Genomic DNA, 144,179 nt, shown 5'->3' with positions numbered 1-144,179 from the left:
GATCCAGAACCTAATCATCTTTGGGCACTCATTTGAGGTATAAAGTCTTGAACTTGATGCTTATTAGCTTAGATCTCTTTTGGTTTGGGTTTATGGACCCTTTTGGTCCCATTGATGAGATTTTATGAGTCAACATCGTTTTTGAAGCTTAGAGTTGCCACTCTTGGTGTTATTTGGGTCCTTGAGTCATAAAGTTGTCATTTTTGAGGTTGAGATCCATTCATGCATGACTTAGGGCCATTTTCATGGAAGTAGAATGTTATATTTTGAGTTTGGGCTCATTTGAAGCATGCAATGTCACCAAGTTTGTGACTTTATAGGTCTAGACATTGATTAGGACTTAGATATGTGGTTTGGACCTGTGGGATAAGCATTAAGTGCTTAATGTCAAAAGATGGCTTAATAGAAGAGTACGATGGTCGTACAAGTCTATATGCGCAACATACAAGCCAGAAAGCGAGTACGCGTTGCGTACAGCTGAGTACGCCCTGCATACTCAGTCAGAGTGGGCTTCACATATTTGGGCCTCAGTTTAGGTCATTTCTTGGACCTTGTTGCTTTGGGCCTTAGTGGGCCATCTGAAATTAAGCTTTTAGACTAAGGATATGATTGGTCTTTAGGTTAAGGCCCATTAGAGGGGTTAGGGCCCAATTTGGAAAATTGGGCCATAAGTGGGTCATTAGTGGGCTTTGGTAAATTATTTAGTGTTGGGTCTTTTAAATTGGGGTTTTAGGCCTTAGTCATGGATCAAATTAGGCCAGGGGTAAAATGGCCATTTTACCCCAAGTATGGAGTATTGAATGTTGATTAAGACCCAAGTATTGATTGGATGTTATTTTGTACTGATAGCTCGAGGAGTCGTTAGGGCAGCAGCTAAGGAATTCTTTCTGTGAGATCCAACATTTAAGGTGAGTTTCCTCACTGGGTTTAGCGGGTCTAAGGCACCAATGTCGGCCCTTATTGATTATGTTAGGATGCTAGGAGTCTGCATGACCCTTGCATGTGTTATGTGCTGCTATGTATACCGAGTGAGGATCGATGCCAGGCGAGGCCTGAGGACCGGAACATATGTTAGTGTTTATGATCATTATATGTGTTAGCAAGACTATGTGATATTGATTTTATGTGTATAGTGGGCGAGGCCTGAGAATAACAGATATATAAACCGAGTGGGGCTCGATGCCGGGCGAGGCCCGATGTCGGGCAAGGGCCCACTATGTGATTTATTGCGTATGGTATAGGGTTGTTTGGGGAACTCACTAAGCTTTGTGCTTACTACTTTCAGTTTGTGTTTCAAGTACTTCTGTTTGCAAAGGGAAGAGCTCGGGTTGACTGCATCGCACACACCATTGGGATTATGCATATGATATTTTACTATGATTTTTATGACATTTGATACATTGGATATTTTGAGATGTATGGATGATATTTGGAAATAGTATTTTATCTATTTTAAAAATGAAATTTTTGGGACCATATTTGGGATGTTACACATCCACTTCATAGTTGTTATCCTTCTCTGAGAAAAACTTAATTGCTAGATCATCAAGACTAATTTTCAGGATATCTAGACCTTTCACGATTTTAACAAACTTGCTCCTCGGAGTATGAAGAACACATGAATCAATCTCCGTTGGAACAAGAGAGTCTTTAAGGCTCAAACGACGAAGAGGTCGGCAAGTTATTGATTGAGGGTGATGAAGTTCCAAAATCGATTAATGCGGTGAGAATTGAGAGAATATTTGGTTGATAATGTTTAATGGGGTCTCTTTTGTTGATTTAGGGGAATAGGAGAGATATAGATAGAGATAGATAGATAAAGAGAGGGGGAGAGAGAGAGAGAGAGAGAGTGTGTAAGGGAAAGAGACGTGTCATTTCTTTTATAATAAACAAATAAATGATAAGACAATTAAGTGAGTTGGCATAAGGGGTAACCTGGTTACCACTTCGTTTTAGCAAGAAGGGGCTATTCGACCTAACAAAACCAACTTTGTTCCCTTAGAAGACACAAAAGTAACATAAGGGACTGAATGAGCAAATGTGAAATATGTTGTAGGACTACAGTGTCATTTTCCCAAAAAGTATCCACGAGCTTCTACGCATGGATTTGGTTTCATGGAAAACCCATGGATAAAGGCCATTACCCACAGATTACCCAAGGGTTATGGGTGAAGGTCAATTTTTGTTGTAGTATTTATTGTAAAGTTATGTAGTATTCTTAGGAGTTAACAAGAGGATTCTATAAAGAGATGTAATCTTGTATGAATTTACAAAGAGAACTTGTAAAACCAATTTAACTAGGTTTAGGGTTATGGAGACGAAGATGTGAATCTATGAAGTAAACAAATAATAATAAATAAAGGCATGGATAAGGAAAGATGAGGTATTATTGGATCCCTGATCCCGATATATATAATATACAATAAAAATATAAGCTATATTATGATAATAATGGATTACATTTTATTACTCGTGTATGACCTTTGCTTCAAAAAAGATGGTTGTAAACCTTAAGACAATGAAAGTTCTATGAATTTTGGATAATATCATTTTGTTTGTAGGATGTTTTCATTAAATTTAGTCAATTAAAGTTTTTATCAATATAATTTTATGGATTTAGGTGCTATTAGTACTATGGGGTTGATTAGAGTTTATATTTATGTTATTGTAAATCCTCCCTAATAAATAAAGATCTTTTTTCCACATGTCAAATTCTCATTTATTTTGTCACATGTAATTTTGTGGTTATTTTAGATTAATTTTTATTCCACATGTCATTATATGTTTTTTTTTATTTTATTAAATTCTTTTTCTGGAAACCGGCAAATATATTAATAAAAGAAACCACATCAAGCTAATGTGGGAAAAACAAAAAGTACAAGACAATCAAAAACAAAAATTACAGACAAAGAGACGGGCATAAGTTCCAAACTCTCCAACCCACCGTTTTGCATGGAGTTCTGTGTTTGCACCAAGTAAACGTCATAGCTTTTATCATTTCTATTATGATCGCCGGTGATGTGTGAATCTGTTGGTACACCCGTTTATTCCTGGCTAACCATAAGCACCATAATGCTCCATTAAATATCATATTCAACAGCCTCTTTTTTCTATTACATCCAGAACACCTTGAGACGAATAGTATCAAGTCCTTTACCGAAGTGAATCTTCCACAATTGAGTTCACACCAGGATATTATCGAATCTAAGACGGAAATCGCAATTGGGCACGTAATCAAAATGTGGTCAGACGTCTCCTCATCTAAGCAACAACCACTGCATCTAGTTGATGGGATATTAATCCCACGCCTGCTGAGTGCCACCGCCGATGGAATTCTTCCTTGTTTTTCTCTCCACATGAAGGAGAGAATATTGAACGGAGTCCATTTCCCCCAATCGAACGGTCCATCACATACAACATAGCCAGCTAGTTCAATCCTTTCATGTAACCAATACACCATGAATCGTCCATCAGAAACAAACTCTGATTTCCACTCACCCTCACCCACATTCCACGATATTACTTCTTTGGGATCAATGTTGATCGTTTGCTGGAATGACCTAGATTTGATTATGTTTTTCCATACCCCCGTACTCGATCTGTTCGCAAACACTGACCAGTGCCTTCCTTCTAAATTATGCAAACATCAAATAGTTTTTGCCCACAGTGATGAGTTCTCAGATTTCAGACGCCACATCCATTTTGCTAGCAGTGAAATGTTGAGAGATTTAATCGAACCTAGTCCGATCCCCCCAGTCGTCTTTGGAGAAACAAGCTTATTCCAAGCCACCCAATTAATACTTTTTTTCTCGTACTCCTTGTTCGAAATAAAGTTTCTTCTGATTTTTTCCAACGTGTCGATCACACCTTTCGGGATTGCAAAGATCGACATATAATATATAGGCAGGTTGCCAAGGACCGCCTTTGCGAGGGTTATTCTACCACCGAAACTTAAAGATTTCGCTTTCTAAGTCGTGAGCTTATTTTGGAACTTATCAATGACCGGTCTCCATGCTCGCTTCCTATTCATATTTTCGCCCACCGGAACTCCCAGATAAGTGAAGGGAATGGATGAAGGTTCACACCCTAGGGGAGCCGCCGAGTTTGAAACTTTTGAATTAGATACCCCCACCCCAAAGACTTTTGACTTCATGAAGTTCACTTTTAGTCCGGACGACACATGGAAGCACCGTAATATTCTTGATAAATTTGCGATGTTCCTCCTTAACCATTCGCCTATGAATAGCGCATCATCTGCATAGAATAAATGAGACAAGCAAATGTTAGGTTGTGAAAATTTAATTCCTTCATATATTCCTTTCTCCACTGCTGTTATCATTGCTTTATTGAGTCCCTCCATCGCGATTATAAACAGAAAGGGAGAGAGTGGGTCACCCTGTCTGACCCCCTTTGTCATTGAAAACTCTTTAGTTGGGCTACCATTGATTATTACCGACGCCCTCCCAGAACCCAAACAACCATTCATCCATATTCTCCATTTCAATCCAAATCCCATTTGTTCCATGATAGAATCCAGGAACGCCCAATTTATCGAATCAAATGCTTTATTAAAATCAGCTTTGAAGAGTAGTATCTTTTTGCCTTTTGCCTTTGCCCAAGAGCAAAGCTCGTTAACTATCATCGTCCCTTCCAGTATATTCCTTCCTTCCACATAAGCTGATTGTACCTCTCCAATGATATTACCAATCACGTTTTTTAATCTAATTGCCAGCAACTTCGCAATAATTGTATATATCGATCCAATCAAACTTATTGGTCTGAAATCTCCAAAGTTTCCCTTAGATTTTGCCACTAGAGATATGAAGGAGGAGTTACAACCACACGATAGCTTTCCATGAACTTCAAAATACTTTACCATCCCCACAATCTCCTCTCTCAACAGCTCCCAGAATTTTTTTTATGAATTTAAACGTGAATCCGTCCGGTCCCGGTGATTTATCATCCCCACATGCCCAAACCGCTCTTTTTATTTCCTCTGTTGTAATTCCAGCTTCCAAGTATCTAGCATCCATTCCAGAAAGCCTTTTGAAACCCGGATTGGAGAATTTTGGTCTAATTGGCCATCTTTCTTTAAATTTATTCCCAAAGAACTTTTCTGCCTCCTTTTTGATTTCCACCGGGTTAGTACTCCAAACACCATTTATCATGATCCCATGTATATGGTTTTTGCGATTTCTGTTGTTCACATAGTTATGGAAGAAGCGAGTGTTCTCATCACCATCGATCTCCCATTTTAATTTTGCCCTTTGCTTCAGGTTCATGGCCAACCTTCTCGCGTGATCGTCGACCTTAACTCCCAAAATTGATCTTTCTTTCATCTCATTAATAGTCAGGGGCCTAGATTCCGCCCCCATTTCAATTTCAGCTATTCTCTTTTTCCATTCATCGACTTCCTTCAACTCCTTATCAATTGTGTTTATTTTCCAGTTTCTAATCGCTAGTTTGAGATGCTTCAATTTATTCAAGAAAATTATGTCAGGGGTACCGTAACCTCTGAACACTGAGCACGCTTCCTTAATAACTCCATCCAATTTGTCGTTAAGTAGCCAGGAGTTTAAGAACTTGAACGGGGGCGGTCCAAAATCCTCGTTTCTAGCTCTCAATATAATAGGGGAATGGTCTGATAGGTCTCTATTCATTGCAAAGGAGGAAGCAAGAGGATATACAGAAAGGAAATTGGAGCATACCAGAAAACGATCTAACTTACTCAGTTTCCCACCAAGGGTTCTGAAGTATGTAAATTTTTGACCTCCCATCTTCAAGTCCGTCAATTCACCATTGAGGATGAATTTGTTGAACTCATTTGCACTCCGAGCACAGAATTCAGAGTTTATACGTTCGTCTGGGCGCCTTACCACATTGAAATCCCCCATGAAGATCCAGGTTGCTGATCTCGATAGTTTTATTGCCAACAGTTCGTCCCACACTTTAGCTTTCTCGCGTTCCTGTTGAGGGCCATAGACATTTACGAACCCAGTTAGCCCATCAATTCCCACAAAGTTCCCCATTGTTACAATATAATTCCTTGATTTAATCACTTCCACTAATGAGAACATTCTACTATCCCATATCGTTATTATTCCTCCCGATCTTCCCGTAGTGAATACTTGCTCAAATTTGCAGTCTGCGTCACCCCAGCAGTTAGTTGGATTGAAAAGCGGGGAAGATTCACCCAATTTCGTTTCCTGAATCCCAACCAGACATAATTTATTCTCTCTCCTCAGTCTACCCACCCAATCCGTTTTATGTTTCTCTCCCAGACCTCTGATGTTTAGTGACATGATGTTCATTATATTAGTTGGTTTTCTCCTTCTTCGCCCATTACATCTTTGAGGACTTCGTTGTCACATTCCATATCGAAGCCCAACATTTTGCCTACCTCCACCGTGTTCCTGATTTCCGATGATGATGTCGAGTGTGACTCGTCATCCGATTCTGGGAGCGGGATTTGGGATGGGATCGGTTCTTGATTTAAGTCGATGGGGGGCTGATTTGAAGACACCAATTGATTTTGATTTTCCATGGGCGACTCAAGAATCGGCGTCAATATCCGTCTTCTTTTATCATAGGCTCCTTTAAAGTTGTTGTTGACCCGACCCGAAAATGGTTCACTTCGACCCATATTGTTAGGAAAAGGCCCAAAGCAGCCAGTTAAAGGTAACGAGTTTAGGGGACCGTTTGACGAGTCCATATGACCCAGATTGTTATTTAAATGTAATAATAAATGCATATCAATTTCATTAATAAACTTTTCTTCTAATTTTAAAATTACTAAATTAAAGATTCAATAATTTTCTTTATTTATTTATCTAATTTATTTGTTTAAATTTAAAAAAGAAAAAAAAAACACTTTAATTTTTATAATTTAATATTTTCTTATTTTTCTTATAAATTAAAGCTTCTCAAATGTTTAGAATTTTGTATTTAATTTTTTTTAAATAAACTCATGTAATACATGGGTCTCACGCCTAGTTTGTAATACATAAAAAAAATGTAATATTGTGATGACCAAAATCATCGATTTGCAATATTTTTTGCAAATTTTACAAGGAGTTTTCTAAATGCACAATCCTATTTTGAAATGTAATTAAAGAAAACATAAAATATATAATTGTGAAAAGTCACATTGCGCCAAGATGGTGGTCAATCCCCTAAATGATTATTTTTGTAGATTTCTGTTAAATAAAATATTCAGACCATAATGAACCGAATAATTTAAAATAGTTGTTAAAACGTTTTAACACGACAAACTATATTACTCATACTACTTTGACACATTCATAATTTCAACATCACAAAAATGTGAGGCATATCATTTAGTTATCTCTATTCCATAGTGCAATAGTGAATGTTATATTCGTAACAGAAATTTCCACTTTGGTATTTTATTTGGTAAAATGATTTGTGTTGGGTCCTTAAATTTCCCCATATGAGGATAGCATCATTTTTTTTTGCATCTTGTACCTTGAAGCTAATTTATCTTCCTATCCCATTCCATTAATTCTTGATTCGATCACAACACATTCCAATCCTCTTTCCTATGATTGTCTTTCAAAGAGGATATAATCGACAGACAATTGAATTGATCTTAATTCGGGGTCGATTTGGGTAATAGTATAAATGCCATTATTTGCCATGTTTCACTATATAAATAAACAAAAATCATTTTGCGAAAAAAATCACACACACATACATGGGGTTCCCCTCTTATTTCTATTAACGGTTGGGTAGTCAATATACCAAATGAATTATCAATTAAGGGCTAGAAAATGTTACATTTCCGGTTGTTTTACAACAAAATTACATCATTCCTATAAAAAAAAATAAGGTAAGAGATAAATAAGATGATCGGCAACCCTAATTGTAAGATTGAAAGACTGCTTCCAAAATCTATGCCACAAAGGAAAAAAAAAGTTTTTTTTTTCCTAATCCTACATAAGAAATTTGCAAACAAAGTTTTTTCTTGAGAGAAATAATAAGGTGTTGTGTGTCCGACTACAAAGACCACTAAGCGAATAAATCTACACACGAATAGGGCAGGCAACATCAAGTAAAACATGGATAAATACACAAGAAATGGAGAGATAACTCATTCATATCTAATTCTAACCTAACATTATCTTCTCACTTCCAAACAAAAATGAAGTTAGACCCTAAACTACATCAATACTAATCTACAACCTATCAATGGTCATGTCCCCGAAGAGGGATAACTCATTCATATCTAATTCTAACCTAACATCATCTTCTCACTTCCTTCCTTGTACCTTTGATGAGATCATCTACACTTTCCTAACCGAAGCATACAATTGTCTCCTATAGACAAGTCCCAGTTGTTTTATATTTCTTTTAAACAAACTCATCTTTAAAATATCGCCTTTTAGCTCTTGCAAATGTTTTGTTAAGAAACTAAACGGTTATCAATTGTCATCGGATCTTGAGACCAATCTTCTTTACTAAACATCAAGTCTGTTCATATGAATCAATGAATGGACCATAGTGAGTAACCAATTATTTATGATAATGCCTATGAATCTTATATATATCAGACATGGTATATTCTTGGTTTTAAAATCTGTTGTTATTTATATCGTTTTAATTATGTTTTTCGCACGCCATAATACTAAATATGAAGTTCTATGGACATTTAGATTTATTATATTTAATAATCTTTTATGTCATTTTTGGTTGAAGCTTATACTCTAAATATTGTCTGATTTCAAAACTAATTATATGGTTGTAAATTACCGATTTCAATGAGAAGTTTTTAACAATTTAAAATCCGTGAACAATAACTTTAATATATATATATATATATATATATATATATATATATATATATATATATATATATATATATATTTTGCCTTTATAATTAATTGAAACTGCTTAATCTGATTTTCTATCATAACTTTTTATATAATACTCGATTTAAATCTAAATATATCATTGAGACCATCTAATTTTTATCTACTTATCTACATAATGATACAACTTTTTCTAAGTCTTACATATGTAACACGTTACTCATTTTCTGTCTAAAAAAATCTGTTTTTATATATAAAATATGTTTTGCGCACATCATATGGTTGCCATGTACGGTTTCATGGACATTTAAATTCATAAGGCTGGAGAGAGTGGTGCCACCAAAACCACACTCCATTCACCGTCACATGTGCGCCACGTCAGTTTTTACCACACAAGTGTGGTTTCTTGCCACACCAAGGGAGTGGTGCCACACTTTTATTTCTTTTTTTTTTTTAAACTATTTTAATTTAATAAACTTTTTTTAATAAAACAACATATTTTTTCATTACTTGAAAATTAAAAAACCTATTACATTGATAATTCAAAAAACATTACATTGCATTCCAAAAAAAAATACACATGAAAAAACACATTTTTGAGATTGGTGAATTTTTTTAAATAAAATAGAGAGAAGAGTGTTTTTTGTTTGAAAAAAAATGAAGTGTTGTAGTATTTTATAGTATTTAAAAAAAACAAAACAAAAAAAAACAAAAACCGGTAGTATTTTGACCTGATTCCTCCCAACCAATCACATTGCACGGCTATAGAGGGCCGCGCAGTGAGGGGGCGGTGTTCGCGGATGAGGTGGCATAAATCGCGGCCCCAAACCACGGTCACTCCCTGCAGCCTAATAATTTGATAACATGCATGTGATTTTCCACCGACCAAAGATACTCAAAATATTGTCCGAAACTCCAAAAGTAATTGTCATAATCCCCAAGCCAACGACAAATTTTTCATAATATTTCTCAATGCATAATATCACAAACTAAAGAATTCGACCAATTTCTTAATTATCCATATAAAATATTAAACGGCTTTACATAAACCAATAAAATAATCGCATCAATTCTGCCTCCAGTTAATATTTTTATCAAACTCATAATATCGATCCAAATTCATTTCCCAAGTTTCCGTTCTATATCTTTTTGGCATATTACTTTTTTTAGAAAGCACTACACATTTGTCCATTACATGACTTGAAGTCTCAAGAAGCCAGTGGGCCTTTTATTGGCATATTATATAGGCAGCCATCATCACCATCAAGAGCATGTCGATATCTTTTTTGATGCTGATGTATTATGACATTTAGTTTCATATATAGTTAAAAGGCAAAAATATAATCTTTTGTATAATTAAACACAATAGAGCTTTAAATTATGCCTTGCTTTTTACACAGTTCTCTTTTGATACTTTGAAAATATATTTATTATTTGTAGTTCGAAATATCTCAAGTGACCAAAAAGAAAATACAAAAATAGATTTACATTAAATCATATTAGATAAAGTGATAAAACATAAGCTGAGGTAATTAGATGGCTATTCCATTCCATTCAATTCCAATTCCAATCCACCACAACAGTTTCCAATAAAATTCCTGTAGTTAATAGAGACCAATGGAATTCTCAATTTCAGGGTTCAGAAAATCTCATCTGCATTACATTTCCAGTTGTTTATAATCTCTATTAAAAAAAAGACCTAGAAACTCAACTTAAAAGTAAAATAGAAAAAAAAAAAATCTTAAACTCTAACTGCTGAAAGCCTCTTCTATAGCTCATCCTGCATACAAAAATACAAAAAATAAGAATGAGAATCAGTGTATAGACAAAAAGAGACATATGCAAGAAATAGCACTATACTTTCATTTATTTATTTATTACAGTATTGCCCTTTCAAAAGGGGCTATAATAAACAAATGAATAAAAAAGTATATTTGCTATTTCATCATAATTACCTTAACATCATTTTCATCAGCCTCTTCCTCATCTTCTGGTTCAGCATCATCATTATCAGCCTGAAAAAAACAATAATATTTAACAAATTTAAAATCCAGAATTAAAAATTAAAAATAATAATAATAATCATAATAAAAGTTGTCAGAGAAAGCTTACATCAGAATCAGCAGGATCATCCTTTGATTCCTAAAAGGGAGACAAAAAAATAAAGAGTTATGGAAAAGAAAAAAGTATATTAAAAAAAAATAAGGACTAAATGCAAGAAAAAAGCATTATACTTTGATAAAATAAATACTCAATTATAGCAGTGAAAATTGCTTAATATTTGAATAAGATTCTATAATTTGGTAATTTTTTTTTAAGTATTATGCTATAATAAATTTGATACCTCTTCCTCCTTTTTCTTTTCTAGCTCTTCAAATGCTGCCTTTTCAGCCTAAAAAAAAAAAAGAATTAAGCATAATAATAATTAGAAATTATTTAATATAAAGAATAAACTAGAAAAAAGACACAAAGACTTATATAAAAAGCAACTTACATCTTTTTGTTTGGCCCAAGTTTCTTCCACTAGTTGTTTGGCATATTCAGGATCATCACATATCAAGACATTGTCAAATAGAGTTCCAGATTTAACCTGTAAAAAAAAATAAACATCACATTTATTTCAGCATTCAATCAAAAAAAGATAACAAAATTGCATTCAATACAATTATAAAATAATTACCTGCCACAACTCAATGCCAACATACTTCAACTTGGGGAAAACATAGAGATCTGGGTCATCTTTAAAATCTACGTTTCATATAAAAAAGAAAAAGAAAATCAGTGTCAATATATAAATAAAAAACATAAAGAATCAGAGATTGAAAACAACTTGAAAGATGAAAGAACAAAAACCTGGGTTGTCAATCATGGGTGCCTTCCACTTTCCTTTGTAGTTGGGGTTCTTGATTTTCTGTCAAATGGAAAACATTTTTATAACATATGTTACTTACTAACTTACTGATTGATATATTATAATGTTATAAAAATGTGCAATTTAAAATTAAATAAATAAATAAACACAAACCTTTGCCTTCCATGGACCCTTGTAATCAGGGTTTGGAATAGTTGGAACAGTCCACTCACCATCTTCCTCATCATCCCAATCCTCTGGCTGCAATTTTACCTCATTATAATCAAAAACTAAATAATCAAAAATGTAAAATTGATTGTGGAAATTGAAATTAAACCTTTTTGGCATCAGGGTCTGAAATCTCTTTTGGGATGTCATCATAACCATCAGGCTTCTTGTCTTCAGGGTCAGGGATGAATTCCTTCTCATCCCAATCTTCAGGCTGTAAATTAATTTAGAATTGAGTTAGTATTAAAAGGAAGGGGGACTTAACTTTAAAGAAAGTCAAGAAACAAAGTACAATTACCTTTTTGGCCTCAGGGTCCTTTATCTGTTTTGCTGGAAGAAGATCCCAATCAGAGTACAAACTTCCTGTTTGTTTCTCAACATTATCAATTGAGATGGTGTAGGTGGCATCAGGGCGGAGGACAAAGGTATAAACATGTGAAAGTTGATCAGTTTCACAAGGAACATCTTTCTTGATCAATTTGTTTTCTCCATTGTATGTGAGAATTGCATGAACCTTCTTTGTTGCATACCCACAAATATCAGGTCCAAACATGATGCTGTATGGGGTATCACCACCAAATTTCTTTTGATCAACATCGCCACTCAGCAATTTCATGTAGCCACCACCACAATCGAGCTTCTGTTCATGCTTAACAGAAAACTGGAAGACTAAAGTTTTATCCTTGTTGCTGAATTCAGGGTACTCAGCTGAAATTGCATAAAACCTGTAGTCTTCACTGGTTTGGATACCTATTAACAAATAGAAAGAAAGAAAAACAGTTTATGTAAGTAAGTGACCAAGCAAAAACTTATATTTAAAAGCCTTTACATTGCACAAAAGGGCTTACCTTTATCATTGGCATCTCCATTCCATTTACCAGAAGTATAATTCCACTCCCCAGCCATGTTCTCATCTTTCTTCCAGTCAGATTTTACCCACCTGCTTTCCCATCCATCTGATGATAAACATTGAATGATTTGAATCAGATGTATTAGATAACCAACCAAATATAGTGTAATGTAAAAAGAATTAGCTACATGAATGTAGAACTTCTTTTGAAAACGAACTATATTCTGCAGAAGCCACATGGGGAAAGCTGAAAATTTTGAATACGCTGAAGATGTTTTTTTTCTCATAAATATGTCCCAAGGATCGGGCTACTATAGTGGAACTGTTATCATCACTAGAAACAGTAATCAATGTCTAGGGATGGGCGTGATTGACTTGTTGATCTATCATAAAGAAAAGAACAGATCCATCGATAAATAGCCTTGATTCGAACACACCTAAAAGAGCGATGTACCATTTATAATTCTGTTCAGGCATTGACGATTGTGCATAACAGCAATATCTCACAATGGCCGTAACAGCCACCTAACTACACCAAAAGCAGAAATACTATGCTAAAACCAGACTAAAAATAACAGATATCAGTTCCTTTCGTCACTCTTTCAACACATCAAATTGACGCTTAAAGACTTCAGTCTGCTAACGGCTTCAAATTAGATAATTCATTCCAATCTCGATTGATATACCAACTATTCTCATCGATCAACTACAAATTTACATATCTAACCTTGACGGAATAGATCAGGTCATCCTAAGCAAATCGGACTAATACAAGTTCATACGAACTGAAACGTCTATATAGATTCAAAATGCAAGCAAATTCATAACGATGTTCGTTGAAGACTTACCATCGAAGCGCTCCTCAAAGAACACTTTAGCAGAAGCGATCGAGAAGAGCAGAAGTAGAGCTAGAAAGGCTAGAGAAGTAGGGTTTAACCTCCGATTCGCCATCGCTACACAGAGTGTGTGTGTGTGTGATCACGAGATAGAGAGCGGGGTTTAAATATGCGGACTTCGTCTTTGGTAACGACGTTTGGATCAGCGTTGAGTTTTCGAAGAAACGGATCCACGTTGGAGCATAAAACCACGTGGACGAATAATAGATGAACACGTCAGGAGTTTGTGTCACAGGTGCCACCTGGCTATCGTTGATTGGGTATTACTACGAGCCGGCTACTGAAGAAAGTAGAGTAAATTTTACGAAATTAGATATTTATGAGATTAGCCCTTTTGTTTAACGATTTGGCAATTATGACATATTTATAATTATTTACGAGAATTTATTTATATAGAAAATAGTAATTTTTTTCGGTTCTTATTTATTAGGGTTTGATGTGAATAAATTACATGTTATTTAGGAAAAAACAAGGTTTAACCAGTTTCATTTGATTTGGCATATGTGAGCTTTACATTAGACGTTTTCGTATAAATATTTGTCCAAGAACTATCTTTGAACAGATAAAGAGAAAATATTTGTTCCATCTTGTAAACATGCATGTGATAAATTTGAAGAGAAACGATATGGCATATGGTTATAACGTCAATGAAGGTCTTTATTAGTAAGAAGTGGAAGGAATTTGCAATGGTCATAATCTTTGGTACCGTGGGAATATATGCAAAACATATTAGACAAAAGATAATGGAAAAATGACATATATGCCCTATTATGTTTTTAGAGTTTACCCATTTAGCCACTTAACTTATTTTGTGGCTTAATAAGGGAATGAATTACACTTTGTCAGGTCGATTAAGTCCTTATTTCAATTGTGATGGGGTCAGTCGGTCATTTTTAGTCCACCTCCTTCTACTAACACCACATCAGATGCTGATTGTGACTTCTATGTAATGTCATGTCATTAATTAGTCGCTTCCTTCTTACTGTTAGTATATACTTTATAAAAGAGTCATTTTACCTCCACTGTTCAATACTTCATCGATAAACTCTTTCTTGTGATCTGCTTCTGATTCCTCAAACATGGAACTTGTATTCTTACAAGTAGATGTCCACTTTCCAAGGAATGTTCGGCAGAAACCCCATACGCTACACTGATGGAATTACTCAGAGGTTTTCGGATATCGATTTCGCAACCATGGACAAGGACGGGTGTGTTGCGTTCATCGAAAGGTTCACTGGGGAAAAGTGTAAGAAGCTTTATTGCTGCCAACCTGATATTGATTTTCCAAAAGGTTTGACTTTAATTAGCAATGACCCGGATTATTTCGAATTTATAACAATTTCATATGAATGTGGTGTTATATTCCCTATGTATGTACTATGTAGACCATTTTAGGAATACTAACATGCAGGAATGGTTGGATGAACACAAAGACGAGGTTGTTGGTAACATAGAGGAAGAAGTACTTGATGGTGCAAGACTGGTTAAGGAAGTTGCAACAGGGCATCGGGATGTGGGTGACATTAACGATGAGTAAGAGAATGGCGATGAGGATGACGACGAGGATGAGGATGCCGATGACGATGAGGATGACCATCTGAAGTGTCACACCCCCGAACCAGACGGCAGAAACGTCCGGGGGATTGTGCATGACTTCATCTTGTAATATCATCACAATGTATATAATTGAAACAAGAAAACTTCATCATCATACATATCAAAATACAACTAGCATTGTGTACATCAATTATAGTATTATAAGTTACATGCTAAAATGAAAGTTCAATATACGATGATAACAAAAATACAATAATTTCCACATTCTCTGCTGACCTTTCCGCTTATCGATTCCCTGAGAATACAAGTTATTTTGAAAACGTCAACATATATAATGTTGATGAGTTCATAAGCATGTTTGAATGAAAAGTTTTGAATAGTTCGTAAAACACCAGAAAATCCAATATTTTCTGTAAATAGTGGGAAAGTAATGTGTCAAAATCAAGTATTAATGCATGTATGTTTGCTGCTTTTGGAATGTATAGATAAACAAAAATGTAATCCAGATAAAATTCATGTATTTTCTGTAGTACGTAGAAGGTAATGTGTAAATGTATTTATCCCAAAAAATCCGATATTTTCTGCTTATAAAAGTATCGTAAAAAAAAATCCCAAGACCGAGTATGTAACAACGCGAATTTTCAAAATAAATTTTTAATTTTTAAAACATTCATTCATTCATAAATATTGTCAAACACATTGTATCAATGTTATTATCACAAAACATTTCCCCATAATCTCCACAAAAACTCCAATGCGTGTGTGTACGAATCATGTCGGCACCTTCCCGCGTTCATCACTAGTACCTGAAACACATAACACAACAACTGTAAGCATAAATGCTTAGTGAGTTCCCCAAAATACCACATACAGCACATACGCCACTCGAGGCTATAGTATGACCCTCCGGTCGCTGTGTATAAGCGGGACCCTCCAGTCCCGTAGCTCGTTGGACCCTTAGGTCCTGTCATAGCTCGTTGGACCCTCCGGTCCGGTCTATATCATCATACAACATACAAATATCACATAGCATATAATCTCATACATAATAAATAAGACCCTCTGGTCATCGCATAGTACCACTCTAGGCAACGTATAGTGAGAAGACTCACCTCGATGTCTCGGAAAATATCTGACTCGGAAGAAGTATGATCTAGCCTCTGCCTAATCACATAAAGTAATACTCCCATAAATACAACTGTACTCAACCCTAAAGTCAATAAGGTCAACGGTCGAACTTGACCCGACTCGGCGAGTGCACAAGGGCGACTCGGCGAGTCTACACGTGTCCACTGACTCTCTTATATTCTCTCTTGGCACGTCGAGTACTTCCCTTGACTCGACGAGTTCCACCTAACATGAATCGCGGGGCCACCCCGACTCAACTCGTCGAGTCTCAAGAACAACTCGGCGAGTTCCAACTTGAACTCGGACCTCTGACTCTCCCTGACTCACCGAGTCATTCCCCCAACTCAGCAAGTCCACTCACTGAGTGATTAATGGGCAACCTTCATACTACTCGTCGAGTCTGTTCTTGGGACTCGGCGAGTTCATGCCATGCACAATCTCAAAACGACTTCTGAGGTCATATCTGTTCCATACAATCATAGATTTGGCCTCCCCAAGCATGATAATCACGTAAAGTTCGGACCTTGACACACAAATAACATAGACATGGTCCAAAATGGTGATTTAGCCCCAAAAATGACATTCCAAGCTCATGACTTCCAAAAAGACTCATAAAGCTCCAAGGGATAAAGTCTCTGGACCTATTTGGGTCCAGATCCAGAACAAAAACTCGAGGAGGGACCAAATACACCACTTAATCAATCTCAAAAAGGGTTTGGAAAACCCTAACACTAAGAATCAACACCAAACTGAAGAAGGTCCGAGAATAATACCTCAATGAAATCTCTATGAGCTCAAAACCACCAAAAATCGCACCTCATACAGCCTCCTCTTGCCTTAAACACTTCCTTCTTGCAAAAACACCCACCAAATGTCAAGATTGGCCTCTCCTTCCTCACAAACGCTCTAGATCTCTTTAGGGTTTCTCTCTGGGGTTGGTGGCCGCAAATGACGGCCATAAGGCCCTTTAAATAGGTCTCAAACCGTGGAAATTAGGGTTTCATTAAACAGCGTGAACTCGCCGAGTCCAGCTGTGAACTCGCGTACAAATCCGCGACCATACTCGGCGAGTCTAGACCCTAACTCGCCGAGTACCCCCAACAAAACCCAAAAATAAAAGAATAAGATATCATACCTGGGAATCCGGGTGTTACAATTCTCCCCCACTAGAATCAGACTTCGCCCTCGAAGTCTCACTCTGCAAACAACTCCGGATGCTACTCCCGCATCTCACGCTCCGGTTCCCAAGTCAACCATGACCCTTTCCGATGCTGCCACTGGACCTGCACCAATGGCACTCCCTTGTTCCTCAAAACCTTGATCTTCCAATCCCTAATTGCCACCGGTCTCGGCGACCATACTCGGCGAGTCTAGACCCTAACTCGCCGAGTACCCCCACAAAACCCAAAAATAAAAGAATAAGATATCATACCTGGGAATCCGGGTGTTACAATTCTCCCCCACTAGAATCAGACTTCGCCCTTGAAGTCTCACTCTGCAAACAACTCCGGATGCTACTCCCGCATCTCACGCTCCGGTTCCCAAGTCAACTCTGACCCTTTCCGATGCTGCCACTGGACCTGCACCAGTGGCACTTCCTTGTTCCTCAAAACCTTGATCTTCCAATCCCTAATTACCACCGGTCTCTCGGAATAATTCAGGCTCGCATCCACCTGAATATCTTCTAAGGGCACCACTGCCGACTCGTCGGCTATACACTTTCGCAACTGCGACACGTGGAAAGTGTCATGAATCTGACCCAACTCTGCTGGAAACTCCAAGTGATAGGCTACCCTGCCTACCCTCGCGATCACCCTGAAAGGTCCAATATATCGGGGCCCCAACTTGCCCCTCTTCCCGAATCGGATCACTCCTTTCCAAGGAAAGACCTTTAGGAGCACGAAGTCGCCGACCTGAAACTCGAGCTCGGACCGGCATCTGTCCGCATAACTCTTCTGACGACTCTGAGCGGTCAACAACCTCTGCCTGACCTACTGGATATGCTCTGTCATCTGAAGCACAATCTCGATGCTGCCCATCACACGCTGCCCTACTTCCCCCCAGCAAATAGGGGTTCGACACCTCCTCCCATACAACAACTCAAAGGGCGGCATGCCAATGCTTGAATGATGGCTGTTGTTATAAGAAAACTACGCCAAGGGCAAATACGTGTCCCAACTCCCGCCGAAATCCAACACACATGCCCGGAGCATGTCCTCGAGCTTCTGAATCGTCCGCTCACTTTGCCCGTCAGTCTGTGGGTGGTATGCGGTACTAAAATGCAGTTTCGTACCCAATTCCTCATGAAACTTCTTCCAGAATCTGGAAGTGAAACGTACATCTCGATATGAGACAATCGATATCGGCACTCCATGTCACAATACCACCTCTCTCACGTACATCTCTGCCAACTTCTCCGTGGAATAGCTCTCACTGATGGCCAGGAAGTGAGCACTCTTCGTCAATCTGTCCACAATCACCCAAATTGCATCGACACCCATCGCGGTTCTTGGCAACTTGGTGATGAAATCCATGGTAACCTGTTCCCATTTCCCTTCAGGAATCTCCAATGGTTGCAGCTTACCATGTGGACGCTGGTGCTCGGCCTTCACCCTGCGACAGGTTAAGCACCACTCTACAAACCATGCGACATCCCTCTTCATACAGGGCCACCAATAATCATTCTTCAAGTCCAAAAACATCTAAGTGGCCCCAAGATGGATTGAGAATTTCGATCGATAAGCCTCTTCCATCAAAATGGTACGCGTTCCGCCCACAGACGGTACCCAAATCCGGCCCTAAAATGTCATAAGCCCCCGACTGTCAGTAACAAATTCCGTACCAGCCCAACAACTCGCTCCCTCTTTTGACTCTCTGGCTTTACAGCCTCAGCCTGGGCCCCACGAATAGCATCCAACCACGAGGTCATCACTGACAATCTCAAACAAACATCTCGAATTAGGGCGCCCTCCGCCCTACGGCTCAATGCATCGGCTACCACATTAGCCTTGCCCAGGTGGTATAGGATTTCACAATCATAATCCTTGACCATGTCCAACCACCTCCTCTGGCGCATATTCAGGTTGGGATGATCCATCAAATACTTCAAGCTCTTGTGGTCCGTGTATATTGTACACCAAACCCCATAGAGATAATGTGTTGGGTTTTGAGCATTCTAACACTCCTATGGTGTACATGCAACCCTATAAACCTTGGATCTATGTTTTCTCTATTATGCAAGCAAATAAGAACTTTCCAAGGCTTTAATCCTAACTAGCATATTATAAAGTTCTTATACTACAAAGTACTAGTTAGATGACATACCTTTTGATGTAGCGTGATGTCTTCAAGCTTTAAGAGCTTAGCCCCAATAATGTGGAAGCCTCAAATGGAATCACAAACCACCAATACACCTTGGAAGACTTTAGAGAATATGAATACTTGGTTCTCTCTAGTGAAATCGGCTAGCCCTCTTAGTGTAACCACACTAGTGCCAATTTCACCAACCATGGACATCTTTATATAGTATGGAAACTAGGGTTAAACCCATGACCTTTCATTTCATATGATCCATGGGATAAACACTCCATGGACTATCCATGAAAGCTTAGCCCAACCTAAATGAACTTGGCCCATTCCATATATATATAAGAGTCCATATTTAATTAGTTCATTTTGATCGATCACTTAATTAATTCTAAATTAAGTCTTGATCAATACTAATTAAATAATATGATTCCATATTAATATATTAGAACTTATAATATATTAATATAAATCATAAATATACTATTCTCAAAAGACTATCCACATAAATTGTGTCGGTGAAGTGCAACCCAAATGGACCATGCGGGGTCGGGTCAAGTACATACCAAATATAGTTATGGACTTAGACATTAATCCAACAGTCTCCCACTTGGATAAGTCTAAAACTATTATTGAGTATGACTTTAAAACCTAACTGGCAGTCGTAGCTCTTACAGCCGCTGTCGAACTCTGATCTTGTCAACGAACTTGTCCATTAGATAAGGGATCATATATTTCTCCATTCTAGATATCATATGGATTGAGACATGGATTATAATCATTCTCTCTGTCCATTTGTTGTTTCCCGATTTCCGATTCATGACGATTGACTGATTGAACAAATCAAATCAGTCCTGGCTTGGCCAAGCACTCACATGTGTCATCATTAAATCATCGAGGGGCCCACAAATATCGCTTTAATCCCGAAGGTAAAAGGAATGGATAAACTTCGACTCATATGGCTTGTTCTACTACTTGTTGAATCATACACAAAGGCACGTTTTATAACATCGAGTTACCGAATGCGTTTTCGTGCAATCAATGTACAACCAACTCATAGTAACAACTTATATCTCTAGGTTTGAAGAATATAAGATATTATCGTCTCATGATCACTCGTGATAAAATCCATGAAGTGATTCCAATGAGCGCGAGTTGAATCCAATACTCAGAACTTATGAGCACTCATGAGTGTTGTAGCCCTTTATCCAACACCTTAGACCTCTACAAGCTAACCCATGACAGTCTTAATTCATATCTACTTCCAACATATGACCGACTGTGGATGGTTTGAATAACTTAGTCATTCCGGAGGAATAACCTAGTTTATTCTGGAAGTCAAAACATGCAAAATGAAACACAAGAATAATTGAATCCAATATGGTCTCAGAACCTATGAATATAAATAAAACACCTTTTATTTTATCACCATATGATTACACATTATTCATTGTATACTGTTTCAGCTATTAACTTTATTCTTGAATTTAAAACAATAGTTGTCCCATGCTCCAAGCATGTACACTATGTTTTCTAAACACTAGTCATGCCACACACCAAGTATGCATACTATGTTTGTCTATGATCTTTACTTTGTGAAATTGATCAATTGAACATAACTCCAATGATCATCTTTCACAGTCCCAAATCCTTACTGCAAATGCAAGAATTCCAAATTCATGCCATTTACTAAAATCTATTAGATTCTAAACTTATATGCATTGATCCTCTTGTAATGATTATGCACAAAGTCAGAAAGACTTGACAACAACCATTACAGAGCATTCCAGAGGAGATCAACTCCTTGGAAACATCCTTCTTGCATTAAGTTTCCTAATCTTACACAGATTAAATAATTTCTAACTTTGAAACATTTCTAGATTCCATTTTGACTATCACTTCTGAACAAGAGTTGCCTCCTTATAGATTATGTCAATATGGTCCTTCCAGAATTATCACTATACTTCCAATTGTCCTTGAGCAACCAATCCTTGGTAAACCTTAGATTGTCCTCAACAATTGCTTAATCATTTTAGTCATATCCAATTCTATACCTTTTCCCTTCTTAATTCCCCAGGCATTTGGAAATTTTTTAGAATGGATGAATATAGCACATGTAATCGATCCTATATCTGAAGCATATGGGACACGATTTATGATGTCTCACATAAAGACTAAACCAGTCTTTTGCTATAATATTTCCATTTCTATTTGCCAAGTTCTCATAATTCAGATTATGAAAAGGGATGCTGTAATCATAATCAAATTTTAGAACGCAAATAATGAACCCATATATATAATTTTCCTTATGTTGAGCCATTCCAACATGAAATTCATATATATTCTTGACTAAATACGATTAAAACCTCAATCTAAGCTTTTAGATTTGAGATGAACTATAATTTCCTCTCCCTTAATTATAGCAAAACAACTTTTTCCCAATTAAGACCTTTTTGTTTTCTATAATTAACATTGCTAACTTGCAACCTTTATCATAATTATCATGCTCCCACTAACATGATGATTAATAGCATAACACTTATGCTCCCACTAGCTTTGACATGTACCCAGAAATCAACTGGATTTATAGAAATCAATACTTTATTGACTTTCTTACCCAAGTTCAGATTTCTGATACTAGATTGCCTTGATAAGACTTTATCAAAATCATACACCTCTCTTAGATAGCTCACATGTGTGTCTAAACAATTGTGATGAGGGATGCCATAATCATAATGGTTAGACCTTTTTGCCACTTCTCACAAGTCCAGGTTAGTGTGTCGGTTAACCACACACGCTCCACTAACGACTTTGAGAATGCAAATATCATAATTGCTATCTAGCTAAAATCTACTTAGTGAAAGTGTTTCCTCACCATCATTTTCATGAATCGGAGAGAAACCTTATGACACTTAGATTTTTTATGGTGTATGAGTTCCTACCCATATGAATTTGTCAAAACCATAATCACAAGACAAGGATAATGACAAATCCAAACTCATATGGATTGAACTCAATCTTAATTTCTTGCCACCTGGTAGCTCAAGGGCCTGACATTGCTTCCAAGTTGTTGTGCAACCAATTGAGAACTCTAAGAACTCATATACAAAGCCAACTTTAATTGGACTGGGCACAAAATATGTCAACACGATAGGTTATAAACCTCAAGTTGTGTGCCAGTGAAGAACTTCAGGTTTTACTCTTGATTAGTTCTTGAGACTTTCAAGTACCTTTAAGACTCCCACTGTCCTCTTGACATATAAGACTCTCTTGTCAAATATTCAAGAGCTAGTGTGGATTCTAATCAAGACAAACACTTCACACAATTGGCCTTAGTTGGTCTTTGTTTTATCCAAAACATCACAACTTACCAATTTTAAATGTACAACAGTACAAGAGTAGAAAACTTTTACTCTTACATTTGACATGTGTTTTAAACCTTCTCTAAGACATGTCACTCAAGTTACAATCTTGGAGTATGACTCTAAGACTTGTGTTGGAACGAAGTATGACTCATCTTCTTGATTTAACCATTTCAACAATTCAAGTTCCTCTTCTTAGTCATAAGATTTTCTTAGAGAACTAATTTTGATATGGTTTCTTAATCATTAAGATGATCGCAAACATGATACTAAAGTACTCTCCCATCTTTTCAGATTTGAGAAACTTTTATCTTTCTGCCTAAGTTGATTCTTCTTATTCGTTATGCCTTACATTGGAACCTTTTCCAATGTCTCAGAGTTACACTTAAGCTTGTAAGTATAACCATATTTACTGAACTTAAGTAAATCATGACGAATAATCTTATCGATCTTTTTTTTTGTGGTGGACTTGACCAGTGCACAAGAATGTGTACTCGACCCCTTAGTCCGTTACTTGACTCACACATCCATGTGAACAAGTAATTAGTCTTAATTTTCCAATACTTGAAAGTTCTCATTCATCATGCTATACAACTTGCATGATTCCAAGTTCCGGTCCAATTGAAACTTGGGTGATGAGAATCTTTCCTTATTTGGTAAATTTAGACATTACCACAAATGAAAGAATCAATTTCATATTTCCGCTCTTGCTATTAATGGAATCATATAAGCAACAATTTTTCCCCAAATGCCATTGTAAGGATATTTTAAAATAAATAAAATCATCATTTTTTTCTTTTATTTTAAAAACTTTGCGGAAAAACTTATCCTTACAATCCATATAAAAACTTGTTGTTATCTATTCCTAAGCAATATCTCATAACTCCAAGGAAGTAGCTCAAGAATCCAATCTTCAAACTATGCGATAGAAATCCATCTACGCGATCAGATTCAGCATACTCTTTTATTTAAGTTTCTTTACTTTTCTTTGATTCTTAAAACATCAACATGTGACCTAGTCACATCATGTATCAAGAATCTCATAATAGAAACTTAGCAGAGTTAGATAGTGGAAGTTTTACCTGAAATAAAGTCAAACTTATTGACTTTACCATCCTTAGGTAAGCTTGGCAGCTTCGTAACCAAAGCCCCTTCCTTTGGCAATAGAAATATATGGACCCTTAGGTAATAGTACATGGGACTATCTCAGACTTAGCCTTTCTCTTTACCATTTGGTCAACCAAGTTGACTATGGCCAATCCCTTTCCATTGGGAAGAGAATGCTTTTCTGGATTTCCTGTGTCACTATTGTCCATGTCCATAGAGTTTTGGGAAGTTGATCTCCTAATCAAATTTGCTTTACTAGTACACTAAATCATTTCTGATTCAGCAGCACCAAGCAAAGAGATAAGATCATTAAGGGTCTTGTCATAGTCTATTTCATAGGAGTCCCAAAGGAACTCACTATGTGACTTAGAAAGTGATTGAACCACTAACTTTCTCAAGACTTTAACACCCAACTCTCCCGGCTTGTCAATATGTGACTACATATCCAAGATGTGATCACATCTAGACCTTGCCTTGCCAATAGGGCTTGAGTGACCTTGAACTTGTGGGTTAGGGAGAATAATTGGAGGAGGTGGAGGAAGTGAAGTTCCAAAATATTTGGGAAGATCATAGATGTCTGAACTTGACATCTTTTAGGAGATATTCAAGATAGTTGATTTAAAGTCCTTAATATAACACCCAATATGAAATATTAAGGCTAGGACCTAACAAACTATTTTATAACTTGGAAGAGGGATGCCGTAATCCAAGCTATAGAATATTTGAAGGTAGGTGAATGACGATTCACCAATTTCCACCATGAAAAACGAAATAATTTATTAGGTTTTAATTGGATTTGAAACTCCTAGATCTTTGAGATTCATTGAACTGTTTAATGGCATGTTTCAATCTCGAGTGTGCCCTTCAGGTTTTGTGACTGGGATGCCGAGGATCACAAAACAAGGTGTGAAGTAACCATGCAAATTACTTGGTACCCTTAAGTGTTTACCCCTCAATCGATGTGACGGTTAACCACACACGCTCCATCGATACTATGATAAACATTAAGTTACCCTTTGCCTACCTTGTTAAATACGAGTTAGTGTGCCGGTTAACCACACACGCTCCACTAACCGACTTAAACAAGGTGCAAAGTGTAATTTCATGGATTAGCACCTTATTCACATTTTCCTAAGTAACTAAGATTGGGTATTATTAAAAGTTTAGTTACTTAGTATTTATCATTAATACTTTTAATGAAGGGAGAATTATAGTCCTGTCAAACCCGTTCGGCTAACGACCCTCCACCAGTCAAGGAAGCGGTGGGTGAGAGTGGACACCCATTCAACTTCCATTTTATAGGCAGTAACCTTATACCCCCCTTATAGTAGGGATGAAAGTGGGTCCAAACCCGGACCCGATGGACCCGGACCCGGAAAACCCGGAACCGGTTAACGGGATTTTATAGAACCGTAAACCGGACCGGTATATAGGAACCGGTTCCGGTTCGGTTCTGGGTATGGTTCCGGGTAAAGTGGGTCTAGAACCGGAAAACCCGGAAACATCAAAGTGGGTAGGTTGGAACCAGATAAAGTGGGTTTAGACCCGGAAAACCCGAAAAAACCGGAATTTTTTGGTAATTACTTACAACTTAGTGGGTTGAACTTTGAAAATTTTCATATTGATATCCCCACTTTGGGGGGCTGTAACTTATTGAATACGAAACCACAATTAACAAAATTAGAGTCTAAAATCATGTACAAACTCTAAAATACACTCTGGAAAAACCCGCATGTCAATCCGAATTTAAACGAATGAGATATACTTGTGTTAATATTTTCACATAATACAAAGTACAAAAACAAATAGCTGAAAAGTTGAAAATTTTCAGTTTTGATATCCCGACTTCAGAGGACTGTAAATCATTGAATGTTAAACCAAAAATGACAAAATTATAGTCTAAACTCATGTACAAACTGTAAACTAGAAGTTGGAAAAAACCACATGTCAATCCGACTTCAAACGAATTAGATATGCATGCTTTAAAACTTTCACCGAATAAAAAAAAAACTAAAAAACTAAAAACTTTTAGCTTTGGTATCTCAACTTTTGAGGACTGTAAGTCAATGAATATAAAACTAAAAATGAAAAATTTATAGTCTAGAATCATGTACAAACTCTAAACTACATGTTGGAAAAAACCGTATGTCAATTGGAGTTGAAACGAATAAGATATGCATCTTGTAAACGTTTCACAAAAAGTGGTTCCGGCCCTAAAAGTGGTTCCGGCTCCAAAAACCGGTTCCGGATTTTAGACCCGCTTTACCCGGACCCAATGGACCCAAACCCGGATTACCCGGAACCCGGATAAAGCCAATTTTTAAACCTGGAACCGGACCCGGTTCTATATATTCCGGTTCTAACAGGTCTGATTCCGGTTCGGTTCCGGTTTTCCGGTTCTAAATCTCATCCCTACCTTATAGACCGGCTTCGTGCATGAGGCCTACTAACGGTAAGACTGACTTTACTCTTATATATATATATATATATATATATATATATATATATATATATATATATTATTAACTTATAATATTATAAAGTATAAGGGTTGAATTTTAACTTTTAAAATTCTAAGGGCTAACTTGGAATTAAAGTATTCATAAGTGAAAACTTTTCAAATTCCAAAACTTGAGGGCAAGTTTTGAAACTATTCAAAACTAATTAATTCCATAACTTATGTGTTTAAAGTAGTTTTAATCCAAAAACTCTTCAAGTTCCATAACTTGAGGACAAGTTATGGAAGACTTTAAACTAATAAAAGAATTAACTTTTCTTTATTTTATAACTTATGGAATTAATTAAGGTTACACTTTTTATTTATTTATTATTTAATGAAGAGACTCTTGGTCCTCCATAACTTGAGGACAAGTTATGGAGTCATAAAACCATTTAATTAGAACTACACTCTTCATTTTGTAACCTTTGCCAACTTTTATGAGTTTTATGAAACTTAAATGTGACTTTTCATATAATTTGAGGACAAGTTACAAAAAACACATTTTAGAATCAACTCTTAGATTAATTTGGATTGAAAACAACTATTTCACTCAACTTTTCTATTAATCTAAGCAACTCATAAGAACAAGATAATTCAAATCAAACAATTCCATGTAATTAGTCTAAACCTTAAAGTAATACAAAACATGAATCTATTGACAATTATCTTTGAAATTGGATTAGCATGAACATTACCACATCAAAAACAAATTTATAAGTCCAAAAACATCTTAGGGTAATGTTCCTAGTACAATTCCAGCCAAAAGGTCGAATGTATGTTGTCTAGGGGTCCAACTCGTCGAGTGCACGAACCAACTCGGCGATTTGGATGCATTTTGCCTTGGATTCGGCAAGTCTGCTGGGCAGACAGCAACAAAACTCGATTTTTCAGCTTCTATAGCAAGAATAACAAGAAAACAAGCCTAGTCTCTGATACCACTGTTGGGTTTTAAGCATTCTAACACTCCTATGGTGTACATGCAACCCAATAAACCTTGGATCTATGTTTTCTCTATTATACATGCAAATAAGAACTTTCCAAGGCTTTAATCCTAACTAGCATATTATGAAGTTCTTATACTACAAAGTACTAGTTAGATGACATACCTTTTGATGTAGCTTGATGTCTTCAAGCTTTAAGAGCTTAGCCCCAATAGTGTGGAAGTCTCAAATGGAATCACAAATCACCAATACACCTTGGAAGACTTTAGAGAATATGAATACTTGGTTCTCTCTAGTGAAATCGGCTAGCCCTCTTAGTGTAACCACACTAGTGCCAATTTCACCAACCATGGACATCTTTATATAGTATGGAAACTAGGGTTAAACCCATGAACTTTCATTTCATATGATCCATGGGTTAAACACTCCATGGACTATCCATGAAAGCTTAGCCCAACCTAAATGAACTTGGCCCATTCCATATATATAAGAGTCCATATTTAATTAGTTCATTTTGATCGATCACTTAATTAATTCTAAATTAAGTCTTGATCAATACTAATTAAATAATATGATTCCATATTAATATATTAGAACTTATAATATATTAATATAAATCATAAATATACTATTCTCAAAAGACTATCCATATAAATTGTGTCGGTGAAGTGCAACCCAAATGGACCATGTCGGGTCGGGTCAAGTACATACCAAATATAGTTATGGACCAAATGGACCCCTCCTTCCTACACTTGTAGCACACCCCAGTCCTGCACGTCCCCTCGTGACTCTTACCGCACTTCCCACAAGTGCGGCCCTTCGCGCCTCCAGACCTCGAATCAGCAGGTTTAGCCCGCTTGGCAGCCGGCTGAGACTGAGTCGGGCGCCGATCCATCCTATGAGACTCGGCCTCCTCCCTGGCCTGAGTCTCCAACTCGATCTCCCTCTTTCGGGCATTTTCCTGGAGCTCAGCAAATGTCCGATAAGTCGAGTTCGCCAAGAACTCCCGAATATCTCTCCTCAGCACACTCAGATAACGGCTCATACGAGCCTGCTCAGACGACACCTGCTCAGGGGAAAACATCGCCCTCTTATGAAACTTCCTGGTGATGACTGCCACAGTATCAGTACCCTGCTTGAGGGTCAAAAACTCCTGAATCAATCGTTCCCTCTCCACCGGGGGAACATACTCCTCTCTGAACATAGCGGTGAACCTCTCCCAGGTCACCTCGGAAATCTCAGCCAAAGTGAAGTTCGTCGTCACGAACTTCCACCAATCCTTCGCTCCCAGGCGGAGCTGGTTCAAGGCAAACCGAACCCTCAAGTGCTCTGGACAAGAGCACGTATTGAAACATCCCTCGATGTCAGAGATCCACCTCATAGTGGCAATCGGGTCCTGCGTACCGTCGAACTCTGGTGGCTTCGTGTTGCTAAACTCCTGGAACAACAACGAGTCACCTCCCTGAGGTCTGGCAGCAGCAACAGCAGCAGTAGTTGCAGCTGCAACAGCCTCAGTAAATGCGGCGTATCGCTCGTCAAAAGTCTCAATCAATGTGGTCTTGATGTCCCCAAACATCACGGGAATCTCAGCCCAAATGGCAGCAGCAACCTCCTCATGAATCAATCGACGGATCTCCTCGTCGCTGACACCACTGCTCTCAGGTGTGTGTCGAGTCCCAACCATGATGCTTCTGAAATACAACAAAAATTATCAGAGGCTCAATCGAGCATACACATACTCGATGATGCAACCCTACTTGTCCTCTGTTGTCCAAAAGATTCTTACTTGGAATGCCCACTGATCCGGTGTCTCCAGTAGTACGGGCCCAATACTACTGACCATACCGCATCAGTATTCACTCCAAGTCCTCCACCTTGGATCTTGGATTACAAGTACTCTACTCTCAAAGCATGTCAACAACAGAAATCTCCTAGGCTAAGGCATCACAAATCAGGCCACTCTAGTCCTAGTATGTATACCTAGCCTACTCTAGCATGCATAACATAACATATCGCATAACACATAAAGTAAGGGTACTTTTTGGGGATTCACCGTTCGGGCGATGGCTGATCGTACACACGGCTCTGCTCTGTTTGTCTCAAAACTCTTTTTACTCTTTTCAAAAGTTTTACTTCATTATCAAAATTTTTCCTCAAATCCTCAGTTTGAGTTCAGATACGCACGAAGATGCATCCGAATCCCTCAAACCAAGGCTCTGATACCAACTTGTAACAACGCGAATTTTCAAAATAAATTTTTAATTTTTAAAACATTCATTCATTCGTAAATATTGTCAAACACATTGTATCAATGTTATTATCACAAAACATTTCCCCATAATCTCCACAAAAACTCCAATGCGTGTGTGTACGAATCATGTCGGCACCTTCCCGCGTTCATCACTAGTACCTGAAACACATAACACAACAACTGTAAGCATAAATGCTTAGTGAGTTCCCCAAAATACCACATACAGCACATACGCCACTCGAGGCTATAGTATGACCCTCCGGTCGCTGTGTCTAAACGGGACCCTCCAGTCCCATAGCTCGCTGGACCCTTAGGTCCTGTCATAGCTCGTTGGACCCTCCGGTCCGGTCTATATCATCATACAACATACAAATATCACATAGCATATAATCTCATACATAATAAATAAGACCCTCTGGTCATCGCATAGTACCACTCTAGGCAACGTATAGTGAGAAGACTCACCTCGATGTCTCGGAAAATATCTGACTCAGAAGAAGTATGATCTAGCCTCTGCCTAATCACATAAAGTAATACTCCCATAAATACAACTGTACTCAACCCTAAAGTCAATAAGGTCAACGGTCGAACTTGACCCGACTCGGCGAGTGCACAAGGGCGACTCGGCGAGTCTACACGTGTCCACTGACTCTCTTATATTCTCTCTTGGCACGTCGAGTACTTCCCTTGACTCGACGAGTTCCACCTAACATGAATCGCGGGGCCACCCCGACTCAACTCGTCGAGTCTCAAGAACAACTCGGCGAGTTCCAACTTGAACTCGGACCTCTGACTCTCCCTGACTCACCGAGTCATTCCCCCAACTCAGCAAGTCCACTCACTGAGTGATTAATGGGCAACCTTCATACTACTCGTCGAGTCTGTTCTTGGGACTCGGCGAGTTCATGCCATGCACAATCTCAAAACGACTTCTGAGGTCATATCTGTTCCATACAATCATAGATTTGGCCTCCCCAAGCATGATAATCACGTAAAGTTCGGACCTTGACACACAAATAACATAGACATGGTCCAAAATGGTGATTTAGCCCCAAAAATGACATTCCAAGCTCATGACTTCCAAAAAGACTCATAAAGCTCCAAGGGATAAAGTCTCTGGACCTATTTGGGTCCAGATCCAGAACAAAAACTCGAGGAGGGACCAAATACACCACTTAATCAATCTCAAAAAGGGTTTGGAAAACCCTAACACTAAGAATCAACACCAAACTGAAGAAGGTCCGAGAATAATACCTCAATGAAATCTCTATGAGCTCAAAACCACCAAAAATCGCACCTCATACAGCCTCCTCTTGCCTTAAACACTTCCTTCTTGCAAAAACACCCACCAAATGTCAAGATTGGCCTCTCCTTCCTCTCAAACGCTCTAGTCTCTGTAGGGTTTCTCTCTAGGGTTGGTGGCCGCAAATGACGGTCATAAAGCCCTTTAAATAGGTCTCAAACCCTGGAAATTAGGGTTTCATTAAACATCATGGACTCGCCGAGTCCACTCATGAACCCGCCGAGTCCAGCTATGAACTCGCGTACAAATCCGCGACCATACTCGGCAAGTCTAGACGCCAACTCGCCGAGTACCCCCACAAAACCCAAAAATTAAAGAACAAGATATCATACCTGGGAATCCGGGTGTTACAGAGTATCTATGCATGTATGTTTTTAGTATCGTCAAGATTGGTATAAATATACTGAAATCTTTGATGGAGTTAGTCTCTAAGTGAGTCGTTACAACCATGCTTGATAATGACTAATTTGCCTGTCTTGGCGTTTTCAGACGCCGATTTTGATATAGGTAAGGTTTGTCGGCCTAAACTGGCCTAGTCTAGTTGTAGCGAACAACTAAGGCGTGGGGGGTCACCCCATATAGATCTATACACAAACTCCCGCTCTCCCTCCAGGAAACTCTTATTATAACTAAGGCTACAATCATACACTCAAATGTGTCAACCGACAAGTCTCACTAGATTCTCAACTTGTTCACGAGTAATGAATTGCACCAAGTATAATGTTTACATGCATGTTTTAAGTTTTCAAATCCAAAAGTATGTATATGAATATATGAAGTTCAATGGATATGTAAAGGGATAGTTAAGATCCACTAAGCATGTGATTTTCAGTCCAAGCCCAATTAGCGTGTAAATGGACCACTAAGGTTCAATAAACATGTAAAAGGGTAATTTAGGCCAAATAGGCATGTAAATGGACCACTAAGGCCCAATAAACATGTGATCCATAGTTCAGGACCAAATTAGCCCTGTTATATTGATATTTGAGCTTTGTTGATTACATGGAACTTGCTACGTGTATGCTTTTTAAATTGTATACGGTTAGGAGCTTATAGCCTCAAAATGATTGATTTAGCCTTATTTCCTGTTCCTTGTCTGGTTGTGGTCCTAGGGTAGAATCTTTTATTCGAATGTCTATTTGATCCTTTTCTATGCATAATTTCCATGCATAAAGGCAACCTGTCATGATTGATTTGATTGATATGATTAGAGTAAATCTTAGGACAACTTGAGATTGATGTATGCGGTAGTTGTGGAATATGGTTCAGTTTTGGACGAATTGGGGCTATCAGGTAGAGCATTGGGGAAAGGTACAGATAGGTGTGGAAGGCAGTATTGGGCCCATACTATTGAAAGCACATGACCTGTACCCGAACCAATGTTAGATCTGATGACTTCAAGGAGGACTGGTGTGGGAAGATCCGTTATATGGAAATCCTGAACGTTGTGATTTATGACTTTATAGTTCAGCATGGTGGTGACAAGATTTTGAGCAGGAGGATCAGGATCGGGAACTAGATAAGGGGCGGGACCGGGCGACACTGTCGATGTCATTAACGAGAGGTTGCGCAAGCATATTGCAGCCGGGGTTACCAGGGGCATCCTTGATGCTACCCCAGTCATTTTTGGGACAGTCAAGGAGGGTATGATAGAGATTATGGAGGAGAGACTGAGGGCATTCAGTGTTGAGATTGTTGCGGGTCCGGTTGGGGCCCGAACTCCCTCATTCCAGGAGATAATGGCATGCAGAGCACTGGAGTTTCTCGGGTTCAGGGACCCATCGTTAGCCGACGCTGGGTGGCTGATATTGAGAATTCTCATTGCACGATTTCTTGCCCTGATGCGGCCAAGGTGGGTTTTGCTTCATGTATGCTGAGAGACAGAGCCCGAGATTAGTGGGGAGAGGTGACCAGCCAGGTGGGAGCAGCTGGTGTGGCTGAGATGACGTGGGTCGAGTTTGTTCGGCGATTCGATGCGGAGTTTGCACCACCTATTAAGGTGCAACGGCTTGTGAGGTAGTTTCATGACCTTCAGCAGACCACCAAGACTATGGTGAAGATCACCGCCAAGTTTCGAGAACGAGCTTTGTTGATCCCGCAGTACGCTACAGATAAGGATTTGAGGAGGACGAGATATCATTCCATGCTGAGGGATGATATCCGGGAGTTTGTGAGCTTTACAGGGTGCAAAACCCTGAATGAGATGGTGGAGATGGCCCGGGAACGGGAGATGGAGTTACACTTTCGCACCAAGCAAAAACCAGAGCAGGCACAGACAGTGGTGGGTCAGGCTAAGAAGCGTAAGACCTCCGACACTTCCAGCAGGGGCTAGAAGGGTCAGGGCCGGTGTGCCAAGTGCGGTAAACTACATAGTGGACTTTTTCGGAAGGCAGGATCGGGATGTTATGCTTGTGGCCAATTGGGCCACATGATCAGGTATTGCCCCAAGAAGGGCTTGATTTGCTTTTACTGCAACCAGACAGGCCATAAGCAGACCGATTGTTCGAGGGTGCAGGGAGGGAGAGGAGCGGTGGCAGCGCCTGTGCCCGCCACGTTGAGGATTACCGATTGTCGCCCTGCCAAGGTGGATGTTCCAGCAGTGAAGAGCCTCACATTTCAGTTGACCACCGAGGAGGCTCGGGCAGCGCCAGACGTTGTGGCTGGTAGATGTCTATTATTCTTTTTTATTACTATTTGTATGATTTATGTGTACTTTATGCTTATATAGGGGCCTTTTGGTTAATGGTATGTCAGCGCATGTTTTGTTTGATTCGGGTGCTACCCGATCGTTCGTGTCTCTTGCGCTTATCAAGAAGTTTTGGGACGCGCCTGGAGCTCTGGATTCCCCACTCGAGGTAGAGATTGCAGATGACCGCACCGTTAGTGTTGCAAGGGTGTATCGGGACTGTGTCCTGAATGTGTTTGGTGAGAGGTTTCATGTCGACCTAGTCCCGATACCATTGCGAGGGCTGAAGGTGATTGTCGGGATGGATTGGTTGGGGGCCAATGGGGCCATGATCGATTGTGAGCGCCAGTTGGTGAGGGTTAGAACCCCAAGTGAGGGAGAACTGGTGATACATGGAGATAGGGCCTCATAGGGGCCGACTCTCTGTTTGGCTGCGAGGGCTAGGAGATTTCTACAGCAGGAATGTATGGGATTTTTGGCTTATATCTCAGATACGAGAGTTGTGACTGCGACGGATGTGGGCAGTATGCCAGTTGTATAGGAATTTCAGGATGTCTTTCCCGAAGAGCTGCCAGGGGTGCCTCGGAGAGGCAGGTGGAGTTTCGCATAGATTTAGTGTCGGGTGCCGCCCCGATAGCAAAGGCACCATATCGGTTGGCACCGCCCGAGATGCAGGAGTCATCTACGCAGCTTCAGGAGCTGCTAGACCGAGGGTTCTCCGTCCGAGCAGTTCCCCGTGGGGAGTACCGATCTTATTTGTGAAAAAGAAGGATGGATCACACAGGATGTGCATCGACTACCGAGAGATGAACAAATTAATGGTGAAGAACCGTTATCCGTTGTTGATGATCGATGATTTGTTCGATCAGCTGCAGGGTGCGTCTTGGTTTTCCAAGATTGATCTTCGGTCAGGGTACCATCAGATGAGGATTCGGGATGAGGATATATCGAAGATAGCTTTCAGGACTCAGTTAGGGCATTATGAGTTCGTGGTGATGTCGTTTGGGCTCACCAATGCCCCAACAACGTTCATGGATCTCATGAATAGGGTATGTAGACCGATGTTGGATCGGTCGGTGATCATTTTTATTGATGATATCCTGGTCTAGTCTAAGACCAAGGAGCAGCGTGAGCAGCATTTGAGGGAGGGACTGGAGATCCTAAGGTCGGAGAAGCTTTATGCAAAGTTCTATAAGTGTGATTTCTGGCTGTGAGAAGTACAATTTTTAGGGCATATCATCAATCAGGAGGGTATTTTGGTTGATCCAGCCAAGGTTGAGGCAGTGATGCGGTGGGAGGTACCAAAGAATGCATTAGAGATTTGTAGGTTATTGGGTTTAGCGGGCTATTATTGGAGGTTTATCTAGGATTTCTCCAAGATAGTTGTGTCATTAACCCACTTGACCAAGAAGAATGTGACATTTCGGTGGGACACGGACCCACAATTGGCTTTTGAGACCCTGAGACGGACGTTATTCGAGGCCCCAATCCTAGTACTACCCGAGGGGTTAAACGATTTGGCGGTGTACTGCGACACATCGATTTTGGGGTTAGGTGTTGTATTGATGCAGAGACGGCACGTGATAGCTTACACCTCGAGGAAATTGAAGCCTCATGAGGCAAATTACCCCACTCATGACCTGGAGCGTGTATGCCCTCAAGATTTGGAGGCACTATTTATATGGAGTACGGTGCACCATTTATACCAATGACAAGAGTTTGAAATATTTGATGGATCAGCAAAACAACAACATGCGACAAAGGAGGTGGTTGGATGTGCTGAAGGATTATGATTGTGAGATCCTATACCATCTTGGGAAGGCCAACATGGTGGCCGATGCTTTGAGCTGCAAGGCGGCAGAGTCCCCGATTAGGAACATTTGTATGACGATGACGGTGATTTCTCCTTTGTTAGATATGATCAAATAGGCCCAGGTCGAGGGAGTGAAGAAAAAGAATTGGAAGATAGAGAAAATTTGGGCCAATATCCTTTGTTTGTTACGGATAGTCGTGGCCTCTTGACGTAGTGTGGCCGGGTGTGGGTATCAGTGATTGAGGGAGTGAGACAGAGGATATTACAGGAGGCACACAAGTCCAAGTTCTCTATACATCCAGGGGCTACGAAAATGTATAAGGACTTGAGATTGAGTTATTGGTGGCCTGCATGAAGCAGGAGATCGTCTGGTTCTTGGAATAGTGCTTGACCTGCAGGAAGTTCAAGGTCAAGCATCAGCGGCCACATGGCAAGGTACAACCACTACCCATTCCCATGTGGAAGCGGGAAGAGATCACTATGGACTTCATCACGAAGTTACCTAGGACTGCGAGGGGTGTGGACACCATATGGGTGATCATAGACAGACTGAAGAAGAGTGCCCACTTCATCCTGATTCTTGAGAGTATATCCGCATAGAAGTTGGAGGATATTTATGTACGAGAGGTGGTGGCTAGGCATGGAGTGCCAGTGTCGGTGGTCTCTGACAGAGATGTCCTGTTTACATCCAGGTTTTGGAAAAAGATCCACGAGGAACTGGGTACTCAGCTACATTTTAGTATAGCGTATCACCCCCATACTGATGGCTAGAGCGAGAGGACAATCCAGACACTGGAGGACATGCTTCGAGCATGCGTGCTGGATTTTCGAGGTAGTTGGGACATGTACCTCCCACTGGAAGAGTTTTCGTCCAATAACAGTTATCATGCCAGTATCGACCGAGCTCCATTTGAGATGTTATATGGATGGAGGTGTAGGACCCCGGTTTGTTGGGATGAGGTTGGGCATCGGGTCATGGGGAGCACTGAGGTAGTGCTCAAGACTACCGGACTGATTCTGCAGGTGCGTGATCGGCTGCGGGTCGCGTAGAGCCTTCAGAAAAGTTATGTTGACCGACGGCGATTGGATCTTGAGTTTCAGGTGGGGGATTTGTGTTGCTGAAAGCGTCCCCCAGGAAGGGGATTATCAGGTTTCGGAAAAGGGGCAATCTGGGGCCTCGGTATATAGGCTCATTCAGGAGCACGGCCCGGGTGGGCAAGGTGGCATATCGCTTGGATCTGCCAGAGGAGCTTAGCCAGATTCACAACACCTTCCACGTGTCTCAGCTTTGGAAGTGTGTCACTGACGAGTCCGCAGTCATATCGTTGGACGATATTCAGGTGGATGGGAGCTTGAACTACATCGAGAGGCCGGTTGCCATCTTAGATAAGAAGACGAAGGGTCTTCGGGATAAGGAGGTGAAGTTGGTAAAGGTACAATGGAAGCACCGAAGAGGATCCGAATGGACTTAGGAGCCAGAGGAGGAGATGCAGGAGCATTATCCCGATCTATTCGCAGCTACGGACTTTTAGGACGAAGTCTAGTTCAAGTGGGGGAGAGTTATAACACTCCAAATCAGGTACATGTTTAAAACCCTTGAAAATGAATTAATGGACAAAATGGTCTCTCTCGTATGCTGGGCATACCTAAGGGTACGCTTAGCGTACTATGGGAGAAGGATCGCGAAGGAGCCTTGCGTACGCGGGGCGTACGTAAGGGTACGCCGGGCGTACGCAACAGAGGGCCAAAACCCTAAATCTCAGACTTTACCCCTATTTAAACACCTTTTAGCCTCTTGGACCAAACCCTATCAGTCTCTTTAGCCTCATTTCGTCCACCTACAGTTGAGATATTGTGTGAGAGGGTTTTGAGCTTAAGGAGTGGGTTTTTGTGGCTATTTTAGAGTTTATTCAAAGAAGGGGGAATTGATAAGCAATCTTGGGGTGGTTTGGTGCTTCAAGAATCTATATCTAGGTCACTTTGCAAAGCTTCTGGATGTATAAAGCTATGACCTTGCCATCTTATTTATTAGATTTACCTAGGGTTTTCTAGTTTTGTCCCTTTGGTTGATTCTGGACCTCCTCTTGTGAGTTAAGCAAATACAGAGGATAGAAATGATAGATCTGAGGTCCCTTGGTCGTTTTGCAACATAAAAATGGAGTATTGGTGGGTGTTTTGACCTCATGCATGGGTTACAGACCTTATAAAGGTCTTAATGGGGGTGTTGGGAACATATGAGGCATGTAAAGGCATAAATTTTCCAACTTTATGCCCTAGGTCGTCTTAATGAGCTAGATCTGACTTTTTGGCTTGTGGGAATCAAGTATTAAGCACTTAATGGAAAAAGTGCTTAATCTGTTAGTACGTTGGGCATAACCCAGTGTACGCGGCGCGTAAGTCCCTGAGCCCCAGTACGCTAAGCGTATGCATCTCAGGTGAGCTTGAATCTGTTTTGGGCCTTGAGATGTTGGGCCTCATTTAGTTATTGGACTTGGTTGCATTCTGAGAATAGTGGGCCATTTTATCTGTTTTGGGCATTGGAGTTATGGTAAGTGTGACAACTTGAAAATTTCTATCTTACATTCTTCATTTCTTGTCAAAGTTAAACTCGCTTTTACTATTTTCTAGCACTGTTTGGAGTCAAATAGAGTGTTTAAAGCCTAATATAAGCAGGGAAGGAGTCGTGGGATAAGTATTGTGGGTGTATCGCCTTGAAATTGAGCCAATCACAACAACACAAGGTGTGTGCGGCCACACACCCATCCCAACCGCACACACTCCCTATATATATTCAAGACTTAGGCATTTTTGAACACATTCTACACTTCATCAAAGCTAGGACCCGAAATCCTCTCAAGTATCATTCAAATCTCCTTGAGGATCTTCATAAAAGGTAGCATCTTTAACCAAGAACACCAAGAACACTAGGTGTATGGCCGCACACACCATGTATGGCCGCACACCCAGCCGCACATGCCATGTAGAGCCGCACACCTGGCCGCACACACACATATAGTGTGTATTTTGGCCCTACACTCCTTTGTGAAGCCATATACCCCCTTCATACAATCATATATGGTTGTAACACTTCAATATAAGTGTTTAATAGTCCCTAAGGTGGTTCCAATTCAATAGTTAGTTGTTTTAAACACTAATTGGATTCATATATGTGATATTATATGTTAACTAGGATCCACGTGTGTGTTCAAGTCTCAGCTTGACACTTAGCAGCCTATCCGACACTTTCATCCAAAACACTCACTACAGGTGAGTTCATACCCCTTAATCAATGTTTTAAACGTTTTTAAATGCTTTATTGGGGGGGGGGGATACAAGTAGAATCATGCTACATGTTATATCAATCACATGTGATTAATAAGCAGCATTCAAATGATTTACTACTCATTAGCCGTTTTACCAAACAGTTTCCTTTAAATGATTTTTATAAACACTGTATATGTTTAAAACTCCTTATTAAACTATACATTTTACCCTGTATGTTTCATTTCAAACTCATTTACAATTGTGTTTCAAACAAATGTTTCTTTATACTTAAATTGTTTTATCACACCCATGCTTTCAAACCGTTTTATAGATTGACATCAAGTCGATCTTTTCTTAGATAATAATTATGTCCAAAGGTTTTACAAAATTTATTTTATGCTTTTATATTATCAATTTCATGCATATATATGTATAGTTATATAAGAAATGTTTAAAAGACTTAGGAAGGTTATCCACCCTATTTCCTTTTCGCGCTTGAGATGTGGTCTGGTGGGATATCGGGTACCCGTACGAAGGTCGTTTAAATATTAGTTATATATCATGTGTACATATATAGTCATAAAGGTTCTCCCAGTTCATTCAATACCCTTGGGTAGCAAGGGTATACTTCCATGTTCATACCTACCAGTTATATTACTAGTAAACTACAATAGACGTAGTTTAGGGTTTTACTAATGCTAATACTAGAACAATAAATCACACAAAGAGTCAGTTCATACATGAGTCATAATACTTAGTGATGAGAAACAAACATTACACATAGTAATGAGAAAAAAACATTATACATAGTAATGAGAAACAAACATAATAAATAGTGATGGGAAACAAACATAATACATAGTGATGAGAAACAAACATTATACATAGTAATGAGAAACAAACATAATACATAGTGATGAGAAACAAACATTATACATAGTAATGAGAAACAAACATTATACATAGTAATGAGAAACAAACATAATACATAGTAATGAGAAACAAACATAATACATAGTGATGAGAAACAAACATAATACATAGTGATTAGAAACAAACATACAGGCTAGACAGAGGAAGAACACACAATACATCTAGCACATACATTACATATACATTACATTCAGTTATGTGAGATATTAAACGGGTCATGGCACTACCTTCCATGACCGTTTTTGTATCCAGAATCTCCTTAATTGGGGAGTGTATGAGTTTGCGTATAATTCTATATTGGATTGACTATCCTACACCTTGTTGCTTGCTACAGTGGGACTTGCAAGTCTACGGTTGCCAAATGTCATTTCGTACGGCGTCTTACATCTTCGTTTTACTATTGAGTCGGTAGCAGGATACAGGCCGATCACATGTTACTTTAAGTTTCATTTGGTTTAAGGTAGTTAGTACAGTAGTAGTCACTTATTATAAAACTACAGTACTTTATTATTTCCCCATTACATTCACTTCGTGAACATTCACACGATGCACGGTAATGTAAATACTATATTTTTGGTTAATGATAGTTAGATTTGGGAAAATACACACCCGTACAATAGACACAGATAGATACTAGATACCTTGGTAGAAGGATACTTTAGTAGGAATCATGTGGTTTTCTAGGATGTTCAAAACGATTTTATACTTACATTTCAAATACATACAAATGCTTACATTTCTTATATGTACAAATACTTACATACAAATTAAGACACTAAAATACTTATGATCTCACCAGCTTTAAAGCTGATACTCTCTTTCAAAATAACTTGTATCCTCAGGTCAATAATAGACAGGTACAGATGCAAGGTTTAGAGAAGATGGAGCTCGATCAAGACTCATCTTTCATTTTGTTTTATACTTTAGTGTCTATTATAATTTGACAGAACACACTTGTATTAAAATTATATTATTAATGCAATGGATGGTGTTGTTGCTTGTTTACTACTTTTCATTGTTGTGATACTGTACATGACGTCCTCCGCCCCAGAACATTTCCGCCGTTCATGGTTTTGGGGTGTGACAGTAGGGCCTTATTAGGCCAAGAGTCCCATTAATGATTTTGAGCATGGACTTTGGGCCCATTAACAAAGGAAGGACATTTGGGCCTTTTTGGAAGGACTTGAGGTTTGGGTTTCCCTTTGATTATATGATGTCCTAAGATGGATTAATCTTATGGCTCAGCACTAGAGGTTACGAACAGTTAGGAGAGCAGTTTTCGGATTCTTCGGACAGAGGTGAGTCTCCTCACCATGCCAATGGGTCTAAGGCACCAAGGCCGGCCCATTTCTTGATATGTAGTGTCCTAGCTGAAATTGTATTATTTGGTATGAGCTAGGAAATATGCTAGTAGTATGTGTGGTATGTTTGTATGGAAGACCATGGGAGAGCCCATGGCACTAGGATGTAAGACCATGTGGAGAGCCCATGACTTTCCTATCAAATACCATGGGTGAGTCCATGGCACTTAGGTGTAACACCATGTGGGGAGCCCATGGCATCCTGGAGTAAGACCATGGGGACGAGCCCACGACCTCTTTATCTTTTGTATGCATGGCTTATGTGATATGTATAGCTGTTTTAGCTAGTATGATATGTGGTATGTAGTTTGTATGTCAGTATGCTCTGGGGAACCCACTAAGCTTTCAGCTTACCATTTATGGATTTGTTTCAGGTACATCTGAGCCCAAGGGAAAGGTTAAGGCGTGATGGCGTGACGTGCACTCTCTCTCTCATCGATACGATATGAGACACTCTGATGTTTTTAAATAAAGTTGTAATAAATGTGGATTTGAAAACAATTGTTTTGAATTTCATGGTTTATGCAAATGTGTTTGATTAATTAAAAATGAATAATTTCTTTAAAAATTTGGGTCGTGACAGATTTAGAACAGAGTCTCCCAAGATCAACAACATAAAAATCAAGATAGGTACGGTCACACCTTCGCCTTCCCACAATCCTCTGAAGTACCTGAAACCATAACCAAAAACTATAAGCCAAAGCTTAGTGAGTTCCCCCAAAGTACCACCACATAATACATGTATCATATACAAACATGCATGTTGGGTCCAATCAGTCATCGGACTAGAATACCCCCGGATCCACAGCCATCGGGCTGGATTACCTTGGTCCAATTAGTCATTGAACTGGAATGTCAATATACAATAGGTCCACTCAGTCATCGAACTGGAATACCAAAATACAATGAGCCCACTCAGTCATCGGACCGGAATACCCTCGGTTCCACTCAGCCATCGGGCTAGAATACCCCCGGTCTATTTACTTACACACAAAGCAATAAAGTCTCAAACCAACACAATATGTCGACATATAACAGATAACAAACATAACAAACAAACAGATAATCATGCAACTGGTAATCACAGGTTGTCTTATAGATCTATCGATCTACGCATATCAACAACTATCTCCAGAAACCCAACATCTTAATACATTAAGCCGATATTATCGACTCTAAGAGCTTCACAACTCAGATCTCGACCAAAATGATATCTAAAATGGTAAAGTTTCCAACTTTACCCCTAGGAACCACTGAAATGGGTCCAATCCCAAACCCTAGACTTAAAAGAGTGAGGGCTTAACCATTAAGCACTTAATATTCAAAGACAACCCCCAAATTGCAAATCTGACACCCTAGAGCTGGAAGACCACATAAAGTTTCCAACTTTACGCCCATGCATGACTAGGAGAGGCTCAAATGTTCAAGAAGGGCTTAATAAGGAACTTAATGAATGCATGAAGCCCTTAAATCCATAAATTTGGCACCTTTATCCCAAAAGAGTCCATGAAAACCCCAAATCTGAAAGAATAAGGCTTTGGGACGTCCTACTCCCAACATCCATCCAACCCATGACTAAAACATAACAATTTAACCCAAAAGAGAGATCTAAACATCTAGCCATAAAGATAAGAACTTGATACCTTAAACTACTTGCAAAATGAGTAGCAATTCTGTATCCAAGACTTCCTTCTCCAAGCTTAGTAACTTCAAAATCTTCTAACTCCTTCATAATACACAAAATGAACACCAAACTTCCTTACAAAGATTAAATGCTTGACAATGGAAGCTACAACTCGTTTTAGGGTTTTGATAACATTGGAGGCTGAGAAGGAGGTCAGCCAAAGAGACTTAAGGCCTTTAAATAGGGTGCAACACCCTAAAAATTAGGGTTTCCAACCCAACTACCAACTCGCCGTGTTGAGGCACCTTAACACGTTGAGTTGGTTCATTAAATTATGCGGCCAATAACATCTCGACACGCCGAGTTGAGGCTCCAACTCGCCGAGTCCCAAGGAGAAAACCTAAACAACTTGGAATCAACTTCATATCAGAAATCAAACGTTAGGAAATCCTTGTTGCGACCACTTCAACTTTCTTCATAGATATTCGGTCTATCTATTATTTTATTTTTCATATTTTTATTATTATTTTATTACATCGTTATAAGCACGTATACCGCACATAAATCACATAATAGTCAAATAATTATTCTTCATTACTTCAGAATAGGTTACAATTGCTGACCCTAACTATTAGATAATTATAATAATGCTTAGCCTAGAAACACGGGAGTTTCTTCAAAAAATCACTTTGATCTTTGAAGACCCGCTCTTATACTAATTAATGTGAACTATGAGCACTGAGTTGGCATGCAGAATTAAAATGAACACAAATAACACGGTGATTTGGGTGTCTAAGAGATGTATTCAATCATGAAAAGGTGTTACAAAAAGTATAAGCTAGATCTAGACAAATAAATAGCTCACACTAACACTCTCAATGTTACATCTCTCAAGCACACCTCTATAAGTGGTATGGAACCCATCTTATATAGAGGTGTTTACATGCCTCTCCCTCTCTCTATCTATCTATCTCTCATATCACAAGGTTACTCTATGACATGCAAGTGGGTCTACAAGAGTCAAACCACTACAAAGTTATATATGGATAACTTTGTATCCCAACATTCTCCCCCGTAAAAGCTAGGAATGGATGACTCGCTTTAGATCTTCCAAAATCGAGCAACTTCACGAACCAAGCCTTAAGCGTGACACATGTAGAAATGAACTTCAAATCTTCAATTCTTCAATGACGTTCCAATTCGGGTTCTAGAGTGCGAGACCATACAAGCCGAGCATCAAAATGTAATTAGGAGTATCCAAATCTCCACAAGATTACCCAAAAGTTGAGTATAAAAGCACACTCCAAAAATCTTCAATAAGTCCAAACCCATCATGAACTAATAACTTCCGAATCTCCAATTGAACCACTTCATAAAATTTTTGCTAAGTCCATAACTATAATTGGTATGTACTTGACCCGACTCGGCATGGTCCATTTGGGTTGCATGGCATCGGAACATTTGGATAGACCGTTTGTGAGTAGAGGACATTTGTGACATATTAATATAATATAAGTTCTAATATATTAATATGAAATCATGTTATTTAATTAGTATTGATCAAGAATTAATTTTGACTTTATTTAGTGATCAAAAGAGACTAATTAAATATATGAGGATTGATTGTGTAAATCATTCATTCTTATATAATGGGCTTATGATCCATGATTCCTTATGTTGGGTTTAACCCATGGATACTCCATGGAGGTTAAAACCCATGGAGCATAAGGTATAGGTAAAGTCATGGGTTACATGGTGTAGCCCTAATGTGCACACTATATAAGGACCCCTTTAGTGGAGCGTGTGTGGTTAACCCATGAAATTACACTTTGCACTTTGCTTAAGTCGGTTAGTGGAGCGTGTGTGGTTAACCGGCACACTAGCTTGATTTAACAAGGTAGGAAAAGGGTAACTTAATGTTTATCATAGTATCGGTGGAGCGCGTTGTAACGCCTGTAGATCCGGGCTAATCAATTTAGAGGCAATAAGCATTGAAAATGACTTTTCGGCAAAAGATTATTTATAATAAATAGTAAATATGTCTCAAGGTTTCCGTACATATAAAGAACGCCGAAATCCAAGTTATAACGAAGAAATTATGACCCGTCGAAGTTTCGAGATGAAACCGGCACAGCACCGGGAAGCGTAAATAGTGAATTTACGATAGAGCGTGATTTAGCCTTAGAGAACTAAACGAAAGTCGTATAATATGTTAAACTGAGAAAATCCATAAAAAGAACGCCCAAATCTGACTTCGTATGAAGAAGTTATGATTTTTCTAAGATTCGGCTTAGCAGTGCACGACCCGAAACTCGAATTTTAGTTCGAACGGTTTTTGGCTTACGCAACCTAAATGAGAGTTGAAGATCTCATTAATAGGAACTCAACAGTAAAAAGATAGACGAAAATGGAGTCTGTATGAAGGAGTTACGAATTCTTCGCGGTCATTTAGCAGTCTAATCTCCTCCTACTGTTAAATTTAAGATCAGTCGAGAATTAGCCGATGGAGTCTAAATGTAAGTTGTAGATCTTGATTTTACCTACGCTTGGATATAAAGAACGTCAAAAACGGAGCTCGTATGCGAGAGTTATGATTTTTCTAAGTCAGGAGGCTAATACGCGATATTGGTGACGTGGCGCGATCACATCCATTGCTTTCTCTCCAAGGAAAGCCATCAGATGATGACACGTGGCACCAACTCGGCGAGTCCATCAGGATTTCACACTATAAATAGATGTGTTGGGTTCCATTCATTCTCACACCTTTCCTCTTCCACTTTCTCTCTCTAAACTCTCTCTCTAGCCCCCCTTAAGCCCCCTAAAGCCTAGGTAAACCCCCTAGCACCCGAAGGAAGCCCCGAGGCTCCCGGAGTTCCGAGAAAAGAGCCTTTCGGCTCGGGAACGCTGCTCCAGCAAAGCCCGATTTTCTTTAAAATCCGCTGTAAGTGAGCTACGCTTACGCAATTTTTAATATAACTTCTAAATAATTATAGTAATGTTATTAGGTCCTTAAAATAAGTATTTGGGCTATTATTATGAGTTATATTGAGTGTTGTTTAACGCTTATATAATATTAATAATAGCTAGACTATTAATTAGTCACGGTTAACGTTAGACTAAACCCTAGTGGTAATGATACTAGGTTTTGTCGAGGGAAATTGTTTTAAGAGTAACGAAGCACTGTTCGAGAACCGAGTCACCACCTACTCAGGTGAGTGCATAGTTACTTTCATCTTACACATAGATATGAAGTATTTTACATAAATTACATTCTATGTGTGCATATTATCTGAATACTTGTTGTCTATGCTGGATGAATGATTTTATACATGTTTTAAATTATTTAAACTGTATATTTATTTTATATCTACAAATATGTTGGGATAAAACATGGGTAGATGAAATAGTTGGTGTGTGATGAAATAAAATAATGAGAGATAGGTGATGATAGGAAGGTGATGATAATTAGGTAAGGATAGATAGGTGATGATGAATCGGTGATGTAGGATACTACAACCTTGTCCAACAATTTGGAGGTGTAGTCATCTACCAGAGTATAGATGGCGACCACGGACTATGATAGACAACCCGTGGAAACACCAGCAGGCTCATAACCTGTAGGTGATGAATTACGAGTTCAGGCGATGTTGTAACTACGTATTCATGTGATGATACTCTAACCCCCTTACTATGAATTACAAGTTCAGGCGATGTTGTAACTACGTATTCATGCGATGATACCCTAACCCTTGGTGGGCACGTATTGAGGGAGTAATCCCTGAATCAATACTATCTAGGCGATGTAGGTGATGATCCTTAGGGAAAGTCCTTAGGAACAAACATGAAAGGAGAGGCGATGTAAGGATATGAGAGGTAAAATATGATGTAGGAGACGACCCTTAGGATAAATCCTTGGGGAGGGTACTTAGGAATAAAGAAGATAATGGGGATGGGTAATTGGGTTAATTGTTTGATGATTGAACATAATAATTATATTATTGTGGGTTGAAAACCCTATGTACTCACCAGGTTTCCCAACCTGACCCACTCAGTTTATTTATATCACAGATGTTGTTATGAAGTCACATTACACTGAGAGATTAAAGAGATGTAGATCACTAGTGCAAATAAATGTAAGTTCTGTTTATGCTTATGTTTTTGTATTGACGATGACATTCCAAACATTTTAAAATGAATAAAATACGTTTCTTCGAAAATGTTTTGATAACGTATTTAACATGTTTTTCTGGGAACAAATTCCACAACATTTTTATGAAAAGAAGTACTCTGATTTTTACAAAGCATAAACAAAATCGGTCTTTTCTGGCCGTGAAAATGGGGATGTCACACGCGTGTGGTTAACCAACACATCGATTGAGGGGTAAATATTAAGGGTACCAAGTATATTTTCATGGTTATTCACACCTTCTTTTGTGATCCTCGGCATCCTAGTCACAAAATTTGAGAGGGAACAATCGAGATTGAAACATGCCATTGAACAGTTCAATGAATCTCAAAAGATCTAGGAGTTTCAAATTCAATTAAAACCTAATAAATTATTTCGTTTTCATGGTGGAAATTGGTGAATTGTCAATCGCCTACCCTCAAATATTTTATAGCTTGGATTCGGCATCCCTCTTCCAAGTTATAAAAGTATTGTGTTAGGTCCTAGCCTTAATATTTCATATTGGGTGTTATATTAAGGACTTTAGATCAACTATCTTGAATATCTCCCAAAAGATGTCTAGTTCAGACATCTATGATCTTCCCAAATCTCTTGGAACTTCACTTCCTCCACCTCCTCCAATTATTCTCCCTAACCCACAAGTTCAAGGTCACTCAAGCCCTATTGGCAAGCAAGGTCTATGTGTGATCGCATCTTGGAGATGAAGTCACATATTGACAAGCCAGGAGAGTTGGGTGTCAAAGTCTTAAGAAAGTTGGATGTTCAATCACTTTTTAAGTCACATAGTGAGTTCCTTTGGGACTACTATGAAACAGACTATAACATGACCCTTAATGATCTTATCTATTTGCTTGGTGTTGCTGAATCAGAAATGATTTGATGACTAGTAAAGCAAATTTGATTAGAAGATCAACTTCCCAAACCTTCAATGGACATTGAAAATGGTTACATTGGATACCCAGTAAAAGCTTTCTCTTCTCAATGGAAAGGGATCGGCCATAGTCAACTCGGTTGACCAAATGGTAAAGAGAAAGTCTAAGTCTGAGATTGTCCCATGTACCTGAAAGATCATAAGGCTGGTAAAGTCAATAAGTTTGACTCTACTTTAGGTAAAGTCCACTATCTAACTCTGTTAAGTTTCTATTCTGAGATTCTTATTACATGATGTGACTGGGTTACAAGTTGATGTTTTAAGAATCAAAGAAAAAGTGAAAGAAACTTAAAGAAAGAGAATGTTGAATCTAATCGCGGAGATGGATTTCTATCGCATGGTTGAAGATCGGATTCTTGAGCTACTACTTAGAGAGTTATGATAGATTACTAGGAAATATGTAATAGCATAGTTTTCATTTAAATTTGCATTGTAAGGAAAAGTTTTTCCGCATTTTATAAATAAATAAAAGTTTGTTTTACATTATTTTTTATATCTCCTTGCAATGACATTTATGAAAACTTGATGTTTGTATGTTTCTAGCAATATTGAAAATATGAATTTGATTCTTTTATTTGTGGTAGTGTCTAAATTAACCAAATAAGGAAAGCTTGGAATCATACAAGTTGTACAGTATGATGAATGAGAACTTTCAGCTTTGGAAAATTAAGACTAGTTCCTTGTTCACATGTATATGTGAGTCAAGTGAAGGACTAAGGGATCGAGTACACATTCTTGTGCACTGATCAAGGTCCACCACAAAAGGTTGATAAGACTATTCGTCATGATTTACTAAGGTTTAGTAAATATTGTTATACTTACAAGTTTAAGTATGATTCTGAAACATTGCAAAATTTTCAGTGTATGGCATGACGAATGAGAAGAATCAAATTAGGCAAAAGGATAAAAGTTTCTCAAAACCTGAAAAGATGGGAGAGTACTTTAGTATTATGTTTTGTGTTCATCTTAATGATTAAGAAACCTTGTCACAATTGGTCCTCTAAAGACATCTTAGTGCATTCATATGGCTAAGAAGAGGAATCAAGAATTGCTGAAATGGTTAAATCAAGAAGATGAGTCATACTTCGTTCCAAAAACAATTCTTAGAGTCATACTCCAAAATTGTAACTTGAGTGACACATCTTAAAGAAGGTTTATAACACTAGTCAAATGTAAGAGTAAAGTGTGTCCCACTCTTGTAGATTTGAAATTGGTAAGTTGTGATGTTTTAGATAAAACAAAGACCAACTTATGGCCAATTGTGTGAAGTGTTTGTCTTGATAAAGAATCTGCATTATCTGTTGAATATTTGGCAAGTGAGTCTTATATGTCAAGAGGGCAGTGGGAGTCTTAAAGATCTTGGAAAAACTTCCAGATCTAATCAAGAAGGAAAAACCTATAGTTTATCACTAGCACACTACTTGAGGTTTATAACCTATCATGTTGACATATTCCTATTTCTGTGCCCATTCCAATTAAAGTTGGCTTTGCATTTGAGTTCCGAGAGTTTTCAACTGGTTACATAACAACTTGGAAGTAATGGTAGGCCCTTGTGCTGCCAGGTGGCATGAAATTAAGATTGAGTTCAGTCCATAAGAGTTTGGATTTGTCACTAACCTTGTCTTGTGATTATGGTTTTGAAAAATTCACATGGATAGGAACACATACACCATAAAATCTAAGTGTCATAAGGTTTCTCTCCGATTCATGAAAATGATGGTGAGGAAACGCTTTCACTAAGTAGATTTTAAGTAGATAGAAATTATGATATTTGCATTCTCAAAGTCGTTAGTGGAGCATGTGTGGTTAACCGACACACTAACATGGACTTGTGAGAAAGGGCAAAGGTCTAAACAATTGAAACTATGATTACGGCATCCTTTTTCATAGTTCTGAAATTGTTTAGACACACATGTGTGCTATCTAAGGAAAGGTGTATGATTTTGATAAAGTTTTATCAAAGCATCTTGTATCAGAAATATGAACATTGGTAAGAAGGTCAATAAAGTATTGATTTCTAGAAGTTCAGCAGATTTTTCAGTACATGTCAAAGCTAGTGGGAGCATAAGTGTTATGCTAATAATCATCATGCAAGTGGGAGCATGGTAATTATAATAAGTGTTGCAAGTTAGCAATGCTAATTATAGAAAAAAACAAAACAGGTTTCAATTGGGAAAAAGTTGTTTTGCTATAATTAAGGGAGAGGAAATTATACTTTACTTCAATTCTAAAGCTTAGATTGAGGTTTTGATCATATTTAGTCAAGGATATATATATATATATATATATATATATATATATATATATATATATATATATATATATATATATATATATATATATATATATATATATATATATATGAATTTCATGTTGGAATGGCTCAACATAAGAAAATTCTATATGTGGTCCATTATTTGCATTCTAAAATTTGATTATGATTACGACATCCCTTTTCATAATCTGAATTATGAGAACTTGGCAAATAGAAATAGGAATATTATAGCAAAAGATTGGTCTAGTATCATGTCTTTATGAATCGTGTCCCATATTCTTCGGATATAGGATCGATTGCATGCGCTATAATATTTATATGTTCTAAATTTTTCCAAATGCCCAGAGCATTAAGAGGGAAAAAGTTCTAGAACTAGATATGACTAATTTGATTAAGCAACTGTTGAGGAAAATCTACGGTTTACCAAATATTGGCTGCTCGGGGACAGTTGGAAGTATAGTGTTAATTTTAGAAAGACCATATTGACATATTCTGAAAAAAAAAAGGCAACTCTTGTTCAGGAGTAATAGTCAAAGGAGGAATATGGAAATGTTCCCAGAGGTGGAAGGTATTCATTAAATCTGTGTAAGATTAGGAAACTTAATGCAAGAAGAATGATCAAAGGCAATGAACTTTGAATATAAGACTTCGTTTCCATGGAGTTGATCTCCATTAGAATACTCTGTAATGTCTGTTGACAAGTCTTTGTGACTTTGTGCATAATCATTACAAGAGGACCAATGCATATAAGTTTAGAATCTAACAGATTTAGGTAAATGGCAGGAGTTTGGAATTCTTGCATTTGTGGTAAGGATTTGGAATTGTGAAATGAGAGTCATTGGAATTATGTTCAATTAATCTATTTCACAAAGTAAAGATCATAGACAAACATAGTGTACATGCTTGGTGTATGACATGACTAAGTGCTTAGAAAAACATAGTGTACATGCTTGGAGCATGAGACAACTATTGTTTTTAATTCAAGCATAAATTTGATAGTTTGAGACAATATGCAATAAATGATGGGTAATCAATATGGTGATAAACAAAATTTTTTTTATTTATATTCATAAGTTCTGAGACCATATTGGATTCGATTATTTTTATGTACTTTGCATGTTTTGACTTCCAGAATAACTAGGTCGTTCTTCCTGAATGACTAAGTTATTCAAACCATTCACAGTCGGTCATGTGTTGGAAGTAGATATGAATCAAAATTGTCATGAGTTGGCTTGTAGAGGTCTAAGATGTTAGACAAAGTGGTGCTACAACACTAATGAGTGCTCGTAAGTTCTGAGTATTGGATTCAACTCACGCTCATTGGAATCACTTCATGGATTTTATCACAAGTGATCATGAGACGATAATATCTTATATTCTTCAAACCTTGAGATATGACTTGTTACTATGAGTTGGTTATACATTGATTGCACAAAACCGCATTGGTAACTCGATGTTATAAAGTGTGTCTTTGTGTATGATTCAACAAGTAGTAAAACAAGCCATATGAGTCGAGGTTTATCCATTCCTTTTACCTTCGGGATAAAAACGATATCTCTAGGCCCCTTGATGATTTAATGATGACACATGTGAGTGCTTGGCCAAGCCAGGACTGATTTTATCTGTTCAATCAGTCAGTCATCATGCATCAGAAATCGGGAAACAACAAGTGGACAGAGAGAATGATGTATAATCCATGTCTCAGTCCATATGATATCTAGAATGGAGGAATATATGGTCCCTTATCTAATGGAAAAGTCATTGACAACGGTCACAGTTCATCGACAAGGTCAGAGTTCGATAGCGGCTTTTGAGAGTATGATTGCCAGTTAGGTTTTGAAGTCATACTAAATAATAGTTTTAGATTTATCCAAGTGGGAAACCGTTAGATTAGTGTCTAAGTCCATAACTATAACTGGTATGTACTTGACACGACTCGGCATGGTCCATTTGGGTTGCATGGCATCGGAACATTTGGATAGACCGTTTGTGAGAAGAGGACATTTGTGACATATTAATATATTATAAGTTCTAATATATTAATATGAAATCATGTTATTTAATTAGTATTGATCAAGAATTAATTTTGACTTAATTTAGTGATCAAAAGAGACTAATTAAATATATGGGGATTGATTGTGTAAATCATTCATTCTTATATATGTGGGCTTATGATCCATGATTCCTTATGTTGGGTTTAACCCATGTGGTGACCCATGGATACTCCATGGAGGTTAAAACCCATGGAGCATAAGGTATGGGTAAAGCCATGGGTTACATGGTGTAACCCTAATGTGCACACTATATAAGGACCCCTTTAGCTTAAGAAATTGGCACTAGTGATACATATATGAGGGCTAGCTGATTTGAGCATGAGTGTCTTCTTCTCATGGTTATTCCAAGTGTTGATGATGTTGTGTGAACCATTTGAGGTGTCACACTTGGGGCACTAGGCTCTCGAGCTTCATGGAGTCAAGCTATATCAACAAGGTATGTATTCTATCTATTTTATTATCCAAGTATCAAAGATTGTATGCTAGTTAGGGTATCGCCATGGAATATTCATATTTGCATGTATAATAGATGTAAACATAGATCCAAGGTATTTAGGGTTGCATGTACACCATAGGAGTGTTAGAATGCTCAAAACCCAACAAAACTTTCGAATTCCCATATTTAATTATCTCCCTCTTTTAATAATCGAAAAATGATTATAAAACCAAAAAGGAATCAAATTCGAAAATTTTCTTTCCAAACTCCCCCTTAACACATGACTTAAACATTTTGCATAAATCTGGAAAATCCAAAAAATCTTCAATTTTCGAATTTACTCACGGACCGCCTTTGACAAAATTTCACACAATTGGGTAGAAACTATCAAATTCGAAATTCTGCAGTGACCCGGTGTGCCCAAAACAGCCTAAGATGCGAAACACTACCCCAATTGCGAAATTGGGCATAAAGTGTCTATTCGCATTAACTGCAGGGGCCTGTTTCGAAAATAATCTCATTTCTCAGTTGAAGTTGGATAAATTTTGTCAATTCTTCAAAACATTCTTCAAAACATCAGGGATTCGATTCTTGATTTTGTATAATGGGATTTATAGATTACCAATGATGTTCAATTCTTGATTTTGTTACAAGTTAAGAGGTGTGAAGTGTGCACTTATATAAAATGAGTTTAATCTCAGTTCAACCAAATAACGAAGGTCAATGGGGTCGCACTCCTTTCTGAGGTCCAATAGGCATTGCCCAGGTGGGGGTCCCCTGACTAATGGTCGGGCGGGGTCGAGGTGGGCCGCCTTCGTGAGGTGCGAAGGAACGCCCATGCCTGAAAAATTATTTTGTTGAGGAAAATATTACTTTCCGAATATATATTCAGCGAGAAGGCTTTCTTGCGTTCTTGCTTAGCTGGGGAGGCAGTGGACCAATAAGCTAGTTGTCCCAACCAAGACAGGAGCTAGCCTCTTATCTTAAAGGCTATCAATTTCCTCCTTGAGGAGCAAGGAAGATCAGAGGTCACACTGGAAAGCTATCAACTAACCTGTAAGAAGACTCTTTCTTTGGGCTTCTTCTTAGTCCGTTAGGTAGTTGCCTAGAGCTATTAATAGACTGAAAGGGGAAGAAGGACCAGTCTTCCTAGCGATGTACAATTCTTTTGGTATATGAAATCTCGATGTCTAGGTCAATTCAATATCGAACAGAAAGGTAGCAATTCTTTTGGCACAGTCTTTTGGTATATGCAATTGAGAAGCCAAAGATTATTTTGTTGTGGAAAATATTACTTTCCGAATATATATTCTCTAAAATCGTCATCTTTGAAATAAGGGATAAAATCAATATTTAATGTTGGTTTATGTTTATCTTTAGAAGAATATGAATTCCATAGAACCCTAGTTCATGTTCTCACATTTCTGCATTGATTTGATATTGTTTCCAACGAAGTAGGCATGTAGAGGCAAGAGTGGGCCACCATACAACTTTTAAGATTACATGTATATATATTATATATATATATATATATATATATATATATATATATATATATATATATATATATATATATATAAAAGTTAAATAGAAGCAAATTTAGGGCATGCCCACATCCTCAAAAATGCTTTGAATACTCAAAGAACGAATTCTTTTTCTGATAATATCATTGATTAAAACTGTAATTTTGGAGAAGATACCAACATTGTTCCTTTGATACTTTAATTTTTTTAGGTTCGTATTTTTTTGTTAGTTAATTAATGAATTATCTATTTTATGTATTTAATATATAATTTTTAATTGACATAATTCTTACCAATTTATCATTGAGATTTTTATCGTATATTCGTATGTATTTTATAAATTATGTTGTTAATTATTGCTATGAATTAAGTATTTGAATGATTGTATTATGTGTTTATTGTATTACATATAAGTTTGTTTTTTAAAAGAATATCAAATTATGTTTGTAACTGAATTTTTCTGTGATTAGTGAATTTCGTTACAAATGTGTTTTATTGTATTACGTATAAGTTTATTGTATTATATATAAGTTTGTTTTTGTAAAAGAATATAAAATTATGTTTGTAACTGAATTTTTCTGTGTTCGGTGAATTTCGTTACGAATGGGAACAAAACAGAAGAGATTAGATTCATTTTTCACGCGTAATGTTTTACCAAAAGACGAAATTTGTGAAAAAATTTCTTTTAAAATCCATACATTGTTACATTTTGTTATCATTTGAAACATTTTACTACATGTTTATATTTTGTAATTTATTTGACCTACCCTAAAAGAAATCCTAGCTACGCCATCGATTGTTTCTTAAAGGATTATCCTCATAATTCGGATTTTGTGTAACCCATACATAGGATCAAAATATGAGATTCGGAAAATGTTCATACGATCCTTCAAGAAGATCTAAGTTACCTATCAATTTCTAAAACCTTCTTATCCTCCTAAACCGTAACAGAGAAGCTCTCTCCCCAATCCTCGCAATACTAAGGAGTTGTAATGGACAGTGGGGGATAATGTATGTGACATCCCCAATTTCTCGGTCGGAAAAGACCGATTTGTTTATGCTTTGTTTTATAAATCAGAGTAATCGTTTAAAGAAAACGGTTGCGGAATGTGTTCCCAAAACAAGATATGATAAAAACTTATCAAAACATTTCTCAAAGAGTATGTATTTTCTTTAAATAATAAAACCTCGGGATGTCATGTTCCGATACAGACACATAAGCATAAACAGAACATACATTCATTTACTCTAGTGATTTACATCTCCTTTAATCTCTCAGTGCAAAGCAGCTTCGTATCGATACCTGTGATACAATTAAACTGAGTGGGTCAGGCTTGGGAGCCTAGTGAGCATATAGGGTTTTCAACCCACAATAATACATTTATTATATTCAATTATCAAACAATCAACCCAAATACTCATTCCCATTATCTCCTTTATTTCTTAAGGATTTACCCTAAGAATCAACTATCCTTTATCCATTTATTCCTAAGGATTGACCTAAGGAATTGACACAAAGTCCACCACTGCCAAGGTCCACAAATTACGACTGGTAAACACTTAGTTCAACATACTTAACAAACACCTAGTTCTAACACTCCTAGTGAACAATTCATTCAAAACATCTGGTGAATACTTAGTTCTAAAACACTTAGTGAACACACTCAGTTCAACAACACCAAGTGAACACATCTAGTTCAAAAATACTTAATAAAAACATTGAGTCCAAAAATACCAAGTGAACACATAGAGTTCGAAAATACCTAATGAACACATTGAGTTCAAACACCAAGTGAACACATAGAGTTCAAAAATACATAATGAACACATTGAGTTAAAACACCAAGTGAACACATAGAGTTCAAAAATACCTAATGAACACATTGAGTTCAAACACCAAGTGAAAACATAGAGTTCAAAAATACCTAATGAACACACTGAGTTCAAAAATACTTATTATTTCGTCTCACATCAACTATTTCATCTACCCATGTTCTACCCAACATATTTGTAAATGCAAACACATATACAGTTTAAATCTTTTAAAACATGTATAAAACATTATTTCAACATCTATCTCAAGTAAACAAACAATGTATAAACACCTAGCACGTATTTCATAGCAAATACTTCATATCTATGCGGTAGAAGAAAGTGAATATACATTCACACATATAACAACAAAATATACACATAACACGTATTTCGTATAAAATACTTCGTATTTATGCGTTAGAAGAAAGTAACCACACACTCACTTGATCAGAAGATGATCGGACAGCACTACGACTTATAGAAGTAGTATTCTTCGATGAAACCGAGATCACTTCACACACCTAGTTTCTCGCGGGCAGAGCTTCGGCTCGGAAACTCTTTTCTTCTCAGGATCTTCGGGCTTCGGGACTTGCTTCGGGTTTCGGGGTTGATAACTGGGCTTCGGGGGTACTTCTTTGCATGTAAATCGAGGTAATATGGATGAGTGATGAGAGAATGAGCAACCAAACTCGGCTGGCCCTTCAAATCTATTTATAGGACAAAACTGGCCCTTGCCACGTCGTGGCACCTTTTACCACGTCGTGGGCTTGGTCGTCACTGCAAGCGTCATCTCAAGTTGCATATGGGGGACTCCCGGAGGTGTCAGAAGACATGTCACGTCGTGGCACTGCTTACCACGTCGTGGTCTCTGACACAACTTTGGGGTTCGCGCCCCGAACTTCAGAAATTCATAACTTTCGCATACGAACTTCGTTTTCGACGTTCTTTATATCGACGCGAAGGTGAGATTATGCTCTACAACTCTCGTTTAGAATCTATTGGCTAATTTTGACTTTATTTTTAATATATTATAAGTATATTACTTATATATTATCTTTAGTAGGCCGGGACAGGAAAACTCCGTTCAAAATTCATAACTCCTTCATCTGAACTCCGTTTTTGTCTGTCTTTTTATCGTTGGACTACTATCGAAGAAATCTTCGACTCTCGTTTAGATCACTAAGGATAGATATCTATCTACCTTAAATCCACTATTTACGTCACGTTGGGTCGCGCTGGGCCATGTCGGTTCTGTCACGAAACTTCGACAGGTCATAACTTCTTCGTTATGATTTTGGTGTTCTTTATATGCACGGAAACCTTGTGAAATATACTACAACTTGGTTAAGATTAATCCTTCTAAATAATCTTCCATCAAAAAGTCATTTTTGATGCTTATTGTCTCTAATTTGACTAGCCTGGATCTACGGGCGTTACAATGTACTTTAAAGGTATCAACATACTTTATGTTCACCTTTTTTTTAATTCTCGTGTCTCTGAAAAAATGAAGTTACGTCCCACGCCCGTATAATCCTATAAACATTATTTCAACGTTAATAATATAATAAAATGGGTATATGTATTTAATATTAGAACCTTCGGTATGGTGGCCACGAAGTGGGTTGTGGTCTAGGTGGCCACAAACCACGACCGTGCACACCACCCCGGTGGTTCGTGGTGGGTCGTGGTCATGGCTCACCGTGCTCCGGACAATGATTCCAAACGACCAATAATTTCATTTCTTGCATTATATCTCGTTTGACCTTTTCTTCATCCTTCCTAACGGCTATTTTTCAATTCCTTCAACATTTTCCTATAAATACTACCACTGATCTTCTTATTTTTCATACATTTATTCTCCCTTTAGATACATTTTTGTTGTTTGATCCTTTAAAAACCATGCCTCCCAAAAATAAAAAATGGTCAGAAGAGGAAGAAGAGAAATTAGCACAAACATAGGTGACAGTTTCGGAAGAAGACGTTGGTCAAACTTACGGTTCTTTTTCGAAAAATGTTGAAAGTGTTTTCCATGGTTTAATGGGTTGTGCAATTCGAAATGTCGATGAAATATGCTTGAAGGGGCGCAATATGAGGGTCAAATATTCTGAGTTCAATGGAATTTACAACTTTGTTATAAACAACATACACGAAGCCGATATTGGTTCGGTTAATGTGGCCATGGAGTGATATGAAAACACAAATCATCAACGTTTTAGACATGTCAAAGCTTGGCAAAAAGAATTCCCCAAAATTGAATAACCTTGCTTAAAAAAACACAAATCAAAAGTTTGGTAATTTTAGCTTTTTAATTCTTAATGTTATTTTTATTGTTTTTTATTTTAGTTAATGTAATTTTTATTTTTAACTTTATTTTTATTTTTATTTTTTCATTTTAATTAATGTAGTTTTTTTAATTAATGTAATTTAGTATTTTAAATTAATGCAAATTAGTATTAAAAAATTATATGAATTTTTATGTCTTTATGAATTAAATTTAATTAAAAAAATGAGGCGAAGTGATGTGTTTAGTAGTAGGTATCCCTTGGTTAGTGGTAGGGAATGTGGTGTTGATGTGACACCCACCATTATAATGGTTAGTGGTGGGTATAACAGATGGACTTAAATCAAAACGTCCGACTTCATTTTAAGATACCTCAACAACATTTTAAACCACCATTTCATGCTTATTACATATGAGCTTCACTAGCTTTAAATGTTTTAGCAAAATATAATCATTTTAGATTTAGGGAGCATCGCATACATTTTCATTATTTCCTAAATCACTTTTATCATCAGATGATTTTTGTATGTTAGGCACTTTACATAACTCTGATTACCTTATTTAAAACTAGAAAAGTTACCCCCGTTACGCGGGGGCCAGAAGCTTTCAATGTTATTTCTGAAACGATAAATATGACAGACGTAGAAAGTGCTAGGGCTGACAAAATTGTACCATGGAAAACCAACCAACATGTTACCAACCGAACCAAAAAACTGTTGGAATAGTGTCTAAGGCTGCAACTATATTAGGCAAGTATTTGACCCGGTTGTGCATGGTCCTTTTGGGTTGCCTTCACCATAGCAACTTGATAGGATGATTTATTACGAGAGAGTAAATATTATTAATATATTATGAGAATAATATAATGAATAGTATATTGTTATTTGATTAATATAAGTCATAGAATTAATTAGAATTAATTTGGTGACTTAAAGAGATTAATTAAATAAAGGGGTATAAATTGTCAATTGTTTGATAGTTAAGCTTTAGACTGTAAATCCTTATGGATATGCTAGGGACGGATTCTAGAAGCTAGGATAGCTTCAAAATCGTCCAAGGCTTATCTATGGAAAGGATTTGGATAGCTTTAAGAGAAGATTATCTAATTAGGGTTTAGGTTGTAACCCTTAAGGAGTCTACAAGTATAAATAGACCCCATAGCTAAGGGAAATCGGCACCTCTCCTAAAGCAAGAGAAACCTGGCCGATTTCCTCCCCTCTCCTCTCTCCTAAATCATCTTCCTTGCTATTGGTGTTTGTAAGCCATTAGAGGAGTGACATTTGTGACTCTAGAAGCTCCAAGACCTCAAGATCAACAAGGAACACAAAGGTATGGTTCTAGATCTATTTCAATGTTGTTATTTAACCTAATTAGTCATTAGAAGTCTTGGATTCAAAGCATGTTTAATTAGAAAGCCTAGATCCAAGCATTAGGGTTTTGCATGCGCACATAGGAAAGTTCTTATGGCTAAAACCCATCAAAAACTTGGCAGCCAAGATATTTTGTAGCCAACATGTTTGGTTGGTAGTACCGTACCAATTGATCAATGTTGGTACGGTAATGGTACAAAAATTGGAATATCATGGTAATACCGTACCAACTAATTCATTTGATATATATATATATATATATATATATATTTCAACTGTTATTTGTATTTAGTGTTTACTGCTTTAATAACATTATATTAGTCATTTGGTCGTGTTGGTCAATAGTTATTACCACGTTAAAGCACAATATTAAAACGTTACTTTAGCGTTACTTCAGTAGAATTCTTTTGTAAACTAAAAGAATTATGTAACTAATTTCTATACCATTACCAATTTGTACCAACCAAACTTGTTGATAGCCAAATAAATTGATATCAAATATACTTGGTACGGTACCGGTAGCAATTTTTTTTTATACCAATTATAGTTGGTACGGTACACGGTTTACAGAAAAATAAATTGGTACCGTACCAATTCCACCCCTAGAAAGTGCAAGGATAAAAAGCCCTGGCTTTGCCCCGAACCGTTTTTTCATGTTTTTATGAAAAAATGTAAAAGTTTTGACTGTAAGGACCAGAAGTGTCAAAATGGTTAAAGAATTAAAGGGGTAGGAATTAACAACTTTTTAGAAAATGGATCAAAGTTGTCAAACCGTTAAAGTTTTGTGGCAAAACTTTAAATATTAAAAGGTCCTAAAAAGTGTAAAAATAATTAAAGAATGAGGAGCAAAGTTATAAAAAAAAACATCCAAATTTACTATTCCTAAGTTTGAAGCAAAATAATAATACGGAGACCAATTCTACCAAAAAATGACAAATTTATTATTCCTTTTATTAAGAACTTTAATATATATATATATATATATATATATATATATATATATATATATATATATATATATATATATATATATATATATATATATATATATATATATTAGATGGAAACACATCATTTTTAGCAATATTACCACATTTCACTTTAAAACATGCTAGTTCTTCCTTCATTTCATCACATTTAGCACATAGCATATTTTCCACATTTTTCTCGTTTACAAGAGAATAATTTATTTCATACTACCAAGTATAATCTTTGTTTTTACATGCAAAACACCTTTCATTTTCAAGCACTTCTTTTCCTTTTTGTTTGAAGAATTTATCTAACAACTTTATCTTTTTCACTGTATATTTGTCCTATGGCCTTCCAAGAAAAGAAATTCAATTTTCACTACAACTCCAAGCATAATCCATAAACGTTTTCTTTTCATTTTTGAATTTGTTTTTTTAATGCACTTGTTTATCCAGTGGCTTTTTTTACTTTACAACGATAATGCGTCAATTTCGAGTTGTTATGATTTTGGTTGGTGTTTAAGTTACTCATTCTTTGGAACTTGTCAGTCTAATCACCATTCCTTCAAACTTTATGAGATCTGTCATCACATTTAATAAACTTATTTTTAGCAAAAGATTTATAGATATTTTCACCCTTTTCTTCATAAACTAATTTATAGATATTTCTTTTCAACATTGCAACCTCATCAATGGTAGACTCTTTATATTTTCACCCTTTTCTTCATAACCACACTATCTTGGAGAGGTAGGTTTTTATGGTTTTTTTTTATCATAATCTCATTGGATCTATTTTGGTACGATGAAGTAGAATGATAAAGGAATAGAATGGATCGTTATATTTCATTGTCAAGTTTGATTGGTTTAAAAGAATGAAATGTCATTCCAATATGTTGTTTGTCATGCACAATTTGAAAACTTGATGAATAAATGAAAATCTAATATTAAAAAATGAACTTTAATCAAATAAAGATATATTGTTATATACTCATGTGTACTTCAGATACTAAAAAAAATATTATGAAACCATAAAATAAAATTAAAGTGAAATTATTTTGAAAATGAAAAAATGATTTAATTAAAGTTTCATGTTTTGTGAAAAATTTGGTGTATTATAAAAATAAAAAGTTATATATAGTTATAACAGATATATTATTTAATTAAGAGAAATTAAATATTCTTTTATATTTTATTTCTACATATCATCCTACCCAATTAAATGGTGACATGTGTAATATTTAATGTTTATTTAATAAATTTTAATGATATTTTAGGATACTAATATATCACATGTCATCATTTAAATGGGTAGAAAAATTGATAGAAAGAAAAAGTAGAAGGATATTTAATTTCTCTTTAATTAATTAATTCCATTAAAAAAAATGCCTTTTCCTCATGGAATGAAAATCAACAAGAGGAATCACGTCCATTCCATTCCTTTCTCTTTGATTTATAATCTTCATTTATGTATTAAGTCAATGACCTATTTGATAGTAACATGTTCTATAATAATTACTTAGGTTAAAGTTTTACAAATTCTAACCAAACACAAACATTAATTAATTTGACCATCAGACCCACATTAAATTAATTTGACGACATTCAACGTCTATGTGTTTCAATAAAGTTTGCTTCATTATTAACACATCTATTCTTCAACAACTTTGTCTTTTGATGGGGACACTTCTCAAGGCGTCATGTAATATGGAATTATGCTTGAAATCTTTTGACATCCTTTTACAATCATAAAATAATAATTCTATGAAAAAAAATGGAAAATGACTTACGAGACCATCGAAGTTTCAAATCCGTTCGAAAAAAATCATTCAAGTACTACATGTTCAAAAAACACCATCAAACTAAGACATATGTTCAAAAAACACCAACGAAGTACATGTTCTGTTTAAAAAACACTATCTCTATGGTTTGGGGTAACTTACATATTTAGTCCCTAACTTTTTTTCTTAACTCGGACGGTCCCTTTAATTTAAATTTGCTTCGACTTCAGACCCTGATCGAGTTAAAAGACTAATATACCCTTATTACTTTCATTTAACATTATTTTTATTATTTATTAATTATTTATACAATTTGTGTTATTATTTATTATAGATATATCAATTGTATAAATAATTAACAAGTAATAAAAATGAATGTTAAATGAAACTAATAAGGGTATATTAGTCTTTTAACTCGATCATGGTCCGAAGGAAAAATAAATATAACCGTTAGGGATTGTCCGAGTTAAGAAAAAAAAAGTTAGGGGCTAAACATGTAAGTTACCACAAACCATAAAGATGGTGTTTTTTGAACAGAATATGTACTTCGTTGGTGTTTTTTAAACATATGTATTAGTTTGATGGTGTTTTTTGACCATGTAATACTTGAATGGTGTTTTTTGAACAAATTTGAAACTTCAATGGTATTCTAAGTCATTATCCAAAAAAAAAAAAAAAAAAAAAAAAAAAAAAAAAAAAAAAAAACCTTGTAATTTATTAAGGATGTTGAGAGTGATAGAAGTAGCAAAAAAAATAAGGATGTTAATGTAGATTTATAGACAAGGCAGCAGAGTTTTTTCTTCATATAGGAGATAGGAAGGTATGTAAGCAAAATATCAAGACAGATAAGTAGCATAAGGTCATGGGTATGGGGAAAATTAGCGTGTAAGGATCTAGCTGAAGGGGTTGTTCATGCGTGAACATTGCCCCCCACATGAGTAAATGTGACGCGGATATTGAGGTTGGTTAGGAACGTTCATGGAAGATTTCATTGATTAATTCGAATTTTGACCATTTGGCATTCAATTTGGGACCATTTAGCAAATAACTTTTTTTATAAATTAAAACTTCACCTATATATCCAAAAACATAATTGTAACGCCCCGTTTATTTAAATAAATTAATAACTATAATTCCCGGACTAATTTGTGAAGAATTTTGATAGTGGGGGCTGTTTAGTAAATTACAGAGTTGATTTGAGAAGAATATGAGATGTAGGGGTATGTTTGGTAATTATCGGGACTTATTATGAAAGGGAATTATGGAATCAGGGGCAAAAAGGATAAATTTTGGATCTAATTTGAAAAGAATTAATGGGGAGGGACCATAATGGGATTATAGCGCACAAGTTTGAAATGGATACGGGATGAACCCGTCACATTGATCCTCCCGTTATTTTGGAGACATGAAACCCTAATCCTACAAAAATGTTCCAACCGTCAGCCGCCTCTCCCGCTTCTCTCTCGTTTATCGATCGGCAAAGTGTTAATCGACCGCCGCTTGCATCTCAGGTCCGATCGCCGACTGCTACACTGCCGATGAAGGCCGCCTTGCGACGTCTGCTGCAGGAAATGTCGGGGGCCGCTAGAGAACCGTCGAGAACCAGAGACAAACCCGTTACTCGTCGTGGGTGGGTCGTGAGCCACCAGAAACTCTCGGTTAGTCCTCTGCAAACCACCATCTTCTCCCTCTTTCGTTGTTTACTGTGGGTAAGACGCCGGAAGCGTCATTGTCGACGTCGGTGGCTATGGGGCCGATGTGTGTGACTTTTCGATGATAACAGCCTCCTAGTCGGCTGTTGGGGGCTTGATCTCGAGTCGTTTCATGTATGTGTTGCTGCCACAGGTTGTATGTGTAAACTCGGACCTAGAAACCCATCGTCACCACCTCATGATGGTGGTTGCCATTGTTTTCTGCCCCATTTGCCGCCACTAGCCACCGTAGGAGGTAGCTGTGTGTGTGTGTGTGCTTATTAATTATGTTGTAGTATGCGTTATTTTGGGCAGGAACCTCCGCCGCCACCGTTGGAAATGGTGGCTGTCGTCGCTGTGCCGCTGTTTGATGACCGGAAAATGGAGGAAGAACCCACCATGGTCGCCAGCCATGGTGGCTGCCGCCAAGCTCAGCTACCTGCCGCCATGGTGTGTGGGTGTGATTAGTTTGTGTGTGTTTAGATTAGTTTAGTGTGTGTGTGTGTGTGTGGGTATTGAGATTTAGCATTGTAAAATGTAATTTGAATTTGGAATAATGAAAATGAAATAAACCACCACCGTAAGGTGGTGGCCGCCGCCTCGAACCGCCATTGACCACCACTACCCGAGGTGGTAGTGGGTGGTGCCCCACAAGCAAAAACCCTAATGGGCCTAGAGATTAGTTTTGGGCTTATTGGGCCATGTTTGAGTGAAAACCCTAATTAGGGTTTAAAAAACCCTAATTGTGAGTAATTGGGCCTTAGACTTATTGGGCCCACTTATGGACCATTGGGATTGGATTGTGAATTAAGCCCAAATTATTCCATGCTATTTATCTAATAGAGTAAATGAATTAATTGATTAAGTCCTTAATGGGTTAAGTGAGAAAACCCTAAACTTGAGAAGTTATGGGGACACACACACACAAGAACTATTTAATAAGTGAAATATTAAATAATAATCATTGGCATAAATTAATCTAAGCAATAATGGACTTAATGGATTAAGTCCTTAATGAATTAAGTCCCTAGTGTGTTAAGTCCTTAGTGGGTTAAGTAAGCAACACTTAACCCTAGTTATCATTTGATGTGAAACCCTAATTTCACTTGGGCTTTGTGTTGGGCCATCCGAGAATAATCAAATGGACTAGAGTAATTAGTTGGGCTTTAGAGTAAGGCCCATATGAAGGATTGGGCCCAATTTGGAAAATTGGGCCATACATGGGCCATAGTTAGGGCCTAGATGGTTGTATGATATTGGGCCCTAGAATGATACATGTTGGACTGGACTGATCAATTGGGCCTTAAGGGATGTCCATGTAGAGGTTTGGGCCCAATTTGGAAAATTGGGCCATATGTTGGGCTTTGATCCCTAGTTGACTTTGGGCCTATGGATTGGGCCTTGGGCTTGGGTAAGCCAAGTTAGGGGTAATGTAGTAATTATCCAAAGCATGTATTTATAGTTATGCGTTAGAACCCAATTATTAATTGGGTGTTATTTGGTGTTGACAGTTCGGGAATCTGTCAACCAGCAGCTGGGGTGGAGTCTGCGGGACTTCAGCAGTGTGGGATTGTGTCTACGGGACTTCAGCAGTGTGAGGTGAGTTTCCTTCCAGTAGGAACGGGTCTAGGGCCACAATGCCGGCCCGTTTAGCTAGCAGTAGTTTTCGGATGTTGATCTGATGCAGTAGTTAGTATGTTTGATGCCTTCGTGGCTCAGACAGGATTTATGTGTTATGTGTTCCGGGCTACGACCCGATGTAGTATGCAGTATATGTGAGTTTATGCCAGTTGATATGTTATGATATGCTGTGTTCAGTCAACTTCGGACTTCGGTCCGATGGAGGGGCAAGGCCCCAGTCAGTTAGCTTCGGACTTCGGTTCGATGGAGGGGGCAAGGCCCCAGTTAGTTAGCTTCGGACTTCGGTCCGATGGAGGGGACAAGGTCCCAGACATTCAGCTTCGGACTTCGGTCCGATGTAGGGGACAAGATCCCAGTCAGTCAGCTTCGGACTTCGGTTCGATGGAGGGGGCAAGGCTCCAGTATGTGCTTGATATGTTATTGTATGGTATGTGGTAGTTTGGGGGAGCTCACTAAGCTTCGTGCTTACAGTTTCAGTTTTGGTTACAGGTACTTCCGCAAGCAAAGGGAAGAGCTCGGGATGATGGCATCGCACACATCACAGCTTCAGTTTTCATCCTGGGAGTTGATTCAGTTCTTGATTTTGATATGATATACATATGATACAGTTTTCCTCACAGTGTTTTTACTATGTTTGAGATACATCACGTATGGTTTTATGATATGATAATCAGATTATGGTTTTTGGTTATATTGAAAAATGAAATTTTTGGGTCGTATTTTTGGGTCGTTTCAATAATACACATCAAATATCTCACAACAAATACACCCAAAAATTTAAATAATTTTTTGGGTGTCTTTTCTTCTTCTTCTTCTTCATCTGATTATGATCCTAATGATGATGAGTTGATTATGCACACGTTGTTGTCTATGACACACGACATTGTGCGCCAGAGAGGCGAAAGTTCAAGCCGAGAAGAAACATAGAAAGTCGATCAACCGGGATCGTATCGCAGCAAACGAACTTGTGGTACGTGATTAGTTACCAGTGATAATTTATACCACTATCGAAATTCGAAGATCGTTTTCATATTAGTAGAAATTATTCGAACGTATAGCTAGAGATTTGAAAAACAATTATGAGTTTTTTCAATTGAGATGAGATGCTAGAGGTAAACATGGTTTTACTACATTTCAAAAATACATGGCAACTCTTAGACGATTGGCGTACGGCATAGCCGCAAACTCTTTAGATGAATATTTGAAAATGTCTGAGAGGACTGAGGACCGGTCGAGAATGCACATATCTTTTTTGCAAGTATGCTATAGAGCTTTTCGGTAACATATACTTGTGAAATCCGACTAGAAATGATGTCGAACAGTTGTATGCCGCACATCGCTGATTTCCAGGAATGCTTGATAGCCTTGATTATTACACGTTGGATGTGGGAAAATTGTCCCAATGCATGGCGAGGGCAATTCGCGCGAGGTGACCATGTCGTACCGACTGTGATACTAGAAGCAGTTCTTTCACATGACCTATGGTTTTTGCATGCATTTTTTGGTTTGGCGGGGTCAAACAACGACCTAAATGTGCTTGGAGTATCTTCGTTATTTAACGACATTTTGCAGGGTAAAACACCAAACATGTCATACATTGTAAATGGACATTAATACAATTGTGGATACTACCTTGGTGATGGGATATATCCAGAGTATGCTACATTTGTCAAGTCATACTCATATCTGACCGATGAAAAATGAAATTGTCAAGTTAGCCCAGGAATTTGCAAGGAAGGATGTGGAGCGTGCGTTTTGAGTCTTCAAACAGAAGTGACACATAATCAAACATCCAGCACAAGCATGGGATAGGGAAAATTGATAAATGTGATGAAAGTGTGTGTTATTTTACATAACATGAAGAAGATGAACAATATACTCAATCCATCTGCAGTAATACAAGTTGGAAACTCAACATACTTTACAAGGCTTTTGGAAATACAAAACAGTAAAACACATCACAATCTACGTCAAGATTTGCCTGAGCACATATGGCAACGACAATTCGAAGAGTACAATGACAATGACGACAAGGAGGATGAGGACGCATACAACGTCGAGGACAACGATGACGACGAGTAGTATTTTTTTTTTAAATTTCAATGTTTTATTAATGTTATTTTTTTATTAGTAAAATGTATGTTGAATTTTAAAAGTATTATTTTTATTTAAGTTAATGTTTTTTTGTAATTTATAAAAATTTATTTATGTTTAATAATTGTGTTTTTTATTTAATATAATGTCAAAAAATAATAATAATAATATTGAAAGATAACCATTTTCAAGAGTTAGTAAACATATAATGGAGATGATATGAAGGTTTCTAATAAACATACATATAGTGACCAACCGGTGGCCTAACACATTACTCAAAATTAGATATATGAAAAGTGAGACACGAAGAGAGTAATAATTTAAAACGTAAACTAAGTATTTTTCTTTTTTGCCTCAAACTACACACATATTTTTCCCTCGCTTCAATAGTCGAGATGCCAATTGAATCCAACGATACACAAGATCTGAATCCACAGCCTTAAATTTGTTTTTATATCTCTATCCATATTCCAAAGGCCTAAAATATATAAAGCTATAAAAAGAAAGGGAAAAATCTCAACGTCTAACATCTCTCAACTTTATATTTTGGATATAGTTTGCAATTGGTAATTTGGTATTATCCCCCTATAGCTCATCCTGCGAGAAGTAAATTATAAAAAAAAGGGAGGGTTAAATGGTAATTTAAGAAATTAGAATTTGAACTTTAATTTTTATTAGTATTATTTTACCTTGATATCATTATCATCTGCTTCCTCTTCCTCCTCGGGTTCGGCTTCATCACCACTATCATTGCCCTCATCATCAGCCTAAATTACATTCATCTCATAATATTAAACTTTTTACTTATATATAATATAATTGTTTCTTTTTCAAGGAAACGAAACCTTCCAAATGTGTCACAACTTTTTACAAATTTGCCCTTGTTGGTTCTTTCCTTCCCTTTTCCAAAGTGTGCTATCATTTTCTCAGATATATATATATATATATATATATATATATATATATATATATATATATATATATATATATATATATATATATATATTTTAAATTATTTATCCATTCAGCATTAAATGGAAAAGAAAACAATAAATAGGGACTAAAATTTCCATGTTCCATTGAGAATTCCATGGTGGAGTTTTTTTGTAAAATGTTTTCTGGAAGGAATGAAATCTGTCAATGGAATTGGAATCTAAGGAAAATCATAATTAGTCACACTTTTGAAAATGGAAAGGAAATTTGACAATGAAAATTAAATATTCTTTATAATTTGTATTATATTTTATACAAAATTTGTTAATTGTAAGTATATAAAACTGTTTTTTTTGTTTGTATTTATTTAATTTTTATGGTAGTTAGATCTTCTTCATAGAAATGAAGAACGGAATTCAATTCCGCCCACACTATGGAATGGAATCTCAAATTCCAATTCCATCGGAATCAGCAAACCAAACACACTCTAAAAGTGTAGAGAGAGAGAGAGAGAGAGGGCATACATCAGAATCAACATGATCATCCTTGGATTCCTGTAAACAGAAACCAGTGAAGAGTATAATAGTTAGAAAAAGAAAACCATTAAATAAATAATTTTTTATAACTTAACAATAACTTGGTTTCAAAAAAATTGAGAGATCTCCTTACATAAAAAAAATGAAGTTCAAAAATTGGGAAAAAAAAAAAATCATATCATACCTCTTCCTCGCGTTTCTTTTCTAGTTCTTCAAATGCAGCTTTTTCAGCCTAAGATGATGATCACAATCATTTAATTATAACATGAGAATATATATATAATATGTTATAATAGAAAATGAGTAAAAGTTTATATAGTTATAAAAGTAGCTTACATCTTTTTGTTTGGCCCAAGTTTCTTCCACTAGTTGTTTGGCATATTCAGGATCATCACATATCAATACATTGTCAAACAAAGTTCCAGATTTTACCTGAAAAATAACATAACACCAATTTGAGAATTTTATATTTGATTTAAATTTTTATTAAATATATTAAGGCAAAAAAGAAAATTACCTGCCACAACTCAATGCCAACATACTTCAGCTTGGGGAATACATAGAGATCAGGGTCATCCTTAAAATCTAAAATTCAAAAACAAAAAATTAATGTCAACTAGTGTTTTGTGAGATGGAATCAGGGAAAGAATGGAATTGTTCTTTTCATTGAAAATTTAATGATTTTCATTGATTTACAACTTTATTTTCTAAAACAAAAGTAAAAAACGTATTGTTATTATAATCTTATTTGGGTTTTAATGAGATTTTATTATGTTTAATCTTTCATTTTGTAACTAAAAGGTTCATATAATATATAAGAACAGAGTTGTATCATTTTTTTAAAATGTCACATTTCTAATTAAAATACAATTTCATCTTCTAAAATAACTAGAAAATAAACTTTCTATCATGTAACCTTATTTGGAATTTAACGAGTCTTTATTATGTTTATTTCTTTTTTTGTATATATTAAATATAGACTACAGATAAATTTATACATTATATATACATATAAATATGAAAGAAAAGAAACCTGGGTTGTCAATCATGGGTGCCTTCCACTTCCCTTTGTAGTTGGGGTTCTTGATTTTCTGTCAAAGGGTAATAAACATTTTTATAAAACATGATTAGTATAAAAAAATGTGCATTTAAAATTAAAAAAAGAAAAAGAAAAACACAAACCTTTGCCTTCCATGGACCCTTGTATTCAGGGTTTGGAATAGTTGGTATTGTCCATTCACCATCTTCCTCATCATCCCAATCTTCTGGCTGAAATTTTAGTTCAACTTATTAAAAACTAACAAATCACATAACACTAAAAAGTAATAGAAAATTAAATATTAAAAATCCCACCTTTTTAGCATCTGGATCCGGAATCTCCTTTGGGATGTCATCATAACCCTGGCAATCAAAGAATATATTCAGTTTTTTATTCCACTTGGATCTTAAAGAGAGAATCAGTCAAACTATAAATGGAATTTGAAGGAATCTGACAGAATCAACAAATAAAACAAGCCCTTAATGTTATATTACCTCAGGCTTCTTATCTTCAGGATCAGAGATGTATTCCTTCTCATCCCAATCTTCAGGCTATCATCATCAACAATACAAAAATTAGTAATACTAAAACCAAATGAGAACACTCTTTAGCCACCACAAACATGTACAACATTTGAAATTACCTTTTTGGCCTCAGGGTCCTTTATCTGTTTTGCTGGAAGAAGATCCCAATCAGAGTACAAACTTCCTGTTTGTTTCTCTTCATTGTCAATGAGGATACTGTAAGTAGCATCAGGGCGTAGAATAAAGGTATAAACATGTGTAAGTTGATCAGTTTCACAAGGAACATCTTTCTTGATCAATTTGTTTTCTCCATTGTATGTAAGAATTGCATGAACCTTCTTTGTTGCATACCCACAAATATCAGGTCCAAACATGATACTACATTCAAAACAATATTAAAACTTTTCAGAAACAATAAAAGGAGAAAATATAAAAAACATTAGAGAGAAAGTATGTGTTTATATGTAAATAACCTGTAAGGGGTATCGCCACCAAATTTCTTTTGATCCACATCACCACTAAGCAATTTCATGTATCCACCACCACAATCAAGCTTTTGCTCATGTTTGACAGAAAATTGGAAGACTAGTGTTTTATCCTTGTTGCTGAATTCAGGGTACTCAGCAGATATGGCATAAAATCTGTAGTCTTCACTTGTTTGTATACCTATTGTTAAAGGGAAAAACAGAGTTTGTCAGCTGTTTATAAATTTAAAAAATAAATAAATAAATAAGAATTTCTTTTAAAAAGCAAATGGGAAAATGTGTTACCTTTATCATTAGCATCTCCGTTCCATTTACCAGATGTGTAATTCCACTCCCCAGCCATGTTGTCCTCTTTCTTCCAGTCAGATTTAACCCACCGGCTTTCCCATCCATCTGATGAAATGTCAATAATTCAAATTAGTAGTTTATTTTAACCAAAATTAATGGAAATGCTGAAATCTTATTACTTGTGTATGGTTTCCCATCTAAGAACCGGGAAATAAGAGGATCTTAAAATTGGGACAAGGCACATGCTTAAAGATAGGGATATTTACTATAAAGAAATTATCATCACATAAACCCACATTCATCACCTGATACAGCAACTAATGGCTAACCATACATGTTTTGCTGATCTAACATCAAGTGAAACAGCGCACCTAAAAGAGCGACAAACTATTCATAATTCTAATCAGGACAGCAGCATTGATGATCGTAAATAACAGTATTGTTCAAAATCACGTAAGAGTCAACTTGAATCGTGAATAGCCGTAGGTCCACTGGAATTAAGCCGAGCAATTAGCAAAACCAATTTGATAAACTATTGATTTAACACACTCAATTCATTTCATCTCCACAGGGACAGATCAAGCTGAAAATTAAGTTACCCTAGCCTAGTAAAAACAAGTTAACATAAGATAAATTCACGTTAATCTCGATTGCTCTCACAGATGAACTACAAATTCACATTTCACCTAACTAACTAAAATGAAACCAATCGGATCGAATAATACTAGCATAATCAGACGCATATCTCCAACTAAACGCAAATGTCAAAAAAGGTCAAATTCGATTCAAGATTTGAGCAAATGCATAGCTAAGTTCGTTCAAAAAGAACGTTAATGGAAGAATCACCTTCAAAGCGCTCCTCGAAGAACACCTTGGCAGAAGCAACTGAAATGAGCAGTAGTAGAGAGAGAAATACAATCCCGCTAAATTTCCGTGTCGCCATGACCAGAGAGTAGAAAGTGAGATCCCGCCGCTAGAGCAAGAAAGTGATAGTAGGGTTTATAAGGAGGTCGTCTTATGGTCGTTACGTTTGTATCAGTGGAGGGAAGAGTGACGTGGACGAATTAAAGCTAGCCATGTCAGACCAGTTTGTCATAAAGTGCAACGTGGCTGATGTCGATTGGGTGATCCAACGATCTTGCCATGTAGATATATGGGTTTATGAAAATGCCAAATTACCAGGTTAACCCTATGTTTATTCATTTATTGAGAATATTGATGCCCATCAATAAAACCGTATTTTATGTTAAAAGGTAAATCGAGTAATCTAATATTTTTTTTGTGTGTTTTTTAAAATTATAATTTTTTTTAAATAATCATTTATTTTGGAATTTGAGTATTTCAGACTCATTTTCGGGTGGGTCGGCACATTACCGTGCCTCCAAAATTCTGATTACGGACTATCGGTTCGTGTTCTGGATGGGGAATTTGATATTCAAATTCTGTAATATAATTTGAAAAAATTCAGACCCTTGCCTTCATTCCAGATCTTGCTCCGACTTTCCGATTCGATTCCGACACGCGACCCCGATCCTAATTCTGATCTCCGACACACAACTCCGAGGAACTGTTCCAGAATGCGAGGAACTGTTCCGGAACACGAGGAACTCGTCATGAACACGAGGAACTAGTTCAGAATATTTGTCAGTTTTCGTTTTGGGATGAAATGATAACACATTTTATTTGTGCAGCACGACATGTTTTTTGATGCACACATTTCTCCAATAGAATGTGCCAAAAATCCCCCAAATAACACAAAAACTTGCATATTTATAACTTGCAATGGTCACGTCATGACCATATATGTGTCACATCGTGATGAACAATTGAACCCCGATTTTGCCACGTGTCTCGGTGACTCGTCATATGTCACGTCTTGATGACTATTAGTCATGCCGTGATGATCTATTGTTCACGTTGTGGTAGTCAAAGATTGACCCTTTAATTTGACCTGTGTTGACTTTCTCAAAATAACAACATACTTTCATCTCTTCAAATAGTCGTAACTTTCTCATACAAACTCCATTTTCAACAAACTTTATATCCACGAAATCCTTATCACACGAACTACAACATTTCTCAACTATATTTTATTAAATAACACATCTCAAATTAAAGCAAGTTAAGGCTTTATCTCATCTGTTCATCTCACAACGATCTATATCTCTTAGGGTAGTGTTTGTTAAGAAAACAAATATTACAATGTTAGGGGTTGGGGGAGCAGGAAGAAGCGATGGCCTTCTTCTATTTTTTTCCTTTCGAGATAAACAGGAGAACGAGAGAATAAATATAGAGAAAAAGAGAGAATCAACAACATGCAAGGAGTCCGGTGGTGGGTGGGACTTGGGAGTAAAATCATGTAAACGCAAATAAAGGGTGGTGGTAAAGTGGGGTGGGGTGGGTTTTTTTTCTTTCTTTAAAGCAAAATTATATTAAAAAAGGAAAATAAATTGAAAAAAAGGTATAATAGTAATTTCAGATCAAATTTATAATAAACAAAATCATAGAATCAGCCATGCAAATCTTAGAAAGCATAGGGACCATTTTTGTCAAATAAAATTAATAGGGACTGAAGTTGTAATTTTTAATAAACCATAGGGACTTATGTAATTTTGTTTTTAATGTATTTACAACTAGATATAAAACAAGCATACATCATATCATATCATATCATATCATATCATATCATATCACCATATCATATCATATGATATTATAAAGGAAACATTTTTTCTTTCACCACATTCATTTGAAACTCTCATTCATTTTCCTTTTACCACATTCATTTGAAACTCCCATGACTTTTCCATTTCTTTCTAATAATGATTATAAGTTGGTTAATAAGGTTAAATAAATATAAAAACCTAAAGTGTAATCATATACGTAGTATAAACTAAATTTCAATATTAAAATAATATATTTTCTTCTACTTATAAAGTTATGTTTTTTAACTTTTAACATATTATACTTAATTTATTAGGTCTAATATATTGTTGTATATAAACCATTATCATTTTAAAGCTATAACTTTTGAGCAATTTGTATAAAATACTTAAATTGTTGATTTAAATATAACCTTACATGATCAACTTAAATATAAGTTTTAGTTCAACTTAAACAACCTAAAGAATATTTTGTAAATAGTTAAAACTGATAAATTGTAGTGTCTTTCTAATAATTGTAACACCCCAAATTCAAGAGGACCTAGAAAGGACAAAAAAAACCTCAAAATCAGGAAGCGACTCGTCAAGTTAATGGGACGACTCAACAAGTAGGAGCGTGATTTGGGCCGCGGGTTTAGTGACCGACTCGGCGAGTTGGTCTGGGTTTGGAAAACCCTAATTTCGGGACTTGGTACCCTATTTAAGGATCTTATTCCCCTTCTCTTGGTCTCTTCTCTAGCCTCCAAGACCATAACCGTAGATCTCGAAACCCTAATGCTTGTGAGCCATTTTTTAGAGTATTTTGTGTTCTTGAAGTCAATAAGAAGAAGAGGAAACTTGAAGGCTCAAGGAAAGGCTTGTAGATCCAGGAACCTCTTGCATCCCCCTCCATTTTCTAGAAAGAAAGTTTCAATATTGACCATTATGCACATAGATCTCTCCTTTGTCACTTTTAGGGGTTTTTTGTAACATCCCAAATTTCGAGTCCAAAAATTTCATTTTAATTAACTGATTATAAAAACATTCATAAGAAAACTACGTAACAATATATCATTTTGTAAATCAATGTATCATGTCTGAAAACCCAAATCATATAATAGCAACATGTCAGAGTACAGTCCCAAAATATCTCAAGTGCGGAAAATCAATGTGTGTGTATGATGTGCTGCTACCACGCCAGCTCCTCCCCCTTCGCTGAAGAGGTTCCTGAAACCAAAACTGTAAACTGTAAGCACGAAGCTTAGTGAGTTCCCCCATCATACCACATAACATACATATACTGTCAGACATATCTGGGTGCCCGACCTGCCCCTTCGGTCCTTAAGACCGGATACTGCCTAGCATACATGGGTGTTGGTCTCCCTTTCGGTCCTCTTGACCAGATACTGACTAGCATATCTGGGTGCTAGTCTCCCCTTCGGTCCTCTCGACCGGATACTGGTGACTATTTCACCCCCTTACCACTACCACATAACACATATCACATAAATCTATCTAGCATGACTGGGTATGACTACCCCTTCGGCCCTATCGACCGGTAATCTGGGGACTATCTCCCCTACTGTCACTAGCACATAGCATCATATCATACTAGCACATAAACATATCAGGTAGTAGCAAACCTAGATGAATATCACAGAGAAGATCATCTAATCATACAACTCCTACTGATGGGCCGGTATTGTGGCCGTAGACCCACCGCTACTGGAAGGTAACTCACTTTGTATGAGTAGTTGTTGATAATCTATGCGGGAAACCTCTGTCTGTTGCTGCTCCGGAAATCCTCCAGTTATAATCCCCACAAAACACTCAGTCAGAATTTGATATATACTCTTAGGATAAAATGACTATTTTACTCCTAACCAAGTCCAAATCAAAGTCAACTTCCAGTTGACCCGACTCGTCGAGTTGGGCCGTCAACTCGTCGAGTCCCTAACCCTTTACCCGAACTTATCCACGACTCTACTCGTCGAGTTTAGCAACGAATCGACGAGTTCCCTTTCTATATGAACATCAAATGAACCTTCATCCGACTCGCCGAGTTGTATGAACAACTCGTCAAGTTCACCTTCATCTGATAAACAAGTATTGTCCTTGACTCGTCGAGTTGTATGAACAGCTCGTCGAGTTCATCTTCAACTTTTAGGAGATTGCCTTGGACTCGTCGAGTCTGTTATAGCACTCGTCGAGTCCCATGAAGTCCAGGTCTAAGGCTAAGTCCAATACGTTGGGTCACTCCTTTGGACCCTATAACACCCCTTTAACACTCAACTAGGTTCCTTCGAACCCAAACAGAAAAGGGGAGTCAAACCTTGGACTCGCCGAGTCGAGGTTGTCCAAGTATCATTTCTCGATTTTTGATGTACAACACTTGTCCAGAAGACAGATCTAGGCTCCTACAATCGATCTAGCACGTAAAGATACAAACTTTACGTGCATGCATGGGACTTTGAGCTCCAAAAAGTTTCCAAAGAAGCTCCTAGGTTGCATGGAGCCTTCCATGGGTGCAAAAGCAACCCTTTCCTACCTTGTGACCCCTCAAAGGTCCTAGATCCGAAGTTTGACCCCTAACCATGCTTGCAATCATGGTTGGTTTCCACATATGGCTTATAAAAGCCCTAAATCTCTCCAAAAAGGGATCTAACAAATGAACAAGCAAGGTATAGACTTTATACCTTCTGGAAGCTGCAAAGGAAGCACCAAATCAAACTCCTCTGGTCCTCCTTCGATCCTCTAAGCTTTTCCCTTCTTCCTTGACACCACAAAACACCAAGATCACTCAAAAGCTCTTAAATCTCTCCACACACAGTTAAGGTTCGCTATGACGGGTTTTTGGAAGCAATAGGGACGAATGGGGGCGGAATGAGATGATTAAATAGGGTGCAAGTCCTTAGATTAGGGTTTTGTCCAGTTAGAGTCTACTCGTCGAGTCTAGCCGCTGACTCGACGAGTCCAATACTTAAGTCCCGCATCTCATCCCGCTCCTACTCGAGGAGTTGGGCCTTCAACTCGCCGAGTCCCAGGACAAAATGAAAAATACTTAAATAAAAAAAATACATACCAGGAACTAGGTGCTACATTTTTAGTCCAAGAACCCTAGCATGAGAAGAATGGACGTCCTAAGGGCTTATGTTTTCAGATCTAGCACCATTAAGGGTTGTTATGGCATAAAGGTGCAAGCTTTATGCCATAGGAATCCCCATGCAAACATAAGAAGTGTTCTTTTGGCCTTTTTAGCTCAAAAGGCCACGAGTGGAGGAAAAAGGCAGGAGATTTGCATGGTTATGAAGTGGTTAGGTCCAGATCTATGTTTTGGATACTTTGTACTCGACTGAAATCGTCTGAATAGAATTGGACTTAGGAGGACTTGACGAGTTGCTCTTAGAACTTGGCGACTCAGGTCATTTTCTTACCCAAAAAACCCTTCTGTTAGCGGGTGTGTTGAGTTGGTAGAAGACTCAGCCAGTTGGGTTCATTATGGACTTGAAGATCATCGTACTCGACGAGTTCAAGGAATGAGCTCAGCGAGTCTAAGGCAATATCCCTAACTTATGAAAATGGACTCGACAAGTTCAAAGGTGAACTCGGCAAGTCAGTTGTAAAAGGGTCCCAATATGTTTGAATGTGAATTCGACGAGCTCAAGGAAGACTCGACGTGTAGGATCGATGAAACGACCCAAAAATCACGACTAAAAATTTCTTTTAAAACATTAGTAAACCATGTTTATAAAAACGTATCAAGTCATAACATAATTTTCGAGCATTAAATTCAAAACATAATCTCATTATCAGAGTAAAACATTCCCCAGGCTAACTGACTATGGTGTGTGCACTGCAACCTCTCCGAGCTCCTCTTTTGAAAACTGAGTACCTGAAACCAAAACTGAAAACCGTGCACGAAGCTTAGTGAGCTCCCCCAAACTACCACATACCATACAACATATAAAGCACATACTGGGCCTTACCCACTGCATCGGACCAAAGTCCGGAAACTGCCTCGGGTCGAAGCCCGGACTAACTGGGACCATGTCCCCTGCATCGGACCGAAGTTCGGAAACTGCATCGGGTCGAAGCCCGGACTAACTAGGACCATGTCCCCTGCATCGGACCAAAGTCCGGAACTGCATCGGGCCGAAGCCCGGACTAACTGGGGCCTTGCCCCCTGCATCGGACCGAAATCCGGAAACTGACTGGGACCTTGTCCCCTGCATCAGACCGAAGTCCAGACTAACTGCATCGGACCGAAATCCGGAACTAACTGAACAAAGCATATCATGAACATATCAACTAACATGGACACACATATATTGCATGCTGCATCGGGTCGTGACCCGGAACACATAACACATAAATCCTGTCTGAGCCACGAAAGCATCAAACATACTAACTACTGCATCGGACCGAAGTCCGGAAACTACTGCTAGCTAAACGGGTCGGCATTGTGGCCTTAGACCCGTTCCTACTGGAAGGAAACTCACGTGAACTGCTGAGCTCTGCCGATAATCCTCTAGCTGCTACTCGACAATCCCTTGAGCCGCTGCTCCTCTAGCTCTCCGAGCTATCAATATCAATATGACACTTAGTCTGACAGTCCTCTGAAATTCAACTAAGTCAACTCTGGTCAAGGTCAAAATCCTAGTCAAAGTCAACCTTCCAGGTCAACCCTACTCGCGCGAGTCGACCTACTGACTCGTCGAGTTCATATGCTCAGGGTCCTTCTATTCGCAACTCGACTCGCCGAGTCCAACGATTATCGAGTCCTGTCCTGACCAACTCGCTGAGTCTCCACCCGACTCACTGATTCGAGTCTCAACTCGAAGGGTTTGGGGTTTCGCGACCTGACTCGCCGAGTCCACGAATAGACTCGTCGAGCCCTAGGCAATCTTCAACCAACTCGTCGAGTTGTTCTTCCAACTCGCCGATTTCATGCCCAACTTCATCCGACTTGACGCGTTGTTCATCCTACTCGTCGAGTTCCTCCTCATCTTCATGCTACTCGCCGAGTCCACTCGAAGGACTCGCCGAGTCCATTCATATCTACATACATGCAGAGGACTTTTGAGTCATGCATGGACTCCAAACTGTAGATCCACTCTTCTAAAGTCTATTCCTTACGTAAAGTGGCAAACTTTATGTGTGGCTAAGGAGGTCTAGGCTCAAAACACTATAAACTAGGGTTTAAGACAAAGGGGCTTAACAATCAACCCAAAAACTGATGCTTTATGATTCTCTAGGCCAAGATACACTTAGATCTGAAGTAGCAACTTCAGATCTGAGCTTCTAACTCGAAATGGGTCTTAATCAACCATAAAACCCCCAAATCTCATAACAAAATCGATCTAGATGCAAAGAACGGAAAATGGCAGCTTAATACCTCCAAGAAGAACACAAACTGAAGTAGATCTCGGATCTACACCTCTCCTTTGAAGCAACCTTCTTGATCTTCAAGTTCCTTCCAAGATTTCCTTCCTCCAAAGCTATTTCTCTCAAATGATGGAGTCTCCCACGAAATCTAGGGTTTACAGGTTCTCTAGGATGATATGGAGGCTGAGGGAGGGACATAACACCCTTTATATAGGATACAACTCCCAGAATTAGGGTTTTCCTCACACAGACCAGACTCGTCGAGTCTCATTGGCCGACTCGCCGAGTCGGTCACTTACTCCCCGACCCGGATCCCACTCGGACTCGCCGAGTCAACCCCTAAACTTAGGGTTTCCTTTCCTTTCTTGGTCTTCAAAACTTTGGGTGTTACAACTCTCCCCCACTTAAACTAAACTTCGTCCTCGAAGTTTGCGATGGCCACCGCCTGCGATCTGCCTCCAATATCCCACCAATTAATCCAACACTAGCTGCCTACCTTCGCTGGCCTACCGCTCGGTCATTCTGACTATCATCAATCCTTGCGGATAATAGCCTCGGGTCACCCTGACCTTGAACATCCTGGAACACAACTTACTCAACCGACAATTCTTCTGGTACTCACTGAGTACTGCACCAAACCTATAGGGGTTCATCCCTTCTTTTACGCGATTCCCTTGCCTTCCCAAGGCGATGCTCCATAACTAACTATCTCCTCTGTCACTGTGAAGATCCTATCTTCACCAATCCAGTACCCCTGCTAATTCCAGTACGGGTCAACACCGCCAGCAACCACTGACACTCCTATCTGACATAACTTGGTGCCGAGCACTCCTCGATTTTGACTAACTGAAATCCACCATAGACTGCTTACCCGCAATACTTACTGACCTAAAATTTCTGCTATTCCTCATCCGCCTTTCGGATGAACCGAGACCACCCTGGTCCTTACGGATGTCTCTACTTCTGGGTTATCGGTCTCCTACCGGTTACTACACCCCATCGCAATCTCCTAGTTGCTTTCAGCGACTTCTGAAGATACCTCGACTATTTATAATTGTTCTATCCCCTCTGCCACTCATACTGAAACTATCTGAAACACTGAACTGCCTGCAATACTGAACTGCCTAGAACACTAAACTACCTGAAACACTGAACTGGCTGAGGCACTGAACTGACTGAAACACTGAACTGACTGAATGGCTGCTTCCCACAACATCTCAAGACCTTCCTGGTCTCCAATCATTCATCGGTTATCTGCAATACTAGGTTCCAACTCAACTGTGGAGTCAAAGGACTCCTCACTTAGTCGCCCCCACGACTTCTGAACGAAATCTTTCTCCGGAACTAGTTTCTACTAGTTATCCTGTCACTATGGCTCTAACAACCTTCCGATCCACCAATCAGGTCCAAACATCACATCCTGACATCATTAATTCCACGACTAACAACATGTTGGCTTCCAGACTGACGGTAGCTCTGAACATACCTGGACCCCAACGGTCCACTGCTACTCTGATCTCATAACTGAGGTGACGATCTATTGACAAATCGCCGACTTAACCATAACTGAAACACTTGGGAAATCCGAAATCTAACCCGTGGCTTCCCATATCCCCACTACTGCACCTGAACGGGTGGATACTACTGCTTCCCCCCGCCCAACAACGCACTCATGCTGCCTACCAACCTGATAAAGGCCACGGTTACGCCCGCAGACTTACAACTCTCTAATACTACCTGGCTGCTAGTGAATGCTACGGCTACCCCCGCAGACTTACAACACTCTACTACTATCTAACTGCTAGTGAATGCTACGGCTACCCCCCGCAGACTTACAACACTCTACTACTATCTAACTGCTAGTGAATGCTACGGCTACCCCCGCAGACTTACAACACTCTACTACTATCTAAGGACATCCTGACTATCCCTAGTCCTGCTAGTGATTCCTCATCCTGATTTCTCAAAACCAGCCCTCGGACATCGAATGCTACATCAACCTCGACATTTTATATCCTTGATACACTTAGCGGTCCGTCGAGGAATTCTTCGGCTTGGTTCCCAAACCAACCGTCTACTAATCCGGATACATGAAACTATCGTTGGGAAGTTTCCAAAACCCCCAACTCCTAAACCCACACAACCCTGCATGCCGTCTCTGCCACTGACTACTAACACGAAAGCATCTCTCGCTAACCGTTCTCAGGATCCTCATTTCGACTTACTATGGTCCTACAGGCGGTCCTCCAAACCTGAATTCCCAACCAGATACTAACCATCTCGATCACATGAACTCATTGTTGGGAAGTTCCTCAAACTCCCAACTCTGAACTCCTTAATCCATCAATCGCTGCACTACTATCCTTTCATCTCAGAGGTCGTGTACTCATTCTGGAACTGTGTGCTCTTACTCTTGTATACTCGGAGGGTTCTCCCCCACTTGGATTCGACTAACTCCTTACTGTTCACTGGTCGAAAGGATTCCTAACCTTCCTTCCATTAAAAGGGTGATATGTTGTCCGCCAACGTTTACCTCCGTCGGCGCTCCAACTAACTCTTACCAGATTCGCACCCTTCCTACTTTCTAATTGAGCACCCTTCGATCCTTAACTTTATTTGCTTTAGGGACTACATCCCGAGAACCTGCATTTGGGGTGCACATCCCCAACCCACTTCCTTACTGACCGCTAGCTACTCCACTAAAAACTCTGGGTTATCACTACTGAAAATATAACTGATCATTACCCGACTAACGCCTTCCGCAAGTAGTAAGGCTTTACTGCATCTTACACATACATGCTACAGTTACTGTATCCGAAGTAACCTAATCTAGAGGGAACGACCTCCAATTTACCATTCTAATTCCAAGGTATGCAGATGGCATAAAACTCAGTCACAAGCAGGTAGTATAATACCCCAACACTTAAGCTTATTGATAACAATGCAGCAACATAACAATAATATCACAAATAATAGTTAACAGGAAGGTAAAAGATACATACCTCCATCACTCAGCGCTGCTTGAATCCTTGCTGAAATCAACCGGAAAACTCGACTCCAAGCCGTGGGCACCCTTGCCCGGCCCCAATGTCCGTTGGTGGCTCTCGAAGTCCCAGGGGCAGGGGCTGGCACCTGCCCTGCTGTATACAAACTCGGACAATGGGCCTTCTTGTGGCCCCTCTGATTGCAATGGAAAGATATCAGATCAAGTCCCTGGGCAATGGCAACAACACAGTCTTTGCTAAAATGACCAATCTGGCCACACTTGAAACATCCAGCATCGCCACCACTTCTACGCCTGCACACACCCATGTGCGTCCTTCCGCACTTCCCGCATCGACTGCGGCTCTGATAGTCCCTCGTCCTCAAATCCGAACCCTTGGGCCTCTTACCCGAACCTGTGGCTACCTGAGTCTCATCCGTTTTCCTCTTCCTTTCCGATTCCCTGCCCGTCGACTGAACAACAGCTGTATGATCCTGGAGGTTCGCGACCAACCTATCAGTGATCCTCACGACCATGTCGGGCAGATCCTCGCGAATGGCTCGCGAAACCTCCTCAACTATCCAATCATGCAGAGGTGTCTCTTGGAGACAGGATGCCCCACTCACTCCTGTCCCCTGATGGCAAAGACTAGAAATGGGATCTCCCTCCCTGATGGATCCATGAACTCCATAAGAATCGGGATCTAGACGAGCCCCAATCTGTCCTGAAACTATCCCGGCCTTAAAGGCCTCAAGATGACTGTCTATACGCTCCAAAATGGCCTCTCTAACCGAGCCGAAAATCACGGGAGTCTGATCAATGATGTTGCGCATGATCTCTGCGGAAATGAAATCCCTCATCTGATCATCAAGTTGCCCGGCTCCAGAGCCCGAGCCAGATCCCTCCCCGACACCTGAACTGTTAACTGGTAACTCGCGCAATGTCACAATGCTGAAAATATAACAATTCCTGATCAATTAACACACTACTGCTGAGGGATCTCTCACACACTCTACTAGTTTCTTGGTTTTGCCTTGGCCCTTCTTGAATCGAGTACGGATCCTCTGCTTTCAGTAGTACGGGCCCATACTACCTTCCACATCTATCCGTACTTTCCTCAAGAGTTACCTCAACTCCACCAAGTCCTATTTTCTCTACTACTGATCTCTGCTACTACCTTCCTAGGCTTGCCCTAGGGAACTTCTGACTCCACCCAAACCAGTCCTCAGCTGCTGAAGGCCTCCTTGTAATGCCAATTAGCCACCACCTGAATACCATCACATGCAATGAGGCTCGGATAATTCTTTGAGTAAAAGTCTCGTCCCTACAACGGTTAGACTCAAACGAGAGCTGCGTAGTAGAGCCAAATCTAGCACTCTGAGATTATTCAACCCTGATCACATGTGATGTGACGTATTCACCTAATGGCTAACTCCCATCACTCAGAGTCCCACAAAGCACAAAGCAAGCAACATTCGGATAAAGGAAACATACTCAGGCAAAACTATTCTCATGACAAGAAACTGTACTAGCATACAATGCTAAGCTTATACTATCAGGCATAACCTACACATGCTATTCTACTACTGTCTACTCAATACTAGCATGAAACTCTTATCAATCAGAAACACATAAAGCAGGCACATAAGGCATCCTCCTAGATCCTTAGTCCTATACTAGCATGTTGTTCTACCGAAACTGAAACTGGAACTAAAACTGAAACTGAAACTAATGATCATAAACTTGTATGGGTAATTTGGGAGTACTTACTTGAGCTCGGCTGATTGCATGCACCACACCCTTTTCTCTTTTCAAAATTCTTTTCGCTTTTTCTAAACTCTTTTCTTTATACTTTTTCTAAAATTGTTTTCTTTCCTCAAAATTCTTTTGTAACCATAGTTTTTCTCTTGAAAACTTTATACCTCTTCCTTAGTTTGAGTTCAGACACACTCGGGAGTGCGCCCGAATCCCTCAAACCAAGGCTCTGATACCAATTTGAAACGACCCAAAAATCACGACTAAAAATTTCTTTTAAAACATTAGTAAACCATGTTTATAAAAACGTATCAAGTCATAACATAATTTTCGAGCATTAAATTCAAAACATAATCTCATTATCAGAGTAAAACATTCCCCAGGCTAACTGACTATGGTGTGTGCACTGCAACCTCTCCGAGCTCCTCTTTTGAAAACTGAGTACCTGAAACCAAAACTGAAAACCGTAAGCACGAAGCTTAGTGAGCTCCCCCAAACTACCACATACCATACAACATATAAAGCACATACTGGGCCTTGCCCACTGCATCAGACCAAAGTCCGGAAACTGCATCGGGCCGAAGCCCGGACTAACTGGGACCATGTCTCCTGCATCGGACCGAAGTCTGGAAACTGCATCGGGTTGAAGCCCGGACTAACTGGGATCATGTCCCCTGCATCGGACCGAAGTCCGGAACTGCATCGGGCCGAAGCCCAGACTAACTGGGGCCTTACCCCCTGCATCGGACCGAAATCTGGAAACTGACTGGGACCTTGTCCCCTGCATCAGACCGAAGTCCGGAATAACTGCATCGGACCGAAATCCGGAACTAACTGAACAAAGCATAACATGAACATATCAACTAACATGGACACACATATATTGCATACTGCATTGAACCGTGACCCGGAACACGTAACACATAAATCCTGTCTCCTCACTGTGTGCGTGGGTCTAAGGCCACAATGCGGCCCATTATGTTTATGTATCGTAGGAAGACCTGGGGGTTAGCCCTAGGTACTTATTGTATATGTTCTGGGTTACGACTCGATGTCGGGCGAAGCCCGAGGAATGTTAGGATGCTTGAGGTCTTTGTGATTCTTGCATGTGTCAGTACGTGTGACATCCCCAAAATCACGGCCAGAAAAGACCGGTTTGTTTATGCTTTATTTAAAAATCAGAGTTACATTTTAAATGAAAGTGTTGCGGAATTTGTCCCAAAACAAAATATGATAAAGATTTATCAAAAGCATTTCCATAGAAATGTATTTCATTAAAAGACTTGGGATGTCATGTTCGTACAGATCAAAAGCATAAACAGTACAATATAAGCCTTACTACATTATTTCATATCTACAGGCCTATATCCGTAATCCCTCGTCCAAAACATCTCATCTATGCTCATGCGCCACTACCTGTAATACATAAAGCTGAGTGGGTCAGGCTTGGGAGCCTGGTGAGCACATAGGGTTTTCAACCCACAATAAATAAGTTTATTAATTTCATCAATCAACAATAACCCGATTACCCGTTCCCGTTATCCTCACTTTACGTCCCTAAACACCTATCATAAGGGACCTAGCCTAAGGATCATCATCGGGACGGACACTACTGCTAAGGGGATTCCTCAGCAATAAATGTCCTAAAGGCAACCATGTGGGGGATGGAGTACACCGGTGAACACATCGTTCACAAACACCTACAGGTTGCGAGCCTGCTAGTGTTCCACTGGACTGTCTAGAAGAGTCTGTGGTCGTCATCCATACTCCGCTAGATGACAGAAACAACAACATCAACATCGAGGCCTCTCATCATTTTATCACACATCAGCTATTACATCTACCCATGTTTTACCCCAACATTTTCGTAGATATAAAATACATATACAGTTTAAATCATTGAAAACATGTATAACAATGTTCATCCAGCATAGATAGCAAGTATTCAGATAATATGCACACATAGCACGTAATTTATATAAAATACTTCATATCTATGTGTAAGCTGAAAGTAACTATGCACTCACCTGATTAGGTGGTGACTCAGCACTCGTTCAGCGCTTCGATACTCTCAAAGCGATATTCCTTCGATAAAACCTAGTATCGATACCACTAGGGTTTAGTTTAACGATAACCGCGACAAATTAATTAGTCCGAGTATTATTAAGCGTTAATAATACTCGATATAACTCATAATAATAGCCCAAATAATTATTTTAAGGACCTAATAACATTCCTATAATTATTTGAAAGCTATATTAAAAATTGCGTAAGCGTAGCATACTTACAGCGAATTTTATCGAGAACCGGAACTTAATTGGAGCAGCGTTTCGAAACCGAAAAACTCCTTTTTCTCGAGACTCCGGGAGCCTCGGGGCTTCCCTAGGGTGCTAGGGGGTTCTTCCTAGGGTTTAGGGGGTTAAAATGGGCTAGAGAGAGAAAGTAATTTAGAGAGAGAGTGAGTTTTGGTGTGAAAATGAGGGCTGTCTTCGGACCCCTTTTATAGGTGCGCAGCTCGGACATTACGCTGGGCGTACCGAGGGTACGCTGGGTGTACTCCTCGGATAAGAACTCCAGCTCGGACCCAACTGTCTTCCACTCGTCGGATGGATCAGACCGAGGTTACGCGGGGCGTTCCGGATCTCGTACGCGGGGCGTAGGGCGAGGCTTCGTGGCATGATCCGAAGCGAGATCTGAATCATCATCCGACGGCCCACAACGTGCCACGTCATCAATCCTCATCAGCCTTCGCAAATTCAATTATAAACTTTAAAAATTCATAACTTTCGCGTACGATCTCCGTTTTCGACGTTCTTTATATCCACGCGAAGGTGGGAACGTACTCTACAACTTTTGTTTAGACTCCGTCGGCTAATTTTGGCTCGATTTTAAATTTTATATTATTAACGGGCCGGGACACGATTGGTCCGTTAAATCCTCATAACTTCTTCATCCGACATCCGTTTTCACCCATCTTTTTCTCGTTACGCTACCCTTAACGAGATCTTCGATTCTCGTTCAGGTCGTGTCGGCTAAAAACCGCTCGATCTAATATTCGAATTTCGGGCTGTACACTACTATTCCGAAACTTCGAAAAATCATAACTTCTTCATACGAAGTCAGATTTGGGCGTTCTTTTTATCGATGTTCTTATTTTAACATATTCTACGACTTTCGTTTAGATCGCTAAGGCTAAATCTCGCTCTATCGTAAATTCACTATTTACGCTTCCCGGTGCCGTGCCGGTTTTACCGTGAAACTTCGACGGGTCATAACTTCTTCGTTATAACTCGGATTTCGGCATTCTTTATATGTACGGAAACCTTGAGACATATTCTACAACTTTATGTAGAGATATCGGGATTATCTTATACTTTAATTTTGACGCTTATTTTTATTATTTATTAATTATACATTTATAATTAAATTATAAGCACATAAATACACATAATTCACATAATACTCAAATATTTCATCTTTATTACTTCAAAAAGAGTTACAAGAGTTGACCTAGACTATTACATTGACAAAAATGCTTAGCCCTGAAACCCGGGCGTTACAGTACGATAGGTTCGAGACCAAGGTCCGATGCCGAGGTAAGCCCAAAGTACGTATACATGGTAGTATGTTCCGGACCGGGGGTCCAATGTCGAGGCAAGCCTGAAGTATGTTTAGATGATAGCATGTTTATGTACCGGGGGTTCGATGTCGGGGCCGTCCTGAGAAAGGTTTATATGTTGTATGATAGATTATATTTGTTGTTTGTGTGATAAGTATCTAGGTTTGCTACTACTTGATATGTTTTTTTGTGCTAGCATGATATGACGTTATGTGATAGTGATAGTAAGGGGAATAGTCCCCGGTTATCGGCCGATAGGACCAAAGGGGTAGTCTAGTACCCATCTATGTTAGATAGTATGTATATGTTATGTTATGTTATTATGTGGTAGTGGTAGGGGTGAAATAGTCCCCATAACCGATTGAGATACACCGGAGGGTAGGTCGGGCACCCAGATATGCCCGATAGTAGGGTAGGTTGAGCACCCCGGTATGCTCAGCAGGGTAGGTCGGGCACCCAGATATACCTGACAGGGTAGGCCAGGCACCTAGATATGCCTGCCAGTATGTGATTATGCTTACGTGGTCTGTGGTAGGTTGGAGAACTCACTAAGTTTCGTGCTTACGGTTTTCAGTTTTGGTTTCAGGTACTTCCAGTAGCGGAGGGAAGAGCTCGGGATAATCGCACGACACAGACCAAGAAGTTTAGCCTATGATGTTTTACTCTGATAAAAAGTACATGTTTGAAATGATACCCTGATTTGATATATAAACCTTTGTTTATAGATAAAACAATTTGATGACTTATGTTTTTATTAATGTTTCAAAAAGAAAATTTTGGTCATGATTTTTGGGATGTTACAATCATTATTATAAGTTGGTTAATAAGGTTAAATAAGTATCAAACCTAAAGTGTAATTATAAATAAACTAAATTTCAATATTGGAATAATATTTTTACTTCTACTTATAAAGTTATGTCTTTAACTTTTAACATATTATACTTAATTTATTAGATTTAATATGTTGTTGTATGTAAACCATTATTAGTTTAAAGATATAACTTTTGAACAGTTTGAACAAAATACTTAAATTGTTAATTTAAATATAACATTACAGGGTCAACTTCAATATAAATTGCAGTTCCACTTAAAAAACCCAAAGAATATTTTATGAATAGTTAAAAGTAATAAATTGTAGTGCTAAATGCAAAAACTAAATTGTAATATCAATTTAACTAAAATATTTTCTAAAGATAATTTTATAATCGTTAAAAGTTTTTAAATAATTAGCTTAAAATAACATACAATAAAACATAAAAAAAAATTATTTGATGTTTTAAATAATTACAATGATAGAAATTAAAATGTTAAGAAAATAAATTTAAAAAAAAAAATAATTAACAATAACAACAACTATAAATAACATTAAACTATATATTATATTTAATTTTATTCATGAGTAACCCGTAGGTAAAGATCATTCAAAAGATGGAGATTATGCAGTTTTAAAACGTGTATATATTATCATTAATTCAAATAGTCAATATATTATATCAAATTAATATACGAATTATTATATCAAATTTAACAATAATGTTATTGTTATATTTAAAAAAAACATTTATTTGTAAATATCTCAGTTATATTTTAAAAAACATATATTTTAACAACAATGCTTATGCGAGGACATTCACCTAATACCATTATAAACCTATTAAAACTCGTAATAAATGTGATTGACATTTAATTAAAAATTGGGAAAGAAAATAATACTTTAGAAACTTATTTGTTTTAATAAGATAAACAAACAGAAGGTTAAACAAAATAAATAAGCTAATATTTTATTATTTGTTACAATATCTTAAAATGCCAAAAAAAACACACAAAAACCGTGTGTGATTTATCAATCTACATGATCGTTTATGATCATGTTACATGTCAAAACTTACATGTTTATTACAAAAAACACACACACACACTCACACTCACTCACACACAGTCCTCCTTCTCAAGAGGTTAAAGTGTGAATCTAATGTTGCTCTCTGTTTATCTACATTTCCAAATTAAAAAAACAATTAATCGTTTTATGTCCAATTCGGGTTGAATTGTTGGTACCCATTTGAGCATCCCAAATTCTCTGTTCCAGTCTCCCATGAATCCGCATAAGGATTTGGAACACTTATCCGATAATTAGATTCTTGGATACTAATTCTAGAATTAACAAGTAACCCTGGAATCCTATTGTTTATGTAATCACTTTCTTCCGACAACATTTTCATTCCTGGTTCTTGAATCGGGATAATGGTGTCCTGCTCATAATATGGTAGGAAATGTTTTTGCATTCCAATAGGAATTGTGGGATTCCCTTCAAATTGAATATGTACTCTATCTTGATACTCATCTACATGTCTTAATGTTCCTTCATCTGAATAATAGAATAATGGATCAATCACCTAGTTTCTAAAATAAAAAAAAAACAAAAGTGTTGAGTTTTACCTAAATTTGGTAAAATGGGAGCATGATCTCTAAGAAAATGATTGGTTGGTCGATGATGTGGATCCATGTATGAGTAATCCACATAGTGATTTGGGTCATTGTAGAAAAATGAGTAGTTGTTTATCGGGAAAGGTTGTTGGCTTAAGTTGAATAGTCGATTGTCATATTGAAGAAGCTTCTCATATTGCTTATCGAGGACTCCGGGAGCAAATACAATTGAATGACGCCTGGAGAAAAATCATATTATTTAGAAACCGAAACCGATAGGTACTGTTAATGTTAGCATTATTATAGATATTATTGGATTTATGTAATAATCTAAGGACTATTATTGTCATTAGACCTTTTATGTTATACTTTAACATAAAAACACCAATGACAATAATAACGATGACCGATTCAGATGTGACTTCTGAATGGTTCCGTTTAGATATTTGACCCTTAAGTAGGTAGGTACCTGCAAATAGATGCTTGACCCCCTGTAAAATCTGTAGATTGTTTCCATTGTGTATGCTTTCGTGGCTGGGGATTAATCTCTCGGCCGAATTGCGGTGGTTGGTTTATCTGTATACATATTATTTGTGTCATATAAATAAGATCCACAAAATGGAAGAAAAAAAAAACATTTCTAGATGAGAAATAATCTGAACCTCAACTTCTAGATGTCCTGGCTGGCCTTCATATATTAAGGCTCTAATTGCTGATATTTCTGACCATTGTATTTCAATCTTGCTCTTTAAAGGCCCATCTAGAAACTCCCAAACTAGTTTCTTCTTTGCATAATAAATTTTGGTAACTAAATCTCCTTCATTTCTTGAAACTCTCTACAAACATTTTCAAATGATTTCGAATTTAGCCGGTAAATAAAATGTTTGGCTTTAAGTGTGTAATAAATATATCCGTGTTGATTATTAATCAAATGTCTTGCAATAAAGCACCAAAATTATTGAAATTTGTGTACCAAAATCGAAGTTACTATACGCATGGTGACTACTGATGGACAAAGAAGTTCATCATGATTGAAAAGTTATCTAGAAGGAAAAGTTGGACGATCCAAAATGAAAACTATTGCATTTTTATGAAATGGAATATGTTTGTTTGATTACTTTACTTTTCTAATCATATATGTTATACTTTATATCAAATCAACCAGAAAACAAATTACGTCATGGCAGAAACCATGAGAATTTTTTTTCCGATTCTTACGAAAATTTTGGTTTTGACTTTTATTGACCAAACCAATCGAGTTTCAAAACGGATATGGATTAGTTAAAAAAAATTGTATCCGTAGCTATTGACAGAAGTTTCTTAGTTTTTCCTTTTTCTGGAAAGAGTTTAAAACTTTAAAATCATTTTGTCTTATTAAAATTATATTATTATAATAATACTCTACTTTTTATAAGAAAACTACAAAACAAATAACACATGTATATATATGTGTGAATAAGAGTTTTATTTTCTATCTAATTTTGGTATAGTGATAATTTGATGCAATGACACGTGTCAAGCCTTTTCTTCACCTTATGTATCCTTAATCAAACAAAAAGTATATGGAAAATAAAAAAAGAAAAGGAACCTTCCAAGAACCGATCTGTAAAAGAAGAGCAGGGAAATTTGAAGCCTTCAACTTCTCAGGAGTCGGTTTAGAATTAGATGATGAGTTCTTGTGTAATTCCCTTTCTTGAGATAGCGTCATTTCTACCAAATTGATTAGAGAATTCGACTTCCTTAAATTCAAACCAATCGGACTTCCTCCCTGCAAAAGATTAAGTTACAGATTCAGAACAAAATTTCACATTGTTATACTCTTCTAGATCGATTTAGTTAAACCAAGTTGATGTAATGTAATTCGAAGAAAATACAGTGAGGTTTATGCACATGCAGAAACATTTTTGTTTGATGATTGATAGAATCGAACTATCGGAGGGTGTAGGGTGATTTTCATGAACAATAAGATTAGAAGAGAGAACCTGTGGATGGAGATTGAGATTGCGATTGTTGGAATCAGTTTGATACTCGAATCCTCCATTGTTGCTGCTTCCTTCGAGTGTTGCAGAAACAGAGACATTGGGAGATTCGGTATAATGATGATCGAAGCCGCCATTGTGCTCCCAGTTCGTATAGAAATTTTGAATATTATCATTCCTCATTGATGCTGAATCTTATCGAAAGATGAAATTGATTGCAAAAGCTGTTGGTGATGAGTTGATGACGACGGAGGTGAAGGTGATTTCAACTGTTCCTTCCCACTCTGGTTGATGGAGGATTCGGGGGGAAGAAAGGGAATGGAAAGGGAGGGGGATTTAAAAGGGTTTGTGGGTCCTTTTCAGATTGATCTTTTCTTTTGACTGGTTGCGACACTATCTAAACTTAACTTAAATTAAAATAAATAGTTACAAAAATAAATAAATAAATAACCAATAGTATGTTTTTTAATTTCATAAACATGAAAAAAAGTTAATAAGAATAGTCATAATTTATGTATGCCACCAACCCATTTTAAAAAATCTAGGTTGCTTGCAAGAATGTTTTTTTTAGATTTCAGTAGGTCAAACACCTATAAAACCTATAAAAATCAACATAGCCTATGGAAACCATTTTTTTTTTAAATCTTTTTTCCACAACTTTCCATTTCTTAAAAAAAGTCAATAGATTTCGACGGAAGGTAAACGGGTAACAAAATGCGTCGCTAGCCCTTTCTGGATAACAAAACTAATTATTTTGAAAACAACATATATGGATTTAAGAGATATAACATTAGAATACATGACCTGTTGGACTCTGTTGAGAAGCTCCACGCCTATGGTGCGAGAAAACCAAATGTATTAAATGCAAAAGGTACAAACGTATGTTGATTATCTATACATGCATTCTCGTGCTTTGCCACTTTGCACGCAACGACTTTCAAAGAGGCATGCCTTGCTGTGAAACCCCCGCTCCTCAAACCGACGAGAGGAGAGACCCTAGTAAGATCCACACAAGCGTGCTTCCCTCCTACCCATCCAAAGACCAAAATGTCAGCCTACCAGAGTGTGGATCTTCCATCCTGCGGGACCATCAAAAAGTTCATCGGTGCTTCTTTCTTCATAGAAATACCAACACGCCGACAAACATTAAAGAGAATATCCATAACCACATCATATCGGTACTTGAAACCAAGGAGACCTTTACAATGAGCTGTATGTTCCCCAAAAGTGTCCAAACATGTCTTGCTGAAAATTGGGCATATCTCGTCAATTGGGAATAGAGGAATCATGAGGCGGTAACGAATGATAGTTCGGTACTCCACGGGAGACATATTGTAACGCCCGTGTTTCGGGGCTAAACATTAGTAGATGATGTAATAGTCTAGGTTAACTATTGTAACTTTTTTTAAAGTAATAAAGATGAATTATTTGAGTATTATGTGAATTATGTGAATTTATATGTTTTATATTTAATTATAAATATATAATTAATAAAGGATAAAAATAAGCGTCAAAAATAAAGTTTTGAATAAACCCGATATCGGTACATGAAGTAGTAGTGGTCGTGACAAGGATTCCGTACATATAAAGAACGCCGAAATTCGAGTTATAACGAAGAAGTTATAATCTGTCGAAGTTTCGCGACAGAACCGGCACAACACTGCGCGACGTAAATAGTGAATTTACGATAGAGCGATTTTTAGCCTTAGTGATCTAAACGAAGGTCGTAGAATACATTAAACCGAGAGTGTGCATAAAAAAAACGCCCAAATCTGATTTTGTATGAGGAAGTTACGATTTTTCAAAGTTACGGCTTAACAGTATGTAACCCAAAGTTCGAATATTAGATTGAGCGTTTTTTAGCCGACACAACCTAGACGAGAATTGAAGATCTCGTTGATAGTAGCGTAACAATAAAAAGACAGACGAAAACGGGCGTTGGATTAAAAAGTTATGGATTTTTAACGAACCAATCATGTCCCGGACTGTTAAAAATATAAGTTTAAAAATAAAGTCAAAATTAGCCGACGGAGTCTAAACAAAAGTCGTAGAGTACGGTCCCGCCTACGCGTGGATATAAAGAACGTCAAAAACGGAGCTCGGATGTGAAATATATTAAATTTTGAAGTTAGAGTGGGAAATCACGAAGGTTGTGCGAGGGGGTATGCCCAACGTTCGCACTACGCCCCGCGTACACAACTCGGTATGCCCACCGTTCCGATCCTTCATGCGGTCCGAGACAGGCCACGATGCCCCACCGAAACCTCGCCACGTGTGTACGACCGAAGCTGTACGCCCCACGTATAGCGAGGGAACGCCCCGCATTCGTCCGAGGCCTCCCCTATAAAAAGAGGCCGAGGGTTGCCTTCTTTTCCACACCGTTTCTTCACTTCTATCTCTCTCTAGACTCTCTCTAGCTCTTTAAGCCCCCTAAATCCTAGGTAAACCCCCTAGCACCCGAGGCTCCTGAAGCCCCGAGAAAAGAGCCTTTCGGCTCGGAAACACTGCTCCAAGAGAAGTCCGGTTTTAAAGAAAAACCCCATTGTAAGTGAGCTACGCCTATGCTATTTTTAATATATATTTTTATTTAATTACCTAATACCTTAGAATAATTATTTGAGCTATTATTATAGGTTATATAAGTGTCATTATAATATCTTTTTTAACCACTCGTGTTACGGGGAATCTGATTTGGAAGGCCGCTTGGGTTGCTGGATTCAGAAGTGCTATATGCCAAAATGATCCTACTCTCCGGTGTTTCATGTCTGGCCCCTGTCTGTGCATGGTGGGTGAAGAGTATTGTGTTAATGCTTATATAATAGCAATAATAGCAAGGCTATTAATTAGCCTTGTTGAGCATTAGACTAAACTCTAGTGGTAATGACACTAGGTTTTGTCCGAGGGAAATTGTTTTAAGTTGACGAAGTGTTGTCCAAGTGCAGAGTCACCACCTTACCGGGTGAGTGCATAGTCTCTTTCATCTTTCACATAGATATGAAGTATTTAATATAATTTACGTGCTACGTGTTCATATTGTCTGAATACTTGTTGTCTATGCTGGATGAAATATTTTTATACATGTTTTAAATGATTAAACTGTATATGTATTTTATATCTACAAAATGTGTTGGGTAAAACATAGGTAGATGTAATAGTTGTTGTGTGACAAAATAAAATAATGAGAGACCTCAATATTGATGTTATTGATGATCCAAACATCTAGCGGAGTATAGATGACGACCACAGACTTTTCTAGACAGTCCAGTGCAACGCTAGCAAGCTCGCAACCTGTAGGTGTTTATTTGAATTGTGTGCTCACCAGCAGTACTCCACCCCCCTCATGGTTGCCTTATTTGACATGAATTATTGAGGAACCCCCGAAGCATGTGTTATCGCCCCGATGAAAATCCTTAGGCTAGGTCCCTTATGTTAGATGTTGTAGGGACGTAAAGTGAGGATAACGGGAACGGGTAATCGGGTTTGTTTGGTTGATGAAAATAATAAACTTATTTATTGTGGTTTGAAAACCTTATGTGCTCACCAGGCTCCCAAGCCTGACCCACATAGTTTCTTGTATTACAGGTAGTGGCGCATGAGCATAGATGTTTGGATGAGGGATAACAGTTTATAGGCCTGTAGATATGAATAAATGTTGTCAGACTTATAATGTACTGTTTATGCTTTTGATATGTATCGAACATGACACCCAAGGTTTTTAATGAAATATATTTCTACGGAAATGATTTGATAAATATTTATCATATTTTATTTTGGGAACAAATTCCGCAACACTTTTATTGAAAATGTTACTCTGATTTTTAAGCAAAGCATAAACAAAATCGATCTTTTCTGGCCGTGAAAATGGGGATGTCACACATATGTTGGTAGGGCCATCAACAAGGGCGGAGCTAGGGTTTTGGGATAACGGGGGCTTATATCTTAATAAAAATTTAAAATATTTTTAATATCAAAATATCATAATAGAGTTTGTAAAATTCACAAAGAAATTAATAAGAAAAAAAATTGTCTAGATATATATAGGAACGTATCGATTTTGATTAGTATCACTAATCGGATACAATTGTGTGTAATACAAAAGAATCGATGGGATGTTTGTTTTTTTATTTATTATTTACCCTATAATTATAATAAACCAAATTATCAAGAATAATTAAATTATTATTTACAAGTTACAAAAAATAATATATGTAATAAGAATTAAAATTTATTTAAAGTATTGAAATCTTGGAGATGTAGCTGTGAATCCAAGAACAGTTTCTTAAAACATAATGTTGGACAATCTTGGTTAATCGTCAATTATAAAATCTATTTGCAAATAAATGATAGTGATGAATTAAGATAAATAGGTATATAAACAATGACCAATTAAAATATAAGAAATAAGGGTGGAGGCAATGATCTTTAAGTGAGACGTTTACAATTTTCACTGTCATTTTTATTTATATATGATAATCATTTAATTTTTTAATAAATGGGAGGGGCTCATTATTAATAAGTAATAGATATGGGCTCATTTTATACATAATATATAGAACGTTCAAAGAGATCAGGGGGGGGAAGCATCCGACAACCCCCCTATTCTCTCCGCCAGTGCCCATCAATAGGGATAGTTAGCTGAAAATCATGAGCGTGAGGTTCCTGAAGACACTCAAAAACTGTTTTCTGTATGACAATCATGTCCAAGTCGACTTCCATATCTTTGACGATTTTGCTAAATAGGGCATATGCCAATGCTATGGGATTTAGGGGGTGTCCTTATTAGTGAAACCGCTGTAGTCGAATCCCGGATTCGTATCGCGAAGAAGAGTCAAAGCACAAAAGTAATTAGAGTCCATACCACATATGCCACTGTCACGTAAGATGTGGTATTGAAATGTCCAAGATTGGGCCCTCGAGGCTACAAATGCATATGAGGAAACCTCGTACGTTCAGTACAAACCCAAACCGCCGAAACGAATAGATAATGTAACGCCCGCAAATCCGGGCTAGTCAATTTAGAAGCAATAGGGGTCGAAAACGACTTTTCGACAAAAGATTATTTAGAATAAATAATCTTAACCAAGTTGTAGAGTATGTCACAAGGTTTCCGTACATATAAGTAACGCCGAAATCCGAGTTATAACGAAGAAGTTATGGCCCGTCGAAGTTTTACGGCAAAACCGACACGACACCGGGAAGCGTAAATAGCGAATTTACGATAGAGCGAGATTTAGCCTTAGCGATCTAAACGGAAGTCGTAGAATATGTTAAACTAAGAACATCGATAAAAAGAACGCCCAAATCTGACTTCATATGAAGAAGTTATGATTTTTCGAAGTTTCGGACTAGCAGTGTACAGCTCGAAATTCGAATATTAGATCGAGCGGTTTTTAGCTGACACGACCTAAACGAGAATCGAAGATCTCGTTGAGAGTAGCGTAACGAGAAAAAGATGGGCGAAAACGGATGTCGGATGAAGAAGTTATGAGGATTTAACGGACCAATCGTGTCTCGGCCCGTTAATAATATAAAATTTAAAATCGAGCCAAAATTAGCCGACGAAGTCTAAACGAAAGTTGTAGAGTACGTTCCCACCTTCGCGTGGATATAAAGAACGTCGAAAACGGAGGTCGTACGCGAAAGTTATGAATTTTTAAAGATGAGCATGCAATTTGCGAAATCTGATGCAAGACTGGTGACGTGGCGCGTTGTGGGCCGTCAGATGATGATTCAGATCTCGCTTCGGATCATGCCACGAAGCCTCGCCTTACGCCCCGCTTCCGAGTTCGGTACGCCCAGCGTACCCTTCGGTCTTATCCCCTTCTGAGTGCGAGACAGCTAGAATCGATGTGGCAGCCCCATCCGAAGTTACGCCCCGCGTAGCCAAGGATTACGCCCAGCGTAGTCCGAGGCCTCGCAGGGTATAAAAAGGGGCGAGGGCCTTCACATTTTTCACACAATTTCCACTTCTCTCTCTAGTTTCTTTCTCTCTCTAGAGTTCCAAACCTCCCCTAAGCCCTAGTTAAACCCTTAGCACCCTACGGAAGCCCCGAGGCTCCCGGAGTCCCGAGAAAAAGGAGTTTTTCGGTTTCGAAACGCTGCTCCAATTAAGTTCCGGTTTTCGATAAAATTCGCTGTAAGTATGCTACGCTTACACAATTTTTAATATAGCTTTCAAATAATTATAGGAATGTTATTAGGTCCTTAAAATAATTATTTGGGCTATAATTATGAGTTATATCGAGTATTATTAACGCTTAATAATACTCGGACTAATTAATTTGTCGCGGTTATCGTTAAACTAAACCCTAGTGGTATCGATACTAGGTTTTATCGAAGGAATATCGTTTTGAGAGTATCGAAGCGCTGTCCGAGTGTTGAGTCACCACCTACTCAGGTGAGTGCATGGTCCCTTTCATCTTACACATAGATATGAAGTATTTTAATATAAATTACGTGCTATGTGTGCATATTGTTTGAATACTTGTTATCTATGCTGGATGAATGATTTATACATGTTTTAAATGATTTAAACTGTATATTTATTTTATATCTACGAATATGTTGGGATAAAACATGGGTAGATGAAATAGTTGGTGAGTGATGAAATAAAATAATGAGAGATAGGTGATGATAGGAAGATGATGATAATTAGGTGAGGATAGATAGGTGATTATGAATCGGTGATGTAGGATACTACAACCTTGTCCGACAATTTGGAGATGTAGTCATCTACTAGACTATAGATGGCGACCACGGACTATTATAGACAACCCCGTGGAAACACCAGCAGGCTAGTAACCTGTAGGTGATGAATTACGAGTTCAGGCGATGTTGAAACTACGTATTCGTGCGATGATAGTCTAACCCGTATTATGAAGTACGAGTCCAGGCGATGTTGTGGCTACGTATTCATGCGATGATAGTCTAACCCTTATTATGAAGTACGAGTCCAGGCGATGTTGTGGCTACGTATTCATGCGATGATAGACTAACCCTTATCATGATTTACAAGTCCAGGCGATGTTGTGGCTGCGTAATCATGCGATGATACCCTAACTCTTGCTAGACACATATTGAGGGAGTAAACCCCGGATTAGTATTGTCTATGCAATGTAGGCGATGATCCTTAGGTAAAGTTCGTAGGAACACTCAAATAAGGAAATACGATGTAAGGAGATGAGAAGTAAATATGATATAGGAGATGACCCTTGAGATAATATCCTTAGGGAAGACTAAAAGAAGATAATGGGGATGGGTAATTGGGTGGATTGTTTGATTGTTTAAACATAATAACTATATTATTGTGGGTTGAAAACCCTATGTACTCACCAGGTTTCCCAACCTGACCCACTCAGTTTATTTACATCACAGGTGACGATATGAAGTGACATTACACTGAGAGATTTAAAGAGATGTAGATCACTAGTGTAAATAATTGTAAGTTCTGTTTATGCTTATGTTTCTGTATTAACAATGACATCCCAAACGTTTTAAAATGAAATAAATACGTTTCTTCGAAAATGTTTTAATAACGTATTTATCGTGTTTTTCTGGGAACAAATTCCGCAACATTTTTATAAAATGAAGTACTCTGATTTTTATAAAGCATAAACAAAATCGGTCTTTTCTGGCCGTGAAAATGGGGATGTCACAGTTGGTATCAGAGCATTAGTTTAAGCGAACTAGGAATATGGATTTATTTCTAGACTTAAACTTAGAATGCTAAGCGATGATTGTGAGGTGTGAGCACTAGCTTATTTTAGGAATGATGCCTAAATTGCTTTTATGTGCTAAATGATTTGTTATGCTTTGATCGGATCTATGGTCTGTTGCCGACCGGATCTGGAAACCTTATGTGTTTAGGATTCTAAACGTACGACTACGATATTAGAACTAGCATGTAAACGTTTCGGAGTGATAAGGATGATTTAAACGTCAATCCTAAGTAAAGGTCTAGATTCACCTCATTAGGTGTATAGATCAAGATGGTAAGATCCCGTAGCGGAAACGTGAATGCAAATGGGAACAGAAACCAACCCCCAGTGATTGAGCAAATACCGGTGATGGAAGCCACTGCTGAGCCAGTCTCAATGGCCGGAGTGCAAGCGATGATCCAAGCGATGTTGGATCGTCAAATGGAGGAAACCAGGCGTTTGCTCCAGTAAAATCGAGAGGAAGCGACCATTCAGATCGAACGGCCCGAGTTGAACGAGGGGCAGACTGAGGAGGGAAACTACAGTGGGACTGTTGGTCAAGCCAACCCACCAATGGTTAAGCAAAACCACCAGGATGGAGGAAATGATGGACGTGGATGCAAATACAAGGATTTCATGGCGTCCAAACCACCGAGTCTATCTGGAAGCCCGACGCCGGTGGAAGTCATAAACTGGATCTCCGAGATGGAGACGATGTTTGAGAGTTGTGAGTGTAGCAACAGGCAAAAGACCGCTCTCGCGGTTCCTCTGTTGAAATCTGGAGTACTAAGCTGGTGGAAGCTACTAGCTGATTCGATGCCCAAAGGAGAAGCGCACAAGATGTCATGGGAGGATTTTCTGGTGCAGCTAAAAATGCAGTACTGCTCTGAGCAGGATCTACTAGAGATCAACAACGAGTTTCAGAATCTAAAGAGGGGAAAGATGAGTGTCATCGAGTATGCTGCAAGTTTTACGGAGAAAATGAAGCTTGTTCCTTATCTAGTTCCAACTGAACTCTCCAAGGTCAATAAGTTTGCCCATGGATTACCAGCAGACTTTGGTCCAATGGTCAAACAAGCAACCACTTTGAAAGCCGCCATCTGGGCAGCCAAGAATGTTGAGACCCAAATAAGAGAAAAGGATCTGGAGAAAGTTGAAGTTGGTGAGAAGAGGAAGTTGGAAGGATCCTCAAGACCTGATAATAAGGGAAGGTTCTCGAAGTCTAACCTGGACGACCGAAGGAATGAAGCCAAGTGGTGTGAGAAGTGCAAGAAGAAGCACTTCGGAAGATGCGATGGTGAAGTGACGTGCTATAAGTGTGGTAGGACCGGTCACTATTCCAGAGATTGTACATTCGGCAACAAGAAGTGCTACGAATGTGGAAATGATGGGCATATTTCAAAGAACTGTCCAAAGAAAAACGAAGCTGCAAGACCAAATGCACCGCCGAAACCAAGGGCATTTCACATGATCCTTGACGAAGCAGAGAACCAAGCGAGGAATCAAGAATGAGGACTTCTTACCCGAAGATCGGATTATGCAGTAGCCATAGTTTCGTATGATGTAGCCTAGTAGAGGCATAGTCTAGGGTGAACTTGAACACCTATGTAATCATTTCAAGAAATAATATAAAAACCTTTGTTTCGTTATCTGATGTGTTAAGTTGATTCGCTGCATGGTGACTTGGGAAACTGCGAGACAATACTTGGGACGAGTATGAGTAGGTGTGAATGGTAGTAGAGGCCTATACTACCGGAAGCACAGGACTCACACTTGGATTAGGGAAAGTCACAAGGTTACCGAGAAGCTAGTAATTGATTTCGTTTTATTCAAGTATGTCGTTACCATCGTTTCGGTAATGACTAAGAAGATTGTTGATATTCCGACCCTTGTGGTCATATCGAATCGAGTCCGACTACGATGAGTATGTTGTGTGGTTCAGAGAAACAAGTTTGATGTAGCGTCCGACATTAAACCAAACGGTTGAAATTAAAGCGATCAATAGAAGTATCGCACTCGTTGTTAAAGAAGTTGGTAGCTAGAAATGCCTAATGTTAAAGTGTGATTATATCACATTAGAACATGAAGGAAGGCATAGTCTGTTTTAGAATTTAACTCTAAGAGACCTAAATCTAAGTGTTGCAACATACGATGATAGGTCATTAGAATATGACACATCGATCCATAGTAGTAATAAAAGAAGTCATCTCAAGTTCGTATCCAGTAAAGATCGAGATTGTGACTAGAAGGTCATAATTTGGAGTCTACCCTGAGGTAGAGAGCAGGTGCACGATCGAGTACTGCATACAGTCAATAAGTCTGAGAGATAGACTTGAAGGAATGTAGAAGTTATAATTATCGCCTAGGATGAAGAGATGATGTATGGAGTCATTATACGACCCTGTTTCGTTGATGATTCCGGGACGTAATCATCCTAAGGGGGAGATAATTGTAACGCCCGCAAATCCGGGCTAGTCAATTTAGAAGCAATAGGGGTCGAAAACGACTTTTCGACAAAAGATTATTTAGAATAAATAATCTTAACCAAGTTGTAGAGTATGTCACAAGGTTTCCGTACATATAAGGAACGCCGAAATCCGAGTTATAACGAAGAAGTTATGGCCCGTCGAAGTTTTACGGCAAAACCGGCACGACACCGGGAAGCGTAAATAGCGAATTTACGATAGAGCGAGATTTAGCCTTAGCGATCTAAACGGAAGTCGTAGAATATGTTAAACTAAGAACATCGATAAAAAGAACGCCCAAATCTGACTTCGTATGAAGAAGTTATGATTTTTCGAAGTTTCGGACTAGCAGTGTACAGCCCGAAATTCGAATATTAGATCGAGCGGTTTTTAGCTGACACGACCTAAACGAGAATCGAAGATCTCGTTGAGAGTAGCGTAACGAGAAAAAGATGGGCGAAAACGGATGTCGGATGAAGAAGTTATGAGGATTTAACGGACCAATCGTGTCTCGGCCCGTTAATAATATAAAATTTAAAATCGAGCCAAAATTAGCCGACGAAGTCTAAACGAAAGTTGTAGAGTACGTTCCCACCTTCGCGTGGATATAAAGAACGTCGAAAACAGAGGTCGTACGCGAAAGTTATGAATTTTTAAAGATGAGCATGCAATTTGCGAAATCTGATGCGAGACTGGTGACGTGGCGTGTTGTGGGCCGTCGGATGATGATTCAGATCTCGCTTCGGATCATGCCACGAAGCCTCGCCTTACGCCCCGCGTCCGAGTTCGGTACGCCCAGCGTACCCTTCGGTCTTATCCCCTTCCGAGTGCGAGACAGCTAGAATCGATGTGGCAGCCCCATCCGAAGTTACGCCCCGCGTAGCCAAGGATTACGCCCAGCGTAGTCCGAGGCCTCGCAGGGTATAAAAAGGGGCGAGGGCCTTCACATTTTTCACACAATTTCCACTTCTCTCTCTAGTTTCTTTCTCTCTCTAGAGTTCCAAACCTCCCCTAAGCCCTAGTTAAACCCTTAGCACCCTAGGGAAGCCCCGAGGCTCCCGGAGTCCCGAGAAAAAGGAGTTTTTCGGTTTCGAAACGCTGCTCCAATTAAGTTCCGGTTTTCGATAAAATTCGCTGTAAGTATGCTACGCTTACACAATTTTTAATATAGCTTTCAAATAATTATAGGAATGTTATTAGGTCCTTAAAATAATTATTTGGGCTATAATTATGAGTTATATCGAGTATTATTAACGCTTAATAATACTCGGACTAATTAATTTGTCGCGGTTATCGTTAAACTAAACCCTAGTGGTATCGATACTAGGTTTTATCGAAGGAATATCGTTTTGAGAGTATCGAAGCGCTGTCCGAGTGTTGAGTCACCACCTACTCAGGTGAGTGCATGGTCCCTTTCATCTTACACATAGATATGAAGTATTTTAATATAAATTACGTGCTATGTGTGCATATTGTTTGAATACTTGTTATCTATGCTGGATGAATGATTTATACATGTTTTAAATGATTTAAACTGTATATTTATTTTATATCTACGAATATGTTGGGATAAAACATGGGTAGATGAAATAGTTGGTGAGTGATGAAATAAAATAATGAGAGATAGGTGATGATAGGAAGATGATGATAATTAGGTGAGGATAGATAGGTGATTATGAATCGGTGATGTAGGATACTACAACCTTGTCCGACAATTTGGAGATGTAGTCATCTACTAGACTATAGATGGCGACCACGGACTATTATAGACAACCCCGTGGAAACACCAGCAGGCTAGTAACCTGTAGGTGATGAATTACGAGTTCAGGCGATGTTGAAACTACGTATTCGTGCGATGATAGTCTAACCCGTATTATGAAGTACGAGTCCAGGCGATGTTGTGGCTACGTATTCATGCGATGATAGTCTAACCCTTATTATGAAGTACGAGTCCAGGCGATGTTGTGGCTACGTATTCATGCGATGATAGACTAACCCTTATCATGATTTACAAGTCCAGGCGATGTTGTGGCTGCGTAATCATGCGATGATACCCTAACTCTTGCTAGACACATATTGAGGGAGTAAACCCCGGATTAGTATTGTCTATGCAATGTAGGCGATGATCCTTAGGTAAAGTTCGTAGGAACACTCAAATAAGGAAATACGATGTAAGGAGATGAGAAGTAAATATGATATAGGAGATGACCCTTGAGATAATATCCTTAGGGAAGACTAAAAGAAGATAATGGGGATGGGTAATTGGGTGGATTGTTTGATTGTTTAAACATAATAACTATATTATTGTGGGTTGAAAACCCTATGTACTCACCAGGTTTCCCAACCTGACCCACTCAGTTTATTTACATCACAGGTGACGATATGAAGTGACATTACACTGAGAGATTTAAAGAGATGTAGATCACTAGTGTAAATAATTGTAAGTTCTGTTTATGCTTATGTTTCTGTATTAACAATGACATCCCAAACGTTTTAAAATGAAATAAATACGTTTCTTCGAAAATGTTTTAATAACGTATTTATCGTGTTTTTCTGGGAACAAATTCCGCAACATTTTTATAAAATGAAGTACTCTGATTTTTATAAAGCATAAACAAAATCGGTCTTTTCTGGCCGTGAAAATGGGGATGTCACAGTTGGTATCAGAGCATTAGTTTAAGCGAACTAGGAATATGGATTTATTTCTAGACTTAAACTTAGAATGCTAAGCGATGATTGTGAGGTGTGAGCACTAGCTTATTTTAGGAATGATGCCTAAATTGCTTTTATGTGCTAAATGATTTGTTATGCTTTGATCGGATCTATGGTCTGTTGCCGACCGGATCTGGAAACCTTATGTGTTTAGGATTCTAAACGTACGACTACGATATTAGAACTAGCATGTAAACGTTTCGGAGTGATAAGGATGATTTAAACGTCAATCCTAAGTAAAGGTCTAGATTCACCTCATTAGGTGTATAGATCAAGATGGTAAGATCCCGTAGCGGAAACGTGAATGCAAATGGGAACAGAAACCAACCCCCAGTGATTGAGCAAATACCGGTGATGGAAGCCACTGCTGAGCCAGTCTCAATGGCCGGAGTGCAAGCGATGATCCAAGCGATGTTGGATCGTCAAATGGAGGAAACCAGGCGTTTGCTCCAGTAAAATCGAGAGGAAGCGACCATTCAGATCGAACGGCCCGAGTTGAACGAGGGGCAGACTGAGGAGGGAAACTACAGTGGGACTGTTGGTCAAGCCAACCCACCAATGGTTAAGCAAAACCACCAGGATGGAGGAAATGATGGACGTGGATGCAAATACAAGGATTTCATGGCGTCCAAACCACCGAGTCTATCTGGAAGCCCGACGCCGGTGGAAGTCATAAACTGGATCTCCGAGATGGAGACGATGTTTGAGAGTTGTGAGTGTAGCAACAGGCAAAAGACCGCTCTCGCGGTTCCTCTGTTGAAATCTGGAGTACTAAGCTGGTGGAAGCTACTAGCTGATTCGATGCCCAAAGGAGAAGCGCACAAGATGTCATGGGAGGATTTTCTGGTGCAGCTAAAAATGCAGTACTGCTCTGAGCAGGATCTACTAGAGATCAACAACGAGTTTCAGAATCTAAAGAGGGGAAAGATGAGTGTCATCGAGTATGCTGCAAGTTTTACGGAGAAAATGAAGCTTGTTCCTTATCTAGTTCCAACTGAACTCTCCAAGGTCAATAAGTTTGCCCATGGATTACCAGCAGACTTTGGTCCAATGGTCAAACAAGCAACCACTTTGAAAGCCGCCATCTGGGCAGCCAAGAATGTTGAGACCCAAATAAGAGAAAAGGATCTGGAGAAAGTTGAAGTTGGTGAGAAGAGGAAGTTGGAAGGATCCTCAAGACCTGATAATAAGGGAAGGTTCTCGAAGTCTAACCTGGACGACCGAAGGAATGAAGCCAAGTGGTGTGAGAAGTGCAAGAAGAAGCACTTCGGAAGATGCGATGGTGAAGTGACGTGCTATAAGTGTGGTAGGACCGGTCACTATTCCAGAGATTGTACATTCGGCAACAAGAAGTGCTACGAATGTGGAAATGATGGGCATATTTCAAAGAACTGTCCAAAGAAAAACGAAGCTGCAAGACCAAATGCACCGCCGAAACCAAGGGCATTTCACATGATCCTTGACGAAGCAGAGAACCAAGCGAGGAATCAAGAATGAGGACTTCTTACCCGAAGATCGGATTATGCAGTAGCCATAGTTTCGTATGATGTAGCCTAGTAGAGGCATAGTCTAGGGTGAACTTGAACACCTATGTAATCATTTCAAGAAATAATATAAAAACCTTTGTTTCGTTATCTGATGTGTTAAGTTGATTCGCTGCATGGTGACTTGGGAAACTGCGAGACAATACTTGGGACGAGTATGAGTAGGTGTGAATGGTAGTAGAGGCCTATACTACCGGAAGCACAGGACTCACACTTGGATTAGGGAAAGTCACAAGGTTACCGAGAAGCTAGTAATTGATTTCGTTTTATTCAAGTATGTCGTTACCATCGTTTCGGTAATGACTAAGAAGATTGTTGATATTCCGACCCTTGTGGTCATATCGAATCGAGTCCGACTACGATGAGTATGTTGTGTGGTTCAGAGAAACAAGTTTGATGTAGCGTCCGACATTAAACCAAACGGTTGAAATTAAAGCGATCAATAGAAGTATCGCACTCGTTGTTAAAGAAGTTGGTAGCTAGAAATGCCTAATGTTAAAGTGTGATTATATCACATTAGAACATGAAGGAAGGCATAGTCTGTTTTAGAATTTAACTCTAAGAGACCTAAATCTAAGTGTTGCAACATACGATGATAGGTCATTAGAATATGACACATCGATCCATAGTAGTAATAAAAGAAGTCATCTCAAGTTCGTATCCAGTAAAGATCGAGATTGTGACTAGAAGGTCATAATTTGGAGTCTACCCTGAGGTAGAGAGTAGGTGCACGATCGAGTACTGCATACAGTCAATAAGTCTGAGAGATAGACTTGAAGGAATGTAGAAGTTATAATTATCGCCTAGGATGAAGAGATGATGTATGGAGTCATTATACGACCCTGTTTCGTTGATGATTCCGGGACGTAATCATCCTAAGGGGGAGATAATTGTAACGCCCGCAAATCCGGGCTAGTCAATTTAGAAGCAATAGGGGTCGAAAACGACTTTTCGACAAAAGATTATTTAGAATAAATAATCTTAACCAAGTTGTAGAGTATGTCACAAGGTTTCCGTACATATAAGGAACGCCGAAATCCGAGTTATAACGAAGAAGTTATGGCCCGTCGAAGTTTTACGGCAAAACCGGCACGACACCGGGAAGCGTAAATAGCGAATTTACGATAGAGCGAGATTTAGCCTTAGCGATCTAAACGGAAGTCGTAGAATATGTTAAACTAAGAACATCGATAAAAAGAACGCCCAAATCTGACTTCGTATGAAGAAGTTATGATTTTTCGAAGTTTCGGACTAGCAGTGTACAGCCCGAAATTCGAATATTAGATCGAGCGGTTTTTAGCTGACACGACCTAAACGAGAATCGAAGATCTCGTTGAGAGTAGCGTAACGAGAAAAAGATGGGCGAAAACGGATGTCGGATGAAGAAGTTATGAGGATTTAACGGACCAATCGTGTCTCGGCCCGTTAATAATATAAAATTTAAAATCGAGCCAAAATTAGCCGACGAAGTCTAAACGAAAGTTGTAGAGTACGTTCCCACCTTCGCGTGGATATAAAGAACGTCGAAAACAGAGGTCGTACGCGAAAGTTATGAATTTTTAAAGATGAGCATGCAATTTGCGAAATCTGATGCGAGACTGGTGACGTGGCGTGTTGTGGGCCGTCGGATGATGATTCAGATCTCGCTTCGGATCATGCCACGAAGCCTCGCCTTACGCCCCGCGTCCGAGTTCGGTACGCCCAGCGTACCCTTCGGTCTTATCCCCTTCCGAGTGCGAGACAGCTAGAATCGATGTGGCAGCCCCATCCGAAGTTACGCCCCGCGTAGCCAAGGATTACGCCCAGCGTAGTCCGAGGCCTCGCAGGGTATAAAAAGGGGCGAGGGCCTTCACATTTTTCACACAATTTCCACTTCTCTCTCTAGTTTCTTTCTCTCTCTAGAGTTCCAAACCTCCCCTAAGCCCTAGTTAAACCCTTAGCACCCTAGGGAAGCCCCGAGGCTCCCGGAGTCCCGAGAAAAAGGAGTTTTTCGGTTTCGAAACGCTGCTCCAATTAAGTTCCGGTTTTCGATAAAATTCGCTGTAAGTATGCTACGCTTACACAATTTTTAATATAGCTTTCAAATAATTATAGGAATGTTATTAGGTCCTTAAAATAATTATTTGGGCTATAATTATGAGTTATATCGAGTATTATTAACGCTTAATAATACTCGGACTAATTAATTTGTCGCGGTTATCGTTAAACTAAACCCTAGTGGTATCGATACTAGGTTTTATCGAAGGAATATCGTTTTGAGAGTATCGAAGCGCTGTCCGAGTGTTGAGTCACCACCTACTCAGGTGAGTGCATGGTCCCTTTCATCTTACACATAGATATGAAGTATTTTAATATAAATTACGTGCTATGTGTGCATATTGTTTGAATACTTGTTATCTATGCTGGATGAATGATTTATACATGTTTTAAATGATTTAAACTGTACATTTATTTTATATCTACGAATATGTTGGGATAAAACATGGGTAGATGAAATAGTTGGTGAGTGATGAAATAAAATAATGAGAGATAGGTGATGATAGGAAGATGATGATAATTAGGTGAGGATAGATAGGTGATTATGAATCGGTGATGTAGGATACTACAACCTTGTCCGACAATTTGGAGATGTAGTCATCTACTAGACTATAGATGGCGACCACGGACTATTATAGACAACCCCGTGGAAACACCAGCAGGCTAGTAACCTGTAGGTGATGAATTACGAGTTCAGGCGATGTTGAAACTACGTATTCGTGCGATGATAGTCTAACCCGTATTATGAAGTACGAGTCCAGGCGATGTTGTGGCTACGTATTCATGCGATGATAGTCTAACCCTTATTATGAAGTACGAGTCCAGGCGATGTTGTGGCTACGTATTCATGCGATGATAGACTAACCCTTATCATGATTTACAAGTCCAGGCGATGTTGTGGCTGCGTAATCATGCGATGATACCCTAACTCTTGCTAGACACATATTGAGGGAGTAAACCCCGGATTAGTATTGTCTATGCAATGTAGGCGATGATCCTTAGGTAAAGTTCGTAGGAACACTCAAATAAGGAAATACGATGTAAGGAGATGAGAAGTAAATATGATATAGGAGATGACCCTTGAGATAATATCCTTAGGGAAGACTAAAAGAAGATAATGGGGATGGGTAATTGGGTGGATTGTTTGATTGTTTAAACATAATAACTATATTATTGTGGGTTGAAAACCCTATGTACTCACCAGGTTTCCCAACCTGACCCACTCAGTTTATTTACATCACAGGTGACGATATGAAGTGACATTACACTGAGAGATTTAAAGAGATGTAGATCACTAGTGTAAATAATTGTAAGTTCTGTTTATGCTTATGTTTCTGTATTAACAATGACATCCCAAACGTTTTAAAATGAAATAAATACGTTTCTTCGAAAATGTTTTAATAACGTATTTATCGTGTTTTTCTGGGAACAAATTCCGCAACATTTTTATAAAATGAAGTACTCTGATTTTTATAAAGCATAAACAAAATCGGTCTTTTCTGGCCGTGAAAATGGGGATGTCACAGTTGGTATCAGAGCATTAGTTTAAGCGAACTAGGAATATGGATTTATTTCTAGACTTAAACTTAGAATGCTAAGCGATGATTGTGAGGTGTGAGCACTAGCTTATTTTAGGAATGATGCCTAAATTGCTTTTATGTGCTAAATGATTTGTTATGCTTTGATCGGATCTATGGTCTGTTGCCGACCGGATCTGGAAACCTTATGTGTTTAGGATTCTAAACGTACGACTACGATATTAGAACTAGCATGTAAACGTTTCGGAGTGATAAGGATGATTTAAACGTCAATCCTAAGTAAAGGTCTAGATTCACCTCATTAGGTGTATAGATCAAGATGGTAAGATCCCGTAGCGGAAACGTGAATGCAAATGGGAACAGAAACCAACCCCCAGTGATTGAGCAAATACCGGTGATGGAAGCCACTGCTGAGCCAGTCTCAATGGCCGGAGTGCAAGCGATGATCCAAGCGATGTTGGATCGTCAAATGGAGGAAACCAGGCGTTTGCTCCAGTAAAATCGAGAGGAAGCGACCATTCAGATCGAACGGCCCGAGTTGAACGAGGGGCAGACTGAGGAGGGAAACTACAGTGGGACTGTTGGTCAAGCCAACCCACCAATGGTTAAGCAAAACCACCAGGATGGAGGAAATGATGGACGTGGATGCAAATACAAGGATTTCATGGCGTCCAAACCACCGAGTCTATCTGGAAGCCCGACGCCGGTGGAAGTCATAAACTGGATCTCCGAGATGGAGACGATGTTTGAGAGTTGTGAGTGTAGCAACAGGCAAAAGACCGCTCTCGCGGTTCCTCTGTTGAAATCTGGAGTACTAAGCTGGTGGAAGCTACTAGCTGATTCGATGCCCAAAGGAGAAGCGCACAAGATGTCATGGGAGGATTTTCTGGTGCAGCTAAAAATGCAGTACTGCTCTGAGCAGGATCTACTAGAGATCAACAACGAGTTTCAGAATCTAAAGAGGGGAAAGATGAGTGTCATCGAGTATGCTGCAAGTTTTACGGAGAAAATGAAGCTTGTTCCTTATCTAGTTCCAACTGAACTCTCCAAGGTCAATAAGTTTGCCCATGGATTACCAGCAGACTTTGGTCCAATGGTCAAACAAGCAACCACTTTGAAAGCCGCCATCTGGGCAGCCAAGAATGTTGAGACCCAAATAAGAGAAAAGGATCTGGAGAAAGTTGAAGTTGGTGAGAAGAGGAAGTTGGAAGGATCCTCAAGACCTGATAATAAGGGAAGGTTCTCGAAGTCTAACCTGGACGACCGAAGGAATGAAGCCAAGTGGTGTGAGAAGTGCAAGAAGAAGCACTTCGGAAGATGCGATGGTGAAGTGACGTGCTATAAGTGTGGTAGGACCGGTCACTATTCCAGAGATTGTACATTCGGCAACAAGAAGTGCTACGAATGTGGAAATGATGGGCATATTTCAAAGAACTGTCCAAAGAAAAACGAAGCTGCAAGACCAAATGCACCGCCGAAACCAAGGGCATTTCACATGATCCTTGACGAAGCAGAGAACCAAGCGAGGAATCAAGAATGAGGACTTCTTACCCGAAGATCGGATTATGCAGTAGCCATAGTTTCGTATGATGTAGCCTAGTAGAGGCATAGTCTAGGGTGAACTTGAACACCTATGTAATCATTTCAAGAAATAATATAAAAACCTTTGTTTCGTTATCTGATGTGTTAAGTTGATTCGCTGCATGGTGACTTGGGAAACTGCGAGACAATACTTGGGACGAGTATGAGTAGGTGTGAATGGTAGTAGAGGCCTATACTACCGGAAGCACAGGACTCACACTTGGATTAGGGAAAGTCACAAGGTTACCGAGAAGCTAGTAATTGATTTCGTTTTATTCAAGTATGTCGTTACCATCGTTTCGGTAATGACTAAGAAGATTGTTGATATTCCGACCCTTGTGGTCATATCGAATCGAGTCCGACTACGATGAGTATGTTGTGTGGTTCAGAGAAACAAGTTTGATGTAGCGTCCGACATTAAACCAAACGGTTGAAATTAAAGCGATCAATAGAAGTATCGCACTCGTTGTTAAAGAAGTTGGTAGCTAGAAATGCCTAATGTTAAAGTGTGATTATATCACATTAGAACATGAAGGAAGGCATAGTCTGTTTTAGAATTTAACTCTAAGAGACCTAAATCTAAGTGTTGCAACATACGATGATAGGTCATTAGAATATGACACATCGATCCATAGTAGTAATAAAAGAAGTCATCTCAAGTTCGTATCCAGTAAAGATCGAGATTGTGACTAGAAGGTCATAATTTGGAGTCTACCCTGAGGTAGAGAGCAGGTGCACGATCGAGTACTGCATACAGTCAATAAGTCTGAGAGATAGACTTGAAGGAATGTAGAAGTTATAATTATCGCCTAGGATGAAGAGATGATGTATGGAGTCATTATACGACCCTGTTTCGTTGATGATTCCGGGACGTAATCATCCTAAGGGGGAGATAATTGTAACGCCCGCAAATCCGGGCTAGTCAATTTAGAAGCAATAGGGGTCGAAAACGACTTTTCGACAAAAGATTATTTAGAATAAATAATCTTAACCAAGTTGTAGAGTATGTCACAAGGTTTCCGTACATATAAGGAACGCCGAAATCCGAGTTATAACGAAGAAGTTATGGCCCGTCGAAGTTTTACGGCAAAACCGGCACGACACCGGGAAGCGTAAATAGCGAATTTACGATAGAGCGAGATTTAGCCTTAGCGATCTAAACGGAAGTCGTAGAATATGTTAAACTAAGAACATCGATAAAAAGAACGCCCAAATCTGACTTCGTATGAAGAAGTTATGATTTTTCGAAGTTTCGGACTAGCAGTGTACAGCCCGAAATTCGAATATTAGATCGAGCGGTTTTTAGCTGACACGACCTAAACGAGAATCGAAGATCTCGTTGAGAGTAGCGTAACGAGAAAAAGATGGGCGAAAACGGATGTCGGATGAAGAAGTTATGAGGATTTAACGGACCAATCGTGTCTCGGCCCGTTAATAATATAAAATTTAAAATCGAGCCAAAATTAGCCGACGAAGTCTAAACGAAAGTTGTAGAGTACGTTCCCACCTTCGCGTGGATATAAAGAACGTCGAAAACAGAGGTCGTACGCGAAAGTTATGAATTTTTAAAGATGAGCATGCAATTTGCGAAATCTGATGCGAGACTGGTGACGTGGCGTGTTGTGGGCCGTCGGATGATGATTCAGATCTCGCTTCGGATCATGCCACGAAGCCTCGCCTTACGCCCCGCGTCCGAGTTCGGTACGCCCAGCGTACCCTTCGGTCTTATCCCCTTCCGAGTGCGAGACAGCTAGAATCGATGTGGCAGCCCCATCCGAAGTTACGCCCCGCGTAGCCAAGGATTACGCCCAGCGTAGTCCGAGGCCTCGCAGGGTATAAAAAGGGGCGAGGGCCTTCACATTTTTCACACAATTTCCACTTCTCTCTCTAGTTTCTTTCTCTCTCTAGAGTTCCAAACCTCCCCTAAGCCCTAGTTAAACCCTTAGCACCCTAGGGAAGCCCCGAGGCTCCCGGAGTCCCGAGAAAAAGGAGTTTTTCGGTTTCGAAACGCTGCTCCAATTAAGTTCCGGTTTTCGATAAAATTCGCTGTAAGTATGCTACGCTTACACAATTTTTAATATAGCTTTCAAATAATTATAGGAATGTTATTAGGTCCTTAAAATAATTATTTGGGCTATAATTATGAGTTATATCGAGTATTATTAACGCTTAATAATACTCGGACTAATTAATTTGTCGCGGTTATCGTTAAACTAAACCCTAGTGGTATCGATACTAGGTTTTATCGAAGGAATATCGTTTTGAGAGTATCGAAGCGCTGTCCGAGTGTTGAGTCACCACCTACTCAGGTGAGTGCATGGTCCCTTTCATCTTACACATAGATATGAAGTATTTTAATATAAATTACGTGCTATGTGTGCATATTGTTTGAATACTTGTTATCTATGCTGGATGAATGATTTATACATGTTTTAAATGATTTAAACTGTATATTTATTTTATATCTACGAATATGTTGGGATAAAACATGGGTAGATGAAATAGTTGGTGAGTGATGAAATAAAATAATGAGAGATAGGTGATGATAGGAAGATGATGATAATTAGGTGAGGATAGATAGGTGATTATGAATCGGTGATGTAGGATACTACAACCTTGTCCGACAATTTGGAGATGTAGTCATCTACTAGACTATAGATGGCGACCACGGACTATTATAGACAACCCCGTGGAAACACCAGCAGGCTAGTAACCTGTAGGTGATGAATTACGAGTTCAGGCGATGTTGAAACTACGTATTCGTGCGATGATAGTCTAACCCGTATTATGAAGTACGAGTCCAGGCGATGTTGTGGCTACGTATTCATGCGATGATAGTCTAACCCTTATTATGAAGTACGAGTCCAGGCGATGTTGTGGCTACGTATTCATGCGATGATAGACTAACCCTTATCATGATTTACAAGTCCAGGCGATGTTGTGGCTGCGTAATCATGCGATGATACCCTAACTCTTGCTAGACACATATTGAGGGAGTAAACCCCGGATTAGTATTGTCTATGCAATGTAGGCGATGATCCTTAGGTAAAGTTCGTAGGAACACTCAAATAAGGAAATACGATGTAAGGAGATGAGAAGTAAATATGATATAGGAGATGACCCTTGAGATAATATCCTTAGGGAAGACTAAAAGAAGATAATGGGGATGGGTAATTGGGTGGATTGTTTGATTGTTTAAACATAATAACTATATTATTGTGGGTTGAAAACCCTATGTACTCACCAGGTTTCCCAACCTGACCCACTCAGTTTATTTACATCACAGGTGACGATATGAAGTGACATTACACTGAGAGATTTAAAGAGATGTAGATCACTAGTGTAAATAATTGTAAGTTCTGTTTATGCTTATGTTTCTGTATTAACAATGACATCCCAAACGTTTTAAAATGAAATAAATACGTTTCTTCGAAAATGTTTTAATAACGTATTTATCGTGTTTTTCTGGGAACAAATTCCGCAACATTTTTATAAAATGAAGTACTCTGATTTTTATAAAGCATAAACAAAATCGGTCTTTTCTGGCCGTGAAAATGGGGATGTCACAGTTGGTATCAGAGCATTAGTTTAAGCGAACTAGGAATATGGATTTATTTCTAGACTTAAACTTAGAATGCTAAGCGATGATTGTGAGGTGTGAGCACTAGCTTATTTTAGGAATGATGCCTAAATTGCTTTTATGTGCTAAATGATTTGTTATGCTTTGATCGGATCTATGGTCTGTTGCCGACCGGATCTGGAAACCTTATGTGTTTAGGATTCTAAACGTACGACTACGATATTAGAACTAGCATGTAAACGTTTCGGAGTGATAAGGATGATTTAAACGTCAATCCTAAGTAAAGGTCTAGATTCACCTCATTAGGTGTATAGATCAAGATGGTAAGATCCCGTAGCGGAAACGTGAATGCAAATGGGAACAGAAACCAACCCCCAGTGATTGAGCAAATACCGGTGATGGAAGCCACTGCTGAGCCAGTCTCAATGGCCGGAGTGCAAGCGATGATCCAAGCGATGTTGGATCGTCAAATGGAGGAAACCAGGCGTTTGCTCCAGTAAAATCGAGAGGAAGCGACCATTCAGATCGAACGGCCCGAGTTGAACGAGGGGCAGACTGAGGAGGGAAACTACAGTGGGACTGTTGGTCAAGCCAACCCACCAATGGTTAAGCAAAACCACCAGGATGGAGGAAATGATGGACGTGGATGCAAATACAAGGATTTCATGGCGTCCAAACCACCGAGTCTATCTGGAAGCCCGACGCCGGTGGAAGTCATAAACTGGATCTCCGAGATGGAGACGATGTTTGAGAGTTGTGAGTGTAGCAACAGGCAAAAGACCGCTCTCGCGGTTCCTCTGTTGAAATCTGGAGTACTAAGCTGGTGGAAGCTACTAGCTGATTCGATGCCCAAAGGAGAAGCGCACAAGATGTCATGGGAGGATTTTCTGGTGCAGCTAAAAATGCAGTACTGCTCTGAGCAGGATCTACTAGAGATCAACAACGAGTTTCAGAATCTAAAGAGGGGAAAGATGAGTGTCATCGAGTATGCTGCAAGTTTTACGGAGAAAATGAAGCTTGTTCCTTATCTAGTTCCAACTGAACTCTCCAAGGTCAATAAGTTTGCCCATGGATTACCAGCAGACTTTGGTCCAATGGTCAAACAAGCAACCACTTTGAAAGCCGCCATCTGGGCAGCCAAGAATGTTGAGACCCAAATAAGAGAAAAGGATCTGGAGAAAGTTGAAGTTGGTGAGAAGAGGAAGTTGGAAGGATCCTCAAGACCTGATAATAAGGGAAGGTTCTCGAAGTCTAACCTGGACGACCGAAGGAATGAAGCCAAGTGGTGTGAGAAGTGCAAGAAGAAGCACTTCGGAAGATGCGATGGTGAAGTGACGTGCTATAAGTGTGGTAGGACCGGTCACTATTCCAGAGATTGTACATTCGGCAACAAGAAGTGCTACGAATGTGGAAATGATGGGCATATTTCAAAGAACTGTCCAAAGAAAAACGAAGCTGCAAGACCAAATGCACCGCCGAAACCAAGGGCATTTCACATGATCCTTGACGAAGCAGAGAACCAAGCGAGGAATCAAGAATGAGGACTTCTTACCCGAAGATCGGATTATGCAGTAGCCATAGTTTCGTATGATGTAGCCTAGTAGAGGCATAGTCTAGGGTGAACTTGAACACCTATGTAATCATTTCAAGAAATAATATAAAAACCTTTGTTTCGTTATCTGATGTGTTAAGTTGATTCGCTGCATGGTGACTTGGGAAACTGCGAGACAATACTTGGGACGAGTATGAGTAGGTGTGAATGGTAGTAGAGGCCTATACTACCGGAAGCACAGGACTCACACTTGGATTAGGGAAAGTCACAAGGTTACCGAGAAGCTAGTAATTGATTTCGTTTTATTCAAGTATGTCGTTACCATCGTTTCGGTAATGACTAAGAAGATTGTTGATATTCCGACCCTTGTGGTCATATCGAATCGAGTCCGACTACGATGAGTATGTTGTGTGGTTCAGAGAAACAAGTTTGATGTAGCGTCCGACATTAAACCAAACGGTTGAAATTAAAGCGATCAATAGAAGTATCGCACTCGTTGTTAAAGAAGTTGGTAGCTAGAAATGCCTAATGTTAAAGTGTGATTATATCACATTAGAACATGAAGGAAGGCATAGTCTGTTTTAGAATTTAACTCTAAGAGACCTAAATCTAAGTGTTGCAACATACGATGATAGGTCATTAGAATATGACACATCGATCCATAGTAGTAATAAAAGAAGTCATCTCAAGTTCGTATCCAGTAAAGATCGAGATTGTGACTAGAAGGTCATAATTTGGAGTCTACCCTGAGGTAGAGAGCAGGTGCACGATCGAGTACTGCATACAGTCAATAAGTCTGAGAGATAGACTTGAAGGAATGTAGAAGTTATAATTATCGCCTAGGATGAAGAGATGATGTATGGAGTCATTATACGACCCTGTTTCGTTGATGATTCCGGGACGTAATCATCCTAAGGGGGAGATAATTGTAACGCCCGCAAATCCGGGCTAGTCAATTTAGAAGCAATAGGGGTCGAAAACGACTTTTCGACAAAAGATTATTTAGAATAAATAATCTTAACCAAGTTGTAGAGTATGTCACAAGGTTTCCGTACATATAAGGAACGCCGAAATCCGAGTTATAACGAAGAAGTTATGGCCCGTCGAAGTTTTACGGCAAAACCGGCACGACACCGGGAAGCGTAAATAGCGAATTTACGATAGAGCGAGATTTAGCCTTAGCGATCTAAACGGAAGTCGTAGAATATGTTAAACTAAGAACATCGATAAAAAGAACGCCCAAATCTGACTTCGTATGAAGAAGTTATGATTTTTCGAAGTTTCGGACTAGCAGTGTACAGCCCGAAATTCGAATATTAGATCGAGCGGTTTTTAGCTGACACGACCTAAATGAGAATCGAAGATCTCGTTGAGAGTAGCGTAACGAGAAAAAGATGGGCGAAAACGGATGTCGGATGAAGAAGTTATGAGGATTTAACGGACCAATCGTGTCTCGGCCCGTTAATAATATAAAATTTAAAATCGAGCCAAAATTAGCCGACGAAGTCTAAACGAAAGTTGTAGAGTACGTTCCCACCTTCGCGTGGATATAAAGAACGTCGAAAACAGAGGTCGTACGCGAAAGTTATGAATTTTTAAAGATGAGCATGCAATTTGCGAAATCTGATGCGAGACTGGTGACGTGGCGTGTTGTGGGCCGTCGGATGATGATTCAGATCTCGCTTCGGATCATGCCACGAAGCCTCGCCTTACGCCCCGCGTCCGAGTTCGGTACGCCCAGCGTACCCTTCGGTCTTATCCCCTTCCGAGTGCGAGACAGCTAGAATCGATGTGGCAGCCCCATCCGAAGTTACGCCCCGCGTAGCCAAGGATTACGCCCAGCGTAGTCCGAGGCCTCGCAGGGTATAAAAAGGGGCGAGGGCCTTCACATTTTTCACACAATTTCCACTTCTCTCTCTAGTTTCTTTCTCTCTCTAGAGTTCCAAACCTCCCCTAAGCCCTAGTTAAACCCTTAGCACCCTAGGGAAGCCCCGAGGCTCCCGGAGTCCCGAGAAAAAGGAGTTTTTCGGTTTCGAAACGCTGCTCCAATTAAGTTCCGGTTTTCGATAAAATTCGCTGTAAGTATGCTACGCTTACACAATTTTTAATATAGCTTTCAAATAATTATAGGAATGTTATTAGGTCCTTAAAATAATTATTTGGGCTATAATTATGAGTTATATCGAGTATTATTAACGCTTAATAATACTCGGACTAATTAATTTGTCGCGGTTATCGTTAAACTAAACCCTAGTGGTATCGATACTAGGTTTTATCGAAGGAATATCGTTTTGAGAGTATCGAAGCGCTGTCCGAGTGTTGAGTCACCACCTACTCAGGTGAGTGCATGGTCCCTTTCATCTTACACATAGATATGAAGTATTTTAATATAAATTACGTGCTATGTGTGCATATTGTTTGAATACTTGTTATCTATGCTGGATGAATGATTTATACATGTTTTAAATGATTTAAACTGTACATTTATTTTATATCTACGAATATGTTGGGATAATACATGGGTAGATGAAATAGTTGGTGAGTGATGAAATAAAATAATGAGAGATAGGTGATGATAGGAAGATGATGATAATTAGGTGAGGATAGATAGGTGATTATGAATCGGTGATGTAGGATACTACAACCTTGTCCGACAATTTGGAGATGTAGTCATCTACTAGACTATAGATGGCGACCACGGACTATTATAGACAACCCCGTGGAAACACCAGCAGGCTAGTAACCTGTAGGTGATGAATTACGAGTTCAGGCGATGTTGAAACTACGTATTCGTGCGATGATAGTCTAACCCGTATTATGAAGTACGAGTCCAGGCGATGTTGTGGCTACGTATTCATGCGATGATAGTCTAACCCTTATTATGAAGTACGAGTCCAGGCGATGTTGTGGCTACGTATTCATGCGATGATAGACTAACCCTTATCATGATTTACAAGTCCAGGCGATGTTGTGGCTGCGTAATCATGCGATGATACCCTAACTCTTGCTAGACACATATTGAGGGAGTAAACCCCGGATTAGTATTGTCTATGCAATGTAGGCGATGATCCTTAGGTAAAGTTCGTAGGAACACTCAAATAAGGAAATACGATGTAAGGAGATGAGAAGTAAATATGATATAGGAGATGACCCTTGAGATAATATCCTTAGGGAAGACTAAAAGAAGATAATGGGGATGGGTAATTGGGTGGATTGTTTGATTGTTTAAACATAATAACTATATTATTGTGGGTTGAAAACCCTATGTACTCACCAGGTTTCCCAACCTGACCCACTCAGTTTATTTACATCACAGGTGACGATATGAAGTGACATTACACTGAGAGATTTAAAGAGATGTAGATCACTAGTGTAAATAATTGTAAGTTCTGTTTATGCTTATGTTTCTGTATTAACAATGACATCCCAAACGTTTTAAAATGAAATAAATACGTTTCTTCGAAAATGTTTTAATAACGTATTTATCGTGTTTTTCTGGGAACAAATTCCGCAACATTTTTATAAAATGAAGTACTCTGATTTTTATAAAGCAATAACAAAATCGGTCTTTTCTGGCCGTGAAAATGGGGATGTCACAGATAAGGAAGCCAAACGCCACTGGATGTCTCCAAAGAAGAGGCCTCCGCATACCACCATATCCTCAATAGACCCGTGCAATCCTTTGTCAAAGAATAAAGTTGCCTCTTCTATGTGCACCGGTTGACATGTCCTTAAACCAAAGAAAAGTTTTGCAATGCCCATACATGATCGAAGCAAAAGGAGCTCACTTTGTGGGTCACATAGTTATGGAAGAAGACCCATCCCCAGGAGCTTCACCCCCAAAGACGGTCTCACTATATCCGTTGGGAATAAATCAACATGAAACTTCCTACCATCATAGGAGGGCCAAAAAATCTTCGTTTTCTTAATGTTCAACTCATGACCAAAGCATGGACCATTCATCGAATAATGTTCAAAACTCTAGCCACCGCCTCTTGTAACATCCTGTTCCCTGCCATTTTTGTGTCGTGGGCCGAAAGTCAATCGTTTAAGTCTTTGGGCCTTAAGAAGGAAAATTTTAGTCCTTGTGGAAGTAGGTAATGATAGTTAAGAGATTTGACCCTTGAATTGTGTTTTGGACCGAAGGGTGGAAAGAGAAAAGCCATAAGCTGGGTTCTTGCGTGGAATATGGATTTTTGTTCGAGAAGTTTTTGGTCCAAGATATTTAGATAATATTTTAGAGCTCTTTAATACCTTTATGTGGATATAAAGAACGTCGAAAACGAAGTTGGAACGAAGAAGTTATGATCATTTGAAGTCATGATGATTTTTTGGGTCGACCGCTTACGTTGGGTGTAATTTGAGTACGTTGGGCGTACTGAGTATGCCTGAGTACGCTAGGTGTAATTTAAGTACGATGGGCATACAATCAATGCCCAAACCCTATTTTCGTGGTTTGAGCCCTATTTAAGCTCCTTAACTTCCCAAACCCACTCTATTCTTAGCCTCCACCTCTCCAACACCCTCTCTTGAAGCCCTAACCCTAGATTGAGCATTGTGAGCAAAAAGAAGGTGTTTTTAAGTGCTTTGGATTATTCTTGGCGCACCTTGGAGAAGAAGGAGCTCATGGAAGAAGTGTTGGTTGCATTGGAGCTTGTACATCGAGACTTTGTTCACCTTGATCTTTCTTCTAGAGGTATACAGTTTGGATCTTGATGATGATATTGTTAGATCTATAGCTAGTTTTGAGTGTTATGAGCTTTTGGTCACTTTAAAGGCATAAAGTTTAGATCTTAAAAGTTTGTGACCTTGTTATGGGTAAAGTTGGAAACTTTATCCATCCAAACATCATTTTGATTCAGATATGAAGATTAGAGACTTGGACTTAATGGATTAAGTTGAAAAGATGCACTTTTTGGGTCCCTTTGAGATTTATCGATTAGATCTTTTTTGTTGGGACCATTATAATGGATAAAGTTGGAAACTTTATCCATTATGGAGCTATTATGAACCATAAAAATATGATCGTGAGTGTTGTATGTAAACCATGCATGTGTTAGATGGTCTTAATAGGTTAGGAACATAGGGTTTTGGACATTAAGCACTTAATGGTCATGCAAGACCATAAAGTTGGAAACTTTATGGTCAAGGACATCATTTTGGGCTTGGATCTAGAAAATCAGGCCCGTGCCTGGTCAACCAACGCGTACGTTGGGCGTACTCAGCTGGGTTGAATCGATTGACTTTTTGGAATTTTGACTTTTACCTGATTTTGACCAAGTTTGACCAATGGATATTTTAGATTGTGTTTGAGAATTGGTCATTTGGATGGATAAGTGACGGTTAGAACTAAGATTTGGAGTCGGAACCTCATCAGCTATTGATCAGATCGAGAGGTGAGTTTTCCTCACCGTAGTTACAGGTCGAAGGCACCAAGGCTGGCCCATTGGATTAGATATCATGTTCTGTGATAATATGTTATCATGAGCAGTATCCTAGTAGATAGGATGATGCTATGCTAGTGATCTATAGATTTGCTTGACTTTCTGTAGACTGATTATATGTTATATGCTATATGTGCACATATTTGGTTGGTGGTTGAGGCTTTACTGCTTTGTGCGTGAGCCAACAGGTCGGGGGCATTCCAACCCGATGGTTGATTAGGCCCAAGGGTATTCCATCCCGAGGATGATAGGACCCATAGTATATTGGTATTCCAACTCGATGGTTGATTGGGCCTGGGGTATTCCAACCGGATGGTTGACTGGACCCGCAATGTATTGTCATTCCAACCCGATGTTGATTGATCCTGGGGTATTCCAACCCGATGGTTAACTGGACCCATCGTGTATTGACATTCCAGCCCGATGGTTGATTGGGTCTGGGGTATTCTAACCTGATGGTTGACTGGACCCATAGTGTATTGGCATTCCAACATGGGGTATTCCATCTTGAGGATGACTGGACCCGGAGGTTGATTGGGCCTGGGTATTCCAACCCGATAGTTGATTAGACCTGACATGCTGTTGTATATGTTATTTGTTATGTTTATGTGGTGGTACTTTGGGGGAACTCATTAAGCTTCGTGCTTACAGTTTCAGTTTATTGTTTTAGGTACTTTAGATGATTGCGACAAGGCGAAGGCGTGATCGTACACATCCTTGGTTCTCTAACCGGTTGGATCTTGAGAGAGTTTGATTTTAAATAATGTTTTGGAAACAATGTTTTTGTAAACACTTCTTTTAGTAAATAGATTGTTTTGAAAAAGTTTAAATTGTTGTAATTGTTTTTGGGGATGTTACACCTCTGATTTCCCAATGATAAACCAATCATCTAGATACCAAGCATGGAGGATGAGCTTGCAATTGTCTCTAATCTTGTGCACAAGCAGGTGAAAAACGAGAGCAAAAAGAAGAGGGCCCAAGTGGTCGCCTTGCTGCACCCCAGTGGCAAACTATATATGTTGGTCTCCTATATATACTCTCGCTGCTTGCCCATATAAGAAATTCACCCACAAAGAATTAGAAGGGCACATCCTCCTGACCTTGTGGAGCAAGGCTGATATGTTGATTGTTATGAACTTTGTATGCCAATGTTGCAAAAGTTTTTTTTCTTCGCAATTTTCATCGGAGAGTCTATTTTGAAGTTAAAAAAAAAGACAAAACTTCAAAAATGGTCCCTGTGGTTTCCAAAAATATCAAGTTTAATCCCTAAGTTCAAAAAACCTCACAGATGGTCCTGTGGTTTCAAAACTTTTGACATTTGGTCCTTCCGGCTCACTCCGTTATCATTTCACCGTTAACTCATTTTTTAATAAAATATTATAGGGGTAATTTCGTCATTTCAGTTGTAACCTTCTCTCTTTAATATGAAATGATTACCTGTTGCTTGCACATCAATACCCGTCCCTCTCCCAAGAAGATAACCAGTTACATCTGTATTCATCGGGTTCATTCCCATCGTAGAAGCAAGAACAGAAATTGGGATTTAGGTTTTTAAGATGCAAGAATTGCAATGGTGCTATCAATATGGTGTTTTCGAGAAAAATTTGTAACCGTGGAGGATTTAGGAAAAAGATACGGTACAATACTACAACAAAACTTGTTTTTTCTTGGTCTATTGTGTTGATGTAAGGAAATCACTGATTTTACTCTTTTTTTTGTGTTTGCAGAAGGTTATGACAACTGTTTCACGTTGAAGATACACTACAGTGGTGTCTTCACCAAAGCACCTGGAAGGAAATACGTTGATGGTGTTGTAGCATATGTAGATGATGTTTACACTGATTTATTTTCAGTTCATGAGCTTGACGACATGGTTCGAGAAATAGGGTACAAAACTGAGCAAACCCTTTACTACCATTTTTGTATCCCTGAATACCCTATGGACTATGGCTTAATGCCTTTAGGTAATGATCAATATGTACTTAAAATGGTATTATATGTCCCTAAACACAGACTTATTAGGGTGTATATTGAAACTGGTTAGACAAGGGTAGCTAGTTATTACAAGTCTCCTTCTAAAGTTGTTATTGAAGAGTTGGAGCCTGATAGTGTGTCACCTGAAATGAATAGAAAGAAACCTTGTAGGAGAGAAGCAGGATCATGTAGTAGAAAGCTTGATCTAAACAAGTCTATGAACCCTGATTATGAGCAGTCACAAGTGTTAGATGTTGATAAAGGCCATGATTACTCAAAGAGTATTCTACCATTTATAAGGTCACAAGGCAAACAAAGTCATGTCATTCAAGAGGAAGTGGTGAATCATGAAATTGAAACTCAAGAAGAAGTGATCGCTAGTGCAGTTGAAACTGAAGAACCATTGGGAACTTACCATGTACATGAACCAAGTTGCCAAGCTAATGATGGAGCTAATACTACAACAGTTGATGACTATGAACCATTTATAGAGGATTACTCACTTTATGCTGATTATGATGCTGATTTTAATGTTCAAACTTCATTTGAACAACAACCAGAAGTGGATTATCTAGAGGGTATGGTGAGTGATGATAGTGGAGAGGCTCTCTACTCTGAGAGTGGCCATGGTTCTGAGGATAGTGGAGATGATTCTGATGACAGTGAATACAATGTGGATGAGTCTAACATACAGTTTGATGTAGATGTAGACATGAGTGGATTCCATAATGTTGTTGATGTAGATGAACATGGAATCTTGAATAATCATTCAAAAGATGAAGGGATTGACATGGTTGATGATGAGTTGGAAGTTATTGCCACTGATGATTATCAATTTGCAGGATTTCATGAAGATGATAGGAAGAGACTGCTAAAAGAGTTAAGTAAGTCAAGTACATGCTCACATGGAGAGGTTCATGTTAAAACATTTCAGATTGGCCAGGTCTTCAAAACCAAGATTGATGTTAAAAACTACATGAACCCACATGCTGTAGCAACAAGGATGTCTTTATACCTAGCCAAAAATGACAAAATCCGGATTAGGGTGAAATGTAAAGGTGTTGTAAGTAAGCCTTCTAAAGTAGTTGATGGTGGTGGGCCCTCAACTAGAAGTAGGGCAAATTGCAAGGGTAAACATGTAATTGCCAATAAAGGTACATGTCCATGTGTAGTCCAAATATCAAGGGCTAATGAAAATCAGGATTGGTTGGTGAAAACAGTACATGATGAGCCTAAATGTTTGCAAACAAGGGCGGTTAAAGCTTACACTTCCAGATACGTAGCAAACTTAATTGTTCAACAAATACAGAGTAACCCTAAAATTCCAGTGAAAGCTCTACACAAAGAGTTGTGCAAGAAACTGGAGGTAGGAATGTCATTGCAAAAGGTTGCTAGGGCAAAGTCAATGGCTGAGCGTATCATTAGTGGGGACTACTAAGTACAGTATGGATTTTTGTGGGATTATGTGTTGGAGCTACTCAACACTAATCCTGGTACAATAGTTCGGATTGATGTGTATCCAAAAACCTCCCTGTCTATTACCACAAGAACTTTTAGAAGAATATATGTCTGTCTAGGTGCATTAAAGTTAGGATTCAAATATGGGTTAAGAGATTTTCTAGGTCTAGATGGTACTTTCATGAAGGGCTCTTAACCTAGGCAAATGTTAACTGATGTAGGGTTGGACTCAAACAATGGCATATACCTTGTAGCATATGCAGTGGTAGAGACAGAATCAACAAGTAGTTGGACTTGGTTCTTGGAACTGTTAGGAGAAGATCTAGATCTTGGACCAAATTCAAACTTTACATTCATTTTAGATAGACAAAAGGTGTGTATCACCTAACTTTTTTTTATTACCTTTTTCTAAATACATTTGGTTAACTGATGTTGCTTTTGGGTTTTAACAATCTAACACTTCCTAAGTGTGCATGCAACCCTAATAAACCTTGGATCTATGTTTTCTTCTAAAATACATGCAAATAATAATTTCCAAGGTTTCTTCCTAACTAGCATAGCATAAGGATTATGAATCATAAAAGTACTAGTAGAAATACATACCTTTTGATGATGGTTGATTGTTTGGAGTTTGAGAAACAAGCACCAATAGTGTGAATGCCTCAATTGGAATCACAAATCACCACAAACACTTGGAAAACTTTGAGAGAGTAGTATACTTTCTTGTGGAATCGGACACCACTAAGTCTCACACTACTAGTGTCACATTTCTTGCATCATATGCTTCTTTATATAGTGTGCATGGTTAGGGTGAAACCCTAATAACCCATGTCTTTTCCTTTCCAAGGATCCATGGGTTAAAAGCTCCATGGACCATCCATGGACTTCCATATTAGCTCAGCCCATTAACAAATGAGTATTAGCCCACACTATATAAAATATAATAGCCCATAATTTAATCAGTCTTCTTTTTAATCTCTAAATTAATTCATAATTAATTTAAGACTAAAACTAATTAAATAAAATGACTTCATATTAATATATTATAACTTATAATATATTAATAAATCGTAAGTATACAATTCTCATAAAATTATCCATAAATCGTTTGGGTGAAGTGCAACCCAAATGGACCATGTCGGGTCGGGTCAAGTCTGTACCAAATAAGTTATGGACTTAGACACCTTATCCAACAGACTCCCACTTGGATAAGTCTAATAACTATATTTGCGTATGTTACTTCAGGAACCAACCAGCAATCGTAGCTCTCGAAAACTCTGTTGAACTATGAAGCGCCATTTTAGATAAGTGATCATATAATCCTCTGTTCTCATGATATTAGCTGGACAAATACATGGAACAACGTCGTACTTATTGTCCAGCAGTTTGTTTCCCGATTTCCGATTTGTTTGACAAAGAACTTAATCGAACACATCAATTTAGTTCTGACCGGCCGGTACATAGGTCACAACAAAATCATCGAGGGGCCCAAATATCGCTTCTATTTCTAGAAGGAACAGATAAACTTCGACTCATATGCTTGTTCTATTACTTGTTGAATTGTACACAAAGGCACGTTTTATAACATCAAGTTACTGATGCGTTTATGTGCAATCAATGCACAACCAACTCATAGGTAACAACTCATATCTCTAGGTTTGAAGATTTATATGATATTACCGTCTCACGATCACTCGAGATAAATTCCATGAAGTGATACAAGTGAGCGTGGGTTTATTCCAATACTCATAACTTATGAGCACTCATGAATGTTGTAGCAACCATTGCTATGACTAAACCCATTTAGCCATCTACAAACTCGATTCATGACAGTCTTGATTCATACCTACTTCCAACATATGAACGATTGTGGAGTGTTTAAATAACTTAGTCATTCGGAAAGAATAACCTAGCTATTTTGGAAGTCAAAACATGCAAAGTGAAACACAATAATAATCGAATCCAATATGGTCTCAGAACCCTTTTGAATATAAATAGAACCACCTTTTATTTATCACCATATTGATTACACATTATTCATTGTATAATGTTTCAAAAAATCAACTTAAGACTTGAAAAAAAAACAGTCTTCCCATGCTCCTAGCATGTACACTTTGTTTTTCTAAACAATAGTTATGCCATACTCCAAGTATGCACACTATGTTTGTCTATGATCCTTACATTGTGATGTAGATCAATTGAACATGATTCCAATGATACTCATTTCACAATCCCAAATCCTTATTGTAAATGTGAGAATCCCCGATTCCTATCATTTACCAAAAAATCTATTAGATTTTAAACTTTTATGCAATGTTCCTCTTGTAATGATTATGCACAAAGTCACCAAAACCTTGTCACCAGTCATTACAGAGTATTCCAAAGAAGGTCAACTTCTATGGAACGGAAGTCTCATATTCAAAGTACATTGCTTTGAACATCCTTCTTGCATTAAGGTTTTCTAATCTTACATAGATTGAATAACTTCCACCTATGGAGACATTTCCATAGTCCCATTTTGACTATCACTTCCGAACAAGAGTTACTTCTTTTCAGAATATGTCAATATGGTCCTTTCCGACAACTTACATCATACTTCCAACTTTCCCTGAGCAACCAATCTTTGGCGAACCTCAGATTGTCCTCGACGATTGCTTAATCACTTTAGTCATATCCAGTTCTATACTTTTCCCTTCTCAATGCCTTAAGCATTTGGAAAATTTAGAAAAGATGAATATTATAGCACATGCAATCGATCCTATATCCGAAGCATATGGGACACGATTCATGATGTTTGACATAAAGACATGATACTAGACCTGTCTTTTGCTACAATATTTTTTATTTTTCATGTTTTCAAAATTTAACTATGAAGAAGGATGCCGTAATCATAATCGAACTTTGAAAACGCAATATATATAGAATTTCTTCAAGTTGAACCATTCCAACGTAAAATTCATATATATATATATATATATATATATATATATATATATATATATATATATATATATATATATATATATATTCTTGACTAAAGATGATTAAAATCTCAATCTAAGCTTTAGAATTGAAACGAAGTATAATTTCCTCTCCCTTAATTATAGCAAAACAACTTTTCAACCCCTGCAACTTCACGAATTGAAACTTTGTTTTCTATAATTAACATTGCTAACTTGCAACACTAAACGTAATGATCATGCTCCCACTAACATGATGATTATCAGCATAACATTTATGCTCCCACTAGCTCTGACATATTTCCAGAAATCTGCTGGACTTATGAAATTTAGATTTATACACCCTTTCTTAGATAGCTCACATGTGTGTCTAAACAATTTTCAGAACTATGAAAAGGGATACCGTAATCATAGTCTTAATTGTTTAGACCGTTGCCATTTCTCACAAGTCCATGTTAGTGTGTCGGTGAACCACACGCGCTCCACTAACGACTTTTGAAAATGCAAATAACTCAATTGATATCTACGGAAAATCTACTTAGTGAAAGCGTTTCCTCACCATCATTTTCATGAATCAGAGAGAAACCTTATGATACTTAGATTTTATAGTGTATGAGCTCCTATCCATGTGAATTTGTCAAAACTATAATCACAAGATAAGGTTAGTGACAAATTCAGCCTTACATGGATTAAACTTGTTCAATCTTAGTTTCTTGTCACCTTGGTAGCACAAGGCCCACCAATGCTTCCAAGTTGAACTCTGATAACTCACATGCAAATTCAACTTATTTGAAGTAGGTACAGAAATAAGAATTATGTCAATACGATAGGTTGCAAACCTTAAGTTGTGTGCTAGTGATAAATTACATGTTTTACTCTTGATTAAATCTTGAAACTCTTTCAGGATCTTTAAGGCTCCCACTGTCCCCTTGACATATAAGTTTCCCCAGTCAAGAACCATTCCTTGACAAAACAAATATTCAAGGGATAGTGCGGATTCTTATCAAGACTAACACTTCACACAATTGGTCTTAGTTGGTCTTTGTCTCATCCAAGACATCACAACTTACCAATCTCAAATGTACAAGGGTAGAAACATTTTACACTACATTTGATAAGTGTTTTAAACCTTACTTTATGTCACTCAATGTTACAATCTTGGAGTATGACTCTAAGAATTGTTTTGGAACGAAGTATGACTCATTTTCTCGATCTTAACCAATCCAACAATTCATGACCTCTCTTCTTAGCCATAACAATGCACTAAGACGTCCTTAGAGTATGAATTTGTGATATGGTTTCATAATCATTAAGATGATCATGAAATACGATACTAAAGTACTCTACCATCCTTTCAGATTTGAGAAACTTTTATCTTTCTGCCTAATTTGATTCTTCTCATTTGTTTTGTCATACATTGTAACCTTTCCAATGTTACAGAATTATACTTAACCTCATAAGTATAATCATATTTATTAATCTTTAGTAAATCATGACAAATAAATCTTTGTGGTGGACCTTGACCAACACACACCCATTGTACCTAATTCCTTAGTCCTTCAATTGACTCACATATACATGTGATCAAAGAATTAGTCTTAATTTTCAAAGATGAAAATTCTCATTCATCATACAATACAACTTGTATGATTCCAAGTTTCTGTCCAATTAAAACTTGGGTGATGAAAAACTTTCTTCATTCGGTAAATTCAGACACTACCACAAATAAAGGAATCAAATCCACTTTCCAATATTGCTATTACTAGAAACATATAAGCAACAATTTTCCACAGATGCCATTGTAAGGATAATTTTTAAAATAAATAAAATTAAAACCCTTTTTTTCTTTTATTTTAAAATTTGCGGAAAAACTTATCCTTACAATCCACATGAAAACCTTGTTGTTATCTATTCATAAGCAATATATTATAACTCTTAAGCAACATCTCAAAATTCTGATTACCGAACCATGCTATCGAAACCCACCTTCGCAATCAGAATCAACATATACTTACTTTAAGCTTCCTATCTTTTCTTTGATTCTTAAAAACATCAGCATGTGACCCATTCACATTATGTAATAAGAATCTCCAAATAGGAACTTAATAGAGTTAGACAGTGGACTTTACCCGAAGGAGAGTCAAACCTCTTGACTTGATCAACCTTATGACCTTTCAGGTGAATAGGGCAGCTTCGCAACCAATGCCCCTTCCTTTGGCAACAAAACACATGGACCCTTTGGTAATGGCACATGAGACTATCTCAGAATTTGCCTTTCTCTTTACTATTTGGTCAACCGAGTTGACTATAGTCGATCCCTTTCCATTGGGAAGAGAAATCCTTTTCTAGATATCCAATGCTACCATTGTCAATGTCCATGTAGACTTGGGAAGTTGTTCTTTTAATCAAATTTGCTTTACTGGTGTTCCGAATCATTGCTGATTCCACAACACCAAGCAAAAAGATAACATCATTAAGGGTCATGTCATAGTCTGCCTCATAGTAGTCCCAAAGAGACTCACTATGTTACTAAGAATGTGATTGAACATCCAACTTTCACGAGACTTTGACACCCAACTCTCCCGGCTTGTCAATATGTGACTTTATCTCCAAGATGTGAGCACACATAGACTATGCTTGCCAATAGGGATTGAGCGACTTTAAACTTTTCAAGAACTTGTGGGTGAGGGTGAATAATTGGAGGAGGTGGAGGAAGTGAAGCATGATGTTGAGGGACACCATCTTCAAGAGATTTGGGAAGATCATAGTTGTCTGAATCAGACATCTATAATGGGAGAAAATCAAGTTAGTTGATTCAAAGTCCTTAATATAACACCCAATATGAAATATTAAGGCTAGGACCCAACACAATATTTTATAATTGGGAAGAGGGATGCCGTAATCCAAGCTATAAAATATTTGAAGGTAGGCGAATGACGATTCACCAATTTCCACCATGAAAAACGAAATAATTTATTAGGTTTTAATTGGATTTGAAATTCCTAGATCTTTTGAGATTCATTGAACTTTTCAATGGCATGTTTCAATCTCGAGTGTGCCCTCTCAAATTTTGTGACTGGGATGCCGAGGATCACAAAACAAGGTGTGAATAACCATACCAATTCACTTGGTACCCTTAATACTATCACCCAATCAATGTGCCGGTTAACCACACACGCTCCATTGATCTATGACAAACATTAAGTCACCCTTCGTGATCCTTACTAGTCCAAGCTAGTGTGCCGGTTAACCACACACGCTCCACCAACGACTTGGTAAGGTACAAAGTGTGAATTCTGTCACACCCCTGAACCAGACGGCGGAAACGTCCGAGGGCTGTCGTGACTTAATTGAATACCATAACGTTGAATATATATGAAACGTAACAACATTCGTCACCATGCATTAATATGTACAACCAATAAAGTTTACATGAAGTACATTGTTTAAACATTACATTCCCAAAAATAAATTGTTCGATTCGTTAATAGGTAAACTGCAAGCCATCACTGAGTACATTTTCCTTTGATTCATTGGTTCCCTGAGAATACAAGTATTTTGAAAAACGTCAACATGCGAAATGTTGGTGAGTTCATAAGCGGTATTTGAAAAGCAATGTTTTGTATCATTTTGAAAACCACCAGAAAATCCGATATTTTCTGAAAAGAGTTCTTGAAAACATTTGTGAAGATCCATACGTATGCTTGTTTGTTTCTATAGTAGTAAAGAAAATGTTCATCAAACTTGTGTACGTTTTGAAAACCGTATGTATTGAAAAACCCTAGGAAAACCCGATGTTTTCCTAATTCTTTGAATTCCATGAAGTTAAAATGAAACCATTGCAACGCGTGAAGTTATCAATTCCAGGCGACATCGGATTATTTTTGAGCATGATTAATTGCTATAAACACGCGTTACACAAACGACCAGTTTATAACTATACCAACGATCCCGAAGGCGTCGTCCGTACTAATCACGTTATCCAACCGCCCTGACTTCCCCACATCCGAAGAGAAAGAGGACACGAAGACCCCGATGACTCCATTAACCGGTTGGGGATAAAAAAAAGGGTACGAGGGGTCCCTGACCCGCCTCGCATGAAATTCCGACTTTACTAGCAATACCAAAGGACCCTTGGGGACCGATAGTATACAAGCCATTGAAAGTCCTTTTACGCTGTGCTAGATCATGTAAGACCCAACACCTCGTAAGGTAGAAGTCTTCGGGCCTTAAGATCAGGTCATTGGGCTAGCTAGGCCCAACAAACAAGATTTTACACTTTGGGGCCCAAAGATGGTGCGTAGATGTCTGTGCACTCTCACGTGTATATTGAATTCCCAAATGTTACTTGTATGAATCGAGGTATCGTTGCGTTAGTAGTTTCGGATTTTTATTGGTTCGAGACCGAACCAATTCGTTTAACAACGACTTTTGGTATTGTTGTGTATTGTATTTCGTCGATAGTCGCGGTGCCATTATTTGATCAAATTGCGTGTATTGAATTAGCCTTGAAAGTTTTCTGTTTTCAGCCCTTCATTGTTTGTAAAATTTACTTTTTCAACCCTCTAATTAGATAACTTTCCGGTTTGGTCCTTAAATCATTTTTCTTGACATTTTAACACCAAAAATTATTGAAATTAATATTTTTCAGCATATTTTTCATTGAAAACAGTTTAAGTCCCTGAAAATGCAGTTTTCTCGGTTATAACCCCTCATTTTCGCAGTTTTGACAATTTTGGCCCAAATTGGAAATTTTTTGCAACTTTGGTCCTTTTTAAATTTAAAAAGCATTTTAAACCTTTGAAAAGTACTTGGAACACTAGTAGTCCACTGTTTTACAGAAAAACACAGTTTTGGACCTCCAAAACAGAAAATTTCGCATAATGGGCCTTATTGGGCCGAAAATGTCATTTTTAGCCCATTAAGCTTGAAATTTATGTTTTTAATCCTCCAACAAGTATATTTTCAGAAAATACATTATGGAAACTGTTTTGATTCATCTCACCCATCAGATTTCGAAATATTTCAATTTGGGCCCTTTAACTTTATATTTTTAACATTTTATGTCCAAAAATTGAGTTTTTAGCCCAAAGAAAATGTTACTAAGCCATTTGGCTATTTTTCTTGGAACACTTTATATGTAGAAATATATTTGATTCTAGTGTCATTTAACATAAAGCATATCTCGATTTTTAGGGGTTTATGACTAGATCCAACATTATAAACACACAAAAACACACATATAAGCATAGAAATCATACAAGGCATACAAAACACATATAGATCTACACTTTCACTTGTATTACCCCCCCACAAAACTCATAAAAACAGAAAATAGGGGGTATGAAGCTCACCTTAGTGTGTGATTTTAGTTTTTGAAGAAAAGATGGAAGAAAACTTGGTGATTTTTGGCCTTAGCACCCTTTTCTTGAAGATCTCGAGTTTGATGTGCTTCTAGGATGTAAGATCACGGGTTTTGCATGGATTAGGAAGAGATTTTGATAACAAAAAGAATCTAAGTCATAGATCTAAGCATAATCTTACCTTAGATGAAGAGTTTATGGAAGGATCCTCTTGAAAGCTTCTTAAATTTCAAGATCTTTGAGTGGAGAGGGAGGAAGTGTTCTTGAGTGTTCTAGAGAGAGTTTGAGAGATTTTTGGTGTATGTGTGTGTGTGTTTCGGCCGAGAGTGAGGTAGGGAAAAGAAGAAGTGATCTTTGAAGTGATACTTGCATGGAGGTATGTGATATGTTGCATGGAAATCCCTTGGGTAATGGTGAGGTGTCACACACAAAGTCAACCCTCTCTTCTTTTGGGCTTGGGCCGAGAATGAGGAGGGTGTGAGGAGATTTTTGGGCTTTTTGCCCTTAAGCCCATGCTATAGCTAAGTTTTGATGATTGTTGGTCCAAAAGAAATATAACATGATTTTCACACTTTGTTGGGCTAGTTTTGGTTAATCATGGTTCAAAACTTTTAATTTATTTCATTTTAGGCCCAACATGGCCCAAAATGTGAAAATAAATTAATGTAGGTCCAATTAGAGCCCAATTAAGGGTTCTAAGCCCATGATAGCCAAATTGGAAGCTTATTGGTCCATTGAGTCCAACAAGGAAGTCCTAGTCCAATGTGGACCTAAATAAGAACTTCTAGGGTTTCCAATTGTTTGTTAACTATTTGTAGCATTGGTATGATGTATTTGATTTGAGTTTTTGATGTCATAATAGTAGGTATCACACATGCTCTTGAGTTTTTGATTCACATTAACTTGAGTGTATAGATTACATGACACAAAATTTCCAGTTGTGACAAATTCCATGGGCTAGCACCAAATTCACATTTTTCCTAAAGTAACTAAGATTGGGAATTAAATAAAACATTTAGTTACTTTATAATAATCATTATACTTTTAATGAGAATTTAAAGTCATTGTCCTACCCGTTCGGCTAACGACCCTCCACCAGTCAAGCAAGCGGTGGGTGAGAGTGGACACCCATTAAGTTGCTATTTTATAGGCAACAACCTTATACCCACCTTATAGACCGACTTCGTGAATGAGGCCTACTAACGGTAAAACGACTTGTTCTTATACATATATATAATAATTAACCATTAATGTTATAAATAGTATAAGTGTTGAATTTTAACTTTTAAAACTCTAGGATGTGGAATTAAAGTTTGTGTGAGACTTTACAAATTCCAAAACTTGAGGGCAAGTTTTGAACAATTCATAAACTTTTGGATATTCATAACTTATGAGTTTTAATTAAGTGTTTAAAACTTTTAATGAAGAGTCTCTTGGAAATCCATAACTTGAGGACAAGTTATGAAGTCCATAAAAGCATTTATGGGAAAAACTCTTCAAGAAAATGTAACCTACAACTTCTTAAAAACATTTAAAAGAAAAACTCTTGGAATTCCATAACTTGAGGACAAATTAAGAATTCCATTAAAATACATTAAGATCAAGAATTAACTAACAAACAATTTGCAAATAATTCCTATGATCTAACAAAACTCATATGAACATGAACATCCACATCAACAATTTCAAGAATCATATGAACACATATAAACTTGAAATTTTGATTATAACTTTGAAATTGGTCCACCATCATCATTACCACATCAAAAACAAGTTTTATGAGTCCAAAACAGTTTAAGGTAATGATTCTAGACCAATTCCAGCACCAAAACTCGAAGATATGCTGTCTGGGGGTCCAACTCGTCGAGTGCATGAACCAACTCGCCGAGTTGGATGAATTTTGTCTTGGACTCGTCGAGTCCCTTCATGGACTCGGCGAGTCTGCTGTGCAGACAGCACATAAACTTCGATTTTCAGCAATTTGCATCAAGTATTCAAGAAAACAAGCCTAGGCTCTGATACCACTGTTGGGTTTTGAGCAATCTAACACTTCCTAAGTGTGCATGCAACCCTAATAAACCTTGGATCTATGTTTTCTTCTAAAATACATGCAAATAATAATTTCCAAGGTTTCTTCCTAACTAGCATAGCATAAGGATTATGAATCATAAAAGTACTAGTAGAAATACATACCTTTTGATGATGGTTGATTGTTTGGAGTTTGAGAGCCAAGAACCAATAGTGTGAATGCCTCAAATTGAATCACAAATCACCACAAACACTTGGAAAACTTTGAGAGAGTATTATACTTTCTTGTGGAATCGGCCACCACTAAGTCTCACATTACTAGTGTCACATTTCTTGCATCATATGCTTCTTTATATAGTGTGCATGGTTAGGGTGAAACCCTAATAACCCATGTCTTTTCCTTTCCAAGGATCCATGGGTTAAAAGCTCCATGGACCATCCATGGACTTCCATATTAGCTCAGCCCATTAACAAATGAGTATTGGCCCACACTATATAAAATATAATAGCCCATAATTTAATCAGTCTTCTTTTTAATCTCTAAATTAATTCATAATTAATTTAAGACTAAAACTAATTAAATAACATGACTTCATATTAATATATTATAACTTATAATATATTAATAAATCGTAAGTATACAATTCTCATAAAATTATCCATAAATCGTTTGGGTGAAGTGCAACCCAAATGGACCATGTCGGGTCGGGTCAAGTATGTACCAAATAAGTTATGGACTTAGACACCTTATCAAACAGTTGCATACATTGACTTTTGTTTAGGGAATAATACCAGTAATGGAGAAGGTATTCCCTAGTGCAGAACACAGGTTCTGTTTGAGGCATATCCAGGAAAACATGAAGAAACAGTGGAAAGGAAAAGACTTAAGTGACCAGCTTTGGGAGTGTGGTAGAGCAACAACAGTCAATCATTTTAACAGAGCAATGGATGAGTCGAAGAAGATCAATGAAGAGGCTCATGATTGGGTGTGTAAGATCCCAACAAACACTTGGGATAAATCTCACTTTAGTGGTAAGATTCTAGAAATTTATTGAGAAATGTTAATCTTCCCTGTTGTGTGTTTACTATATGTGTAATTGTCTTATCTTAATATCTATTATTCAGGAAGGGCACATACTGATTGTTTGTTGAATAACCTTTGTGAGGTATTCAATTCTAAGCTAGATGAAGGTAGGGATAAACCTATTATCACTTGCTTAGAGTATATTAGAGAGTATCTCATGAAGAGGTTATGTGTGGTGCAAAAGGAAATAGATAAGTGTGAAGGACTTCTAACCCCTACTGCAACTACACTGTTTGAAAAGATTAAGCCTGATGCAGTAAAGTATGTGGCTAAATACAATGGGGCATGAAAGTACCAAGTGGCAAGCACATTGCAAGACTAGTATGTGGTAAACTTGAATGATCAAAGTTGCAGTTGTAAGTTTTGGGAGATTACAGGTTTCCCATGTAGACATGTTGTTTATGCTATATGGGACAAAATTGAAAATGGTGAAAATGCCCCAAATGTTGATGAATGGGTCCATCCTTGCTATAGGTTATCAACATGGAAAGCCATGTATTTCAACAAAATTGATCCATAAATGGACATACAATGTGGCCTAAAAGTGACTGCCCATTCACTTTACTTCCAGCAAAAGATAAGACACAAGTTTGTATTTCAAGTACACCAAATATATAGTATACATGTGAACATGGAATGAATTCAATTTTAACTATAGTATATCAATATGTGTAGGTTGGGAGGCCCAAGAAGAAGAGGAGGGGTGTTGATGAGCTAAATAGCCAAGCTGGTAGATTGAGTAGGAAATATTTGGAATTCACTTGTTCAAAGTGTCATAACAAAGGGCACAATTTCAGAACATGTAAAGGGCAGGGAGGCAGTGGTGAAGTTGGAGGGGGTTGAAAACTATTTTTAGTAGTTATTAAGATGCTTGTGTTGTAGGTCTTTTGAAACTTAAGTCATGTGTACTTGTTTGAAGATGTGTTAAGAACTTGAAAACTTTGCATGTAATGCTTGTGTTGTAGGTCTTTTGAAAACTTTGCATCATGGTTGTGTTAAGAACTTTATAAATTTGCATGTAATGGTGTGTATGCACTTTTTGGTAATGAATTAATATGTTTTGTGTACTACCCTTCACATATCAATTAATAACATTGTACATTTCAATTGCAAATGAAAACCATCTTAAAGATGCATTTACAATACACTTAACGATTGGATTTCAAAAAGATTCAAGAAATTGAACAATCAACTATAACAAACTACATTCCATTACCATTACCATTACCACTCCATTACACATTAATCTGATACATAAACCAAATAAAGCAACACCAATTCCAAAACCACCTACATAAACTGAAAGCAAAAAAACCCCTATCCGATTAAAATTAAAAAAACCCCTGCAATGGTTACAAACCAAAAACCAAAACTCTATTACCATCCAAACCTTCACAAGATACTTAGAGATTAAAATAATACCAAAAAAAACACCCATGAACAAAACAACATCAGCTGGTAGTTCCACAATTTTGCACTTGCAATGGCAACCCTCTCTTCCAATCGATTCATTGATCTTATCAAACGTGGAATCACCACCAATGCCCTAGCACACATAGGAGGATCAGAGCATCGAAGGAACCCCCATCTTCTACAGTTCCAAAATTGTCTTCCAGGGTTACGATCCGTCCATGAAGTGATCTTCATTGCTTCATTCCCACATCTGCAAGTCACCATCTTTGAATCAGAAGCGATTGGATGTCGTGAAGGGTGCAACGGTCGAGCAACAGTGGAAATGAGGAGAGATGAAGATTGATAAAGCTAAAGGGTTTGCCCAAAAATCGGACATATAATTTCTTTTAAAGAGAGAAGGTTACAACTGAAATGACGAAATTACCCCTGTAATATTTTATTAAAAAATGAATTAACGGTGAAATGCTAACGGAGTGAGCCGGAAGGACCATATGTCAAAAGTTTTGAAACCACAGGGACCATCTGTGAGGTTTTTTGAACTTAGGGATTAAACTTGATATTTTTGGAAACCACAGAGACAATTTTTGAAGTTTTATCTAAAAAAAATATAACTTCCGACATCCAAATTGAGAGTGTAACATGTCCATTAAAAGTTTGTTACAAAGAAAACACTAAAATTTTTTTGCTCGAATGAAGTTTGTATACAAAATTTATCAATAATTAAAGTTGAGTTTATTTTTTTATATTTTTCACCGATTAGCTTACTATTGAGATAATAAATATGATTTATCAAGATTTAAATTTAAAGTATACTATGTGTTTGCATGTTACCAAAAATACAATAAAAAACTCAACTCAAATAGAGTTATATATGTTTGAAGTTTGTAAAAAAATTACCAAAATCCAAATTTTTACGAGTGGCCCACCTCTTAAAATTGTTGTAGTTTTAGAGATTTTTTATTTTGCTATTTTATGAAAAAAAAAAACTTTAGAAAAGAAAACTATTATGATTTTCTCTTAAAAAAATAGTCTCTTGTTTTGAATTGTGTTTGTTTCCTTTTTTATTTTATCTTAAGGAGTATATTCTTAAGGATATGATTCCTATCATTATATTATCCATATAAAATATTTAATTTATATTTTTGAAAATTTATTCTCTCTCTCTCTCTCTCTCTCTCTCTCTCTCTCTCTCTCTCTCTCTCTCTCTCTCTCTCTCTCTCTCTCTCTCTCTCTCTCTCTCTCTCTCTCTCTCTCTCTCTCTCTCTCTCTCTCTCTCTCTCTCTCTCTCTCTCTCTCTCTCTCTCTCTCTCTCTCTCTCTCTCATAGATACAACCTGATCAACAAATTTCTACAACCAATAATCTAGTTTTACAACATAACTTGTTTATACTACTGTTCATTGCAATGAACGAACCTAAAAATTTTCTATATAGGAGCAAACTAAAAAAAGTAAATATATTTATATACATAGTTTCATACCAAAATTAAATAAGATAAATAATCACCTAAACTTATTCGACAATTATTTTTGAATATATTTACAATAGTTGTAGCCGTTGACAACTATAATTCACAAACCATGACAAGTATTAATCTGATTACTCTATTTTCATAAGAAGTACTTATAAATCAATAAATAAATAAACTTCAAATTTTATTATTTTGATTTGTTAAAAGAAAAATTAAATATCCTCCTACTTTTTGTTCCCACAAATCTTCCTATCCAATTAAATGATGACATGTATCATTTTAGTATACTTAAATATCGTTAAATAAACATTAAATGTAACATATCACATATGTCATCATTTAATTGAGTAGAAAGATTTGTAGAAACAAAAATAGGAGGATATTTAATTTCTTTTGTTAAAAATTATGGTTAACGTTTAAAATTTTATAAATTAAGACAATTGGTCCAAACTTTTATAGATTTTGTATCTCCCAAACTTGAAATGACTATTATGATAATTAATTTATGTGAAATGATAACTTGGAACTATTATACCATTTAATTTATAGTTTTTGTATATCTTAAATTTTATTATTTTGATTTGTTGAAAATTTTAAAGGTACAACTTGTTATCTGTTTGTCTTTTTATTTTTTGTATTATGATAATTAATTTATATGAAATGATAACTTAAAATTATTATACTATTTAATTTATTTTATATTATTTATTAATTATTTTAAAATTACAAATAGAAAACATGCCTCTTTCTTTCTCTCACACACACACAAAACATGGGAGAAGAATCCACACAATATATCAATATAACAAAAAGGAGTCATGATATATGTTTAGAGAGATTAAATATTGTTTTATCTGTTTTTACTAATCATCTGAAATAATGACAAGTCTATCAATATATTATTAGTATTATCTAAATATGATATTTGTCACAATTTCTTATGGGTAATAATATAAATAGAAAAAAAATGGAAGAATATCTAATTTCTTATATGTTTACAGAGAGCAAAGGTTAACGCTGAAAACATATGGAGTTATTACATAGTGTGTTGACTTGATAGAAATTGAAAATCAGAGACAAAATTCTTGAAAATTTTCAAAACGATAGTATACCTTTGGATTATGGTTGACCTAGCTTTCTGTCATGGGGGGCGTTGAGAGGGGACAAAGTGAGCAACTATATAGGTTCCGATTTTTTTATTATATATTTTTATTTAAAAATAAGAACTTATAATAACAATAAGTATTTTTTTTCTTCTGGTTCGTCTCGGGCCTTTAAAGATATTTAATTTCTCAGGACTGACCTTGCTTTCGGTTGTGATCGATAGTTCCACAAAAAGCTCACAAGTTCCAAAAAGCTACCAACATGTTCACTACTCATCCTTACATAATGTATCCCATTCAAAGACTCGATTGCATCACCTACTATATTCTTTTTTTATGATTGTTCTTTTTTATACTACCATTATCTAATAAAAACTCTTAGGCTTGTATAGTTAAAAGTTGGATTTACGTGGACTTCAGTTTTCTCAACTCTCACATGCTCGTGATGACTTAGAATTCCAACTAGACTTTTGGCTTATGACATGACCTCACTATCATTGGATAGACTTTGCCCCAATTTCGCTTTTAAAACCATTTTGATAATGTATTTTTATTGATCTAATTTATATGTTTGGGTGAGTCGTTGTTATAATAAAACTGAACACGGAGACGCCATCTACTTTTCTTAATATCATGTTACAGCATTTATTTATGAATATCAACTATCAAGTACTTTGAGTTTTCTAATTTTAATATTATATTTTTATCTCCGGTAGATAAATATTAAACAATTAAGAAATAATATATTAAAACCGATAACAACAAAATAAATTGAACACATGTTACTTTTTTCCTTGCCTAACCACCCAATATTTTGTGAGCCCATCAGCCATCGTATCCACTAAAAGCGATAATGTCATCAATTCTTAACTTTATTTCATGCTTCACCTTTTTATCAAATATGCTTTTTTTTTAATAATAAAATTAGATAACTTAATCCGTTTCATCGGTTCATTAGGTAACATGTTAAAGATATTTATCCAAGTAAATTTGAATTACATTATTTTTGCACAAAAATGATGCATTTTTACACAACCTACTAAGATCAATAATTTATATTTTTATTTATAATCTAACCTTTTTATGCGTTCCTGAAAATTATAAATATTAATATAATAATATTACCAATTTTGGTAGGTAAAACATTGGGATATTTACATAAGACAATTGGTGGATTTTTATTGTTTTGTGTCTTTATCCCATGTGTTTATACTTAATATTAGTTGTTTAAATATATAAATTAGTTGGTTTGCACTCCTCTTAATTCCCGGATACCACATGACATGACAATGTCATGTAGTAAGGTGTTGTAATCAATAAAACGAAAAAAAAAAAAACGAGAGAAAGATTTCAATTGAATTACAGAATTACTCATCTTCATTCACACAAGATTAATATATAAAATAACAAATAAATAACTGAAACATTATAAAATTACTAAAATGCCCTTAGAATTAACAAACTTCTAACTAACTTGAAACTAGTTGGTTAACACCCCCGCAAACTTGTGGGCATTTAAGTATATCAAGCTTGGAAACAACCTTCAAATGTCAGAGTACTTTGAAGTGGTTTTGTAAAGATATTGGCATTTTGATCAATTGTTGAAACATGAGACAAATTTATTAAGCCAACTTGAAATTGTTCTCAAACATAATGACAATCAATTTCAATATACTTCATACGTTTGTGGAAAAGAAGGTTGGAAGCAATGTATATAGATGCTAAATTATCACATTTTAGATGGATGGGTGTGATATTTGGAACCTCCAATTCTTGAAATAAATTACTAAGCCATGCTAGTTCAGCACATACCTTTCTCATGGAGTGATACCCTAGTTCAACGGATGATAAAGAAACAGTCAACTGCTTTTTTGATTTTCATGAAATTGGAGCTCCACCAAATGTAATATAATAGCCATTATAAAGCGCATGGTGATTGGACATACAACACAATTAGAGTCACAATATGCTTCAAGTGTAAACTTTGGAGAATCATTAAAGTAAAGTGATTGATACATTGTTCATTTAAGATAATGAAGAACATGAATAACAACTTTATAATGTGCTTGAGATGAGGTTTTACTGAACTGAATCAAGCATTGAATTGAGTATGAAAGATCATGTCTGAAGCGGAGAAGAAAATTAAGCTTGCCAATTATTTATCTATAAAGGGTAGGATCTGGTAATGGGCTATCCATGATTGGTAAAAGTTTAGATTTGGAGGGAAGTGGTGTGGTAACAGTTGATGTATCATGAAGACATGAACATCATAGGCATGTAATAACTCTTTGATGAATTTACTTTGATGAACAACCATACCTCCATTGATTTTGTTGAATTCAATTCCAAGAAATAAATGAAGTAAGCCTAAATCATTTATCTGGAATTGGTTGTGCAAGAAAGTCTTCAAGTTTATTATTTCCAATGTATTGTTCCAAGTAACAAGTATATCATCAACATAAATTTCCACAAGAATAAAGGAACCTGTATATTTTTTAATGAAAGCAGAATGAGAATATCCTTGTTGGCTTAAAGTTGAGAACAATTTGGAATACCACTATCGAGAAACTTGTTTTAAGCCATATAAAAACTTATACATCTGCAAACTAATGATGGTGATTGTAACAACCCAAATTTTCACGCCCAAAAATATCATTTAAAATAAGTGGTTTGCAAAACATGTGTAGTAAAACATCATCTGATCATATCATTTCATAAAAACATATCTCGTTTTTGAAAACCAAATCATAAA

The 144,179-nt window shown here is 37.9% G+C and overlaps 3 protein-coding genes across 3 annotated transcripts; all 3 read right to left on the bottom strand.

The window, feature by feature from the left end:
* Positions 1-10,352: 10,352 nt before the first annotated feature.
* Positions 10,353-13,767, bottom strand: LOC111878894 (calreticulin). Its single transcript, XM_023875372.3, has 12 exons — positions 13,606-13,767; positions 12,756-12,863; positions 12,206-12,657; positions 12,017-12,121; positions 11,854-11,940; positions 11,682-11,739; positions 11,509-11,576; positions 11,323-11,418; positions 11,173-11,220; positions 10,941-10,970; positions 10,784-10,843; positions 10,353-10,608 (listed from the first exon to the last, which is right to left on the bottom strand). Exons 1-12 carry the CDS (start codon positions 13,706-13,708, stop codon positions 10,597-10,599), a joined length of 1,227 nt encoding a protein of 408 aa, XP_023731140.1. The 5' UTR covers positions 13,709-13,767; the 3' UTR covers positions 10,353-10,596.
* Positions 13,768-68,148: 54,381 nt separating this feature from the next.
* LOC111878895 (calreticulin) lies at positions 68,149-72,643 on the bottom strand. Its single transcript, XM_023875374.3, has 14 exons — positions 72,484-72,643; positions 71,635-71,742; positions 71,338-71,530; positions 70,984-71,242; positions 70,835-70,891; positions 70,655-70,702; positions 70,484-70,570; positions 70,335-70,392; positions 69,819-69,886; positions 69,638-69,733; positions 69,486-69,533; positions 69,290-69,319; positions 68,522-68,599; positions 68,149-68,429 (listed from the first exon to the last, which is right to left on the bottom strand). The coding sequence occupies exons 1-14, from the start codon at positions 72,578-72,580 to the stop codon at positions 68,418-68,420; spliced, it is 1,239 nt and encodes a 412-aa protein (XP_023731142.1). The 5' UTR covers positions 72,581-72,643; the 3' UTR covers positions 68,149-68,417.
* A 17,133-nt stretch (positions 72,644-89,776) lies between these two features.
* Positions 89,777-92,723, bottom strand: LOC111878924 (uncharacterized). Its single transcript, XM_023875415.2, has 6 exons — positions 92,428-92,723; positions 92,034-92,213; positions 91,108-91,281; positions 90,915-91,021; positions 90,458-90,684; positions 89,777-90,386 (listed from the first exon to the last, which is right to left on the bottom strand). Exons 1-6 carry the CDS (start codon positions 92,605-92,607, stop codon positions 90,046-90,048), a joined length of 1,209 nt encoding a protein of 402 aa, XP_023731183.1. The 5' UTR covers positions 92,608-92,723; the 3' UTR covers positions 89,777-90,045.
* Positions 92,724-144,179: the final 51,456 nt, after the last annotated feature.

Source organism: Lactuca sativa, chromosome 9 (genome assembly GCF_002870075.4).
Source record: "Lactuca sativa cultivar Salinas chromosome 9, Lsat_Salinas_v11, whole genome shotgun sequence".
Classification (NCBI taxonomy): Eukaryota; Viridiplantae; Streptophyta; class Magnoliopsida; order Asterales; family Asteraceae; genus Lactuca; species Lactuca sativa.
The sequence above is the reverse complement of the archived record's forward strand: the minus strand, read 5'-3'. Positions and strand labels throughout refer to the sequence as shown.

What these genes read in the sequence shown, in the direction of transcription:
- LOC111878894 (XM_023875372.3), bottom strand. Translation starts at nt 13,708, where the DNA reads ATGGCGAATCGGAGGTTAAACCCTACTTCTCTAGCCTTTCTAGCTCTA. An exon ending in CAGACCCTGATGCCAAAAAG is followed by an intron (nt 11,941 to 12,016) that starts GTTTAATTTCAA and finishes GTAAAATTGCAG; the next exon opens with CCAGAGGATTGGGATGATGA. An exon ending in AAAAGAAAAAGGAGGAAGAG is followed by an intron (nt 10,971 to 11,172) that starts GTATCAAATTTA and finishes TCTCCCTTTTAG; the next exon opens with GAATCAAAGGATGATCCTGC.
- LOC111878895 (XM_023875374.3), bottom strand. Translation starts at nt 72,580, where the DNA reads ATGGCGACACGGAAATTTAGCGGGATTGTATTTCTCTCTCTACTACTG. An exon ending in GGTGGCGATACCCCTTACAG is followed by an intron (nt 71,243 to 71,337) that starts GTTATTTACATA and finishes TTTTGAATGTAG; the next exon opens with TATCATGTTTGGACCTGATA. An exon ending in ATGATCATGTTGATTCTGAT is followed by an intron (nt 68,600 to 69,289) that starts GTATGCCCTCTC and finishes AATGTAATTTAG; the next exon opens with GCTGATGATGAGGGCAATGA.
- LOC111878924 (XM_023875415.2), bottom strand. Translation starts at nt 92,607, where the DNA reads ATGAGGAATGATAATATTCAAAATTTCTATACGAACTGGGAGCACAAT. An exon ending in TACAGATCGGTTCTTGGAAG is followed by an intron (nt 91,282 to 92,033) that starts GTTCCTTTTCTT and finishes AAATGTTTGTAG; the next exon opens with AGAGTTTCAAGAAATGAAGG. An exon ending in CAGGACATCTAGAAGTTGAG is followed by an intron (nt 91,022 to 91,107) that starts GTTCAGATTATT and finishes ATATGTATACAG; the next exon opens with ATAAACCAACCACCGCAATT.